Source organism: Lissotriton vulgaris, chromosome 10 (genome assembly GCF_964263255.1).
Source record: "Lissotriton vulgaris chromosome 10, aLisVul1.2, whole genome shotgun sequence".
NCBI lineage: Eukaryota > Metazoa > Chordata > Amphibia > Caudata > Salamandridae > Lissotriton > Lissotriton vulgaris.
Genome location: NC_141698.1, coordinates 968847389 through 968991567, shown reverse-complemented (window position 1 = coordinate 968991567; position 144179 = coordinate 968847389). Strand labels below are relative to the sequence as shown.

At 44.6% G+C, this 144179-nt stretch overlaps 1 pseudogene; it reads right to left on the bottom strand.

Moving 5' to 3' along the window:
* Nucleotides 1–59343: 59343 nt before the first annotated feature.
* On the bottom strand, nucleotides 59344–113065 carry LOC147689076 (uncharacterized; annotated as a pseudogene).
* Between the last annotated feature and the right edge of the window lie 31114 nt (nucleotides 113066–144179).

Here is a 144179-nt window from a genome sequence, read left to right as displayed (position 1 = left end):
GAGAGATCGAGGAAGGGAGACCTCTAGAAACACTCAATCTGTCCCAGACCCGAACCGTCTCCATGACCACAGGAGAGATGTACACTCCTGGATGGCGATTCTTACATGGGAGCCAGGGTATCTTCAAAATATGGATGCCGGCTACCACCAGGTCCTGGAAGCACTAGTGTTTCTCTGTGAGTGGCTTTTGCCATTCCACTAGGACTCTCAACTGTGCCTCTTGGTAATAACGCGCTCAGTGGGGTACACCCAGCCCACCCTTAGGTACCGTAAGATATGCACGATCCCTTGCCATCCTGACTTTCTTGCAGCCCCAAATAAAGGAAGCTAGCGTGGACCGTAGATGCTTCATCACAGAAGGGGGTGGTTGTAGCAGCACCGCCTGCATTAGATATCGAATCTTGGGCAGGAAGGACATTTTCACAGCCACTATTCGCCCAGACCAAGGGATGGGTCCCCCGTGCCAAGACTGGATAAGCGTGCGCAACGTAGCCAGTAATGAGGAGTAATTGTGAGACAATGACCTATCAATAGTGGAGAATAGATGAATATTTAAATATAAGATACCCTGTGTGGCCCATGTAAAGGGAAACATTTTAGCCAGGTGTGCCTACTCGCCTTGTGGAATAGTGAGGTTGAGGGCCTGAGATTTGGTGGATTCATCTTGAACCCCGATGCCTCCCTGAATGCTGCAAGCTCTTCTAACAATGTAGGCAGCGACTAGTGTGGTCTAGTGATAGCGAATAGCACATCATCTTTGTATAGCTCTATATTGTGTGCCTGTCCACCCATCAATACCCATTGAATGAGTGGGTGCCCGGAATACGGTCCGCCAGCGGCTCCATGTAGAGCACAAACAGGAGTGAGTAAACCGTTGCGTACCCCTCGAGATTGGGAACATGGGGGACAGTGGGCTGTTGACACAGACTAAAGCTTTTGGTTCTGCTTAGCTGGCCCAAACCCAATGGCAAAAAAGGGGGCCCAGAGATACAGCCTCCAGCACCATCCGCAGGAAAGGCCAATGCATTCGGTCAAATGCTTTTTCAGCATCTATTGATAAAAGCAGTGATGGTGTCTGTGAGCTGTTGCTTTCGTTGATTAGATGAAATGGTCACTTTGTGTTGTCCCCACATGTGCGCCCAGGAATGAAACCTGATTGGTCTGGATCCACCAGCCCAGGCATTTACATTCCCAGCCTGTTGGCGAGAATCCTGGTAAATATTTTAGCGTCTAAGTTGAGCAAGTATTTGGGGTGGTAGGAAGCGCATTGCTGCAGGTCTTTCTATGGTTTTGGTAAAACCGTTATAATGGCCATTTTCATGGTCTCCACGACGGTACCCATGGAGCTAAAGGAGTTATATAGCCGGGCCAAAATGGGAGACATCTGCTCCGCAAATGTTTGATAAAAATCAGCCCGGAATCCATCTTGCCCAGGTGCCTTGTCCACTTGGAGCATCCTTATTGACTCAAGGACTTCCTGTGAAGTTACATCTGACTCTAGAGGTGCGACTATGGGTTCCACCAATTTCGTTAGGGGGACCTGCTCCATATATAAGGCGCAGTGCGTGGATTGTAGGTGATCTGCCTTTTATAGTTGTGCATAAAATTGACCAAATTCCATGTCAATATCTGAGTCTCGTGTCAGGGGGTGTTGGTTTCGATCTACTAATACTTGTACATGCTTGCATCTGAGTATGTAGCCTGTGTGCAAGGAGTCTAACAGCCTTATTTTCCCCAGCGTAATATCTCTGCTTCATGCGGAGTAGTCGTATTCTGCTGTGTCCATATCTAGGGCCTTAAGCTGTTTCCTGGCAATAGTTAGTTGGCGTCACGCCTTGTGAGACCATGTCTTTCTGTGCGCCTCCTCCATACCCCTCACACTTTTATTTATTTATTTAAAAGGTTTATAGCGCTACTGGACCCAGGAGTATCAGAGCGCTTTACAGACAGGTAAACATCATGAAACAAAATTACAGAGTGAATAAAACTAGCATGGGATAAGGCATTTCAATTAAACGAGGGAAATGAGGAAAGAGAGTAACTAAGGGATAAGTAAGGGAGATGGGGAAGGTTGAAAGATAGGAGAGAGAAGGGTAGAGGGAGAGGGGGGGGAGACAGTAGGAAAGGAAGAGAAAAGGGGTGGGTTGAGGAGATTAAAAATGAGGACCGAATCATTATAGCGACGTTAGGTACCCCAATATTTGTTGAGAAGAAGCACCTTGAATCTTCTTTTGAAGAGCGGGTAGGAGGGGTTGCAGCGGAGATCTTTGGGGAGAGAGTTCCAAAATGTAGGACATTACCAGAGAATGCACGTGATTGTGTCTTTTTACATTTGAGTCTCGGGGGGATGAGGACAAGGGCATTAGTGCTTCTCAAGGACCTGGAACAACCAGCTTTTTGTAGTTTGTCAGAGAGGTAAGAGGGGGTGTTTTGGTGAAGGGCTTTGTGAGTGATACATGCCATCTTGAAGGTAGATCTACCTTCAATTGGGAGCCAGTTAAGGTTTTTGAGGACAGGAGAGATGTGATCAAATTGTTTACAGTCAGAGATAAGTCTGGCAGCCAGGTTGAGGAATGATTTAATCGGAGCAAGGTGGACTTTTGGGGTGCCTACAAGGGTGGCGTTGCAATAGTCATCTGGAAAGTACAAGAGATTGGACAACGATTTTGAGGTCATCCGCTGGAATGAAAGGTTTGATTTTTTTAAGATGGAGAAGGGAGAAGAGAGCACCCTTTGCAGCATTTTAATGTGAAGGATGAGAGTAAGATTCTGATCAATGCTAATGCCCAGGGATTTGACAGAGTTAGAGGTGGAGAGGGAGCAGTTGAGAGCTTTGATATCATTGATCCAGAGTTGAATAGGCAGAGAACTGTTTTTGGGGATGAAAAGGATGATTTCAGTTTTTTTGGGATTCAGTTTGAGATGATTACGATGGAACCAGGCTTGGACTTTATTCAAGGTATCATTGAGGAGAAGAATGTCATGGTGGGACTTGATCTTGTAATATAGTTGTGTGTCATCAGCATAGAGGTGGTAACTGATATTAGCATGTTTGAGAATAAGGGTGAGTGGTTCCATGAATAGATTAAATAGGGTTGGGGAAAGGATAGAGCCTTGTGGGACACCCAGTGAGACAGGTTGGGGTTTGGAGAGGCAATGACTGAGTTTAATTTGTTGGGATCTATTTTGGAGATATGAGGTGAACCATTGGTGAACAATGCCCTCAAACCCAAAGCGGTCTTTGAGAGTATTAAGAAGGGTGGGATGGTGGACAGTATCAAACGCAGCAGAGAGTTCAAGGAGGATAAGGAGGGAGGATTTGCCTTTGTCAAGAGAGCGATGAATATCATCAGTAATACTGAGCATAGCAGTGTCAGTGCTGCATCCTTTTCTAAAGCCAGCTTGGAAAACGTTGAGGAGATCTAAGGAAGTGATATGTTTGTCTAACTGGGATAGGACACATTTTTCAAGGGCTTTGGAGGGGAAGGGAAGATTAGAGATAGGGCATAGATTGTTCAAGTCATTAGGGTCAGCTGTGGGGTTTTTGAGGATGGGGGAGATTTGACCTAGTTGAAGGGATGCTGGGACACAACCAGTGGCAAGGGAGGAATTTATGATATTGGGCCAGATAGGGGAAATGATGTGTTTGGGTTCCTGAACCAACTGGGCTGGAAGAGGATCTATGGTGTGTGAAGATGGTTTGAGTTTAGAGATGATGTTGAGGACAGTAGATTCAGATACTGGACAGAATTCACTCCAGGAGGCATTGTTTTTGGTAAGGGTGTTATTAAAGATAGAGTCAGGGTGGGGTAGAGTAGGGAGGGGTAGAGAGGGGTTGTGACACGAAGGGGAAGAGGAGGAAGGTGCAGTAGGGATGCTAGGGAGGTGGTGCTGGCTGAGGGTAGATTGGAATGGGAGAGGGGGGAAGAGAAGGATAGTTCAACTAGTTGACTTTATTCGAAAAGAAGCTGGCAATTTCTTCGCATCTTTCAACAGTGGCTGGTATTTTTGGGGGACCAGAGGAAGTTTGTTTTTTAACAATGTTAAAGAGTTGTCTGGGACTTTTTGTTTAGCCTGGTCAAGTGTCGAACGGAGGAAGGAGGCTTTTTCAGTGAAGATGTGCTTCTTGTATTTGGATCTGGCATTTCTAAGGAATATCAGGTTAGCAGGGGAGGGATGATTCCTCCATGAACGCTCAGACTGTCTGAGGGTCCGTCTTTCATTCTTAAGGTCGGAATTAAACCAGGATTTGGGAGGTATTTTTTGTTGTTGTTTAAATTTGATTGGGGCAATTTGGTCAAGGGCTTGAAGGATAGATTTATTGTAATGTTCAGTTAGGTCATTGGTGCTGTGAGGGGGGAGGAGTAAGCGGGTTTTGGTAGGGGATTCCAACTCGCCAGGGGGAATAAGGGGAAGTATATTTCAAGGGTAAAGTGCCGATAGGGGTGGGGCGAGTAACAGAGCAGTTCAAAGTGAAGAGGATAATGTGATGATCAGACCAGTCGACTGGAAGAATCGTTGAGAGAGAGGCCAGATCCTTGCTAGTCATAATAGCATCAAGGGTGGCGCCTTTAGAGTGAGTCGGGGATTGGCAGAGTTGTGTCAGGTCAGTAATGTTAATGGTATCATTAAGGAGGATGACAGACGTGTCATCATTTTTATTCCAGTGGATGTTATAGTCGCCAAGAAAGAGATTCTTGGAATGAGTGAGCAAAGATTGAGTGATAAGATCAGAAAGTTCTTCGGTAAAGGGGATAGGATTGCCGGGGGGTGGTAGATAGTATGTAAACGAATGGTGGGGGAGCCAGGAGCAGTAAGATCAGCGCAAAGGTATTCAAAGGTAGAAGGGTCCTGGAGATGAATTAGCGTGAGATTAAGTTCCTTTTTAAAGATTAGGGCAAGGCCACCTCCTATTTGCTTTATTCTGTCTTTCCTAATGATGGAATATCCAGGAGGAATGAGCAAGTCGAGGATAGGAGCTGAGTGGGGGTTGAGCCAGGTTTCAGTAAGGAATGTAATGTCAAATGTATGATGTGGTGACCAGGTATAAAGTAGGCGCACAACAAGAGTATGGCAATCAGTAAATGTCCTCTGTACAAAAAATATGCTACAAAGCAAAGAAAAGGAAGGTCACCACTCTTCCTTGCATACCCAGAAGAGATCTCCCGGTTGAAACAATCAATTCAAATCTTTGCTGAGCAAGAACAATCATGTATACGTAATACTTATGTATCAATCCTAGTTTGTTAGGCAATAATCCACAGTATTTAACGAAAAAATGTCCAAAAGTCACATCCAACTTAATGGAGTCTCCTCTATGAAAACACCAAGGTATGTTGTTACATCATTCAGTGAGTGAAATAAATGGAATTGATGCTGTAACACCATACCTTGGTGTTTTCATAGAGGAGACTCCATTAAGTTGGATGTGACTTTTGGACATTTTTTCGTTAAATACTGTGGATTATTGCCTAACAAACTAGGATTGATACATAAGTATTACGTATACATGATTGTTATTGCTCAGCAAAGATTTGAAAGGAATGTAATCTCAATGTTTTCATTGAGAATGGTTTCTGCAATATAGGTCGCATGGCAAGATGCGGATCGGCAGTTAATCAACATGCAGTAGAGGGGTGAGGAGTCAGGGTATTGGGTGGAGGGATCAGGGTGGATAGATGTTAGTTGTTGAGGGGGTCTAGGTGATGTCGGGTAAAGGGGGAGTCAGCTCGTTCCTAAGAGAACTGGGATAGTGGACTGCGGGTAAGGGGGACTAGAGGACAAAGAGAGAGGGGGAGATGGGGGAGTTCGGGGATAAATTAACCCACCAGGGATATTGGGTATGCAGCATGTTGAGGAGTGGTTATCATAGTTTTCGTGTAAGTTTGGGGTGCATTGGAAGGTTCAACGGGTTTGGGTTGGGTCAGGGAGTCTATAGGGAGGGGTGGGCAATGTGAAGAGTACTCGATGTTCCCAGTACTAGGGGAGCTGCTGCTGGGGGAAGTGAGAGGGGAGCTGATGTTTGATGATATGCTGTTTAGTGAAGGGACAGATATGAATGCTTGGTCAGAAGAGTGAGCTTTAGTAAGGAGTGAGACATCAGACCTGAGGGAGGAGAGTTCTAAAACAAGGGACGAAAGGAGAAGTTCAACATTAAGGAGTGATAGTGTAAGAAGTGAGGAGTGGAGTGGATCAAAAGTTTTTGGGAGAAGTGAAGAGTAGGAGTTATCAAGGAGAGGGGGATTAGGGAGAGGAAGGGGGTAACCTGGGGGGAAGGAGAAGGGAGTTATGATGGGTCAGAGGTTTCGTATTGGGGAGGGGGGGCCAAGGAGACAGGAGTGGTTGGGGCATTGGGTTTAATAAGATAGTTTGTTAAATGAGGAGGAGGGCTAGTACAGGATGTAGTTGTAGGTGTAGGTGTATTGAGGGTTGCAGGAGAGATCAAGGGAGTGTGGGAGGGAATAGTCAGCGGAGGAGATGTGAGGGTTGCTGAGGGAGTATGGGGGGCGATTAGACGAGGGGGAAGAGGATAAAGTGCATCCATGGGGGGGTGTTACGTGAGTCAGAAGGAGAGAGGTGAATGGACAAAGGTGTATTATTGAGAAGAGGGGGTATAGGGGGGTCCGTGAGAGAGGCTGGAGGAGACAAGGGAGAGTTGTAAGAAGAGGAGGATGGAGGGGCTTTGTTCAGGGGGAGGTCACATGGAGTGGAGAGTTTGGTAGAGCTTAAAGACTGCGGGAATATAGGGGAGGCAGGAGTAGGCATGCAGGTAACAGGAGTATCAAACAAGTTTGAAGGCTTGAAGGAAGTGAGTGGAGTAGACCCTAATTGAGGGAGGCAGAGGGCAGGGAGGTGTGAGGAGGATGGGGGGTAGGGGAGGAAGAAGATAGGGTGTGGGGACAGGTGGATAGGGGGTGGTGTTGGGAGATAGAGGGGTGGGGGAGCGGGGACATAAGTGTGGGAGGCAAGGATGGAAGAGGTGATGTTGGGGGAAAGAGGGGTGAGGGATTGAGGGCGTAGGGGTGGGGGGCGTGGATGGAAGATGGAGGTGCTGGGGATAGAGGGGTGAGGGAGCGGGGACGTAGGGCTGGCTTAACCTTTCGCTCCCTGTTAAGCTGCATCGTTATAGCTATGTAAGACCCCATCACTACTGCCTTAAGGCTGTCACACAGTGTGGAGGTCAAAGTGTGACCTGTCGTTGGTGGCTAGGTGGTCTAAGATAACTCCCTGAACCTCTTTAATGGCAGGGTTATGAGAAAGCATCTTAGGGTTAAGGTGCTACATCCTGGAGCTCTGGTTATTATTGGGAAGGTGCAGCATGAGCGAGACGAGGAGTGATGCGAGATGGAGGCAACCTCAAATTCCGTCTGCGTCACCATCGGGAGTAGGGTGGAAGAGACTAAAAAGAAGTTGATTTTGGCATTTGACTGGTGTATGGCTGAGAAGTGTGAGTATGTTTTGGCTGTTGCATCCTCCATATGTCGACCAACAACGAATCTGTAAGCCGCTTGAGTCCCGGTGAAGTAAGCGCTCCAACCGAGTCAGCCATCTGCGGGGTCCGGTCCAGTGAGGCATCTCGTACTATGTTAAAGTCCCCCCTATCAGTATATTAATGTCAGGTGTGGTGGGAATCGTCTTAATCGTCTGGTGAATAAAGGGTTCCTGGTGGTCATTGGGTGCATAAACACATGCAACCGTGAATGTGTATTGGGGAGAAGAGATCCTTACGGATAGCATGCAGCCTGTGACTTCAGAATGGATTTGAAGGACCTGGCCTTGAAAGTGTGTAGCTAGCATAATGGCCACCACAGCCCACTTACTGGGATCAGCTGACCAGTATTGGTGGTTAACCCACATTGACCGCATTCACTTCCAAACTTTTTTTAGGAAGTGGGTCTTTAGTAGAAGGCATATGTTGCATTGTGTTGCCTTCAGCTGGGCAGGAGTGCTATTCTCTTTGCTGGTGAGTTTAGGCCCATCACGTTAAGACTAACTACCAAGTCAAGAGAGGCCCTCCCATTTCGAGAATGTAGTGGGTTGAGACAGTAGTGCATGTGGACGGTGCATGGAACATGTGTCAAAATAGAACGAACATAGAAACATGAATAATCAATTCACCAATCAGTGAAAAACCAATAGTCATGTAGTAGGGGTCCATGTCATCGTCTATAAACATAGGTCACCTGGAATGATGATGATTGGTGGAGTCTTCCGCGCTACCATCTAATGTACGAACCAGAGTCCGGGCAAATCCAGGGACCAGATCCGTGGTCCCCATGCGGCACGGTCAGCCAGGAGGTGGCTCTACCTCACCAAGGCAAGACTCTGCCAGGGGAAGCAGGGTTCACGAGCTACTGCCTGCCTCCAGGTCAGTCATTTATCTTGTCACTCAGGTGAGTGGTCTCCCTTGGTGAGGTGTTGCAGCAAAGCCAATCTCTCAGTGATGCTCTCTGTCATGGTCGGCTTCTTCACACCCCTGTGTGGTCGTGATTTGGAGTGCCTCCGGCGGCCAGTCCCTGGAGGGGATGCTAAGGAGCCTCGAGGTCCCGCCCTATTGCCTTGATCCAGGTTCAGTCCCAGGATTGCCGTAGCTTCCTGAGGTGCACAGGTCAAGTGTTTTTCTCTCTGTTCCAGGGGAATACAAGGCAGAACGGATGTCCCCATTTGTATCCAACCCCTTTGTCCCTCAAAAAGTCTGTGATTGGCTTTACGCTATGGCCTCGTTGAAGGGTAATGAGGAAAAGGTTACATTAGAGATGTAGCTTCAAAGAGGACTTGAGTTTAGTCACGCACTGCATTCATGATTCATGGTGTGCTGTGTTGGGCAGCACAAATAGAAACAGAAAAGGCTTTTATTGCTTATGTCCAGGAAGGTGTCACTTCCTGCACAAAAACAATCCATACAAAAATAACGTTTTGAAACTTCTATGTGTGCTGCTGCACACATAGAAGTTTAAAATGCCATTTAAACATTGTTTATGTGTAGGAAGGAACACCGTCCTGCACATAACCAATCTTCTCTTCAACGCAGACACCCTTAAACTATGGAGCAAGGGTGCCTGCGTTGGCACTAGGCTGCTAACTTTAGCGCCAGCGCAGGGGAAAGCTACACAATATTGTTGTAAATATGGTGCAGCCCTCTGTTTCAGAAGTGGCGGAGCATGGCGCTAAGCCAAGAAGGCTAATGCCACTCTCCGCCACTTCTCTAGTAAATATGCCCCAAAGTTTCATGCATAAGGAATAGCAATCTTTAAGTAGGGATTCAGATAAAATCGCTATTTGGAAATCACTGTTCCTAGTATTTGTGCATCTTGTCCAATATTCCTTCCTATCCTGGATGCTTGGGAGTGTATTATTAGGCATTCTAGCGCATGCAAAATGACATGTCATGTATAAGCTCACTATCCTAATGTATCTCACATAGTGCTTAGTACTCAATTAGTCATAACGATATTTTAGTGACATGGACATAACTGAGTATTATCTGATAGGAAGGCATAGCTTTGTGCCCACTTCTCTGCATGTCTTCCTAAGACATTTGTTCCTGTTAATATATTGCCATCAGATGACCGTCACAAATTTAGAATAAACCTACATGAATCTCTGTATAAATGCAATAGATTTGCTCATGACTGTGAAGGGTTTGCAATGTGGCTGGTCGATCAGGGTTTCCACTGGGCTTCAGTGGCAGCTGCTTACATTTGAAAGTAGTGGGAGAATATTTAGACCAACTTACAGGCACTGTGAAAAAACAGCAATTTGTTTAGGCTCAAGGCCAAACTCTCAATCGTAGTCTGTTATAAACAGGGTTCATATTGGGCCACGATTGATAGCTATGGAGTTGAGGCTGAAGGTAGTGTGAGCTACTCTCACTGTCTGTAAGTAGGTCAAAAAGCATTTTAAATTAAAAGGAAAAAGCTTATTCACTTCCTTGGTGTTCCTCAATTGTCCCGCAGTTCGTTGCTATAAGACAGTGGGAGTTCCCTGATTCAACTCCAATAACCAATCCAGACACTGCTCTCATGCTGCTGATGTTAACCAGCATGAAAAAGCACCAGAAGTGGTTGGAGCAGGCTGGCTCAGTCCTCATTCAGGCATTGGGGGCCTGCGCCTCCTTTTCACCCAGCTGTTTTGCATAGCTCGGGTTGGAGAGGTTTAAGACGGCCAGCCAAACTGACATGCACACTTTACAACTGGAGTTACCACCACTCCTTCTTGCTGCTGCCAATCATGAGCGACGGCCCGGCCCCAACCTCACACTGGCCTCAGGCTGGCCACACATAAAATTAAAATGGTAATACATTATTTCTTATAATTTTATTTTTCATATTTTCTGCACTTGCATTCCTCTAGCCTAATGGAGCAACTACAGCTGCCTGGTGAGACCTTAACACAAAACAATTTTTAGAATGTCAAGATGCTTTTATTTTGTTTGTGTGTTAACCTCTTAAGCGCAGCCAACGGCCAACGGTCGTCACGAGCGCTACCTCACCAGTGCTGCGCACGACCATTGGACCTCCATTCAGCACTAGTTCCAATGGACAGCGCAGCACTGGGGAGGGATATTTGCGCCGCAGCTAAGGTGTTAACATTACTATTCAGAACGTTTATTTGCTGGTGCTGTACCACATTTTCTTTAAAGATTTCTCTGCTTCACACCATGCCTAAGTAAAACTATGAGTTTGCCATGACACAAGTGGAGCATCCCATTGAACTTTATGCACGCCACCCAAGCTCTTCCCACATTGGCCACCCTTTAAAACACCACACAATTACCATACACAAGTAGGGTGGCCTCTTACACAATAATTATACTGTGCACCACAAAAGGAATAGCCTCTTATGTAATGATGATACAAATGCAGCGTTATCTCTCCTACTCTTCTCTCCTTCACTCCATGCTTAAATTAAGCTTTAACTTTACCACAGCATAATTGGAGTATACATCCAAAAATCTCATACGACACCCAAAGTCTTCCTAAGTGGCTAACTGTTGCAAAGTGATACTTGTTAGATGCTCACTGCCAGTTTTCATTTTTGTGGGACTCACCTGCTGGAAATTATGAACTATAACACTGGGACACTGCTATTCAGTCCCTAGTGTATGTGCTCTAACCCTTAAAAAAGTGGCAAATGGCTTATACCCTCATTTGTTATATTTAATTTTACCATACAGCTATTGTATATGGCGTAACATCTACACCTATGACAAGTAAAATGAAATGTCGCAGGTGAAAAAAAATATATATTGTGCCATCATCTTTGTGTCCCTGAAAACGTGAAACAGGCGTCCACTTAGACCTTGTCCCCTGCTGCTTGCAAGCCTGCGCGTTGTCAGACAGACTTGTTGAAGTAAACTCTTTCACAGACCTAAAAACCCACTTCTAAGTACTAAATAAGTCACCCAATTGCCCATAAGGTAGGGTGAATACTCCCTCAAATTAGTACATACCAAAATAAATATCATGTACCTACAGTAACTCAATCACCAAAAACTATTTTCACTGTATTTTGGTTAGCTGCTTCCATAGGATACACTGGTGAAGCAGATTAAATCACTGTTTCTGCCATTATCCCGTAGAAACAGCTAAAAAAAGTTCTAGAACATTTCCTGTTTTTAAAAATCCAGTTTATTGGTAAAGTGCGATTTTTCCTTGTTAGTAAAAAATACATCTTTCAAAAAGTTATACTTACTAGCCTGAGCAAACTAGCCTTAGTCTGCAACTACAGGGCAGCCGTGCCCTACATGTAATGAGGTGTGAAATTACTACCAGGAGCCGCAAAATAGACCACTTTGATTGACAGTTCAACTAGAATGGGCAGGGATGGTCCATCATCATCGACATAAATGGACATCTTAGATCTGCAAAATATTCAGAATGGGTGCTGCTGCCCCTACTGTTGGTACAACATTGTCAAATCCTGCAAAGCAGGCCTTACTGAGATATGTTTTAAACCTTTTGTGTCCTTTAAATAAATCACACAGGCCCACATCTCAGTCCTTTGGTGTTTTACTAGACTTCTGTCACATTTCTGATGTGGGTTCAGTGCCTCCTTCAAACTGGATTTTAGTGTTAGAAGTAACAAGACCATAGTACTTTCCATAGCTTCCTCCTTTGTACAGACCAGCTCTCAGGGCCCAAGTATAGTGTGGCCGAAAACCTTGCCCAACTTGAATTTGCCACGACACATGTTTTTCTTGTTTGCAGTAAGGCAAATAGGAATGATTTAAAACGTAGATAAGCCAGGGCCTGGGTTATTTTACTCTGTTGGTCAAAGAGTAATTAGGAGTGTCTTCAAGTGTCCCCCACCAATAAGCTAGAGGACCCCACAAGGCTAGAGCCACGCCTAGTTTGAAGACACTTCTGGACTTGTGAAAGAATACTAGTTAGACCGAGCCTGCGGCACTTGGCATCAGTGACCTGTGAGTTGGACCTGATGAGGTTGGACCCCCTTCCACTGGGGACCCACGCAGGTGATCACAAGGCAGGTCCCCTGTGTGGCTCCAGGAGCAAAAAAAGCTAAAACACATTCCCATGAGGAATTCCAGTGGATAAGTGGCAACTGGACTGAGACTGGACTTCACTATTGGCCTCTGCCTGACAACGTGAGCGCCTCTAAGTGAGTAGGTTCACACTTGCGCAGCCCAAATAATCCACTTTCCTACGGCCTCCTCATAAACCTACGCTCTAGCAACCATGCATATAAACCTAGTAGCCCCTTATGTTACCACTCTAACAGCTGGTGGTGCTTCACAAGTATATGAGGCTCAAAGCTAATGCTAAAATATGATATACTACAATATGGTATTTTGAGTGTTGTTATATATTTGACTATATTTGACTTTGAAATAATGAGGTTGCTGCATATCAGTCTTCTGATGAAGAACAACTAAATAATGTCATGGTGATTTGTAAACCACAAAATGATCTCTTCTAATTACAGACCAACCTACTTGGTTAATGCAGATTATAAAATACCTACAAAGATCTGGGAGTCGAAAACGAATGACTCAGTTAAATCACTAATAAATTGAATTTATATGATGAAAATATGGAAGATATGACATAAGATATGTTTAAAGCATAGTCTTTAAAGAAAATTAGTTCCAAAGTATTTTGCTGCGCCTGAACCTTGAAATATTATCAGATGCATTTCAATGTTCCATGTGTTAATGTGTCTATGAAAGTGTGTGCCAGTGATATGCTCTGAAATCCCTTGCAAAAGTTTGAAAGGAATTATACTGATTTTTTTCCTGGTTTCCTGACATAATGAAAATGCTCGGATCACAAGTATATATGTATGTAAGTTATAGCACGGTGTGCCAACCAAGCCCAAAAGGCAGCAGAGTGTTGTACATCGTGAAAACAAGTTTGAACTCATCAAGTAATGGGAAATGAAGCTGCACTTGATGTAATATTCTTTAAAGAGGTGAGTACCTCAACTCTTTCCTAAACTGGAGCAGTGTTTGGAGGGATACTGGGTGCATATGTGGAAACGGTCTTTGGAGTTTCTTTTCTCTTTTTTACACTTTTTTGTCTTGCAGTCTAATGGTGTTCTAGCTGCCTGTGTGCTGAGAACTACCAGAGATGGTGAGCGTGTTTGTAAAGTAAGTGGGGTGCTGGTTGTGATGGCTTTGTGAATGATGCTGCTGGTTCTGTAGATGGTGCGTGCTGGCATAGAGACTAATGAAGATCCTTCAGGATGGGCGTGATTTGATCATAGTTTTTCAGGCCCTGAGTGAGTTGTGCTGCTGTGTGCAGGATGTCGCTAAAGGACCCACTGGGGAGTCTTGGAAAATCATGGAGTAGGGCTTCACCACCATCAATAAACGAGAGTACATAAGCTTGAATAGTAGTTCTGAAGTCGCTTTCTGGAAGAAACGGTGTGACTTTCTTTAGAAGAGAATTAGAGAAATAGAATTAAAATCACTGAAATTGATGCTTCTGATGTATGACATTTTCAAGATGGTAGCTAATTCGGACATCTCTTTGCCAAATGTATGCATGAATATTATAACCTGTTGCTCATTATGGCGTCAGGTTTACTAAATGGAAAATATCCCCACCTTCAAAGTAAGCATTCATGGATCAATACACATACGTCAATCTTGTTAGGACAGGGGTCTCCAACCTTTTCTGTACTAAGAGCTACTTACAATCAATAAAAAACATTCTGAGCTAATAAAATCATTAAGTGTTGTAATAGTGACCGTATCAGACAAGTTTACATTAGTGGCAACCATATGTAAAATTTTCCACAGTGATTACCCAAGGGCATCAGGCAAGATTTCAAGCAGTAATGTAAAAAAAGGCTTTGGAATGGCTTTCCGTAGGTAATATATAACGGCACTAGCTTAAATGCCCCAGGCACCAAAGTAGTAATATTAATAACAAATATCCCCAGTGTAACAAGATGTATCACTAAATTATCAAATTTTGTAAATTCAAACATCAGTTTATCAGTTCTGACAATGCACAAATTTATGTCTCTAATGCGCCTATTTCAGTTTTGGTATACATATATTTAGTCAAGCAAAAGCTTGTAATTTAGTAGGCTGGACTAGACACAGGAGATCTACTTCCAGGTAGCTGCAGAGCTACTAGTAGCAGACAAGCTACTCGTTGGAGAAGCCTGAACTAGGAAATATGATGATATGAAGTGCCTTCAAATTAAAATTCATTAGGAGTTGCACAAAATCCACTCACTTGGAGAAGCAATTTTTTAAATTAAAAAAGTAGCTGGTTTAAAATGTCCAGCTCTTCAGGTCTTTTCCCCAGGCACCTATCCACGGATCACTGACATAAATTATATTATATTAATACCTGGAAATATCAGAAAATAAATATTGTTTACAAAAATCTCATCTTCCTATACTTAAATAACAAACACATAAATATCGATGACCAAAATACCACTGTCATAAGTATCTATTTTCACTTAGATCGATAACAAAATTACCGGACACTAAATTATCATGACCTTTAAATAAACATATAAATACACACAAATATTGGAGCATAAAATATCAACTGTATTCATAGCAATAAAAATCAATAGTTTTAACACAAAAACATAAATACCAACAGCAATTCATACAAACACACATACAAATTTCAATCAACAGCCTAACAACATTATAAGACTTGTACATTATTAAACTACACATAAATAACCTAAAAAAGGATAACAAATCATAAGATCCAAATATTAATTCAGAAGTATATTTATGACAATTATTACACTTTAACAACAAACAAAAATATGTTATATCTCTAAATAAAACATACATCCACAATAACACCAATATATCACTATATATAAATAAAATATTAAAATATACACTAAGTAGCACTTACCATAAAAGGCAATAACTGAAAATAAATTCAAGCTAAAAGAACTCTAGCCAGTAAAATTACAATACAAACTAAATTAACCAATAAAACTGAGCTCTTAATTTAACTAACAATATGAAAGGTACATAAAATGTAACTAGATTACTATTCCAAAAACTACAAAAATTGCAAGAAGACGAGACTCTGCCAGATTTCCAATGTACGAACAGCAGGGGGAAAATATATACAACTACTTTCCAAAGTAAGTATTTGCCATAATTTATAGACTAATTCATTTTTAAAATACTAAAATAAAAAATAACGAACTAAACTAACTAATTTTATGTCTCTTAATATAGATACTCCAAAACAATGACAATTTTGAGAAAATACCAAATTAGGTACTTGGAAAAAATGTAACTAAAAGCAAGGTAATTAAAACATTTACTAAACACGTACTCACCCTTTTTTTGCTCACCATAAGCGGTGATACCTTTCTCGTATGGTAAAATTGAAAATAAAGAGTGCAATTTACAGCAAGAACAGACATTTAAGTTTAAATGAGCAAGGGGAACAGCTAATTTTGCATGGTAAGGTTAAACATGTTTTACCTTGTTAAACATTTAACCTTATAGTTACCACAATCAGCTCAAACTAGCTCTTAAATACAAAATAAGTTTTAACTATTGACTCGGCTGGAAATTCCACAAAGGAACTTTACAAAGCCATGAGCAACTTTGTAAAACCTTGAGCCTGTACAAGCACTATCCGCTCAGAAACCTTATGATTCCCTGTCTGAAAATTTTTAACACAAAATAAACATCATTTATTAGAACTTTCCAATTAACCGAGAACTGCAGAAGATGGAACCTTATTAATCAGCATCCACCAAATTTCAGCAATGTTGGGGGCAATTTTAAGTCATGCTCTCTGGAGCAGGTGCAGAAGATGTTGGCCCTAGCCAAATCAGGCATCCCTTTGCATCTCTGTCCCCCCAGAATACCTTCCTGTGTAGCCATCTTCATTGCATCATCAGTAGTGGTGCTTTACAATCTTTACTTAACCTCAGCCAAACTCCCAACTGAGTGGAAGTGCGTCCAAGTATCTTCTATTCTCAAGAGGCCCTCTGCCTGAAATCCTTTCTAACTGTCAACTGATCTCGCTGCTCCCTCCAGTAGGAATTTCTATAGAAAGCTACATCAGTACTGAAGCAACTAAGTGCCTTCTCGCAATCAGTCATTACTAACATACTGAACACCTCCCTGCAGGAATCGTCCATCCCTCCCAAGTGGAAACATGCTATGATTCACCCTCTTCTGAAAAAAGGTAACGCAGATCCCGAAGAACATAGCAATTACCACCCTATATCATTGCTCTCCATCTTCTCTAAAATTCCTGAAAGACATATACATACACATCTTAACCTTTTTACAACAACACAAAATCTACTTCACCCTTCCCAGTCGGGTTTTACAGCGGGTTTCTTGACCGAGACCACTCTACTGGGAGTCACTGAAATGATACGGAAACATCTTGTCACCGGTAACACTTTAGCGCTCATTTTGTTAGACTTGAGCGCTGCTTTTGATACCATATCCCACAAAGTCCTCCTAAACACACTTCACTCATTAGGTATTAGGGACTCAGCTCTCCAATGGCTCACTTCTTATCTTGACCAACGCACCTTTCAAGTCTTTTCACACTCTGTCTGCTCAGAAATTTTTTCTATCAACCATGGAGTTCCTCAGGGCTCCATCTTGAGCCCCCTTCTGTTTAATCTATATGTCACCCCCCTGGCAGAGTCACAGAAAAGTCAGGTCTCTCTCTCTTCTCCTACGCCGATGACTCGCAAATCATCTTCTCACTTTCCTCTCATAACAACATCACCCCTTCAAACCTTAAAACGAGTCTTACAAACATAGCTCACTGGATGCAGCAAAATTTCCTAAAACTCAACGGTGACAAAACGGAGGTTTTCGTTCTAGGAAAAGAAAAAGCATTATGCAACCCCTCACACTGGCCCCCTGAAATGGGCTGCCTCCCCACTCCAGCATCCCAAGTCAGAAACCTAGGTTTTCTAATTGATGACACACTCAGTATGCGCCCACAATCCATCAAAGTGGCAGCTACCTGCTTCACCATTATTAAATGGTTAAAAAAGATCTGTTGGATGCTACCTGAGTCCACCAAAAAAAAACAGTAGTCAATGCGCTAATAACATCTAGACTTGACTATGGAAACAGCCTATACCTAGGAGCAAATAAGTCTGTCATCTATAGATTGCAACTAGTACAAAACACTGCTATCAGACTCTTAAAAAAGTCGAGAGAACCTCCTCTATCACAATTCACAGACGCAAACTACATTGGCTCAAAATAGAGAACAGAATCAAATTTAAAGCCCTGAGCTTCATGCACAAAATAAAGAACAATTGTGCTCCCCGCTACCTTGTTAAGCCATACCTACCTTCTCGCAATCTCCGCTCAGCTACCCACGGGAGATTCATCGTACCGAAAGTCAAGCGAGTCAGGATGGGGGGGAAAAGCTTTTTCCCACCTAGGACCCACAGCATGGAATTCAATGCCCACAACCCTCCGCAACGAACCAAAGTACGCAAAATTTCGAAAAGCTTTGAAAACCTGGCTTTTCGATAACTAAACATCACAACCATCTGTAAACCTCTGATATCTTCGTTCCTTGCGCCGGGAAACCCTAATGTGGGTAGCTGTTGCGCATTACAAATTAAATAACTAACTAACTAGCATCAACAAACCGCTGACAACTTTCTAGAAGAACACATGTTAATGTCAAACATGTTTTCCAGTTCGAAACGTTTAATGCTATAGTTACCACAATCAGCTCAAACTAGCGCTTAAATCCGACATAACTTTAACTATTGATCAAGCTGGAAATTCCACAAAGGAACTTTACGAAGCCTTAAACGAATATGTAAAACCTCGAGCCTGTAGCCATGCCTCCTTCCATAGGGCAATTGTCAAAGATTGTTTGTCCTGTGAAAGAGGTTTGAAAATGCGCTGGTTTAACTACATTAAGACTGCCCTGACAGACTTGGGTGAGACGCACCTATTCCAGGAGCCTGAGACTTTGACTAAATACGACATGGTATGGGTAAAAACCTCCTTTAAGTTGAAGAAATATCACCTTAGAGAGGCCCACAAGCTTACCAAAACCTCCGTCAGGGAGTAGGTCTCACTATGCAGAGCACCTGGCCTGGAACTCTACCTATAGTGGATTGATGGCTCCTAGGAATGAATGCTTCTCACCTGCTTTAGATTGAGATTTTCAAGATGGCACTTGGGTTTTCTCTTGGGCCAGTTTGACCCCTCCAAAATCATGCTGTGTTCATGTGATGAATTTTCACCCAACAGACTGTTGTATTTTACTTTTTCTGTACATTTTATATTGATTTTAGCAAACAGTTTTTAATCCCAATTATTTGGTAACAGGGCTCAGGAGTCCAAAGGCGGCATTGGAATATTTGCATTGGGTGGATTCCCTGTCTAACTGTGTTAATATATGTTCCTTTTTCAAATGTGCTGTTAATAGGAAGAACTTAATGCTGTTTTAACTGAAGTGGATCTTTCCTCGTGGCGGTCTAGTACAGCTTTAAAGATAATAGTCCACTGGACCATATATTTTATTTATGGCTAATTTTTATGCATCGTGGCTATTGGTATTTTGTAATTACGTCTTCTTTTATAATTTGCACTTGCACTTTACTTGACCTTCATCATGGTGGGGTGAAGGCTCCTCAAAAAGTGGGCTGATATAACACCCATGTGATATGCCGGTGACTAGTTGACGCTTTGACACCTGTTGTTTCTGATGCTCTTACCTTTATGCTCTGTGCTGACTTGAGATGTTTTAACATTGTGTTTTTCCTCTGCGATGTACTTTTATGGTTACCTTGGTAACTTAAATAAAGTTTGACTTGACTTACTATCTCATATTGATTGCATATGTTTATGTATGTTAAACCAAATAAACATACCATCCTGTCTATTTAAAGTGACTGGAGCAATGTAAAACAACATGTAATAGCATTAGGTATGCAGCAGTGACCATGATTATCAGCCACAGTGAATCAATGCAAACTATGTTTCGGGTTGTCTAATTTCAAGGGCACTTCATAACTCAGTAAACATCACGAATATATGCAAAGCATGTCAGCCCATGAGGCTATAACTGTTGATAATATGAATCTCACTTAATTTGTGAGCTATGTGTATATTTTGCACACATTCCTCTGTTTTCTTAACCTGTCCTGTTTAATGTCTGTGCTCAGATAGTGGCGTTTTTGCCTTTTGCATTTCTTAAGACAAAGTCCTTAGAAAAGGGAAACAAAAAGAACAAACATTTGCAATGCAATGGTCTTCCATTTGTGACAGTTAGAGCTAATGGTAGTGTAAATGACAATGTCTTTTACTTACGTTTATGGAGAGGATGTATGTGGTGTGGAGTTGAATTGTAATGCATGATGTAGAATTTTGTGGTGTGAATTGGATGCGTTTGTTGTGTAATAGTGTTGATTTGAATTATGTGGTGTGGAATGGAAATGTGTGGAGCTGAATTGTGTGGCGTTGAGTGAAATGATGCGAATGGGAATTATGTGGCAGGGTGTAGGATGTGGAAGAGCAGCATTAGAGATCTAGGGCACATACTGAAGCTGGTGAAGCAGATATAGTGAAACATGAGGAGGGCACATGAGGTTGTTGAGGAAGAGTACAGGAAGGTTGATGGAAACACACACTGAGGCTGGTGGAGGAGAGCACTGGTGGTAGGAAAAGGCATAGAAGTCTGAATGTGATTAAACAGTAGAAGCACCAAATACCTAGTGGATAAGTAAAAAAACAAAATGTTTGCAAGACTGTCGGGGTCAGGAGAGGACAAATAAAGTTGAAAAAGAAGAATGTGGAAAGAGTGGCTAGTGGAAGAAAAGGTTAACAAGGATGCGTGTGACATACATTCACAGCAAAGGTAACTATTTTTATATGGATGCCTTTAAGCTAAACTATTGTACACCACAAAGCTTTCATTGGATGCTTAAGAAAGTTGCAAAAAAACATGTAAAGCTAATTGAACGACCATAAACAGAAAAAAACAGCGATTGCTGGTGTTTTAATGAAGATCTTTACATTTCGTGCAAAGAACAACATTGGCGGTGAGACGACTGCAGTTACCACAGAAGGACGGCATATTGTGCTGTGAGGAAAATAGGTATTGTTACAGTAAAGCACGAATTGACATGCACTTCATTGTCCATCTGAATGAACTGTGAGAAATGTCAGATTGATGAAGTGCATGTTAATTTTTGCTTTCAGTAACATTAATAACCATTTCCTTCAAGGCGCAAAGTTTTTTTTTTTCAACACTATTTTTCATTTTGTGAACATCTTCAAAGGTACCATATAAGCAGCCTAGTTCACTATTAAATACTAATCAACTTCGCAAGTTCTACATATGCATTATGATAGCTTAATAACAACTGTATTTGGCATGCTTAGTACAATAAATACGACGTTGCTGTAGGTGCATCTCTCATGGGGCCATCTCCTGTACCCAACCCGGTTTGTGTCCCAGTGGTTTCAGGTAATGTCTGGTTGAGAGTTATTGGCCTGTTAAGCGGCTTCCATATATGAACGGAATGAGCCCCATATATCTCTGGGGAGAGAGGAGCAGGGCATGATACTAGCATAGGTCTCAGAATTTACATTGCAATATGCTAAGCTGTGTAGCCAGTCTTGTACTTTAGGTACTGTTTTCCTGCCCCAGTGGATGGCGAGCTCCCTTTTCGCAAGCAGGAGTCCCAGTGACGCAAATCGTCTGATCCCTTTTGGGACGTTCACCTTGTATCCCAGCAGGGCCACCTCTGGGGTAGGAATGAAGGGTAAGCCAATCATCCTCCCTAGTGTGCAATGGATGTTTTCCTAATAAGTCTGCAGGCGGGGACATGTCCATGCCAGGTGTGCCAAGTCCACATATAGGGGGTCATTAGGATGGAGGATTTTCCGCATCCTCCGGGCCGGCGGAAGCCACCGCCGGCCCGGAGGATGCGGAAAATCCTCTGCGGACCCACCAGGACCCACCGCCACATTAGGATGGCTGGTGGGTCATGGTTTAGGTCCGCAGCTTTTCCGCCGCGGCTGGCTTACAACCGCGGCGGAAAAGCACTAAAATGGTGAAGGTGTCTCTTAGACACCGTCAGCCAGATTAGGATGTGCTTGGGAACATGCTTTTCCGCGGCGGCTTTTCCGTCGTGGAAAAGCATGTGTAACTGCACTGCAGGGGCCCATTGCGGGCCCCCTAGGTGTAGTGGGGGGTGGTGGGTGCACATGGGGGGTACCTATGGTACCCCCCTGCATTTGCGTGCACAATGCAGCAGGCACTGCGCGGTGCCTGCCGCTCTGTGCACGCAAATGCTGTGCATGCATTTTTAACATTGCTGCGGGTGCAGCTTGAAGCTCCACCCGCAGCAATGTTAAAAATAGAGGATGTGACCGCCACCCAGGCGGTCACATCCTAATCTGCACAGAGGGAACGCCGCAGCCCATGCGGACGTTCCCTCATGCTCTGGGGTCGCGGACGGACTCAAGTCCGTCCGCGATCCTAATGACCCCCATAGTGCAGCGCATTTTAGGCACGCATGTGGTCTAGATGAGTCTATCCTGTGCACTTTAGTGGGCGTGAAGTAGGCCCAACGAAGACATTTTAAATGTAGAAGTGTAAGATCCAAGAGCAGATATAAGAATCACTCTGCAGGCATCTTGTAGATTGAAGAAAAGGTTTTTTTCATGGAGAAAGAAAGAGACCAATCCAGTCACAGAGTCTCCTCGTCCTATTTGAACCAATACATTCTAAAGCTACAGATACAGAAATGCTAAAGAATGCTTAGGTAACGATAACAACATGACATCTGATGAAAGGCAGAACACCACAAGCAGTTTGTGCCTACTGTTGAGAGAGACTTCTTTAATGGCTGCAGAGCACTTGGTCCATTGTTCGTCTGTTATTGGGCTGTCTAAGTCTATCTCCCAATTGTTTCGGAGCTTGGCGTCACTCGCCGGTCTCATATTAGCGCAAGCTTTATATACTTTAGAAATGAGACGCGCTCCATCAGGGTTTTCGATTATCAGTGTAAGTGGGGGAAATGACTCTGGTTCGATCGGGAACGTGGGGAACGCTGACCGCAAGGCGGGCCAAATTCGGGTCCTAACAAATCTATCCATAAAACTGTTGTCAGTGTATCGTGCATATTCTTCTAGTGAAAAGACGTGTCCCTCGGGCTATAAGTCTCCTATTTAGGCTGTATCTAACGTTGTCAGTGTGCGTTTGTTAGATCTGGCATAGCTTGGCGTGATTACCCCTGACTTTTTGCCTTTGCCTCCTGTGAATTTAGATGCTGAAGGTACTTGCCACTGCTAATCAGTGTTTAGAAAAGGAGAGTATATTTTCCAGGTTTATGTGTGTAGTGTTTTGAGGTTGAATCCTGTAATCATTGATTCAAATTTTCACTCAAAAAATAGGGTTGATCCAATTTTAGAAAAGATATAGAATTTTATTGATGCAAGATTGAACATTGACAGCCGACACGTGTTTCGCCCTCTATGGCGAGTTGCGCCAGTGCTTTCTCATGGCTAAATTCAGTTTCTTAGAGACATTCTGTCAAATTTTCTAGTGTACATCATAATGGGTATATCACTCAATAAATTCCTTAAATATTTCAATTTGGAGTTGTATCTCCTGCCAAGTATTGGCGTTTCCACGAAGGTGCCTTGCGCGGCAGCGAGGTCCCGTTCTGGAATCCTTGGACCTTCCATGCTCAGCTGTTATGAACTGCTAATCAGTGTGCAAGTACAGATGTTCCCTGTATAAATTGTAGTGATGTTTGGTTGTCTCTGATTGGTATGTTTGCCTTACTAGCAGGTTCCCTAAATGATGTGCACTGTGTGAGCCAGAGCTAGTACTAAAGAAATGCGCAGGGAGGGAACACAGGTAGTCAATGTAGGGCCTGCGCGCATTGTGCTAAATTAACATGTTGTCCTGACAAGTGCTACCACTTGTCAGACCTTACTTTACCATTTGAATACACATGGGCACCCTTGTAGGATGCCCTTTGTAACCCCTAGGCAGGGTGCAGTGTAGGTAAAATGCAGGACATATGCCAGTGTTGTTGCTAGGCCCTGACAGTGGAAAATGTTCCATTTCATTTTCCCTGGTGAAAGGCCATCCTGCCCATAGGACAGAATGTGGGCGGCTGGGTGTAGTATTGTTAGCCTAGTTTCCCAAGAATTGGAAATGGAACAGTGAAGTTTGGTATGTCTGAACTCACAGCGTCATGACTCATCTTTTTGGGTAGATGGGTTTGTCGCTGTGTGACCAGAAGCGGCTGTTTGAGAAAATAGCCGAGTTTGTGCTTAAGACCTTTTTGCGTGTCTCAGCATAATGTGAATTGCCTGCCTGTATCTGGGAGAGGTGAGAAAGGCCATGCACCAGGGGAGGGGTTGAGATGGCGCCAGGCTGCCATGCCCCTGGAGCAGGGAGAAGGAGAGACTTTGTGAGGTGAAGGGGCCTGGTTCAGAGCCATAAAACAATAGAGCCATCTCCCTCTGAGTGATTAAAGATCCAGGACCCCTTTATCAAAGAGAGGATGGTGACACTGGGGAGGAGATACACAAGACTGATTTAGGGAAGGCTCATGGACCCCTGAGCACAAGAAAACTTCAAGCACAATGAGGGGTATAACTGGATGAACTGTAACCCCAAGACTTTGGTTTTGGTCATGTACATGATGTAGTTGGAGAACGGTCTCTGTATCGTTCAGAGAAGTGCTGGGAGTGCTTTGAAGACACGGTGGACTGGTCTAGCCTCCGGCGGCATTGACCTGTCCAGAATCGGGAAGAAAGCCTCTGCCTCAGGAAAAGTTGCTGAATAGGCTGCCTGAGACACTTGACCCTTGCTTCGTGATCTGGGGCTTGTAGGAAGTTTGTAGCTCTTAAACGAGGAGAGACTGAAGGGGCGATGCAGTGGGTCGTGTCCCCCCTTCTCCCAGAGCAGGACTGTGTGCTGAGTCCTGTACCCCAAGGGTCTGAGGTGAGCTGGCTGCTCAGAAACACAAGAACAAATTAAAGATTCTAGGAAGTCGCAAGTGGCCGGTGGTGGGACTATGTTGTGGCAGCCTAAGACCTCGTAAAGGGTGCCTAAGGTGACAGTGGGCACCCAGAGAGAATCAAGACTCTGACGTGCAGGGTTCGAGTCTTGGTGCGGATACAGGTGTTGGGGCGCCTGTGGAGTATGGGCATCGTGGAAGAGAGCTGAGATTCAGGATGCGCATGGGGTGCGTGTTGCAGTGCATTCCAATCACTGGAGGAGAGTGCCGGGACATCGTGGGCACTAAGGAGGAGTGAGTCTTCGACACGCGGATTAGTGTGTGATGGAGAGATGAGACTTAGATGTGCAGTGTGCGTGTCGTGGTGCGACCCCGGCGTTAGTGGAGAGTACCGGAAGACCGTGTGCACCAGGAGATGGAGTGAGTTTCGGACGCGGCGGGGGTGCGTGCCGAAGGTGTCACCAAAGGTGCTGGTGAGGAGTACCGAGGAGCGGTGAGCACCAGGGAACGAAAAAGTCCTAACAGCACTGGAGAGGAGGGCCAAGTGATCGGGGCCTCGAAGGCAACAGGAGGTAGCACCAGCATCGTGTGGAAGGCTTTGTGGAAGGAGTTTGTGCTGAACATTGGTGACCCGGAACGGAAGTCCCATAGGAGCTGAACTACAGGCCTGAGCGCGCCTTGTCCGTGGTGACAAGGTTCTGGAGTAAGGCCAAGCTGCTGCAGCAGGAGAGGAGAGTGGGGTTGCGGCCCCCCAGGTAAAGTGGAACATCGCCTGGGGCAGGGTTTGAGCCCAGAGGGGCACTCTCTTGGCCTCTCGCTGCTGTCAGCTGTCTACTCCCGTCCGCGCCTGGACCGCGCCCAGCGCCAGACCCTCTGGCCCCTGCAAACTCCTCTCCGCCCGCATAACGTACGACTCCGCCACCCTCTCAGCACTCAACTCCGGCCGTCTCCCAGACTGCTACCAAGCCGCCCCAGGACACATCCATGGTCCCTTCACCTGCCACTCCTGCAAGTTCGACTGCATCAGGACCCACACCAAATCCACAGACTCCAATCAGAGCACCGACACTAACCACCTGAAATGCATCCTACTCAACACCCGCTCGGTCCACAGACAGGCCATTGAACTTTGGAACCTACTCGACACCACATCGCCGGACGTCGCCTTTCTTACAGAAACCTGGATGAACGCCTCATCAGCGCCCGACATCGCCATAGCCATCCCAGACGGCTACAAAATCATCCGAAAGGACCGCATCAACCAAACAGGAGGAGGGATCGCCATCGTTCATAAGAACACCATCCGCATCACGACCAGTACTGATGACAACCTCACAACCGCCGAACACCTTCACTTCCAGATTCACACCGACCCTAAGACCACACTCAGAGGCACCCTCATCTACAGACCACCCGGACCACGCACACAATTCAGCAAAGACATCACTGACTTCATCAGCTCTCACGCCCTCCCCTCCGAGGATTACATTCTACTGGGAGACCTCAACTTCCCCTGGAAAACAACAACAACAGCAACACCACCACACTTTCGGACAACCTCGCCAATCTCGGACTCAAACAACTTGTTGACACCCCCACCCACTGTGCCGGGCACACGCTCGACCCAATCTTCACCTCCAGCAAGCACATCTCCTTTAATCACACCACAGCTCTTCATTGGACAGACCACAGCTGCGTTCACTTCAACTACAAAAAGACTACGACCCACAACCACCCACAACCAATTCCCCGGAGAAACTGGAATAAAATTACCACCGACCAGCTCTTCACATCACTTCACCAAAACCCTCCTGCAAAATCATTGGACCCAAACCAAGCAGCCACCAACCTCACACAATGGATCACCCACAGCGCTGACGAATTAGCACCCTTGAAAAACCATCAAACCAAGCAAAGCAGCAAAAAAAACCCTGGTTTAATGATGACCTTAAGAAATCCAAGAAGATCTGTCGCACCCTCGAGAAAGCCTGGCGAAAAAACCCAACCACTGACAACCTAACCACCTTCAAGAACGCCACCCGCAAACACCACCAACTGATCCGATCCACCAAGAAATCAGCATTCAAGGATCGACTCGACAACAACGCTCACAACAGCAAAGAACTATTCAACATCGTCAAAGAATTTACCAACCCCACCGCCGGCACCAACGACATCACTCCATCCCAAGACCTCTGCGTCTCTCTAGCCTCGTTCTTCCACAACAAAATTGCTGACATACATGACAGCTTTGGAGACCAGCCCACCCCTCCTATCTCCGAACTAATACCCCCCTCCAACAACCTTTACGCCTGGAACCCAATCACCACTGAAGACACTATCCGCCATTCACTCAGGATCACCAACCGACCCATGTCCCCGCCACATTTTCAACAAAGCAGACTCCAATATTGCACCCCATCTCCGAAACGTCATCAACTGCTCCCTCAACTCCGCCACCTTCCAGGAAAGCTGGAAACACGCCGAACTCAGCGCCCTCTTGAAGAAACCTACAGCAGACCCCACTGAACTTAAGAACTACTGCCCCATTTCGCTCCTCCCATTCCCTGCCAAAGTCAATGAGAAAGCCGTCAACAGTCAACTTGCCGCCTTCCTCGAATCCAACAAATCCCTTGACCCTTTACAATCCAGCTTCTGAGCCAAACACAGCACCGAGACCGCCCTCATCGCAGCAACAGACGACATTCAAACTCTACTGGACAACGGAGAAACTGCTGCCCTCATCCTACTCGACCTCTCCGCAGCCTTCGACACGGTCTGTCATAACACCCTTATACAACGCCTCAGCAACGTCGGAATACAAGGAAAAGCATTGGACTGGATAATCTCGTTCCTCGCCGGAAGAACCCAGAGAGTCCGCCTCCCCCCTTTTAGATCAGAGGCCACCGAAGTCATCTGCGGCGTACCCCAAGGATCTTCACTCAGTCCCACCCTCTTCAACGTATACATGAGTCCCCTCGCATCCATTGCGCGCCAACACAACCTCAACATTATCTCCTACGCAGACAACACTCAGCTGGTCCTATCCCTCACCAAAGACCCAAACACCGCCAAAACCAACCTACACGAAGGGATGAAAGAAGTAGCCGAGTGGATGAAGAACAGCCGTTTAAAACTAAACTCAGACAAAACGGAAGTCCTCATCTTAGGATCATCCCCCTCCGCCTGGGACGACTCATGGTGGCCACCGGCCCTGGGAACCGCACCCATACCAACGGACCACGCACGTAACCTGGGCTTCATCCTGGACTCCTCCCTCTCGATGACCAGACAAGTCAACGCCGTTTCATCATCATGCTTCAACATCCTACGTATGCTCAACAAAATCTTCCGTTGGATCCCCACCGAAACAAGAAAAACAATCACCCATGCACTGGTCACAAGCCGACTAGACTACGGAAACACCATCTACGCCGGAACCACAGCCAAACTACAGAAAAAACTCCAACGCATCCAAAACGCCTCAGCCAGACTCATCCTAGAAATCCCCCGCCAAGCTCACATTTCCGGTCACCTGAAAGACCTCCACTGGCTCCCCGTCAACAAGAGAATAACATTCCGCCTCCTCACCCACGCACACAAAGCCCTCTACGACCTAGGACCCGAATACCTCAACACGCGCCTGTCCTTCTACACCCCCACCCGCCAACTTCGATTGTCCAATCAAGCCCTTGCCGCAATTCCACGCATCCAAAGAGCCACCATGGACGGAAGATCCTTCTCCTACTTAGCGGCCAAGACCTGGAATTCCCTCCCCACCCACCTCCGCCTCACACAGAACCACCTCTACTTCAGAAAACAACTAAAAACGTGGATATTTGATAAGTAAAGCTCCCCCCCTCCTTCAAGCGCCTTGAGACCCTCTGGGTGAGTAGTGCGCTATACAAATTTAAACTTGACTTGACTTGACTCCGGTCCAGATCTTGGTTCGTGCTGGTCCCGGATGTGGCAGTACAGGGCCCAGGGCCCAGAGTGGAGCTTGGGTGTCATCGTTGATCCGTGTTGGGGGCAACCGGTCGCACACTTCTAAAAACAGTCATATAACACTTTGCATATTTGCTGCTAATGAACTATCGAACTATTGAAAATCGTCTGACACTAGAAGTGCTTAACAAACTCAGGGGTTAGTGTGGTACGCCCTACTTTATGTTTCTTTTGCAGGATACAGGATCATAGATTAGTGCACTGCATTGATTGTTTGCTGCCCTGTACTTAATTGCACTGTGACGCATTACCTCTTTTCTTCCATGCACTGGGCATGCTGGTGGTGAAACACATTGCACTGTTTTCCTATCGCACTGTACGTAATTGCAGCATGACGTATTGATGTATTCCTTCCTTGAACAATGCATGCTGGTAGCGAACTGAGTTGCATTATCTTGTGTTCACTTAGTACATGATCTTGATGCTATGCGTTGCATTGTTTCACTGTGGTACGGAGTCTGGCCTTGGGGCTGCTGTATAGTAAGGCTGTGGTAGCAATGAAATCCATTGGCATGCCAATTCGTCTCATCACTGAGAGAATAAATGGCCACTCCAAGGAGTCAAAGGCTTTCTCCGCATGTAGAAGGATTCGGCCGTAGGGGTTTCTGGATTAATTCTATGAAGGACTGCAAATAGTGTCCGAAGATTCATGGAAGTGGACCGATGTGGCACAAAGCAGGACTGAACTGGAGAAATTATGTACTCCAATAGTTGAGACAGTCGATTAGCGATCACTTTGGCTAATATTTTGTAATCCAAATTTAAAAGGGACAGTGGCCTGTAGGACCCACAGAGAGATGGGTCCTTACCGAGTTTGGGGAATAAGATGATAATGGCCTCGCGTAGTGTGGGGGGAAGTACCTGTTTTTACAATGCCTCCACATATACCTCAATCAGCTGCATGGCAAGAAGGTGCTCGTATTCTTTGCAGAAGTCACCCGTAAAGCTATCTGGCCCAGGGGCTGTGGAGCCGCGGATGGTGTCAATGGCAAGAGTGAAGTCAGCCACAGAGATGGGCTCTGCTAAGAAGTCTTGCTTATACTTCTCTAGGTAGACTAGTGCAATATCTGAGAGGTAGTCTTCCTGAGCTGTGATGTCGTTTCCCGCTTTAGAGGTATACAATGTGGTGTAATAGTCTAAGAATTTGTCTCGGATCTCAGATGTAGTGGTAAGTGTATGACTAGTGGTGGAACGTATTTCGGTGATGTACTACTTGCTGTACGGCTGTTGGATCATCTGCGCTAGCACCCTCCCCAGCCGTTCTCCTTCCCCATAACGTCTGGCTGTGTGGTATTTCCCCAGGTACAATATCTCCCAGTCTGCGGTGTCCCTGTATTCAGTCAGAAGGGCCAACTGCTTTTTCTGCCAAGATGGGTCCGAGGACTGCGCAGGATTAGAGTCAATGGTTGTGATGTTGTGTTCAATGCATGCCATTGAGTTGTGGAGATCTCTGAGTACCCCAGCATGTTTACCAATACAAGCGCCCATGATGACTACCTTGAACCCCTCCCATAGTACAGCCCAGGACTTCACAGAATCCTGGCACCTATATCTTAAAGAATGTTATTCTGGTTTTCGCCTTTTCATGAATGAAAGCAATGCATCCCAATATCATTTTAATTCGGAACTGATACAGGAAATACCTCCATTTACAATGGGTGAGGTATTATCAGCTTTAGCAAAGCTGCAGCCCAATAAGGCGCCCGGTTTAGACAGGATCCCAGGGGATTTGTTCAAAAATGAGCAGACAGCATGGGCACCATATTTATTACTGCTTTTTAATGAACTACTCCACGGCCTCCCAGTACAGTTGACATGGGCAGAAGCGGAGATTGTCCCCATCTTTAAAAAAGGGTCACTGATTGAGCCTGTGAATTACAGGCCAATCAGTCTTATTGATGTCACGCAGAAAATCTATGGAAGGATATTATTGGGCAGATTACAGGAGTGGATTGAAGACCGAGATATATTAACTCCATTACAAGAAGGATTTAGATCTAAAATTTTGACTACAGACCAATTGTTTAGGCTCCAGTTAATTTACTGGAAGCACGTAGTATTGGAAGGGGGGAGTTTGTATCTTACATTTGTGGATTTGAAGTCGGCGTTTGACATGGTGGATCGTGACCAGATGTGGAATATCCTGCTGGACATGGGAGTTCCGCCATATTTCTGCCAACAACTTAAACGCCTCCATGAGAATGCATACGCCAGAGTAAGATACGGTAAGAATGGTCTATTAACATCGCCTTTCCCCGTTGGAAAGGGGGTCAGGCAAGGCTGTGTATTAGCCCCGACCCTCTTTTCTTTATTTCTAAATGGTCTAATAGATGATCTGCTTGCCGCTAAGGTTTTGGACGCTCCGAGAATATCGTCATGTAAATTCCCCGCGCTAATGTTCGCGGACAACACCGTGCTCCTCTCAAAGTCATCAATGGGGATGCAGAGGGTGTTGAACGAGTTTGCCTAGTTCTGCAAAAAGCGAAAATTGGTAGTCAACATTAACAAAACAAAATGTATGGTCTTTAATGCCACTACCACTAACTGCCCACATCCTTTGATGGATGATAGACCACTAGAGCAGGTCAAATTATTTGATTATCTGGGCCTATCATTAAAAGATAAGATGGGATGAGGTCCCCAAATTGGGAAGGCCAATTTGAAACTGACCCAGGCAATAGGGGGACTAATGAAAGTTCACAAGTCTTGTGTGGCAAAGACCATAAGCCTGTTACTTGAGATTTATAAAGTCCAAGTTAGGTCAGCTGCCCTCTACGGGGCAGAGCTGTGGGGACATTGGGGCATATTATCAAGCCTGTGCGCTAAAATTATCGCCGCTTTATCGGCCGAAAACGGCCGATAAAGCGGCGATAATGGGCTTGATAATATGCTCTATGGAATTCCAATCGAAGCACATGTTAGATGTGAAGACATCTAACATGGGCTTCGATTGGAATTTCACAGAGCATATTATCAAGCCCATTATCGCCGCTTTATCGGCCGTTTTCGGCCGATAAAGCGGCGATAATTTTAGCGCACAGGCTTGATAATATGCCCCATTGTTCCCCTAATGCCCTACAACTTACTGAAAATAAGAAATATTCTAGCTCTTCCAGTAAGTACGCCCCTTGTGCCACTACGAATGGAGGACTTAACTTCAGCAAGGCCGCTGTTATATTGGCGGCGGGTGTGGAGTACACCAGAGTTGAGACACTATAGGGATGAATTGAAAGCGGTACTGTTATTATTCGGGGCTGTAAGCCGCATACCCTGGCTGTCGTTCGTCAGGGACTCCTTTCGTGCCATGGGTAGGGAGCACTTATGGACCACCCCTGAGGAATCATGTTTAGATATTTCCAAAAGTCAATTAGCTAAAGCTGTGAAAGTCCATAAACTCACTAGCCTAATTCAGGAAGTCTAACATACGGGTTCCTTGATTTTAAGTCACTGTATCAATTCAAACAGGTTTTAGATCAGATCCAGCCGCCTCTAGCTAGGAAGCTGTATCTGCAATTCAGGTACGGGACACTCCCACTCTATGCAGTAACTAATAAGTGGGCTGGGGGTATAAAGTCTTTCTGCCCAGGATGCATGGTGGAGGAGGAAACAGTGACCCATGTAATGTTTTTCTGCCGGGCATATAAGTTGACTAGGGCAAAATGGATCATTCAACTGTGCAGAAATATGGGCATATGAAATTATCGAGACTTTTTAAGGATCCTAAAATCTGATACTGCATTAGTATATGTTGTGGCCTGTTCAAAATTTATTTTCGCAATGTGGCTTAAACGTATGTTTTTGCTAAAGAAAGTTATTTAGCCACTAGTGACTGTTTTTTTTGGAAACCATTTAATAGCTCATCAAAGTGGTATGCCTTTTTTTTAACAATATTTGCTAATTTTTTAAAGTTTTTATATGGTCTTAACCGTAAATTATGTTTTAAACTAACTTTTATTACTATAATTGACCCCCTTGTTATACTAACTTGATCCCTGTGTAAACTGTTTGAGTCAATAATGTAATGAAACCCCAATCTCTCATGCTGCTATTGACTATATTTTATTGTATTGTTAAAATTTACATGTACTTTTATGGCTGAAACAGCTGCAATAAAGTTTGATGATAATGATGATGATAACGTCTGGCTGAGTGGTATTTCCCCAGGTACAATATCTCCCAGTCTCCGGTGTCCCTGTATTCAGTCAGAAGGGCCAACTGCTTTTTCTGCCAAAATAGGTCAGAGGACTGTGCAGGATTGGAGTCAATGGTTGTGATGTTGTGTTCAATGCGTGCCATCGAGTTGTGGAGATCTCTGAGTACCCCAGCATGTTTAGCATTACAAGCGCCCATGATGACTACCTTGAACCTCCCCCATAGTACAACCCAGGACTCCACAGATCCGGTGTTGATCTCAAAATAGACCTCGATGGCTTCACTTATTTCGACCTTAAAAAGTTCATCATGTAGTGCGCTGCCAGGGAATCGCCAGTGTTGTTTGTATCCCTCCGTACGTGTGAGATTCAGGTGCAATACTATTGGGGAATGCTCTGAATATGTCCGAGGGAGAGTTGTAAGTGTGTCAATTTGGGGGAAAGCAGCCAATAATCTATCCTAGTCCAGGTGTTATTTGGCCCAAATAGTGGGTATAGTTAGTTAGTGTGGGGTTCCGTTTCTGCCATATGTCTATGAGTGAGTGTTGATCGCAGAGGTCCAGGAGTGCACCCCGTGCTCGTGGTTTAGTGTCAGGGCCACTGAGGGGCTGTCAAGTCTGGGATTTAGCAATAGGTTGAAGTCTCCTCCCATCAATAGTATGCGCGGTTCTAGTTTCGCCAATTGGGCACTCAGAGCGTGGAAGAACTCAGGGTAGTCAGTGTCATAAACGCTTACTAGAGATACCCTGTGTCCACCCAGGGAGCCAGTGACAATGATGTATCTGCCCTCTGAATCACGAACAATAGCAACTGAGACTGAAAGGAACCTTTTTGTGTATTAAAATGGCAGTGCCCCTAGCATAACTGCTGTTGTTGGCGAAGTACACATGTGCACCCTAGCTGACACTGGAACATGCGGCGTCTATGGGGAGAAGGTGTGTTTCCTGCAAATAGGCGATATCTACATTATGTCAGAGCAAGTAGGGGATCACTTGCCTTCTTTTGCGATTATCGTTGAGATCCCTTACGTTCCATGAAACCAGGGACAGGTCCGAGGGGCCTTCTGTGTTACCCAGCCGTGTCATCAGTGAAATGTGTCCAGTCTATCTTAACAGAACAGCGATAAGTTTCAGACATTAATAGCAACAGTGAACGTAGGTGCAAGTAATAATAAATGAACCGTACAATCCGAACAACCCCGCTCCCCCCACCCAGCTTCATTTCAACCCAAAAGAGGCCATAGCTTTGCAAACAATCGAACATGAAGTACAAATTGACTTAATACTTGACTGAATAGTACCCCAGTGTAAATAGGAACAAACTCAACGGATACACCATGGGGGGAGGCAACGCCTGGGCAATCCCCAGCCAAATGAAGTGATAAAGTAAAATGAGTATAATTTTCCCAAACTATACACATTTGAGTGATTGAAACCATGCAAGTGTTTTAACCAGTGCCCGAGCTTGAGAATAGTTCGCACTAGCATCCGAGCCATTGTGGGGTGGGGATGGGTGGCTTCCTTACACTGAGGCTTGATTGTTATGTTGTATATATGTTCGGCAAAACTCCTGAGCCTCGGCAGGGGTGTAGAACATGCGAGCCCTGCCACCCACATCCACTCGCAACCCTGCAGGGTATAGCATGCCATACTTGAGGCCCAAACTTCGAATGGTGGCTTTCACCCCATTAAATTTACGTCGGGCTCCCGTACCATCGCTGTGAAGTCAGGATAGAAGGATAGTTTTGACCCCCGCCAATCCAAGTCTCCCCGCTCTCTGGCCAGTCTCAGTATTGAATCGCGGTCCTGGAAGTTCATGAGGCGTGCTATTATGGGCCTGGGGGATAGGCAGGGGCCCAGTGATCTGTGGACCCTCTCCACTACCAAACCAGCAGTAAAGGACTCTTTGCCAACGAGGTCGGTGAGCAGATTTTCCACAAAAAGGTCCATACGGCCAGTGGCTGTCGTCTCCTGAACCCCCAGGATACGGACGTTGTTGCGGCATTGACGTGCCTCCAAGTCTTTGTTTTTGATGGCAACTGCTTTGAGGATGCGCTCCACATGCTCTAATCTCTTGGGTGACTGCGCCGTCCCATCCTCAATGTTGGAGATACGAGCCTCTGCAACATCCACCCATCTATCGTGAACCTGGATTTTAGCCCCTAGTCCGGCAATGTTCTTGTCCAGCAAGTCGAAATGGCTGCCAAGCGTCTTGAATCCTGCCCTCATTTCCTGCAGCATGGAGGCGGAAGCCGCCGCAACATCCGCTGAGTGTCCATGGCATGTGTGTTATCCGCCATATTGGTGCTTTCCAACTGGGCCTTGTCTGCAATTTTCTCAACGGGGAGGGTTTTTTGTTTGAGGTCTTTGCTGCCATGCTGGGGCTTAAGGGACAGGTGTGGTGGAAGGAGCTAGGAGTGACTTCACTAACTAGGCAACTTCAATAACTAGGCAGGTTGCAGAGCGAAATGAACAGGGCTGGTCTGTAGGTCTCTAACTGTGCAGGTTGCTCCTCCTGCAATGATGTCACTGTGACTCTGATGAGCCCGCACGGATGGTGCAATGGTAGCGATCTTTATGCTGTCTCGTCAAGATGGTGCACTTAGGCCTGTTTCCTGCCCACAGTTAAACCAGCATGTTGAGTTGCCGCGGGGCCCAGGAGTGAAAGGCACTGCAGTCCCCCAAAGACAGGATTGCTCTGCGTGGGTCAGCAAAGTATTGTTGTTTAACTAGTGGGCACAGCAATGGCGGGGCACCCGACCAGCAAGAGTGCACAGCGCACACTGCTCGGCTGCACCAGGGAAGGCCTCAGTAGATGTACTACTGGTTGGGCATGCCTCAGTAGTCTATGGATGGGGAAGCACCCAGCTACAGGGCAGGCAAGGCCTTCAGTGACACTGTCCATGAGCAGCAACTGGGCATAGGTTTCAGCTGGCTTGTAGTGCTTGCGTAGATGGCCGCGCGTGTGGCGGGCCCCCCGGCCAGGATTTTGCTCTTGCCGAAGCTCACACTAATTCACCCGGGTGGGCTTCGAAAGCAGTAGCAAGCGGACCCTGTCCCTGCCTGCGATCAGGTGTATGAGGGGTGTGAGGTCATGTATGTAGCGTGTGCGGGCGCTGCCTGGGCTGACAGAGCCGGGGGGCGAATCGCCACCAGAACGCCGACTCCAGCAACTTACCGCCTCACAGCTTCTGCATTTCTCCCTCTACCACAGTGCGGCGGGATGTCCCCAGTTCCGTCGGCCTGGTAATGGCACTGAGCCGGCCCCCAACAGGCTCCTCCCGTGGTTTCTTGTCGGAGCTGTATCTCACCAGCTCGGGCCCCAACACAGCACATGGTTTGATTCTTCGGCTCAGTGTGCATTCCGCTGGTCGGTACCGTAATTTTGGGGCCATTGCCGGGCCCCGGGGGAAGCACAGTCGCAGACTAGTCTTCCCCCGGGGTCATTCGCGCACGATAGGCCAGGTAGGGGAAGGGGAGGAGTTAGGGGGTGGGTATATAGGCGCAGGGGAGGAAGGGAACTTCCTCTTCCTGCGCCTGGCGCCATCGGGAGGGAGCAAAAAAGGGAGGTTAGTTTAGCGTTAGTTGTGCAGCGGTTCAGTGTAGTCTGTGGGTTCTAGTTCTTGCGATTAGCGGCGGGGGCTGTTTGTACGACAGCCGTATCCTTGCTAACACCGAAAGCGTGACATTTGGCACGATGTCGGGCGTGTCTGCAGAGGAGGTCCGGGATGCCTTGTTGCCGCTTGCGCGGGCCGGGCGGGAGGATCTCATCCATCCAGGCGTGTTAGGACAGGCGTGGGTGGGGGCCACCAGGGGTACACGCGCTGCTTCTGCAGGGGTGAAGGCTGTGGTCGTGGCCTGTTTGGACGACGAGCCCGACGCGCAGGGACTTGGCAGCAATCGGAGGGGGGGCGGAACACCAAGGGACCCGGCGAGGGCCGGGAAGCGCAAGAGCCTGCCCCCGCGGGCCTTCCCTCCGATCGGGTTTCTACCTGGGGCCACGGGGGCTGCTGTGAGGCCCGCGCCTCCCACGCCTCAGCTCCTGGGGCCCGAGCATGTGCCGGCCGGTGCTGTGCAGGGGGAGGGGCAGGGGGACAGCCTTGCTGGGCCCTCGTTGTCATTGGAGGGGGCCTCTGGTGGGACTGTGGTTATCGAGTTGGACGGGCAGCCTTCTCCCACCACCCTTGGCTCGGGCTTGACTGGGGGCACGGTGAGGGAGGACGAGGGGCAGAACGAGGAGGCCCCCATCGAACTGTCCACTAGCTCCAGGGCAGGCACCCCTGCCCCGGCGAGGCAGGCGGCGGTGGGGGACCTGGGGGGCCGGGGTGGGCCATCCGCCCTGGTTCCCGTGGGAGGGGGGCCTGGTTGGGTCCCTGGGTTGCCTCAGGTGGGTTTCTTCCCCCGGGGGCTGAATTCTACGGCTACTGCCTGCCCCCGCCCCCCCAGATTTGGGGCGCCACTTCCTGGGAGGACAGGGCCTGGGGTGAGAGGATCTTGGCTCAGATACAGGAGGTTAGGTGGGCCGAACAGACCAGGGCCAGAGTGGGTGCTGTGTGGGGCCATGAGGTTGAGGGCCCTCCCATCCCGACCTCCAAGGAGGAAAGGGAAGTGGAGTTGGAGGAAGAGCTAAGGAGAGTCAGGGCCAGGAAGTCAGTGCAGGACCACCCCCCCAGGGGGGCATGGCAGGAGTAGGGACGGCCAGGACGGCTTTGAGGCCAGATGGTGCTGGGGCCCGCTCAGGTTGGAACGACCTGACGGGTGGGAGGGGATCCAAGCCGGAGACTGTCGGCAGAGCCCGGGGGTGCCTGGTGGGGCGCAAGACGGCTCCAAGACGCAGGACAGAAGCAGTAGGGCAGTCCGCGGCTGTCCCTCCACCGAGGGCTCGGGCTCCTGCGGCACGTGTGGACACTGGCGTGCGTGTGCGGGGTGGTTTACAAAAAGGTGTGAAGAGGGCTGTGAAGGAGGTGGACAATGTGCGTGTGGATCTGGAACCGGTGCTTGAGTTGGATTATGGTGCGGAGAGTGATGAGCTGGAAGACCGGGAGGTGCAGGATGACTTGGAAGGCTTAGGGGGCGCTGCGGACAACGGCGACCTTGGTGTTTTGCACGCCCCGGCGTCGACGAAGACCAAGGCCGGGACGGCGGCGGTCCAGGTGACAGCGTCAAGAGGACGGCCCCGGGAGCTGAGCTCGGTGCTCACAGGTGAGGGAGCCTGGTGGTCGGCCTGGGAGGATGTTCCCCGGGGGGGGGGGAGAGGCGGAAGAGGACTTGTAGGTCGGTAGGTGTGGGTGATGGTTCGGTGCGGGAGGCGGAGAAGCCATCGGGCAGTCCACCCGAGGATGGTAAGAAGGTGGACGGTAAGTCGGTGACTTTGGGGGTGCAGACGGACAAAGGGGAGGGTAAAGAGGAGAAGGGAGTGAAGGTGCCTAAGAAGCCGCCATATATGGGACTGGCTATGCCGTTGGGTTCGCATCTCTCGGAGAGACTCAAGGAGCGGATCTGGAAGCATGAGTTTGTGGATGTCTTTAAGTTGCCACATAGGGAGGTGCAGGCAAAGGAGGGGTCCAAAGAGGAGGAGTGGGAGCTGACGAGGCGCCCTAGGGTGCCGGTGACGATGGATAATTGGACGTCGGCGTTCTTGATTTATGCCAGTGTTTACTGCCAGAAGTATTTGGACAGGGCGATTGCGCTTTTCAAATACATGGACATCATTTGCAAGGCCCAGATGCAGTTCGGGGGATTTGCCTGGCTGAGCTATGATGAGGAGTTTAGAGCCAGGGTCAGTGCAAATCTCGAAAAGAGTTGGGGGGAGGTGGATCAGGAACTCTGGGTTCAGTGGATGGCGTCTTCGCACTCCACTGCGTCCACACACACGGCCAGTGGCCTGCCGGTTGGTTATTGGTCTTTTCCGCCGCGTCCCGCAAAAAGCGGGGCGGGTGGAGGAACGGTGCCCAACACCATCGTCTCGGGGCAGCAGTCCAAGCCTGGGGGTTATTCCACGGGGGCCTGTTGCAGCTACAATAAGGGGTATTGTTCCCGGTATCCCTGTAAGTTCAAGCACGAATGTTCGAAATGCGGCGGGAAACATGCCCTTACTCAGTGCCTCACGCTCACCACACCCACGGAGCAATGGAGGAACGCCAGAGGGCGGGGCCACCCTGGACCAAAGGGCGCCTACACCGGTTAGGGTGGAGGCGATGGCCCCGTGGCTCTCGTGCTACCCGGATCAGGAGGCGGCGGAGCGGCTTTTCTGGGGTTTCACTGAGGGTTTTAGAGTGGGATACCAAGGTCCCAGGGAGCGCCGTTGGGCTGACAATTTGAGATCTGCCAAAGAGCTGCAGAGTGTAGTGTCTGCAAAGTTAAAGAAGGAGGTGGAGGAAGGCAGGGTGGCTGGCCCGTTTACTGACTGGCCTTTGAAGGATCTGATCATCTCCCCATTGGGGGTGGTGCCGAAGAAAGAGGAGGGGGAGTTCAGGATGATACACCACCTGTCATGGCCGGAGGGCCAGTCAGTGAACGACTTTATTGCGGAGAAGATTCTAGAGTGCTCTATGCGTCGGTGGACGATGCGATCCGTCTGGTGAGGGTGTGTGGGACGGGAGCGGAATTGGCGAAATGTGACATCAAGTCTGCTTTCCGTTTACTGCCTATTCACCCGGCGGATTTTCCGCTCTTAGCATGCAGTTTGGGGGGGCCATCTAGGTGGACAAGGTTTTGCCCATGGGGTGCACCATCTCCTGTGCTCTTTTCGAGCTATTCAGCACTTTTCTGCAGTGGGTCATGGTGCGAGTTAGTGGGTGCCGTGAGGTCACTCACTACTTGGATGATTTCCTCTTCCTGGGGAGGTCGGATACCGGGGATTGCGGCAGGGCCCTGTCGCGATTCCAGGAGATGGCCTTTCAGTTTGGGGTGCCTCTGGCGCCTGAGAAGACGGCTGGTCCCAGCTGTTGCCTCACCTTCCTGGGGATCGAACTGGACTCGGTGCAGTGGCTGGCGCGCCTCCCTGTGGCCAAAGTGGCGGAGATCCTGGCATGTCTGGACTGGGCGGTGGGGGAGAAGCGGATTCCTTTGCGGGCAGTGCAGAAACTTCTGGGTTTCCTTAACTTTGCGTGTAGGGTAGTGCGGGCAGGGCGGACGTTCTGCAGGCGGCTCGGCATGGCCATGTCGGGGGCAGTGCTTCCACTTCACAGAGTCAGGATTTCTATGGGAGTTAGGGCGGACTTGAGGACATGGATTACTTTCTTGCAAGACTTCAACGGTGTGTCTCTGGATTTTGACGAGGAGAGGGCGGTCTGGCAATGCCAAATTTACTCTGACGCGGCTGGGTCAGCAGGGTTTGGTGTTTTCTGGGACGGCAGGTGGTGTGCGGAGAGCTGGCCGGCCTCCTGGATCAAACAAGGGAGGAGCATTGCTTTCTTGGAATTCTTCCCTTTGCTGGTGGCGCTGGAGGTGTGGGGGGAGGAATTTCATAACAGGTCGGTGCTCTTCCATGTGGACAATATGACGGTTGTGGAGCTGGTGAATCATCAGAGGGCAAGGGACCTGAGAGTGTTGCGGCTGTTGCGGAGGTTCATGTTGGCTTGTCTGCGGTTGAATGTGGTGTTTCGGGCTAAGCATGTCCCTGGAGCGAATAATGACATTGCGGATGCTTTGTCTTGTTCGCAGTGGCAGCGGTTTCGACACCTGGCACCGGGAGCGGATACATGCAAGACCGAGCTGCCGGCCGGCATCTGGGCCTTGGGGGAGTGAGGATGATTGGACTGGTGGAAGGTTCACTGGCAGAGACCACAAGGAGGACATATCGTTTGGCATGGTCTGAATTTAGTGCTTTCATGGGCTGGAACTTGAATGGCGTCGTGGGTGTGGAGTCGGCAGTGGAACAAGGGCTGAGAGGTTATGTGTTGGATTGTATGGATCGGGGTTTGACTGCGGCTACAATTTCTGGTAAATTGGCAGGGATATCGTTCACTGTGTTCTATTTCTGGGTTTTGACCCAACCAAGGATGTGATCCTGAGCAGGATGTTGCGGGGTTGGGGCAGGGAGCAGGGGAGTGGGGGGGGCAGGCTGAGGGAAGCTGTAACTTTTGAGTTGTTGGTCCGGCTGGTTGGGGTGTTGCCGGAATGTTGTTACGACCTGGTTGAGGTTGGCCTTTTCCGCTTGTGTATGGTGTGGATGTTTTTTGGGGCATTTAGGGTGTCTGAGTTGTTGGGTACGAGGAGAGGGGCTGGCAGGTTGTTTGAGGAGATTCGAGTGGATGGGGGGCGCTTGGGTATTTGGCTGCGGTGCTCCAAGACTGATAAGTTGGGCAGGGGCAAGTGGGTATGGCTGAATGAGACAGGAGGGGCGGTTTGCCCTGTGTTGGAATGGCGTACTTTCCTGGGGACGGTGAGTGTGGCATGTGGGGAGATTTTTTGTCATGCGTCTGGAGCGAGAATGACGGCGGGCCAATTGTTGGCTGTGTTGCGCAAGGCTTTGCGATGGTTGGGCATGGATGCATCTGGTTTCGGGACCCACTCTTTCCGAATCGGGGCTGCGACAGCGGCGGCCAGGCTGGGTTGGTCCTGGGATAAGATTAGGAGACTTGGGCGATGGAAGTCACGCTGTTGCGAGAGGTATGTGAGGAAGTAGGGTGGTCCCAGGCAGGATGCTAGTTGATTCATGTTGTTGTTCTTGTTCTATTTACAACAAGGGGTGGTGAGGGACAGAGTCTCTGAATTAAACAGAATACTCTCACCCAGTCAAGAGATCAGGGCTAGATCCAACACCGTTTTTAGCTCACTGCACCATCCCAGTTTCAGAACCTAACTGTATGCAAATTAGTCTGTTCCTGTCCCAGTGCATGATGGGAACAGGGCAAACCAAACTACAAAAGCCAATTCTTACACTGGGAAGGAAACAAGCTACCGGGGACCAGTTTCTGGCATTTCAGCCTCTTCGGCCCGGCTTGCTTGAATCCTGATGGTGCAATGAGCAAGGGACTCACATCTGAGTATACCCTTCCACGCTTAGGGTGGACAAAAATATTTACAACAAGGGGTGGTGAGGGACAGAGTCTCTGAATTAAACAGAATACTCTCACCCAGTCAAGAGATCAGGGCTAGATCCAACACCGTTTTTTAGCTCACTGCACCATCCCAGTTTCAGAACCTGACTGTATGCAAATTAGTCTGTTCCTGTCCCAGTGCATGATGGGAACAGGGCAAACCAAACTACAAAAGCCAATTCTTACACTGGGAAGGAAACAAGCTACCGGGGACCGGTTTCTGGCATTTCAGCCTCTTCGCCCCGGCTTGCTTGAATCCTGATGGTGCAATGAGCAAGGGACTCACATCTGAGTATACCCTTCCACGCTTAGGGTGGACAAAAATATTTACAACAAGGGGTGGTGAGGGACAGAGTCTCTGAATTAAACAGAATACTCTCACCCAGTCAAGAGATCAGGGCTAGATCCAACACCGTTTTTTAGCTCACTGCACCATCCCAGTTTCAGAACCTGACTGTATGCAAATTAGTCTGTTCCTGTCCCAGTGCATGATGGGAACAGGGCAAACCAAACTACAAAAGCCAATTCTTTCACTGGGAAGGAAACAAGCTACCGGGGACCGGTTTCTGGCATTTCAGCCTCTTCGGCCCGGCTTGCTTGAATCCTGATGGTGCAATGAGCAAGGGACTCACATCTGAGGCTTGGTAGTTTAGTCTGCCCTGTTCCCATGATGCACTGGGCCAGGGACAGACTGATTTGCATATAGCCAGGTTCTGAGCTGGGATGGGGCAGTGAGATAAATAACGGTGATGGATCAAGCCCTGATCTTTGGACTGGGTAAGAGTGGTCTGCTCAATTCAGACACTCTGTTCATCACCACCCCCTTTTGTAAATCGATTTTGGCCACTATAGGTGTGGCAGGGTATACTCAGACATGAGTCCCTTTCTCACTGCTCCATCAGGATTCAAGCAAGCCGGGCCGAAGAGGCTGAAATGCCAGAAACCGGTCCCCGGTAGCTTGTCTCCTTTCTGGTAAAGAATTGGCTTGGTAGTTTAGTCTGCCCTGTTCCCATGATGCACTGGGCCAGGGACAGACTGATTTGCATATAGCCAGGTTCTGAGCTGGGATGGGGCAGTGAGATAAATAACGGTGATGGATCAAGCCCTGATCTTTGGACTGGGTAAGAGTGGTCTGCTCAATTCAGACACTCTGTTCATCACCACCCCCTTTTGTAAATCGATTTTGGCCACTATAGGTGTGGCAGGGTATACTCAGACATGAGTCCCTTTCTCACTGCTCCATCAGGATTCAAGCAAGCCGGGCCGAAGAGGCTGAAATGCCAGAAACCGGTCCCCGGTAGCTTGTCTCCTTTCTGGTAAAGAATTGGCTTGGTAGTTTAGTCTGCCCTGTTCCCATGATGCACTGGGCCAGGGACAGACTGATTTGCATATAGCCAGGTTCTGAGCTGGGATGGGGCAGTGAGATAAATAACGTTGATGGATCAAGCCCTGATCTTTGGACTGGGTAAGAGTGGTCTGCTCAATTCAGACACTCTGTTCATCACCACCCCCTTTTGTAAATCGACCTTTCCGGTGCAAATAAGACATCCTAGCTGTCACCAACTGCGGGATCGCTCCATTCCGGGACTCCCCAAAAGTGCTATGTAACCAACACTGCAGCCAAACAGAGTAGGATTAAAATATACAAAGTGACGGTCACCGGGTGAGAGTGACGTAAATGCAGAGCTGAATTTCTGTGCTCCTGCTCTTAGTGATGATTTGAGCGTGGGGTCACGTGAGGACACAGCAGCAAGGACTGCCATGATAAGAATTTAGAGACCACTGAAGATCCCTGGGTGTGGCAGGAGAAGAGCCCTAGTGGGGGCCTTACAGTTTTCATGAGAGACCATAATATTCTGTGCTCACAGTGAACAATGATTGCTGGCACACAGGGCCGGAGATGAGTGAATCCTCAGACTCGGAGGCCCTGTGTATTCTCAAAGCACAAGAAGAGGTGGGAGGAGCAAGCCGCAGTGAGTATGAGAGCGGGAGAGAAAAATGTAAGGGCAGGGGACAGCCTGAATTCGAACACTCTGCAGCACTGGTGCCAGGCTCAGGCCGTGATGATCCCAACACCCCGCCCGCCCCCCACGGTAATCATTTTGTTTTAAAATGCCATTAGCCTTAGTCTAGGCTGACTGTCCCAGTGTGAGTTCTGACGGGCCTGGATGCCGGCTAATGCACAAACCTTACCATTCAGTGAGTGTGACAGATGACTCCCACAACGTCCACTCACTGCACTCTTCCTCAACTGGGCTTGGTAAAATCATATTCACAGCGAGCTGCGGCGGCCATCATAAACCCCACAGCATGGGGGCCCCTGGGAGCAGACAGCAGCTCTGAGATAGCCATGTCCCACTCGCAAATCAGCGAGCCGTTATGGCAGGGGTCCCCAAGCCGGTCCTGGAGGGCCGGATCCATGCCAGATTTTTGGGATATCCCCATTGAGATACATGTAGTAATTTAAAAAATCTGGCATGGATCCGGCCCTCCAGGACCGGTTTGGAGACCCCTGCGCTATGGCGACGGCCTTCCTCTCAAACTTCCCACAGAGCTCTGGCAGCAAGACGTAACGTTCCATACAGCTCCATCCGGCCAATTGAACCAAACAACCTGACTGGGCCCAGCCCTTAAGTCATGGTGTCTAACTTATGGCCGCACAGCGCCGGGGAATCATCACACAAATAAGACACATTGTAGCACTAAATGATTAAAAGCTTGCCAACGGCACTTTAGCTTAGCTGGAAGCCCCCAAGCCTGCAGATCAGCGCATACACGCCCCAGGCTGTGCGCTGCAGTTTCAGAGGTGGGAGGGATGTGCTTTGTAGGCAAGCCATGAGAAAAATAACAAGTCTATGGGAGCTCACAGCGCTGATAGTAGCCAGGAGTGAAAGACCTCGGGTACATGTAAACAAAGAGGATTGGAACGGAGAACGTCCTCCGCAACAGATTATGCTAAACCTTTTAAGTTAACACAAACAACTGTATGCTGTGCATCCCCAAACAGCTTTAATACATACAAAATGCATGAAAACTATGAAAGTGTGCGCCATGCTTTAACAAAGCGCAGTACCTGTTCACTTACATAAACGTTAGCAGCATGGCATCCCGTAAAGTGGGCACCATCGCAAAAAATAAACCATGTAATCCCTAACCTAACAGATACAGGCCTACAGTGTAAGTAAACTGTAGTTGGTCGGTGCTGCTTTGCATGACACAGAAGTGATGTTTCAGGAGCGAAGCCAATAAGCAGACAGGAAAGCTGAGCAACGTTGTAGGGAACCAATGGAAAGCAGACAGCACATGCGTGCTGCCTAGGCTCGGCCTAAAAATTAAAAAGGGCAGGAATACAAATTAAAAGAGCAGTCTTAAATTAACTTAACCATCTTTTTGAAGAAGCCATTCGTCGACCAGCCAGACCTCAAGAACTTCAGGCCCATCGCCATGCTCCCCTTCCCAGACAAGGTCATTCAGAAGGCCATCAATTTTCAACTCTCCGAGTTCATCAAAGTGAACCACATCCTGGACTCTCCCAATCCGGCTTCCAAAGCAACCACAGCACCAAGACCGCACTCCTTGCCGCCACCAACGACATCCGCTCCCTTCTTGACCAAGGCAAAACCATAGCCCTCATCCTGCTGGACCTCTGGGCCGCCTTTGGTAGTGTAAGGGGATAGAATCATGGACCCATTATACAAACTCTAATGTACCTGTGGGGACGCCCGCAATGCTCCATACACGCCGACTTCAAATGCAGGAGAAAACACTGCGTCAGTCAGCTACACCCATCTCTCGTATTTTCCCACAGCAGGACGAAAAACCGGAAGGAGGAGGGGCTGGCCCCGAAACCATTGAGGCTGCACCAGTGAAAAGCAGCACGACCCAGGGAGGAGGGTCGCTGACCAGGAAGAGAACCGGAAGTCCAGGAAACGAGGAGAGCAGGAGAGATGCCGAACGGGACCAGGAAGAAGATGCCGAAAGGGACCAGGAAGAAGACGCCGGTCGGGACCAGGAAGATGACGCCGTTCGGGACCAGGAAGAAGACGTCGGGGAAGCCGAAGGATCGGAAGACCACTGGAGTGAAGAGTGGTGGTGTCCCCCGGAGAAGGCTGTCAAGCGGCCGTAACTCAGTAGAGTTACGGCAGGGCCGGTGAGTGACGGGGTTCTGGGGGAAGTACGGGACGGGAACGGGGAGGAGGGAGGAGGTTGAATAGTGGGAGGATTTGGGTGGGTTACTGAGGAACACGGGCTTAGGTCTTGCACTACTGTTCCTGCGTTAAATCCCTACCCTGGCATATCCTGATCCTGATCTATCCCTCCTATGCACATTTACCCTCACGTTGGAGTAATAGAGTAAACTGTTTTGTCACAATACCCACGTGGCTATCAAGCTTTGGTCATACGACACTAAGAACAATGTCTTTGTTTTTTTATTATTCTTTATCTCACACGGGTGCGGTGCAGAGTAGCATAACGCCGGTTGCAACAACAAGCACCTATCACTCATGGCCTCTTTTTCCGTCTCTTTCTGAGCCTTCGGGAGAAACCAACCACGGCGGAGGACTCCAGGTTAACCCCATTGAGTACAAGCTCAGAACAAAACGAGGCAATCCAGGAACAACCAACTACCATAGCCAGCAGCGAAGAAACCCTATCAGGGAAACCAGAGACACTCCCAGTAGTAAAACCCAACACTTTCCTTTCTGATACAAAAATAAACACCCCTTGGAAAATACATCCAGCCTCCGCGTCTGCATATCGGGCATTCATGACAATGTCCTGGACCGGATCCACTCCTTCCTTACCAGCAGAACACAGCGAGTCAGACTACCTCCTTTCCTCTCAGAACCCACATAGATCAGCTATGGAGATCCACAGGGCTCCTTCCTGTGCCCCACGCTCTTCAATGTCTACATGGCCCTCCTCATTGCCATCATTGGGAACCACGGTCTCATCATCACATAACTTTATTTCGCATTACAATGCAGAATGCATAAAAGTGCTTATAAAATATTGTTACATATGTTACAAAGAACTGCAGTTAGAAAAATAATGATAGTATGTAGTAGCCAATGAACAATTAGGTTAAGAGTTTAAAAAACATCAAGTTTATAGTCAAACAATCATTTTAAAATACAAGAAAGGGTGTACTGTAGTGCTTTGCGAGATTTTGTAGCTCTCAATAAAAATTATGACAATGCGTAAAACACAAACGCGATTTCTAGTTGATATAATATGGAAATTGCGAGTGCAAAAGAATGGAACGAAAATGTATTTTAAAGTGGTACAATAAAATTATTTCTCTCTATTGTATAAAATGAACAAAAGAAGAGGATATGTTCCTTAGATTGAATTGCCTTATCATCACGGGGCAAGGCAGGTTTTTATAGAAAAAACATTATTCAGGTGGCCCAACTTTAAAGGCATATAATTTAATTAGAATCTGATCAAAGGGTGGCGATGCTCTCTGTTCTCTACGAATACAAGATAAAAGCTAGAGTCTAGGGGAATATACAGTAAACTGTTATAGATCTTAACAGATTGTTTGGCTCTATATCTATATCCTCTTTCTGCAACCACTTTCTTTATAAAGATATCTTTTATTCTTGTTTTAGGGAATTTTTGGCATAAGGACGAAGTGTCATATAAATATGCGAGCCCCAATGAGACAAGAGTTTGTTGAACATATGAAGGCCAAGAGATTTTATGAGCTTCATCTAGGTTCATAATATCTATTAGGATCTTCTGATTCAGATCAACTGAGCTTCTTTTCCAAACTAAAAGCCATACTGTGAGTGGGCCAGTTTAATAGCATAAGTGATAAAAGGCAGACTTAATTCCTTATGAGCGATAAAGTTATTGCCTGCTAAAGGGAGTGAGAGCAATATTTTAACAAATGTATCCTCTATAATTTGAAGTGCCCTCAACTCCGATATCTACCATATAGGCTCTCCGTATGTGGCAATTAATACAGTTTTGGCCAGATAGATTTTGGACATTTCCATTAATGGTTTGCATCCAAATTTCTTGGAAAATCTAAAAATGGCAGCAATACTTTGGGCCATGAAATTAGCTAGTCTGCAACATCTCCTTCCAATTCTGATTGGCATCAAAAACAAAACCTAAATAATTAAAACAATGAACTTGCTCTATTTTCTCCCTGGCTAAATGATAGCTTAGCTGCTTCTTATTTGGACCCCCAATGCCATAATATATGTTTTTGTTTTATTAACACTTAGGTCCAGTTTAGTGATAAAGGCGGAGTATAGTACAATCACATTTTGCAGAGTTAGAGGGGTCCTTCCATGCAAGACGGCATCATCTGCGTAAAGCAAATTGGAAGGGGAGTTATCAGTACATGGGGAGTATCTTTTGCAGTTTTACTCAAGGCAGTATTTAAGTTATTATTGTGTAGGGCAAACAGAAACTGCACCAAAACGCACCCTTGTCTGACGCCCCTTACGATTTTGAAGGAATTTGTGCATTTGACATGCTTCCCATAGCAAACCTTGGCGGTTTCCCTAATACCCTCTATGATTGACTTGTCTTCTCCCATTTCCTTCAAGATGAGCCAGAGTTTGCTATGCACAACACAATCAAAGACCTTGGAAAGGTCCATATAGGCCAAGCATATTGTGCCCTTTTTTGCCAAAGTGTACTTTCCTACCATCAGGGACAAATTAAGACACTTGCCAATGGTTCCCCTGCCCTTCCTGAACCCATATTGTACATCCGTGAGGATCTTGTTATCCTCTGTCCAAACTAACAATTTATTTAGTAGTAACCTGCCCATTAAATTGGCTGTGCTGTCAAGTAATAAGATAATTGGCAGGGGAAGAAGTGTCCCCTTTCTTGAAAATTGGGATAGTAACACATTGTTTCCAGGAGGGCAGGGGACCAGACTGAGCTATTACGTTAAAAAGCAGGTTTAGCAAAGGAGCCCAAAAAGGAATATTCGAGAGGAAAATGTCCGTAGAGACCCCGTCATGGCCTGGCGCTTTCATGGGTGGTGATTGAGTCAGCGCCAGTTTGATTTCTTCAAGTTCGAATGAAAGATAGGAAGGTGGCCTATTGGGTCGGCAGCTATCTGACAAATTCAAAACATCTGAGAATTTGAAGATTTCCTGCATCCAGGAGTCTTCATCAATGTGTATATCCGTAGAAGGTCCTCCATGATCGTGTAAAATAATCACCTTCCAAAATGCATTATTATCGGGAAGTGCTGAGGCTCATTTTAAGTTGTCCCAGGCCTCAAATTTAAGCTGCTTTAATCTAAAAGCTCTCTGAGTTTTATACTTATCCCTCAAAGTAAGAATAAAGCCTCTATCCCTTTGTATAGTTTTAAGAGCTAGGTTGTTTGAGGCAGTAACACAGGACTTATCAAACCAACAAAACTGCGGAATGGCTCTTGCCAACACTGAACATATTAGTTGTAACTTAATATTAATTAAGAGATTACTGAACACCTCGACTACCTTGGTTTGAACTACCAGAGGGTCCAGACAGAAATTAATATCATCTCGATTTGCCTAAATAAGATTCATAAGAAACCTAATATCATCAACTCTATCCCATTTTAACACAAAGCCGTTTTTCCTAGCTAAAATAGGTTTGGGGACTCTGGTGCCATTGCGTGATTTTGGATCATTCCAACATAGGGAAAAAGAGAGCATGGCATGATCTGACTGAGCACTGTGAATTGTGGCTTTAGCTATATGAAATATATTTCAAGGGTGTCTGTAGAAATAATATAATTGATTGTAGAGGAGTACTCTGCTCTAACGAATGTGAGGAAATGCTGCCCCGTGATTGGGTCTATCTCATTGTGGACCTCCAATTGCCTTTTCATCAAGATATTATTTACAACATCACCCTGTGGATCATGATGAAAATGTATAATAGGGTCTTCTCTAAAATCCAAAGTTCTGCATGCTTCCTTAGTATTTCTTTGACACACCTTTAGATTAAAGTTTCTGAGTTAGAGGATTAGGATGAGGCTCCACTAGATCTCTGATAGATTGTCTGAATGCTTAGGGACCGCATCGGGGTTTAGGAAGTAATTATTAAAACAATTCACTAGCATAAGATCCCAGGAGGCATAACCTTTGATTATTAAAATGTGAAAGTAGGGTGAGATATTTATAAAACTTAAAATATTAAATACAACCAAATTAGAGATCGGTGTAAGCAGACCCCCGTGTCTCCCTCCCTGTGCTTGGTATTGCTAGTGTTTGGAACAAGCGATATCCATTAATGTTGACTGATTCAGTCTCCCAAATTTCTTGTACACAAATGATGTGAAAATTAGTGATGGTGGAGAGCCATTCTTCATTATCTTGCGTGCCTTTGTAGCCTGCTATGTTCCAGGACATAAGTATATAACATAAAATGTTTATATCATAGAGAGTACCCTGAGACACTGGATGAGGTAAAACTGGGGGGGTCATATCCCTGATTATATTGGGGATCCAATTCTCCCTGAAGCAAACATTTTTCATCATTAACAACTTCTCCATTTTCCCCTAAATTAGGTGGCATGTAGGATAACTGGTTAGCTGATGCAAGTCAATCACAGGAGACCAAGCCTGATAGGGTGGCAAACGTGTTATAATAGAGATAATCTGGGTGATTCATGTTATTCAACATAGGTGTACTATCGCATACAGGGTGAACCAAACTGCTGTTAGGGACCAACCCACGTTGCAAGCTCTGTCCGTTATAGAAAAAACCCAGGGGTAGAAAGGAAATTTTGGTAGGTGCCTTGTGAGCCAGCGAAGTTTGAAAAAGTAGGTCTCTTACAATAAGTGGGTCATCAAAATTTAACATGATGCAGTCCCCCTCAGAGGCCTTTTTACCCTCATGTGACCTCCGGAGAGGAAGCAACCTCTCAATCTTTTCCACCTCTATTGCTCTTATCTAAGGGGTCCAGACTCAGCTGATGTTGTTCTTGCGAAACCCATCCTCACCACATATCGTGAGCTGACCAAGAGGTGTAATCATTGGATAGTATAAAATAATTCAAACAGCCTCTAAACAATCTAACAAATTCCGAAATAACCCAAGATCTGTTCTATCTAAATTTAGATTAACCTTTTGGTCCAAAGCTCTAAAATATCTTACTGCATGCCACCAGGCTCTCCGTGTTGGGGGTACAGCTTGGCGCCATAACTTACAGATCTCCCTTCTTGCCAAATGGACCAAGTAAAATACCAATTTACTTTGTAACCCCGAAAGACCCAACACCCCTTCGGGCTTTAGTACAATACCAAAAAGGATAAGAGAAGGGCTTACCTTAACCTCCGTACCAAGAACATCAGACAAGGTCTTACCCACGCTACCCCAGAATTCTTGAATGGCAGGGCAGGCTGCAAATATATGTACGTCATCCGCTTTCGGGACGCCGCATCTCAATCACTTTGCATCTCCATTACCCTTTATCTTGGAAAGCTTCAGAGGGGACCGGTATATCCTGTGGAGTGTGAAAAAGTGATACATCCCGAGTGCAGCAGATTTAATCAATGGTTATAGAATATCTCAGGATACTTGCCATACATTTTCCAGATCTTCACTCAGCAAGCACCTCACCCAGACCAGGTATGGACCCTCCATTTTTCTATCGGCTGCAGCAAGAAGGTAAAAATACCACTGTCGTACTTCTTTTTTTTTTTTTTACAGTTGGGTGTTGTAACTCATCTTCCATGGTGTTATCTTCAGGGAAAGACCAACGTTGACTCTTACACCATGAAGAAATTTGGTAATACTTAAATCTGGAGAGAGCTCAATTGGTGAGGTTCCTCCAGAAATCCCAAGGGAAACATTTGTTACCATCCACCATGTCCTTCCAGTGTGTGACTCCAGCCTCCTTTAGTGGCTGAGCTAAAGCATCGAAGAGACATTCTGGTGTTCCTGGGGAGTCCCACACTGGAACCCTTTCACTATAATAGGACAGTCCCAAACAAACCCGACACTCCGACCATACCTTACCAGCCATATATAAAGTCTTCAATCTAACTTTTTTAAAGAATTTAGGAGCACCAAATTTGAACATAAAGCCTACCTCATCTAGGTCTAGGAGCATAGCTTTAAACATACTGCCGATGATCAGCGAACTATCTGGCTGTAAGAGTAACATCCTACACTTTTTTAATTGGTATGCCCAGCAGTACATCTGAAGATCCAGCAGACCCATACCTCCATGTGACAGTTTCCACCTTAGTTTCCTCCAGGACAGTCTAATCCCTTTAGCTGTCTAGATACATGAGGAGATCTTACCCTGCATTTTAAGAAAATCACCTTTATCAAATTCCAAGGTTATATTATTAAAAAGGTAGGTATACTTAGGAAGGACACACATTTTAATCAGATTGACTCGCCCATAATGGGATAAAAGCATACTCTGCCATCTCTTCAATAAGATCTCCACTTCCATAGAAACTTTCTCTAGATTTGTTTTAGGAATCTTTCTTATGTCCTGGGTTATTATTACTCCCAGTTATCTTAGTTCCTTAGAAAGCCTCACCCCCTGAGCTGGAGTATTCCAGCCATAATCTCTGTCTTGTTGCTACTAACTTGATAGCCTGACATTTCCTCAAAAGCCTGAACTTCAGCCAGTAGCTCAGGTAACGTGGGATTGACGTTCAATGACAATAAAATGAGGTCATCAGGTCATCCGCATACAATGCTACCTTACTAGTAAACCCATTATCTTTAAAGTGGGGTAGTTTCTCATTCTGCCCTAGACTTTGGGCCAATGGCTCGATATACAAATCAAATGGGCACCCCTGCCTCGTACCACGTTGAACTGTTATTGCTGCAGTAAGATTACCATTAACCAAGAACTGGGCCCGGGCGACTTTATATATTTTTTTAAGGACGTCTCTAAAAGTGTCTCCAAAGCCAAAAGCCTTCAAGGTATTATTTAAGTAGTGCCAATTAACTTGATGGAAGGCTTTTACTGCATCAACAGAGGGCTTTGTGATTGGACCAATCAATGGCGTTCTTCTCACCATTATTCTGTATTAGGTGCCCCGATCTTCTGTGGTTAGAAAGCCAATGCCGAGATTTGCCCATGAGTTGTGAAGTGGATTCTCTTTGGGAGGCGCTAAGGGTTGGACATTAACCAATACTAGAACATATGGACAGGAAGCCTGCCGGCGGAAGGTCCAATGTGTGGATGAAAGCGTCCCCCTGAGGCTGGTTAGATTCTCTCTGTGAGCTTCTAATAGATATTCTGGTCTCGCGAACAACAACGGGAGAAGGGCCTAGGGGGGCATCATCCAAAGATCTAATAACCTGTGGAAAGGCTCATGTACTTATTTGAATCGCACTAATATTTGTTTGATTTGTCCAAAGTTAAAGAGCTATCCACCCGTAAGTGCGGAGGATGAAAGTTAGAGGGATTTTCTTGGTGTTGTATAACATCATTAACAAGAGCGGTTATTTGTTTAGGAGCAGAACTGTGACTTAAAAGCTCTTGTAATTTCTGTTCAATGGACTCCAAGTAGGACAAAATTGGTTGAAACAGAGGGGATAATAAAACATAAAGATCCTTCGGAGGCCGTGATAAATCCAGGTTGACAGAATCTGGGTCTAGGCTTGACTGGGGGTGGGGAGGTTGACTTGCTTGCCTTTTTTTGATTTGGGGGGGCCTGACTCTTTATAAGGACCTTTTTTCCTCTTACCACTTGCCGGCGGTGGAATGGTAGACTTCGTTGTAAGATAGGTAGTAATTAGTGTGGCATTTTCAGTAAGGTTTTCTGTGGAATTAACCATTGAATACAATGGAACAGTTGAAAGCGAACTATTAGAATCTGAAAGTCCCAGACCCAGTATTCCAGGATTAACATTAGACTTGGGGGCCAGAATCACACCCTCAGCACCTTCCAAAGAAACACAAGCACCATCCGCCAGTGAGAGCTTTCACTCTGCTATAGCAATCTCCATAGAAATGGCATTAGTGGCTTTAGATAAAAATGAATCAAGGTTGGCTATAGGAACCCCAGGGGTTGCCGTAACTGTAGGCTTCTTTTTCCCCGATCTCAGCCAAACTTTCAGCTACAGCAAACAGACGGTGGATGGGTAGCAGGCGTTGGAGGGATGGCCCGGCCTCCTCCGGTCTCGGACGGGTGCAGATTGGAGCGGCGGGAGGACTGGGGCCTTGAAATATGCCTCTTGGCGCGTGGGCAGTATCTCCCGCGTGCAGCGGCACTCGGGCTGGTAGATGTAGTCCCCCGCTACTCTCCTCCGGAATAAAGTGCTCAGTGCTTAGTGCAGTAAAGTTCCATTACAGTCTCCTTTGTTGTCAGTCCCTTCACAACACAGTAGGTAGTGTGCCCGCATGAGCCACGTCACCACAAAGTGGAGGAACAAGCACACTGTGAGTATTGGCTGTTCCCTAGAGACCTATCAGTTGTGAAAGGCTCAGTGGGGGCTGCATTAGTAACATGCACAGCCTCCCACGAGTATCCCCTTGTTCAGTGGGGCCCATCAGATCAGCAGTCTAGCGACTCTGGGTGAGTCACCCACAGTGCATCATGACAGTCAAGTTTTTATCCTACGGCCCCCACCAGCTGCTGCCGATATCTACGGGGGATGGAAGGTTGTAGCCTGTAACGATGTCCGCAAGTCGGGTGCAGGACTCTGGAATTGGATCTTCCCAGTGTTGGATCCATACAGGGCAGAGTGGTACTCCCCCGCTGCAGACACTGTGGGATGACAGCGGTGAAACACAGGTAGCCAAGACTCAACATTGTCTCCTACACCAGCGACACCCAGCTGATCGGCTCCTTCACCAACGAACCCACAGCCGCCAGAATCAACTTCCACAGCAAGATGAAGGCTATTGCCATCTGGATGAAAGATAGTTGCCTCAAACTCAACTCATACAAGACCAAAGTACTCATCCTGGGATCCACCCCCTCAGCTTGGGACAACCCCCGGTGGCCCGCTGCATTGAGAACCCCCTCACCCGCAGGAAGTTGCATAACGACCAGCCTATTGAATATTAGTGAGGCAAGTCCATGTTTGCTATCCCTTTGATTTGCTGCAAAAACAGAGATGGTGGCTTACTAAGAACAGTAGACCCCCAACCCTTTCTTAGCATACCCAAATGAAAAACTCTATTTTTAAAGCAGCCTCTTTGGGTGTTAAAGTATCATATGTGGGCCTAGATAGGCCCTGTGCTTTCTTTTTACTCAGCTGTCAACATGCCCACTTCAGCAAGCCTGCCTACTTGGCACCTTACAATTAAATTGTTGGTACCCCTTGAGAGATGTACATGAAATATAACCACTATCCTAAACTATGTTTACAGTGATAGTTTTGTGTGCTACTGGGCAGTACTTCACTGTTAAAAACTGTTAAAAACTGTTTTCCTAAGGCAGAGGTCTTCAATTTGAGGGACACAACCCCCTGGGAGGCTGTGGAGCCCTGGGAAGGTGGTCGTGCATTTCCAGACCTCACTTCTGCCATGTATACAAAAAATGTGCTCTTCCTTTTGGGCAAAGACAACCAGGATCGTTAAAATACTTCAGCTGAAGTGAATTGAGTGTCTTGTGCTGTGAAACGAAAAGGCCCTCAGACAGGTAAAACAATCCTTTAAACAAGCCTTCATGACAGGGTCCCTGCTTGCCTCAATAAAATGCAAATGTGAGCTAGGAGTTAATCTGCAAATGTAAAGAATGCTAGGGAGTGGTTCTGACTTTAATTGATCAAATCACTCCTAGCATTGTGATGGCAAAGATGTTATTTTTTTATTTTTTTTTGCATGGAGGTAAACAACTGGGATTTGAAGTGTGTGCTTTTAATCATAACTGTATTTACACAACCCTTAGTACCCCTGAGGAGGAGTTGAGGGACAGTTATGCAAAAAAAAATGCATTACTTTGGTCTGATATTAGTCAAATTTACATTTGTTGAAGCTCCACTGTTTGTAGCAGTCTATCTTATAATGTGAGTAATGCAAGTATAACATAATGACTTAAACATTCACAGTGCTGTATGTCTCTGGCTGTGACCTCATAGTACTAAAACTACACAAGCCACTATTCTCTCCTGCACCAATCAAGATTTAATTCTGTGGCTCTCTGGTTACACACAGACCTCTGCAGTGCATTAGATAAAAGAGGTTTCATAATGTACTAAATAGTGAATTTCCCACTGAGTAACATTTTTTTAAATATTTTCATTTATATATATAGCTACCTGATGGTGAAAGACCTAAAAAGCAAACAAAATGTTTTGGGGCTAATTTATGAGAGGCTTGCACTTCCGGAGTGTCACAGTTTTGGAAGCTTCGACAGCACAAGCATCTGTATCTATGAGGAGAGGCAAAGTCACCCTGGTTGGCTTTGCATGGCCTCATAGATATGGAGTAAGACAAAGCAGCGCAAGTCGCCGCGTTGCTACTGATACTGCTCGTCTCTTAGTGAGAGACCTTAATTATTTTGTTCATTCTGGAGCTACATATGACAAGCCTTGTTGTATCTCAAAGTGCTGAAAATGAAGTATATTTAATCTGGACTTGGGACTGACCAATTCATTTTTTGATATCATACCCATGTGCTTCTACTCTGCCTTAGAACGTTACCTGTGAATTTCTTTCGTGTTGCACCTGGTATTTGCAGCAGAATTGTTTCATATCACTGTTAGGTGCTACCTGTGAATTGTCCTGTTCCACATGGGAGTGCTATATAGGAACTAATTTAAACCACAGCAAGGCACATCTGTCTGCTTCTGTGCATCTGTGTGTTAGCTGTGGCAGCATCGGCTCCTTAAACCCGCTGCTCGTTGAGCAGTGGAAAATACAAATAAAGCAAGCATTGGAATAGCCAAAAGGTGTAGCTTTTGGGCCCTTATAAGTATTTAGTTATGCAGCACAATATCCTTGGTGCAACAACATCAATTGTTGCATGGCTAAACACTTATAAGGTCCCAAAGGCGAGACTTTCAGCTATGCCAATGCTTGTTTTTAATGCACACAAGAATAAATGAGTCACTGGCTTTTAGTCTTCTACAGGCCTATATTTTTTTAATCAAGCAAAAGTACTATGCATAAGCAGTCTACTTGTCCATGACCACTTTATAAGAGACAGTAGTACATTTAATGAGGATGTGGTACAGGTAATAATATATATATATATATTTTTTTTAAACTTTTTATTGTGGGTAATGACCATGGACACAGCTCAGTGCCTACAACCACATAGTGACCGGCAGCGATATAAATCTGATACATGATAACAGTAAGAAAAGCAAGGAGGATGGTATGTTTACACAGCAAGCCGCCTACACTACACTAAGGGCCGGCCGCGAATATTGTAGGGTATCATAAAGGAACAGCAGGCATTTGGACGGCACAAAATTAACAAGTAGTGAAATAAACAATAGCATTACATGATAGCAGGCAGTTATTGTTGACCATTATGGAGCTATGCATCCTATTCACGCAAAATGAACAACATGTGACCTGTTTTCAGACAAGGACAGATGAGCCCTAGAGAGTAGGTTATGTAAATCATAAGAATTGCATTGTGCGTGAACTGGACCTATCGTACATGGTGAATACCCAAAGGTAGAAGGGAAATCAACAATCCCTTAGAACAAAAGGTTAAGAGAAAACCAAGCAACTTAGCATCAGTCAGTGCACAGATATCAATTTTTGCATACATGGGGTCAAGCAGTATCTAGCATGGATAGCGTATGAGGTACAGGGCGTCCACATACAAACAGAACATATTGAAATTGGACAGAGAAGTCCCATGGGTGCGAGCATACAGGGGTCAGCTTCGATCGAGGGGGCATCGGAGACCTGGTCCCGAAAGGAGCCCAGCCTATGATCCCATGTCAGATGGGAAGGACCGACCCAACCGGGGCAGCATAATGTTAATCATGAATAGTAGCAATCTAAGGGGGCCGTTCCACCCTATCATCCTGTGCCAAAGACCCAGCCACTAGGGTGGGGGAGGCCGCCCTGGTCGCCGCCCACTGTACAAAGGGCTCCCAGATATCACGAGGTCGAGAGGCAGCAGGCATAGACTCCCAGTAGACACCCAGCTGAGTATGACCATAGGTAACATACGAAAGCCAGTCTGAGATCTTGGGCAGCCTACGTCTTCCCCACTTGAGTGCAATCTGTTGTCTAGCGTACAACAGGAGTAGAGCATGCAATTTTCTCCTGTTAGGCAATGTTTCGTTTACCAACCCCAGCAGGCCCAGATGTGGGGATGGTTCGTCAGTTCTGCCAACTATCTGGTTTACACAAACAAAAATCTCATGCCAGAAGTCAATGAGCTTAGAGCAGAACCATGCAACATGTCAAAAACTGGCATTGTCAAGACCGCATCTCCAACATTTGCATCTTCACGTAGGCGCATGCGGTGGAGGCTGATCGGGGTACGATAGTAGCGATGCAAGAATTTGAAGTGAATGAGGCGTAATCTGTAATTGGGCGAAAGCTCCATTAACTGATTGCAACAGAACGACCATTGTTCCTCAGTAAGAGGGGGGTCCAGATCGGCATTCCAGAGAGCCATAGACCGAGGCTGCAGTACGGGGGTCTGGTCCTGCATTTCATTATATAAGCGTGTCACCAGTTTCTTTGGCGAGGCACGGGCTAGTATATTTTGAAAGGCGTTAAGTGTGGAAGGCGCCTCAGGAAAATTCTCTCAGAGGGAGCGGCACACAAGTTTTAACTGGTGATACAGGAACACCTCCAGAAATGGGGCTTCCCCCTGCTCCTCCTGTGTTGGTGGGTCCCGGAAAACCCCGTCTGGGTACAGATCAGCAAAGGTGTGAAGGCGGGTGCCACCAAGCACTATCTCGCCACCACGAGCCTCGAGGCAGGCCAGCATCGGGTTACTCTTCAACGGGACAGCGGGCGCATAAAGAAGAGGGAGCTTTGCACGTTTCTGTAACTCACGCCAAGCCCAGCGTAGAGTGTTAGCAGAGTCGACATCCGATGAGGGGCGAACATGTTTTTGGTAAAGTGCAACCGCCAGGGGAGAGGGCGATAATGAATCCTGCTCTACTGCGACGTGCGGTTGATAGGGCGTCGGGTACACCCAGAAGTACAAAAACTGAGCCTGCGAGCACAGACCATAGAGGTGCATATCAGGAGCTCCCAGCTCTCCCTGGTGCAATGGCAGAGTTAGCAATGCCCAAGAGACCCTGGCTTGACCGCCAGCCCACACCAAAGAGATCAAGTGGGAGCGAAGGCACGCAAAAAAGTGACTGGTGAGTGGGATCAGTATATTGTTAAATAGGTAGAGAAACTTGGGGAGGATTACCATCTTGGTTAGGGCAATCCGGCCTGCAAGGGAGAGCAGTAATCTGGACCAAATCGCCACCTTGCTTTCTAGCCAGTCGATAGCACGCCCGAAGTTTAGGGACCAGATACCCTGCAGACTGCGGCTAAACCAGACCCCTAAATACTTGATCTCATCAGCTGACCAGTGCAATGGAAACTCGGACCGCACCTCAGGGGTGCCGTCAGTCAGAGGGAACACAACCGACTTCGCCCAATTTATAGCTATGCCAGACAATCCACCAAATTTAACGAATTCTCGCAGCAGGGGGTCCAGATTGATCAAAGGGTTAAGTACATAGAGTGTCACGTCGTCAGCATAAATGGATATCAACAAACTGCGAGAACTGAAGCCAATCCCTCTTGCCATGTGGTGCTGTCTAATACGGGCTGCAAGTGGTTCCATCGCGATAGCGAACAGTAGGGGGGATAGGGGACAGCCCTGTCTCATGCCACGAGTAACTTAAAATGGCTCGGACCCGAGCCAGCGGGCTAGTGTACAGAAGTTTTATCTGGGCAAGGAAAATAGGACTGAAGCCCATACGCTCCAAAATGCGGAACAGATACGGCCACTCTAGGGTATCAAACGCCTTTGTGGCGTCCAGGAATACGGAGGCGGCCTGCACCATAGGGTGAAGATAATGCTGTACCGAAAAAAGTGTCCGCAGGTTATGCGCAGTAGATCTACCAGGTATAAAGCCCGACTGATCCGGCAGCGCCACTATCGGAAGGAGGGGCTGGAGCCGGTCGGCCGCGATTTTGGCATATATTTTGTTGTCTACATTTGTTAAAGATAAGGGTCTATAGGAGTCCAGCGATGTCTCGTCTTTGTCCGGCTTCAGAAGCGTCATAATAAGAGCCTCTCTCATAGATGCCGGCAAAATGCCCACTTCCAGAGACTCCGCATAGACTGCATGTAATCGCTGTGCCAGTTCTTCCGAGTATGCCTTGTAAAAAGCAGTGGTGAGGCCGTCTGGCCCAGGGGCCTTGTTGAGCGGGAGACTCTGAATTGTTTTCTTAATATCTTCAACCGTAACAGGAATGTCCATATACTTGCGATGTGTGACGTTGAACCACACCAGCGCTATGGAGTCCAGGAAGTCGTTAAAGTGCGCTGAGATCTCGGGCTGGGCGGTAGTGTAGAGGTGGGAATAGAAAGATTTCAATTCCTGCAGTATCTCACCCTTACCTGTGACGGTAGTGCCGTCGGGCTGCTGAATAGTGTGGATAAACTGGGCTGCGGGTGATTTTTTAAGTAGGCCTGCCAGAGTGCGGCTCGGTCTGTCACCCTCTCCGTATCGACGGGCCTCAGCCTGTTTGCCTAAGAATTTAAATTCACGCTGCGCCTCCTCATCAAAGGCCAGCAGCTTCTCTTTTATCTCGACTGCGATTGCAGGGCTAGGTTCAGTGCAGAATACGTGGTCAAGAACTATCAATTGCCCCTCCAAGGTGCTCAGTGTACCTCTGATAGCTTTTAGAACGCCAGCCTGCCTAGCAATGCAATGCCCCCGAATAACCACCTTGAAAGCCTCCCATAATGCGGACTCAGTGGATACAGAACCAGAGTTCAGGGAGAAGTATTCTGAGATGTCATTCCTAATGTCTTCTTTGAAGGCATCATTCAAAAAGGCGTGGGGAGGAAGTCCCCAACTAAAAGCACGTGTCGGTCAGTTCGAGAAGGCACGGCGCATGGTCTGACAGTGATCGGGCATGATGTCGAACATCCACAGCCCAGGCGGCCACCTCCGGGATATTAGCCAAAAATCTAGTCTAGACCAGGCAGCGTGGTGGCCAGATATACAGTTGCCCTCCCTATCCTTCGGGTGTCTAAGTCTCCAAATGTCGGTCAGGTGGCCCTCCGTCATGATGTCTGTAAGAGCTTGGCGAGCAAGAGGGTGCAACTGTCTAGACGAGCCCTTCCTGTCCAATTCGTTGTTTAGCACCACATTGAAGTCCCCCCTCCCCCCAGATAACAGTAGGACAATCAAACTGAACAATGTGCGCCCAAACCTTTCTGAAAAACTCAGGCACATCTGAGTTTGGACCATACACGTTAACCAGCACCACAGATCTGTTGTACAATCTCCCATGAACAAGTATATATCTTCCCTCTGGGTCGATGTTCTCTGAGCATTCCCTCCAATCCAACCCATGGCGCACTAGGATCGCAACTCCCCTCGCATAGTTAGAGTAAATAGCAGAATAAACAGACCCCCATCTACCGTGTTTGAGTCTGGATGAAGGCGAGGAATTAAGATGGGTTTCCTGTAAGAAACATATATCTATCTTATGTCTCAGTAACTGTGCATGCATCAATCTAGCCTTTCTATTGTCATTCAACCCATGTATGTTCCAAGTTAGTATTCTAACAACATCTCTAGACGCTCCCATGTTTTCCCCGACAAACCCTCATAGCAGTCGCCCTGTAAAGAAACAGATGACCCGTGATACATATTAAGCCAGATCATCTGGCACAATGACTGATGCCACAACAAACCCCAACCAAACCTCTCCAACCTAACCCACTCCAACCCCCCAAACAGGTTGAGCAATATTCCCTGCAAACACCCAAACATTGGGAAAAACCCCAGGCGGGCAAGGATCCCCAGGCATACACCCCTGTTTGCACAGGGTGGCCATGGGGTGAAAGTTGGCAGCTCCAGTAGCTTCCGTCAGCTCCCTATAGTATGCATCCTACTGTAGTGAGTAACTTGAATCTGACCCTTGAGCAGCAAGACATCATGACCAGGGATACCATCCCCACACCCGATAGAGCACATGACCACCCAGGGGCATATCAGCGTGCACAGACAAAAACTCAATTGAACCACTATAGTCAAATTTAGCAATGCACATAAGTGAGACAGCAGAGAGTCTTAATCATTATCCCTTAGCTGATCTCCGTCCTGGCGCCCACGAGTAGCTTTCTTCTTGGTGCCACAAATATGTTTTGCAAATTTAAGGGCGGATTTGGCGTCCGTGAAGAAGTGCTCCGACCCTTGGTGTGTGACCTTTAGTTTGGAAGGATATAGGAGCACATAGGGAATTTGTGCTTGTAGCAATAGTCGTTTGGCAGGTATGAACTCTTTCCTCGCCGCTTGCACCAAAGGCATAAAATCCGGGTAGAATGAAAGTTTATTACCGTCGTGAGTTATTTGACCTTTCTCGCGTGCCAGCTTCAGAATCAAGTCCCCGTCCTGATAGTTCAGGAGTTTCGCCAGGATAGGCCTAGGCGTACCACCAACTGGCGGTTTCTGGCCCAGTGCCCTATGGGCACGCTCCACCACAAAGACCGGGGAGAGGTTCGGGTCGAACAGTGCGTGAAGCAGATTAGTGACATAGGGCCAGATGTAGGTCGGTCGGTAATGGCCGAAAATCGGTATTTTCGGCCGTTACCGATCGGTAAATAGGTGATAGGTATGTAGGGGGCATTATTTTACCGAATCGGTAAAATTACCGATTCGGTAATTCTACCGATTCGGTAAAATAAAAAATTGGTAAATTTACCGAATCTGAGCCACCCAGATGTAGGTGGGACTCTTCAGAGTCCCAGAGGCCTTACCGAATCGGTATTTTACCATCAAATCCAATTTGATGGTAAAATACCGATTCCGGTGTGCATGCACATGTGTGCATGCACACCTATGCCATGTGACAGGAAGACCTGCCCTTAGGGCATGTATGCCTGCCACATGGCACCCAAGCCTGTTTTGGGGGTGCCAGAGGGTGTTAAAGTGACACCCCCTGCACCCTTGTGAAAATCGGTATTTACCGATTCGGTAAATACCGAATCGGTAATGCCCATTCATTCCTATGGGCTTCAAAGCCCATAGGAATGAATGGGCATTACCGATTCGGTATTTACTGAATCGGTAAATACCGAAATCATCCGAATCGGTATTCCAGCACATCTGGAATACCTACATGTCCACCCCATAGATTTACTGATTTTTAAATACCGAATCGGTAAAATTCGGTAATTAAAAATCTGTAAATCTATTTCACCTACATCTGACCCATAGACCTCCATCTTTCCAGTGTTGGTCGTCTCCGTAATTCCAGTGATTCGGAGGTTGTTCCTTCGTGAACGCGCCTCCAAATCATCATTCTTCGCCCTTATAATCATAAGCAGCCTGTCCATTTGAAGGAGTTGTTCTTTCGTATCGTGTTGGAACTCCACGCCCTCGGTATGTCTGTTCTCAAGACCATCTAGCCTAGTTTCGTGGGTGGAGACCTGCTTTCTGACCTGGTCCATCTGGGTAGTGAGTGCGTCCAGCTTCATGTCTATATTACGTAAACTAGAGTGCAAATCCAACATCAAGGTTCTGAGGTCTTCCTCGCGGTTGGTGCCACCCTCCGGGCCTCCAGCCACACCCCCATCCACTCCCTGTGTGTCTTTAGGCTTGGCAGGTCTGGAATTGTCAAACGAGATCTTGGTTTGTTTGGCGTCATTTCTCCCCATGATGGGAACAGGTGGGGGCAACACACAGCCGAGACCACGGGACCACCTGAGGTATCACCCACCCACGCACTCCCAGATGCACCTGTAATTACACAGTGTAGCAGTAGTATGGCGAATAAAAGGCAGCGGCGCAATCGGGTTCAGCATCGAACTCCCACCAATCCGAAGCGCCGGGGGTAGGCTGACGTCGGTAGAACACGCTGTGGGACCGATGGGCCAAATTCTAAGGATTGCTCTGATTCCAGCTCCCACAATGATCCGGATTGGCCATGCGCGGAAAATGGCGCCCGCGTCCTCTTAGTGACTGACTGGTGGAATGGCGGCAACGCAAGGCGCCCGCCAGTGCGTATGTAGTTTTGTGGTGCAGACGCCTCAGGACCGGACCTCAGTCGGGACAGAGTGCCGCAGGTGGGGCGAGTGGGCATGGTATCCTGGTGCCCTAAAGCCACGCACTCCACATCTCGAACCCACCAACAGCGCAGTGAAAGGGAGCAGCGTTGTGCTCTGGAGGATTGCGGCGGGGGGCGGCGCTTCCAAAAACAACAAATCGAGATGTCCTGTTTACCCGGTTTGGTTTCTACGCCGAAGGGAGATGAGCTGCAGCGCCCCTAGTTCCATGGCTTGGTGGTGGCACACGCCGATGAAGACATGTGGCTGGACATGTAGCATTGCGACTCCTGTAATGAGGCGCGCGCAAGTGTATGCCTGACGCACGATAATTAGGACAGGCTGCTGATTAGAATGGCGGACCGCTTTCAAACGAGGCCAGAGAGTGTGCCCCTGAAGCAGAGCAGGAAAGAGCTGTGTTTAATCAAAGAGGCCAAGAGTAGACACAAATTGCCCTCCCCTGCTTTTCTTTCTGTAAGTGGTACAATCATTTCCTGCGCCTTTGTTTCTTAAAAGATGGGGGATACAATAGAAGCCAGAGAAGGAAGAAAAGATAGGGGTTAGGAAGAGAGGGGTAAAATTGGTTATAGACCTAGGAACAAGGGACTGAATGAGCAGAGAATGGTATATGTGCATAAAAGGTGGAAAAAATAAATATTCGCAAACTGGAGGACGGAAAATAAAAGAGAAAAGGGTATGAAAATGGCAAGAATGAAATTTAGTGAAACAGCAACCACAGAGAAAAAAATATATAAGAGAGATGAAGATGAGAAAATCGCAAGTGAAAATATACAGCGGACACTGAAGAGAACAAGATGACAAAAGTGAAAGAAGGGGTGTGCACGCGCGTGATCGCCAATACGCAAGTGGCAAGAGTGAAAGTAATCAGGGTCCAGATGGGGTATCGGGCGCTGAAACGGCAAAAGTGAAAGCAGGGGTGCCCACGCACGACGGCAAACACGTGAGCGTCAAAAGTGAAAGTAATCAGGGTCCAGATGGCGCCTCGGGCGCTGAAAGCTGGCAGCTGCGTTGCGCTTGTGCGCGTAACAGCAAGCTGGTGGCCGGCTGCCTCTGGGTAGCACTTTCAAAACCGGCTTACTAAATGTCTTGCTTGACACGGTGGGCGCTGGCTCAGGCGAGCCCTAAAAATCTAATAACAAGAAATTATTATAATTTTATTTTCCTTTGCGACTACAAGTGGGGCTGGCTCGCTCTAGAGGGAGCAGAAGTGGTTTGCACTCCCTCCCTACATGTGTATGAGGCTTTGAACGGCCCTCTAGACCAAACAGTCATGCGTAGTTGACATGGTCTTAAATTGGGCTGAGTCGTACAGCCCCTTGGAGAACATGCCCAACCTCCCCATGCACTGCCTGAGCAGTGAAACAGGCCGCCCAGACCAATCATGATACTGCTCCTGCAGCATTGTGATTGGCTGGCAGGGCCCGGAAGCCTGGGTGCTTCCGGTGCAGGCGGGAGCCAGGAGAAGAAGCTGAGGAGAGGAGTGCCTCAGAGGTGGCAAAGCAGGTAAGTTGTTATTTTTTTTATCTTTTCATACTTTCTCAATGTACTGTTGTCTGAGAAACTGGAGGCAGTGTCTGAATTATTCTCTCCTGTATTCGTGTGCTGCTCAAGCTTTTACTGTATCAGATGTTGATGAAATTTTCTGTGCAAGCTGTTGATTGTTTTGTTCTGCATCTTTGTGATGCTTCTGAAATGGGCCTTCTGTTAACAAATGACCAGAGTCCGATCTGTCGTCATCTGCATTCCACCACCTTATTGAGAGAGATGACAGTGATATCCTTCCTGATGCGGTGACTACATGGTCATCACCACAGGAATGTCATATGAATTATGTCCTAGTGAACTCCCCCTTGTTAGTTTTCACCTGCACAGCGGTGAAATCTATTGTATTAAATATATCTTAAAAGGGACTTACATCCCACCAGCCGCGGTCGACAGTGGGATGACCTGTAGGGCGGTGACGTGGGGAGGGGGAGGGGCAGGGTGGGGGGAGGTAATGTATGGATTACAGAGTTTTACAGGTAAGTAAACATATAAATAAATAAAACACATTTGATTGCGTGCACTGCATCACCAAATGCGATGAAGTGCGTGCAACTAAATTCGTTTTATTTATTTATATGTTTACTTACCTGTAAAACTCCGTATTCAATACATTACCACTCCCCACCCTGCCCCTCCCCCTCCCCACATCACTGCTCTGCAGGTCATCCCACTGCCGACCGCGACTGCATCCCACCCTCACTTCTTATTGGTCCATGTACTTGTCACTTTACTTTTCCTTTTTTCTATTGGTTGTAGTTGTTTTTTCCCCTGTTCTTCCATGCGTATTTCTCTTATCAGTTTCCCATCAGCAAAGTATTGTGTTCATCCGCTTTGGTGGAACTTTATTTAAGCATCTTAAGCATCGATCAGAAAACAAAATAAAGCTACACCCTTGCTTTAATGTTTATTGCTGCCAAAGTGTCATGGGCCCAGTGTGCTGTTATTATGTCCTCTGACTACCTTTTATTCCTTCTCTGCGCTCCTGACAAATCCCACACTAGCTAGATCCCCGGAGCAAAAGCAGCCACCCCGTGAGTGCATTCCTTATCGCATGCATTTCACTGTTCCCTGAGAAACAAACAGGCATCCACATCAGTTCTTCTTTGCTGAGCGACTCCGAGCGAGTGCAGTGGTCACTTACCGAAGTGGAATACTACATTTAGTGGTTAACCTGTGGTTTTATAGCATTCGAAGACTATTTTATGCCAATTTTAGTATTCTGTAGTATTCTTTTTGTGAAGGCTAGTGCATGAAGACTACTGATATGTGAGTAATTATTCTTGAACACTAACTGAATACTAAGCAAATACTTCTTTGCTAACCGTATAGTCTTCATTTACAATGCAGAACTTTTACTGAATACATACAATTTGAATACTACTGCACTTACCCATAGCTGCAGATTCTATAAAAAGTTATGTCCAAAGCATTTTGGGTCAATTGCTAAACCGAAAAGGTATGGCTAGGCTAATAATCACAATATTAACAAATAAACAGGTACACTAGTAGATATTTCCCAATTACACATGCATAGGTGGGAGGATCTTACATTCCTCAATAATATATTTGTTTGAATTAATGGTCAAAGTATTCCAATACTCGGTTGACTTTTTGGTTTATTTTCAACAGTCCAAAGATAACAAGTAAAAGTATAAGGGGTATCGGTAAGACAATAAACAATATCCACAATCAATGACAGAAGCCCATTCATTTATCATTGAAAACTCTTGGAAAACTATATGGTTGAATTTAATATAATTTTCTTAAGTACATTTGATAATAGCACAACAGTGTGAATTCCTATGGTGTTAAAATCTAGCTTTTACACAACATTTAAAATGTACTTAAAATGTACTTCTAAAAACATTTGGTAAAAGTAAACACATAAAAAGTAAACACATAAAAGTAAACATATCCTTACGGGTGCCCTGGCAATTACCAGTTTACAGTGGGGGAGAGGGTTGCAGTTTAAAGTGATGTGTATCATTTCCGATCACAGAGGATAGTGTATCATTTCCTAGTAATTCCAGGGTGAAGTTTGCTAACCCCCATATCAGTTTTTCAAATCTGCCGAAACATATGGTACCTTTTAAAGATCTGGGCATGTAGATTTTTGGCTAATACAACAGCATCCACTAATCTCTCTCATAGTGATTTGGGAATTCACATACAAATGACAATTTTGTGGTACAAACAAAGCAGCAACTTCCTACTATTTCCGAAATATATACTGCTATTATCTTGTTCCAACTTGGGTTAACTTGATGGACATTGCAGTCACTGGAATATGTGTTTACACAAGGCATTGGATTTAATAGTGCCAAGTTGTGAGTTTTTCTATTTATGTCGTTGACCTGGATACATTTCAACACTTTTCCAAACTGTATTTCTGAATTATCTAAATATTTTATTGTACTTTGTCCCGTCTGACTAGTTTGTTGTACTTTGCTGCATACACATAGCAATAACCCTTCCTTAAACTAATTTTATCATATGATGCTACTTCCTTTCAAAGTATACAGATACTCTTTTTTGAGCTGCTAGGAACTCATCATTTGTTAAATCTTTTATAGTAATTTTCCCCATTTGAAAACACCCATCTATATGGCCGAGATACCCGCCACCCCCTCTCAACACAATCAATCCCCAAAAGGAGGGAAACCGGAAACAGTTCTTGAAGTTTTTGGAAGTGGGATGGAGTGACCATCCCGGCCGTATTTATTAAAACAAAATTAAAACATTAAACGTTTCATGTTATGTACAATTTCATTACCATATTACGATGTTTGGCTAACCTTAACAGATTCTCTAATACAGAGGTTCTCCTAGCCGAACTAGCATCCTACAAGACATTTCTTGACATATTGAAATTGTACAACCTAACGTTTAAGGGCCAACGGCAAGATCATAACCGGTGTCAAGATCCCTAACCAGACTTACCCCTCCCACTTGGGCTGGGCGACAGCACGGAGGCGTACCTCAAGTGCAACTATTACCAATTTCCCTTGACTTGACGGGGGCACCTAAAGACTCGACGCCAGTTAAAGGTCGTTCGAATACTCGTGTGAGGTATCTAGAAGGTACCGTAGACCTTATCCCAACCCCACACTACTTACCGCATCTGCCGTCGCAGATGTCACTGGCCCCGGGAAATTCCCCAGGAGGGGGCTGTAACCCCTCCTACAAAGGAAGGGGCCTTGACCGCCTTTCCTTTACTTCCGGCGATCCATCCTTAGAAGGGACCGCCTCCCCATTGAGGGGCCAATGGCCACCTCTCCCGAGCGCTCCCATCCGTGTTGGGTGACGCCCACTCATAGGGATCTACTAATTAGTGCTCACCGATCATGACCTTACCGCCTACCAAAATAAATACGACAGTGCAAATTAACCTACGAATACATTGGCCACTATGACCGAAAGAGCATGCATTAAAAATTCAACATTACACTGAATATCTTTAATGGAAAACATACTCAAAACAACCATTCTTTATTAACTCATCAACATGGCACTACAACCTGTATACGAAAACCGAAGCAAAAACTAATCAACTTTATTATACACAACTGGCTGTCTTCAGGGGCTGGTGGGTGGGTCAAAATTGGCTCTTCGTTCTGTCCCGAGCTCACGTGCAGCGAGGAGGTGCAGCTTCAGAGCACAAGAACAAGAGTATGTCTTCTGGTCTTGCGTCCCTTTTTATCCGTCTTCAGGGCGGGCGTATACCCGCCCCTGCCTGCCCCGAGGGCGTGGCTGGCTGCGTCGGTGTCTAGGCCAGCCCACTCTAGGGCGGGAACGAGCGCGCCCCAGCTACGCCGCTTCGGGCATACCAGCTGAGGCGCGCCTCCCGCCCAAAAATGGCTTCCCGGGGGGATCGAGGCACTCGGCCATACGTTCGGGGGGACCGAGTTGGTCGCCCCTTTCCATATGGCCGAGATACCCGCCACCCCCTCTCAACACAATCAATCCCCAAAAGGAGGGAAACCGGAAACAGTTCTTGAAGTTTTTGGAAGTGGGATGGAGTGACCATCCCGGCCGTATTTATTAAAACAAAATTAAAACATTAAACGTTTCATGTTATGTACAATTTCATTACCATATTACGATGTTTGGCTAACCTTAACAGATTCTCTAATACAGAGGTTCTCCTAGCCGAACTAGCATCCTACAAGACATTTCTTGACATATTGAAATTGTACAACCTAACGTTTAAGGGCCAACGGCAAGATCATAACCGGTGTCAAGATCCCTAACCAGACTTACCCCTCCCACTTGGGCTGGGCGACAGCACGGAGGCATACCTCAAGTGCAACTATTACCAATTTCCCTTGACTTGACGGGGGCACCTAAAGACTCGACGCCAGTTAAAGGTCGTTCGAATACTCGTGTGAGGTATCTAGAAGGTACCGTAGACCTTATCCCAACCCCACACTACTTACCGCATCTGCCGTCGCAGATGTCACTGGCCCCGGGAAATTCCCCAGGAGGGGGCTGTAACCCCTCCTACAAAGGAAGGGGCCTTGACCGCCTTTCCTTTACTTCCGGCGACCCATCCTTAGAAGGGACCGCCTCCCCATTGAGGGGCCAATGGCCACCTCTCCCGAGCGCTCCCATCCGTGTTGGGTGACGCCCACTCATAGGGATCTACTAATTAGTGCTCACCGATCATGACCTTACCGCCACAGGCCCGGATAGTTGACCGGCTATCCGGGCCCCCCACAAAACTCCTAGCTAAAGGTCATGTTCCAACGTTTTTAACCATGCTAAGAAGTCCCCTATGAGTAACTCATTTCCCACCCGGGACAAATGCACACCATCCCCTAGATACATACTGTCATCATTAATACAACCGTGCGAGATAGAATGCAATGTCCTGGAACGAAACAACCTACTCACTTTGTTATTAAGTTTTCGAACAGAATGGTTCAAAGCAGGGATCGAAACAGCCCCCCGCCACACTTTTCGTGGGATCATATGAGACCACGCAATTATGCACCCCGGAACTTTCCTCGCCAACCAACTTACAGTGGAAAGCATTGCCTCCAGGAGAAGTCGTCTACCGGTGGTGACCAAATCATTGCCCCCTAAATGTACTATGACTATAGACGGCGGTGACCTCGTCCGCCCTAACAAACCCTCAAAGAATGCCTGAAACTGGTCAATACAGAGACCGCCCCTTCCGTAGAAGGACATTCTGTACCCGTATTCCCCAGCCACGTGAATCATGTCACCTGCTTCGAATACGTCAGCGGCACGCCTCACGTATGAGTGGCCCACGACCCACACCTCCTTTCTCACAGCCGGTGATGTCTGACCGCTGGCCTGGAGTTGGGTCGACTGCATAGTCCGCCCCGCCTCGAAGGCTTGCGTAACTGAAAACCAAACAAAAGACAAGAAGCGTGAGTACATTATTACAGCTTCACAACATGTGCAACCGCACATACCTCTTATAACAATTGGAGGACCAACGCCCCACTCGTTTTACTTGTTCCACATTAAGACCCCTGGCTGTAGCTTCAGTGGCAGCCCCTATCCGAAAGGAATGGGTCCCAAACTCACCCGGGTCCAAGCCCGCTGCGGTAATTGACATCGCGAGCACCCGCTGAAACTGAAACTTCGTCAGTGGGGTGGCGTCCGCGTGTCTCAACAATGTCCCCCCCCATGATGCCACCCTTTGTGCTAGGTAATCTTCTAAACACTTCACCGGACACATGGGAGACCCTGAAATCCTGCGAATGACTATGCAGTCACCCACCCCACCTTGATCGGTTTTTGACTTGACAAAGGATACAGTCATCGTCTCACCCCTGATCTGAACGTGTTCCCGGCACAAACCCCCCACCACATCCCGCTTGTTCCTTGCTACCAGCTCACTTATCCTCATTGCCCCGTGAAATGCAAGCGTAAAAGCAGCTCGGAACAAACAGGCCTCGAACTGAGACGAGCATGTGGCGGGGAGTGTGGCCAGCAACTGGGACAACCTATCCAGACCTATCGGGCGCCTCTCATCTACTTTGCGACCCTCAAGGCGTTGCCACCCACGCAGCGCTTTCTGTACCACAAAAGACGCTGTCGGGTCCTGGATATTATGCGCCCTGGCAACAAAGGAAATGGCAGCACGATGCCTCTGGGCTGTAGCCACCGACTTCCCAGCCTTACGCAAGGACATCAGAAAATGTACTACCCAATCCTCATGCCCCCAAAGCCCCCCTCTCTCAGTCCCCAAAAAGGCTAAATAAGCCCGAAACGCCCCTTCGTATGCCTTCCTCGTCCTTGGTGCTAGACTCTCTCCCACGAGGTAACGAAGTTCGGGGCACCGAGAGACCAGAGAGCTTCGGGAAAGGGTGCTGGCTCTGGGTCCGCTGAGGGAAGGAAACCCAAGAAAGCCTGCATTTGAAAACGAGACAGTGCATCAGCAGCCTGATTCATCACCCCTGGGACATGTTTTGCTCTGAATACCACGTTCAGTTGCATACACAGTAAGACAATTTCTTTAAGCAGCCTTAAAATCATTTTGCAACGTGCTGCCTGACTATTGATGCATTCTACAACGGTCATATTGTCAGACCAAAATATGACAGAGTGATTTTTGAATCCATCGGGCCAGGTTCTGAGGGCCACCAAAATGGGAAACAGTTCAAGGAAAGCAATATTGCTCGTCAGCCCCTCTTCATGCCACCATGTTGGCCACCTTTGTGCCGACCATTTTGTGCCGAAGATGGCGCCGAAACCCATGCTTCCCGCTGAATCTGTCCATAGACCAAGCTCTTCAGAGGACAAGGCCGGTTTGTTCCAGACGACTCGACCATTGAAATCCGCCAAAAATGCTAACCAAATACGCATGTCTTGGCGGACCTCGGCCGATAATCTCGTGCGATGATGCCCCTCTCTTAGGCCAGCCATCGCCTGGGCAATTGAACGGGAGAAGGGGCGGGCCATCGGGATCACCCTTAGGGCAAAATTCAACTTCCCCACCAATTGCTGCAATTGATGCAGCGTAACTTTAGATGCAATAATACACATTTGCAGGGCTGCCCTGAATTTCGACACTTTGGCAGCTGGTAAACGAAAACAACCCTCACTAGAGTCCAACTCGATCCCGAGAAACTCGAGGCAAGTCGTGGGACCCACCGTTTTACCTGGTGCCAATGGCACGCCAAATTGATTCATTAAAACACAAAATTCAGTCAAGGCCCGGGCACATTCATCATCCCCAGCGGCCCCAAGGAACAGAAAGTCATCGAGGTAATGCATCACATTCCGAAAACCCGTTTTCTTCGTGTAAACCCATTGTAGAAAACTACTGAATTTCTCGAAATATGCACAAGATATAGAGCACCCCATCGGCATACACCTGTCCATGTAATACGAACCTTGAAACATGAATCCCAAAAGACGTTGGTCTTCCGGGTATACCGGGAGCAAACGGAACGCTGACTCGATATCTGATTTCGCCATCAGCGTCCCGGGCCCCAGGCGATTCAAAATGGCTACGGCCTCATCGAATGATGCGTACCGCACCGAACATATCTCTGGATCAATTGCGTCGTTTACAGAAAGGCCATGAGGCGCTGATAAATTGTGAATCAATCGAAACTCACCTGGGTCCTTCTTGGGGACCACCCCTAAAGGAGAACAAACAAAATTCTGTACCGGGGGAACACTAAACGGGCCGGCAACCCGACCTCGGGTAACCTCTTTCCGGATCTTATCCTGTACTACAGTCGTATGCTGCAAGACGGAAAGTTGGTTTTTGCACGTCCCGATACCCTGAAAGTCCCCCACCGGGATGCGGAAACCGTATGAAAAACCGTTCCGTAGCACCCCAGCGGAAGTACGATCCGGGTATTCGCTGAGCCAGGGAATCATTGCCAGGGTATCAATCGGGGTTGGTAAAGGCGCCCCTCGGACTATATTAGACCTGTTTGGCGCCTCCTCTACCCCCATTTTCACCCGATTTGGCTCTGCACGAGGACTCAGGATGGGGTGCCCCACAACCACTACATTCGTGTTTGAATTTACAAGATCCCGGGGGCCTAGTACATTTACTTCTGTTGGAATTGAAACAGAAACCCCTCTTCCCTGTAATTCCGGCGGGTCTCGGATAATCGTCTGTACCCGTACCCGACCGAAAGGGCGTCCCCCCATTTTGGCGGGAGGACTCACCAACAGAACTCCCCACCAACGGCACTTTCAACATCCCCGACTCGTTCATTTTATTCCATGTCAAAGAATCGTAACAGTCCCAGGTTAAACTTTTGTTATGCTCCATCGCTTTCCTGAAAAGGTTGTCATAACAGAACCATTGGTTACCTTGGTGCGATGTCGAGTACCCCATAATCCGTGACTGATATACTGGAAATTCAGGGAGCAATTCAGGCCTACGTTCCCCCAAAATTGACGTAAAAATTCCCCAAGCATTACCCCAGTTACCAATATTCTCATTCACTTTAAAGGCGGCCATCTTTGCGCGCCAAACACTTGGGTGCATCAGATCCTTTTGGCCCTTAACAGTTTCCACCTCATAATGATCAACGAGCAAGGAGAAAATGTTTACGTATTCCCCCGCCCAAATCTTTTCCTTTATTGCCAAAGGAACATGTTGCCCCAACTTTTCTCTACGAGAGGGTGTTGACTCATCCCTTGCGATCGGCAATGGCCACTTACCTGCACCGGACGCTGCCTCCGCCACTCGTGGCTTGTCTATCACCGCATCCGACGCGGGCACCTTGGCTGTATCACGTTTCTCGCGCAACTGTTTAATGAGTGCTTGCGCTTCGGCAGCCGTGGCGCCCTCGCTGCTGTCCCCCAACCACGCCGCTAACTGTGCCGCCAACTCGGGAGGCATATCTTCAGTGGATGTCGGGGTGACTACTACGGGGATCGGATTCCCCTCCTTCGGTACCGGGACCGGTACCGGGGCTGGCGCCTCGAGCGGGGAACAGGGAACCGGGACGTCTCCCCCGACCGGCCCCCTTCTCGGCCTCTTTGGCTTCCCTCCGGCCGGTGGACGCCCCGATCCCTCCTCACCGTCTCGCTCCGCCAACCGTTTCTTAATTTCGGACATGTCCTTCATGAGGGCCCGAACCAACTGGTCAGTCGACATTCTCTTCGCGCCTTTCTTGGGCATCTTTTCAGACGAAGTATCTAGAAGACAAAAAGAGGAATTAAAATGCTCAAAATTGGCTCTTCGTTCTGTCCCGAGCTCACGTGCAGCGAGGAGGTGCAGCTTCAGAGCACAAGAACAAGAGGATGTCTTCTGGTCTTGCGTCCCTTTTTATCCGTCTTCAGGGCGGGCGTATACCCGCCCCTGCCTGCCCCGAGGGCGTGGCTGGCTGCGTCGGTGTCTAGGCCAGCCCACTCTAGGGCGGGAACGAGCGCGCCCCAGCTACGCCGCTTCGGGCATACCAGCTGAGGCGCGCCTCCCCCCCAAAAATGGCTTCCCGGGGGGATCGAGGCACTCGGCCATACGTTCGGGGGGACCGAGTTGGTCGCCCCTTTCCATTATCTCCATTCTCTCCACACGTATCGATGGATCCATAAGTCTATTGATTGCATTTTGTATCTCGCCATCAATATTGCAGGTTGCTTTAAGTAATGGTATCATCTGAATTAATGTCACAGTATTCAAAATTTGCATTTCTACATTTTGTGTTCCAGAGATGTGAGACACTATGTAGCCATTTAGGTCTTCAAAATGAAAACAGCTATTTGAAAAGAGTGGCCCATTGTGGTGTACACAGTCTGAAATATGCACTAACTAATGAATATTCATAGTCATGAACCTCTGATCATACAGGTCTTCAAAAATTTTGACAAAGGTGAGCAAGCAAGTCTCTGCTCGGTTGATTTCTGAAAATGTTAGACTTTCTTTATCTAGTAAATATATTCCTTTTGAGAAGAGGCAAAAATGTACAAATAGCTGATTGGGTAATACATCAGCTAGTACTGGTATTCCCCAGAAGAGCAAGAAGTTTCTGTATTCAGAGGATTTCCATAAATGTACATCTTCAAGGCTACGAGGAGGTCTTGATATGTTAAGTGGAGGCTTGATAGCCTGTAATCTCTTGCTAACAAGGTCTCTGTAAGAGTGTGCTGAAAAGCTTGACTTCTCATGTTGCTTCCCGAACCACAATGTGAGCATCAGTTTCATTACACCTGCGCAGACCCCATGCATATAATCTAAACGAAATCCATTAATACATGGGAAAAGGGAAAGGAATAGAAACCGGAAAGGGCCTTTCACACCATGAACTGAATATTCATGTTCACCCTGTTGTATTTTAGCTAATGTTCATTTATATCAGTCTTCAGATTTTCAGTTGTTCTCGGTGGTCCTTCAGGATCATCATCATTGTATGGAAAAACATGGCAATGCCCCATTCCCGATCTTGAAGTCATAACTGGCTGTAAACAGGACCAACAGCTAAATTTCCCATTGAACTGCTTACTGTTGGTAACCAAACAACGAGCTGGTAGATCACAAGTGCATGAAAGTAGTGCAGCACGACATACAAAAACAGAGCCTGTATGATCTGTAAACGTAACTCCCTTTTCCAAACGACTCAATTCCTCAGTTAAAGGATGTAGGTATGTCCACATATATGGCTTTCTTTGCCCAATCCAAATTCCATAGACAAGCATGTTTTCTTTTGCTTTGCGTTTTGTTACGGAGAGCTCATTAATCATCAAATACAAAGGCCACATGCTTAGTTTACTACTTTTAAAAATGTTGACTCCATCTGTGTTCATAACAAAAGAGATATTGTTTTTCATACTTAATATCCCCTTATCAAACAGGTTTTTGTATCCAATTCCATCATAAACATCACCTATTACAGAGTTTCCATTCTGTTTGTAGTGCTCATATCTGTGTGTTCTCACTTCCTCCGTAAAATCTCTCCTCTTAAACATAGTATTTAGCTGTTCAATTATGGAGTGTTGGACAAAAAAAGCAACAGCACCAGGCTCTGTAAGATCCTTCAGACAATGGGTGTTCGTGCATATCTTTGCATTATCGCTGATGCTTTCATAGCATGAGGAAAAGTAGTTTCTTATCTTAGGAATGGGGATCAGGGGGTCGTGCTGGGGGTAGTGTTTTCGAGTTTAGGGTAATGTTGTGGTGTGTGTGTAGGGTAGTTTTTAGGGTTTAGGGTAGTGTTGGTGTGTCGTGCAGGGTAGTGTTTTAGTGTGGGGACTGGACTGGGTGTAGAGGGATGGTCGGGGGAGAGTTGTGCTGGGGGTAGTGTTTTAGGGTTTAGGGTATGTTGTTTTGTTTGTGTAGTGTAGGGTAGTGTTTTAGGGTTTAGGGTAGTGCCGGGGACTCGTGCAGGGTAGTGTTTGAGTAAAGGGACCAGACTGGGGTCGGGGGAGAGCCATGCTGGGGATAGTGTTTTAGGGTTTAGGGTAGTGTTGTGGTGTTTGTGTAGTGTAGGGTAGTGTTTTAAGGTTTATGGTAGTGCCGGGGGGTCGTGCAGGGTAGTGTTTGAGTGTAGGGATCGGGGGAGGGTCGTGCTGGTACTAGTACTACTCTCTACTACTCACTGTACTCCTCTCTAATACTCACTTTCTACTACTCTCTACTTCACACTCTCTACTACTCACTCTCTATTACTCACTCTCTACTACTCTCTTCTACTCTACTCATTCTCTCCTACTCACTACTACTCACTGTCTACTACTCACTCTCTACCACTCTCTACTACACTCTACTTCTCACTCTACTACTCTCTACTACTCTCTCTGTACTACTCTCTACTCACTCTCTACTACTCACTCTCTACTACTCTACTACTCACTACTACTCACTCTCTACTACTCTAATACTCACTCTACTACTAACTCTCTATTCCTACTCACTCTACTACTCACTACTACTCTCTACTACTCACTTCTACTCTACTATACTCTACGCACTCTAATACTCTACTACTCTACTACTCACTATCTACTACTCAGTTTCTATGACTCCCTACTACTCAGTCTCTACTACTCTACTCTCTACAACTCACTCCCTAATACTCACTCTCTACTACTCACTCTACTAGACACTCTCTACTTCTCTCTACTCTCTACTACTCTCTACCTCTACACCCACACACATATGCACCCACACACACACACACACACACACATATATATATATATATATATATATATATATATATATATATATATATATATATATATATATATATATATATATATATATATATATATATATATATATATATATATATATATATATATATAGATATTTATATATATATATATATGTTAACGCTCCAAAATCCTTTCCCAATCCTCCTGGAAAGAATGACAGCACTCGAGGTTGAGGGTACAAACACGCTAGATTTTATTCAGCGGAGGGGTGCACACAGACGCGTTTCGGCGGTCTGCCTTCGTCAGTGTGTGATGCACTGTGTTTGTATCCGACATTGTATATATCCTGCATAATCACTCCCACTACTGGTCAGGTATGGACACAGACAAGGGGACTAAAGCCTAACATGAAACAAGGCGGCCATCTTATAGTGTGTTTTAAATGCCACACAACAATAGGATTTTACTCCTTCAAGCCCCCAGATGGGCAATCGCAATCTATCCGGTCGGGCTAATCACAATAAATTTGCAAAAAATTAAGCATGAAAAAATAAAGCCGTGGATCGGCTGGTGTCCCCATATATATTACATGTGCCAAACTTCCTGTACAAAAAAGAAAATTACATCAATTCTCAAACCACAGCTGCAGGCTAAACTTGGCTACAGGGGGGTTTGTTTAAGTGAGTGGGTGTCGAGTGAGTGCATCGCGTGCAACAGCAGGAAGGGCATGTATAGTTATTTACAATATGTACCACTTTATGAGCGAAAGATGTTACATTAATTATAGTTGGAACAAAAGTGGTTAAAGTGCATATTATATACAGTGGAAATTATGTATGTAGAGAGGCATTGAAAATAAATTTTCGCATTGTATCCGATCCAAAATGAAATTCATGCCATCAGTCAAATGACCACAAGTTGTCTCTCACATACTGCTATGTACAAAAGGTTACTATGTACAAGAGAAAAATCAGGAGCATTCTACAGAGCTATTGAATACATTAGTGTACATATCTTCCAAGTGTGATAATAAAAGACGTTCTAGTTTCAGTGTGATCAGTTTTTACTATCAACTTGGAATGGTGGTTATCAGATCCTAACTGCTCATTTTCCTAGATGGAAGGCCATCTCCTCACCACTATTCAGACCTTTAGGATATTTTGTACACAGATCAATGATGTAACGGGACTCTAGTCTCCTTAGTCTGCGTAGTCGGTCACCTCCACGAATATTGTGGGGTACAACATCGAGTCCGAAATACTGGAGCATACTCCGGTCTCGATTATGTACTTCAGCGAAATGGCGAGCCACCGGATAGGCCTGATCTACTTTATCGATGGCTCGCATGTGTTCCAATATTCTGAGCTTAATCTCCTTGATCGTGCTCCCAATGTAGCGTAAGCCACAGGGGCACTGCAAGCAATATACGGCATACTGTGTGCTGCAGGTGATAAATTTATTTATATATATATATGTGTGTGTATATATGCATACATATATAAGCATGTATATAATCTGCATATCTATGATGTAAATACAAATATAAATGCATGTATATATATATTCAATGAAAAAACCATAGGTTATAGTCCATATATAGTTAGGAATTTGCATTTACAAAACCTTATTTTACTCGCATAAAACCATTGAAATTCCATATATAGTTAGATGCGCTAACTATATATCGCGCACCCGCAATCCACTGCTGATGATGTCACATATTACATCATTCATGACATGGTCAGTGACATCACTGATGACATCACTGATGACAACATCCAGTTACTGTATGTTTCTGTAAAGTTTAAATATGTTTTACATATTGAAGAATGAGTGGATGTATAAGTGTCTGGATAAAGAATTTAGTAGGTGCTTGGCTGACTGTATGAAAGAGTGATTAAATGTGTCTCACTGAGTGCATGGGTTAGTGACTAAACTGTCTTAATTTGTGCATCAATATGTCTGTTGTTGTGTAAGCTACAGCATGTGTTGATCAGTAGCTATATGAATAACTATATGGGTTATTGATTGGTTGCTCAAGTATTTGTATGGGAGACTGAGTATGTGTGTGGGTGGCTGGGAGGTGTGTCAGTCTGTGCATAGATGTGTAAGCAGTTGATTCACTAGGTGTATGAGTTCAAGAGTGTATGTGGAAACAGCTATATGGGCGGTTGACTGTGCATGGGTGTCTTGGTGAGTGAATGGATATCTCAGTGCTACATGTGCAAGTAAATACGTATGTAAAACACAATACATCTGAGAGTTGACATATATAAATAACTGTGGATTAGAGCCAGTGAATGTGTGAGTGGCTGTATGGATCACTGTGAGCTTGTATCAGGGATTGTATAAGAGAGTAAATATGTGTTAGAATATGTTTGAATAAGTAAAGTATCTATAACTGTATAGTTGAGGAAATGGAGGTGTGATTGATTCTTTCCATGACTGACTAGGTGTGTGAGTAACTCCATGGATGAGTGACAGTCTGTGAGTGTCTGTTTATACTGAGTGTATGTAAGATTATATTAGAGTCTGAAGAGGTTCATTGTATTATCACGTGACTGATGTCATCAGTGATGTCATCAGTGATGTCATTTGAGATGTCATCAGTAATGTCATTTGAGTTGTCATCAGTGATGTCATCAGTGATGTCACTGACCATGTCATGAATGATGTAATATGTGACATCATCAGCAGTGGATTGCGGGTGCGCGATATATAGTTAGCGCATCTAACTATATATGGAATTTCAATGGTTTTATGCGAGTAAAATAAGGTTTTGTAAATGCAAATTCCTAACTATATATGGACTATAACCTATGGTTTTTTCATTGAATTTCAATGGTTTTTTGAAAGCTAATATTTCTATCTATAAAATGTATTCTTCTTTAAATCATAAAATATATTGTACATGTTTCCTTATACATTTAAAAAAAAAAAAAAATTTGTTCCGCTCCTAGTCCGCGAACTGGTCAGCTTCCCGTTAGCGGAATTCAAAGCCGCGACTTAGTACGCGAGCCGGTAATCGTTGCTTAAGCGTAACTGTTACGTTATCATGACGTTTTGCGTTGTCGCGTAATACGTTTTCCGACGCGCCAAGTTAGCGGACCCGGAAGCGGATTGGATAGCGGCGCAAAGCGCGAAACGTAAAGACAGCAGGTCATGTGACTCGATAATAACACTTTTCATTAGTTCATTTCACTTTTAGTTTCCTAATGATGTAATACTAGGTCATGTGATCTAAAATTAACACTTTTCATTGGTTTAGAACTTTGGCTTTTCCCAAATGATGAAAACCCCTCCTTCTTTCCTCACTCTGACTTTCATCTTGGTGAGAGAAAGACCTTTGTACAATCCAGAGAAATGGCTTCTGTTGTTGCTTCTGGTAGTGTTCCTCCACCACCACCTCCACCTCCTCATGGAAAAAAAGGACCACCTACTCAACCAATCTTTCCACAAGAGGAAGATCAGGAAGAGGAGGAAGAACCTGAATATTTGCCAGAGGAGCCCAGGAGGTACAACAGGAAGGAAAATTTCATATGGCAATTCTTTAAAATTCCACCAGGACAAAAGAAAGTGAACGCCAGATATGTCTTCTGCCGTATCTGTGATGATCGCCTTTCGAGAGGGACGGATAAAAAATATAGTTTTGGGAATTTCACTATGCAAAGGCACATGAGCAGGTGGCACCCAAATAACTATAGTGCTGCTCAGCTTCGGGACGAACAACAAAATTCCCCAGCAATAGCCAGAAGATCGGTCGTGCCAGAAGTTTCGGGACCAGAAGCAAGGGAGTTGATCCCGAATATTCAAGTGGACATGGGGGAAGTGAAACAAATGTGCGTGTGGTGCAATCAAACATTATGCTTCCGCGAAAGTAGCATAACTCTCATAATGAGAGCAATCAAAAATCATGCATGTCCAAAACGCCCCAAAAAATAAATTCATCTTTGTTTTTGTTGCTCCTGTTGAGCCCTCTTCGATGAGTCATTTTTGTTTCCCCCCTCCCCCCCAAAAAGTAAAAAAAATACAAAATGTTCAGAAAAAAACTAAAAATATAAAAAATGTTCAGAAAAGTAATAAAAAAATTTAAAACAACAAAAAGTAAAAAAAAGTTCTTTTCAGAACTACCTCCCCATTATTTAAAAAAATTGGTAGAATTCTTTCAACTCTGCCAAGCTCTATTTCTATTAGTTCGCTCCCAGTTCGCACTCCGGTACGCGAACTTTAAGCGCACCAAAAAAAACTTTTTAAAAAAAGGAACAGTAAGTATAAGGAAAGAAAACAGACAGCTATGTTACAAAAAAGACAGCTATAGGGAGTAAAGAAAAGATACTGTGACCCGCAATTCACTTCTGATCATGTCATATATTACATTATTTTTGACATGGTCAGTGACATCATCAGCAGTGGATTGCGAGTAACAGTTTTTTTTGTTTACGTCCTATAGCTGTCTTTTTTGTAACATAACTGTCTGTTTTCTATCCTTAAACTTACTGTTCCTTTTTTTAACGAGATAACAGATATGCCCACTTATTACATCATTCATAACATAGTCAGTGACATCATCAGCAGTGGAATGCAGGTTAAAAAAGTAGAAAAATTTACCTTATAATTCTTGTTAATTTTTAAAGAAAATTTTTCATACATTCAATCTGTAAAAGAGAGAACAAACATTTCCAAAAATATTAAAACATGTATTTAAAAATTAGAAAAAAGAAGGGAAAACATTCAAGAAGAAACACTTTTTAAACAACTTTGACACTTATAGAAACCTCTACTTCTCTACGATCCCTACACAATCCTAAATATATTTATTTTCAACAAACAGTATCTTCATGCTGATGAAATGAGGCCTATTTTGAAATATGATGCTTCTTTTACATTGCTTATGTCTCACAATAGTGATGCCATAACAGCGCAAAAAGAGATGTAAAACCATCATAAAATTGTGTCTAACATTTAAAATTATTGTTTTAGGATGCAAATAAGATGTGTGCTTTCAAGAGCTTTCTTTGAGATGAGGCCTCTTTTCTTTTTTAAAAAAAAAAACAGTACCCAGAAGTACAGCACTGTAAGCATTAATATTGACAGTTACAGAAGACTCAGCTTTCCCATATGTACCTCACATTTCTAAATGTATATCATAAGTACAAAAAGCATAACATTAAATATACATGTTAAACGGTTTATTTTTGCTGTTCTCAGAATGTATCAAATTTCACTTAAATCAGTGACTTGAAGGTATTCATCATGTAACAGCGGGGAAAAAAAACACAATCAAAATGACTGTGTTTAAAAAACCCATACAACCTAAGAAATCTGATTTCAAAACTCCTTAAAATTAACTTACTTTCAATGACGTCGAAGGATCTCCTATAAACAGCATCCACTCTGTTGTGCTATAAATATTTCCAGCCCGCCACTTTCTGAAAGAAAACCTCCATCGATACGTAAAATATGTTACATAGAAAAAAAAACTTCTCTCGTTCTATCACATGTTTCCACTAGGCCAAATCATGTTGCCGCGATTCGCAAGTCTTGTAATTCTTCCAATCAAATCCCGACATTTTCTATTTTCGCAACTTTCAAAAATAAAATATTTTAGATTATTTTCACAATCCTGGACTACTAATATCTTACTCTTCTTTGTCACTCATGTTCTCCTTTTCCTATGACACTGATACTGCTTACTATGAAGCAGACTTACTTGCATCAGGTTTATATAGTTGGATTTTTAATCTAGACAGCATTGCAGACTTACATTTCCTCTACTTAAAATTTTGGTTTTAAAAACACCAGGTAAGAATTTTTAAGATCAAACGGCAATTTTTTTTTGAAAGTTACAACGGAATCATTACAGAATGACCAGCCATTTCCAGACTTTAAGTAAGCTGTATAATGTCCTGATGTTGTTGATGGACCATCGTGATAGATAATTGCTACAGTTACAAAAGTCCTCCCTGATATTGACAGCTGAGAAGCCACAAATTTTTTTATTAAAGTTGACAATTTTGATCCATCAGGCCTACATCGTTGGATCATTAAAATGACATACTGGCCATATCTACGTATAAATAATGTTGACATCATTTCAGATTTACATTGGCTACACTCCATGTTGTGATCCGCTGCATTTACTAGCTTATTAAAGGACACTGATTTACTGTCTGGCAAAGTTAAATATATAAATCTTTCTGAGTCTACACTAGTAGTACTTGATACAATACAGTTCTCGCAGTCATGCTGCCATTGATAAGAAAGCCCAAACAGGTGATCTACATCTACACCCTCATCTTGCAATACATCAAGCATATACATTAAAAACTCCTGACAATCTTGCTGATTATTTTCAGAGAAGTCTGTTTGACCTGAACATTCATCTAACAGATAACGAACATCAGACACACTTTCTACTTTTGTTCGATCAGTGCTACATTTCTCTAACACAGAATTCAACAAGCAGCATAAACTTTGTTCCGAATTGAACACAATCTGTTCTTTTAAACTCTCTAGTGAAAAGAGAACATTAACCACTACATTTGCATAGCAGTTGACACCAGAACTGTTTTCAAATTGAAAACCGACAACATCTTCAACAGAATCCACTTTCTTTCTGCTAACAACTTTCGGTTCATTGAGTTTTGGTCTTTTTGGAACAACCTCCCTACTATTACTGATATTTCTACGTTTCTGGCCTACCACACGTTTCTCAAACAAAGGATATTGAGGCAAATGTGGCGCATACTCTCTTCTTAACCTATTGTATTCCTTAACACAATCTAGATCCGCACAAATGTTTGTGACATCACAGTCAATCAAGTACAATCCCGATAAAGTTCTAACTCGTGACAATGCCACATATGCCATACCCTCCTTGAACACAGAACTGCCAATATTGACCAATGCACAGTCTACACTTAAACCTTGCGATTTATGGATTGTCACCGCATATGCCAAGCAAACAGGAAACTGTTTACGGCGAACATATAAGTCTTTAACAAGCAAAAACCTAGCAGAACAACGACCAATTTGCTGTACTTCCTCAATGCCATCAAATTTAATTCTTAAAAATTCTATTCCATCTCTATTTCTGTATTTCTCAAAATCAACAACATTACCCATTGATCCATTTACCAGACCTCTTTCTACATGTAAATTCCTTCTCAAAATGATTCGGCAATTTAAACACATATTCAAAGTCTTTTCAAAACCCACTGTTTTAGATATAGTCTTCTCTAAGGAATCCAATTTTGATTTCAAATTGTCTGACAAAATAATTGTTGATCCCATATGCTCTAATTTGTCGATAGCTTCAAGTTTCACAATCTCTTGCTTTTCTAAATTCAACATTTTGTTGTTGAAGATGGCACATTCTGCAAGAGTTGGCATGAGACATATCCCGGATTTCTTCTCAGTAATTTTCTGAAAAATATTCTCAGGCACAATCTCTTGTTTGGGATTTAAATTTGACAGTAATCGTGCATTTAAAGCTTCTTTCCCATGCTCGGTCACTTTTCCAATTCTAATATCTTGTAGAATATTCTTGTAATCTTCATCCTTTGCCTGACGCATATTTTGATGCAGTTCAGCATAATTGAAGTTTAACCATATATTGACGTTGCCAATGCTCCCTAGGCACTTCCTGGTATCTTCATGCGTGAGTATTTTAAACACAGGTTGACCTTTTACTGGTGTCAGCTGCAGAAGATCTCCGAAAACAATGATGTGTTTGCCACCAAATAACACATCATATTCAGTTTTAAGTACTTCTTGCATTCTCAAATGCACAAAGGCAAGCATGACATTGGAAACCATGCTTACTTCGTCAATGATAAGTAGTTTCATTTTCCTCAAGACTCTTGAAACTTCACAGCAAGCATCTCCAGATAACTTGTTGTATTGTAATTTGTTGTCATGCTCCACCGGCAGCATCAGTAGACGATGCAAAGTAATACCTTTAATGTTATGTGCTGCCAGTCCAGTAGGAGCGGTGACAACACAAGACAGCGATGACTCAGTCCTTTCCTGCAAATAACAAGAAATTGCTTTAATGAGGAAACTCTTTCCAGTTCCCGCTTCTCCACTCACGTACAGTCGGACAGGCTTCAACGACGTACATGAGCACTCTTTCTTCTCATGACTTAATCCGTGCTCAATTTCCTTGGTAACTTCATCATATATTTTCCTCTGCTCAACGTTCAGTTGTTTTTCCAAGTCTTCTAAGTTAACTGAATCCTCCTGAGCATGTGCCATGGCTCTTTCCACTTCATTCATAGCAGTGGCAGCTTCATTTTCGATAATAGGTCCTCCAAGTGGATCTTGACTCAATGAAACAGAACTCTGACTGTCCTGAGAACTGTCTCTGGCAATCTCGGCTGCAATCGTTGCTTCCTGCTCAATTTCCAAAGTTAGCATTTCTTGATATTTAGGAAAAGCAGGACATGCTATGGACTCCTTGGCTGCATTAAAAGAGTCTTCGTAACAGAGGAAATCTCCAAGCAGTTCCTCTTCTGCACGCCAAGGCTTGAAAAGTTGCAAAAGTGCTAAATAGAAAAACTCCTTTTTTTCTCGAGATTCACCACTCAATTTTCGATGGTTTACTAATTGGCATTTTCTTTGCTTGACCAGGCATCCCTCACTTCCAATTACAGCATACACTCCTTTCTCAATATTTTCTTTGATGTTCCTCTTGAATATATAATTTTGGAGAACCTCATATAGACAAACATTCTCAAGGTGACTGCTTCGATTTGGATAATATGTATCCAACATGTTGGTCTTCAAAATGTCGGTACTGTTTGGCTCCTTTTCCGCCAAATACTCAATTTCCCGGACAGGTTTAAGAACTCGATTTCGCGTTGCAGCAAGACCAAGACTCGCCCAAACGATACTCCTAGATTTGGCATAGAGACTTGCTGAAGACAATCGATCTGAACATTCGTAAGCTCCGATTTCTCGATGCGACAACATCTTCAGACTAAAACTGTACAACTTCTTGCTGAGGCTCTTTTCATGGGAAATGTCCTCCCACATATCCTTCAGTTCTGTCTTTTCTTTTTTGGTGATGTAAGATGTCACATACCGAGCCACAGCCATGCAGTTGTCACCCACAAACTGTATATCCATGTTAGCATTCCACATGGACAAAATCACTGGGTTGTAGTCGTTGATGTACTTGGACTCTTCGTTCCTTTTCAAATTGTATGTATTTTTGGGTGATTTCCTCGTCACATTATGTCGTAGTGAAGACATCAAACTGTTCACTTTTCCTTTAGAAATCACCGGCCGTGGAAAGTTGAAACGACATTTGGTGTAGAACTTGTCCTTGTTTCTGAATTTACGACGACAGTACTTTCCACAACGATGGCTTTGGAAACGTAGAACTTGTTCTCTTAGGCTTTTCTTCTCCGTTGCATTTGGAACAGCACACGTAGAATACTGTTCTATGAAATTCATCACTAAGTGATCGGGATCTGTTCCAAATTTAGGTGCATCCTTGATCCACAACAACATATGTATATGAGGAGCACCTCTTGCTTGGTACTCCTTTCTCCAGAAGAAATCCAACACCTCTCCAAGAGGTGGATTCTTCTTATTTGTGATGAAAGACATCATAGCTTCAAATTTATGATTGAAGTACCTGCATACATTCACAGGATCCAAAGAACACAGTTCTCCAGGTGTCTTGAATTCAATGTTTTCAATATTTCCATTTGCTTCTCGTAGAAATTCAAGTAAGTCTTCCCAGCCATACTCGGCACAGCTCAGAGTGAGGAACCATGTCGGAGTTCCTAAGTTCCTCAGCATACATTTTAAATCACCATGACGACGATACCAGTACTCATTAGTACCACGCTGACACGCCATGAGATTAATTAAGTGAGAATCCAAAATACTATCTTGGACATAAAGTCCCTTGCCGAGATGTTTCGCAGCTGTATACCACTTGCATATGACAGTCCAGACAGATCGCTTTCAAACAGGAGATGAAACAAATAGGGAATGCATTGACGAAACCTAGGATCTTCTCCATACAATCGTAAAGTCCGGTATTCAGACGCAGGAATTTGATGAGATCGCTCATCATATCTTCCTCCTCGACCTGTGGGAAATAGCTGTGGGAAACACCGAGCTTCCAAACTTTCCTCCCAAACACTAATGGGACTCCCTTTGGCTTGTTTCATTTGAAACAACTCAATAGCATTCCCCATGACTTCCTTGGAATGCAAAGGATGAACACTATAATGTTCATATATTTCTTCACTTTTAGAGGCCTCTACTTTCTCAATTTGGCCAGCACACAAATTGCTATCCTCTTCATCACTTACTTCCTCTTCTGCAACATACACATTCTTATAATACTTATTATTTTTCTTCAAATACACTGTTGCCTTTTTGACTTTCCTAACATCCACTAAATCTTGCCATATTTTCTTATTCTTTGTCGGAACCCCATTAACCAAGATAACCAGAGGTTCCTCTTCCACTTCCTCTACTCCAATTGTGTTAATGTTTTTATTCAAATCTAAAGGCAAATAAACAACTCTTCCCTTTAATCCTCTCTGTAAATCTGCTGGAGGCAACTTCCCTGTCTTTGGCTCCATTCTTACAATAGCCTGAAAGGGATGGATACTTTGAATCAAAATAGATTCATAAGTATTTAAATCCTTCAATTCAGAAGGAATCTCAACCAATTCAAGATTATTATGAACTGCCCTAGCAGGCATCTGGTTTTGGTTTAATTTATTACAACAATAAGTACACACACGTTGATCCGATCCCAAATCAAAATAATTTTCTACCATCAAGTATGTGGCCAAATCCTTCCATTCACTATTATTTTCCCTTTCAGTTTTTGCATATAAATCCACTACCTTAGTCTGATTCTTATAATAAGTGCGTCGACAACAAACACAAGTGAAATTAGGCCTCTCACTTGATTTCATCTGAAACGTGGCAATTTCCTTCTGAAAATTATCTGTACTGTAAACCTGTACATTATCTTCCACATTACTCTCTACTTCAGGGTCAATTTGAACATTCTCATCTTTACTACTAAAGTAACAAAACTCAATTTCTTCACAAATATTCTTCACATCTATTTCAGAACCATGCAAAAGAGCAGCACATGATTGTTTAAGCATAATTGCTGGACTCTTTGCATAATACAACATTCTCACTAATTTTCTCACTTTATTATGATGCACTGCTAGCATCCTGAAGTGATGAAAAACACTCTGGCATACTCTCCTGGAAAGACAAGCCAGTGAATGACCACGCAAACCTGTTATTTGTCTCACTCTGCAAGGATCTAAATCTTGCAACAACTTCATTTTCTGCTTCAAACTTTTCTTATTAAATGTCCGTATAAAATCACAAAGCAAATTGATGGAAACCTGTCGCACACTGCAAATAGAACTACACTTCCAAATGAACACAGGAACCTTAGGACGTCTTCCTAAAACCTCATCACTTAGCGCCTCTTCTGTCTCTGTTGTCACAAGTTTTTCTTTTTCAACTGGACAACCATCCTTCACTTCATAAGCTCGACCACTGATGTCAACTGCATGCACCAAATCATTATTCTGAAAATAAGTCTCCTCATTAAAAAATGCCTCAGAACTTGAACTATGCATCCATTCTCCGGAAAAAACTTCACAAAAGTTAGTACGATTTACTACTCTCTTCCATCTACTGTTTGTTTGGAAATCAGAAATTACCTTGCTTAGTTTCCTAATTCTATTGATTACCAAAATAAACAACTTTCGCTTAATTTCAAAAGCATGATCAATAATTTTCTCGACATTTTTCTTCTTCTTATAAAATGCCGCTTTCTGTTTGCATTTCTTAATATTTTTCATTAAATTAACTATTATCCTATTACGGAACATTCGTTGTCGAATGTCCCTAAACTGTTCTTTCCTTCTACTATCATGCACAGAGTTATCTCTTCCTCTACCAGTAACATTTTTCATGGGTCTTTGCTTTCCATTTAAATTACTCTTGTTTTTCTGAACTGAAACATTTTGGCGAGAAATACTTTTTGTACTACAAATATTTTTTAAGAAAGATTTTGTGCTCTTACCCGGAGCTTTCTTGGTGTTTTGATAAGTATTTAGGGAAGAGGACTGCTGCAATAAAACATCACCGTGCTGTCTTTGACGTTTTCGAGCCTTTCTAATTCTATTTCTGGTAGGCATTTTCCAAACTATGAAAGAATCTGCAGTTGAATCTGTTGAAAAATTTAATAAAAAATGTTAATAACCACTATTACCAAACAGTAAATGAATAACAGTCATCAAAAACTTAATGCCCTACTTATTATTTAACATAGCAAATCAAGGCATATGACTGTGTATGATGTTATTTTTCTTTTTTAAATGGAAAGCGTTCTTCATGGTGCAAGTTTCTTGTAAATACGCTCCCACCTGCGAAACGGAACTTTGCGTGCAGAAAGCTGATTGGCTCTCCGGTGTCTGTCAACATTCTAAACAGTCCGGAGCGGCCGCCATTTTATCTCTCGGTAGGATCGAGAGAGAAGTAGAGGTGAAAAACGAAGGGGAAATTTAATGAAAGGGGGCAAGGTATACCCCAGTTGACCCCCTAGGAATGTTGTTGGGATTTTTAAAGGGTCCCCTGGGGAAAATAAAAAAATATATATTTTTCACGATAGAACCGCTTCCCAAACACCGAACTAGGCCGCAAACTGCACGAGAATACGCCATTTTGTGCTTCGTTTTAATTAAATTACTAGGAATAAGAAGGTGCGGGAGACGTATCCTAATCCCTTATATTTTCTGAGGGTGGCTGAGGAGTCTCATATATGTTGATACATGTGTTCCAGCGGCTGTGCGTGAGCTTCTTTTTATTTTTGCTGCGCGACGTCTGTTAACATTCGATTCGAAGGAAATCAGGAAGTGTTGACCACCAATTTCTCAGTGCGATAAAATATTTTGGGGCATATTATCAAGCCTACGCGCTAAAATTATCGCCGATAAAGCGGCGACAATGGGCTTGATAATATGCTCTGTGGAATTCCAATCGAAGCCCATTTTAGATGTCTTCACATCTAGCATGTGCTTCGATTTGAAATCCATAGAGCATATTATCAAGCCCATTATCGCCGCTTTATCGGTCGTTTTCGGCCGATAAAGCGGCGATAATTGAAGCACACAGGCTTGATAAAATACCACATTGTTATAAATGAATCCTTATTGAGACACAATGTCTGCGCCAACTTGCCTTTTTTACAATGCCACAATTTTGTCGTGCACGGTAGCCATTTTACATGCCAGGCTGGTCTCAGCCTATCACCTAGCCCTGCGAATGTAGGGAAATATTATCAAACCTGTACACTAAAATTATCGTCACATTATCGGCCGAAAACGGCTGATAAAGCGGCGATAATGGGCTTCATAATATGCTCTGTGGAAATCCAATCGAAGCCCATGTTGGATAACATGGCTAAAAACTACTCAGCACCATTGTTTGGACATTATTAACATGGCTATGTAACTCCCATAATCAAAATTTAAATTTGCCAAGAACACTTGTGTTACTGCATGCCAGAATGCTACACCGAATATGCAATTACAATTTCGCAAAGTAACAAAATCTATTTCTATATCACTACAGACAAAGCCACAATTTAAAAACACAGCTTTCTTCATCATTTTCTCCTTAGAGATAAAAAGCGGTAGCAATGCATGAATATCACGCTGAAAAGTCAGCGATATTCATGCATTATCCTGCAAATGCTCTTAGCCATGTTATCCACCTCCCATTGGATAACATGGCTAAGAACTGCTCGCAAATGCGAAAAAAAACGGCCGCAATGCATGAATAACGGTGAAAAGTCAACGATATTCATGCATTATTCAGCAAATGCTCTTAGCCATGTTATCCACCTCCCATTGGATAACATGACTAAGAACTGCTCAGAGCCCCATGAGGAACGCTTTCCATTTAAAAGAGAAAAAATAACATCATAGAAAAGAATCGTTTTTAAACACAGCATATAAATCAATTGTATACCTGCATTGTATACCACATTTTAAAAACACAGCTTTCTTCATCATTTTCTCCTTAAATCATACTATTCTCTTTCTAAATTAAATAAATCTTTTCTCACCTTAGCAAATACTTTTTGAGTTTCAAAACAGTCTCAGAAATACACCAAATTGTCTTGAGCAGATCAAACAGGATGCACTCCAGAGGCTGCAGCTATTGAAAGCACAGAAATACAGATATTCTTTTCACATATCTCTCATATTAGCCAATCATAACTCTTCCCTCACTTTTTTCAAATCAAAACCCTTCCCCCCTCTGCCCTCTCTGCCTTTTTTCCATAGCAACCACCTCCTGGAAGACCTCTCATGTTTGCAAATTCACACAACAATGTTTCAATTGAACTCTGAACTCTCAGTGCACCTGCGTATCCAGTGCAATCTTTCATTAAAAGTTTCTTCCTTGACCATTGAAATTACATCTTTCAAAGAACACATCCATGCACCCTAAATTTCTGTTTTCAGAAATGGAAATGCACCAATCACTGCTAATGAATCATTAGCATTGGAAATCCACAGTTTTTTTTCTTTACAAACTCCTACTGTTTCAACTGCCCTTTCATTACCACACTTCATCTGACTGCAGCACAACCTCCTCCCACCATGTTTAACGTCTGGATTGTTGGACATAGTTACATCCACTGGGCTCAAAGGTATGCTGACAACAGACATTTACACAACCTCAATTTACAAGATGTGGAAATTAAATGGTTGGGCCAAAGAGGATTAAAATGTCACCAATTGATACCATTGGTGAAAACCTTTATGCATTTGCCAAAACCTGACCTGTTAATAGTGCATTGTGGAGGTAATGATTTGGGCACTTTAACAGGAGTAGGTCTGGAAATGCTTTTAAAGGACACCTTTGAGCAATTAATGGCACTTTTTCCTCAAACTGCCTTGGTATATTCCAATATATGCCAAAGACAGAAATGGAGGTGGTCCAACCAATTTGGTCCACAAATTGAGAAAGCGAGGAAGCATGTAAACAAATCTGTTTCAGCTTTTATGAGAGACCATGGAATGGGCTCCCTGTACAATAATAACTTGCGTTACTACATGCAAGATATCTACAGAGGAGATGGAGTTCACTTCTCAGATGAGGGCAACAGAATTTTCATTCTGAATTTAAGACTGTGCATTGGTACCTACTTATAAGTACCTAAATGGAACATAAACCCAAAAGCTCTTCTCAGAGCTACCCTTCATCTGATCACGCACAATTAATACTTTTCTCTAACTTATTTCTGTAATTTTCAACAAACTACGCTCAAAGAGCGCTACCCGGTACGCGAACTGGAAGCTAACCGCCGAAAATTATTTTAAAAATGTTTTTTCTACGCACATATGGTCCTCCTCAGCCACCCTCAGAAAACCTGGGGGGTCAAAATACTTGTACCGTGTCCCCTTCTACCCTTTCTGAACATTATTTAACCTCCATTTTATATGTTAATTCGTCCGAAACACAAAATGGTGGACTCTCGTTACGCTTCTAGTTCGCGGACTAAACTGCTTCCCGGGAAGCGGCCCAAAGAAAAGGTGGGAAAGTAATTCACAAAAAAAAAGAACTGGAGACACTCTCACCAAATATAGATTAGCTCATACTACATAACAATCCCTTTCATTTTCACAAATTTGATTGAAATTCCATTTAGCCATTAAGCCTGTAGAACTCTCTAAATACCTTGAGGTAAATTACTTCACAAAACACATCTGAAGTGTTGGAATTGACAACCAATAAAAATCTTACTTTCATTTTCTACTTTTATTACCTGATATTTGATTGGTTATATACCTGTATATATATAAAGGAACAGAAGAAAACACAGCCATTTTGACTGCTACTTCTTGTTGTACATCACATTACAAAACTTACCTAAGACTTCAACTTGTTTCTGAAGGTAAGTTGTTATTTTTAAAAATGAAGTATATTGTGCACTATAACTTGATATGGTACACTTTTTCTTAAACATATACACTATCCCTCTGTAGTAGTTATGGATTTAGATAGACTTCTCTGTTATAGTTAGGAATGGAGTTAGGCTTCTCTTCGTTAAATCACATACACTTTTTTATAGTCCTATTTCCACTCTGATACTATACACTGCCAAAAGACAAATTCACTGATAAAAACTACCTATCTAAAATTAATCCCAACAGTGCCCAATCTCTACTAATATATATTTTTTTATTCAAAATTTCAGGCAAAATGGAAGGCGAACAACAAGTTACATTTTCAATTGAACTGAAGGAGAACAGCCAAGACAAAATTGATGACTTTATGGATGACAGTAGAGACCACAAACTTCTACAATGTGTTGAAGCAGTGGACAACCTGCTTCAAAATGAAAAAAAATTACACCCTATAATAAATTATGACATTTCTGACAATGAAATGTTAGAAAATTTAATAAAGTATGAAACACAATCATAATAAAAAATAAATAAAAATAAAGAAAACAAAAAAAACCCAACAAAAACAACAAATAATTAACATACAGTATTAGAAAAGTCTATCATTCCTTTATCCTTATAGTACGCTGCCCAGAGCGCTTCCCGGTTCACGTACTAGGAGCTCACCACGCATAAATATATATATATTTTTTTTTTTTTTTTGCCCTGCAGAAACCTTTTACAACCTCCACATAAAACCTAGGGGGTCAGGGAGGATCTACTATGCCCCCTTATCAAAATTTCCCCCTTTGTTTTGGCCTCCTCTTATCTCTCGATCCTACCGAGAGACAAGATGGCGGCCGCACCGGACTGTTTAGAATGTTGACAGACACCAGAGAGCCAATCAGCTTCGCTTCGCATAGTTCCGATAAGCGAAAAGTACGCGAACCGGATCGCTGCCCGGAGCGCTGTTACAGATATATATCTTGATTTAAACGTTAATTTCTCAAAATCCACTGAAGCACATATATTGAGACCTAGCAAAGGCACATCGGGCTAACAGTCCCTACAATTTTGCCAAGTTTCGTGCAAATCCATTCAGCCGTTCGAGCTAAAAGTGAGTCCAACCGCCCTATGGAAAACTCAATGCAAAAAACGCGTTTTGGGACCCCCCTTTTTTCTCGGCCCCCCCTTGACGAAACCCCCCCCAAATTGTCAGGAGCTGCTCAGAAACAAAATGTGCCATTTTCCTGAAAATTTCAGCCGATTCCGTCCACAAACGCCAAAGTTATTAGACATAGAATTTTCAGAAATCCCATAGGGAAAAAATCCTAACTATATATACCTACTGGCGACCGCCAGTAGGTAATATATATATATATATATATATATATATATATATATATATATATATATATATATATATATATATATATATATATATATATATACACATATATGCATACATATGCTTGATATGTACATGAAAGTGTGAAGGACACTAATAAAAGCAAAGCTAAAAAGCCACCTAATTTCAAACAGAATTGCTTTAACTTAAAGGAGGGCGAGACCTAATTCATTTTCAATGCTTGTTTACTTGGATTATTTATTATTTTTTGACATTCGCCTTTTTTTAAAATTAGATTTCTGTACTTTTCATATTTTATTCTTTCTCCAGTCATTGCCACTTTCTGGACGTTTTGATACTTTGCTAGATTGCTTGTGGCCTCCCGTTTTGTGAGTAGTATTTTTTCCCTGTTCTACTTGCGTAGCGCTGACGCGATGACGTACATTGGTTGCGTGGCTCCTAATAGGACCGCAGTTCAAAGTTTGGGAGGTTGTCAGCTTAGGCTGCGTGATGGCGCTGCTCATACCGCCTGACCGGCCACGGCGGTACATTTAAATCAATGCTCTTGAGTGACCCGCTCTGAGCTGCTGTCCCTGTTGTGATCCTGAGGGATTCTGATGGGGATCTCCGGGAGTGCACGCACGTGTGCCATTCCCAATGGACTGGAGACGAGTGAAAACGTGTGATCAGACTCTGGGGAGTCCTTGCATGTAAGTGTGAGGCCAGTGTCAACTGTTCTTTTTAATGCTTGCCTGCTAATATGTAGAGTAAGTGAGACTGAGGGGTGCATTGCAGCTCTCTGAGTATGTGTGTGTGTTAATCATTTACATTATACAAATACTTTGTGCAACTGCTTGCAGTCAGTGGGGCGGCCCCGTTACAGACGTGTAGCTCACTCACAACGTCTGCCCTGGTGCGGGTGCGGGGCCGGCTCCGAACAACTGTTTCTGGCTCCCTTAATTTCTTTCTGGTTTATTTCTCCAAAGATCCAGGAATACTCGCAGTTTGAAGGTTCGTTTCACAACAGTAACATTTGACTAATAATGAAAAACTGCTTAAGCTAAAGCTAGCTCGTATTTTAGAAATGTACTGTTAAACAGTTATGTTCTTGCAGGTTGTGATCCTTGTTGTTCACTTTAATTGCAGCGAAATGGGCTCCAATATTAGTTGACATGATGTAAAATGCACTGGGAAGATAAAAATGATCCATAAACCATACTATTTTTTCTCGTTTTTTTTTAAACGTGTTGCACAAGTTGAATTTGGTCAGCTGCAGGAAAGGTATTTTCATTGTGCTTGGGCAGTGATCAATGTGGCTTAACGGTCATCGCTGCCGGCTTTGCAACTGGGGAACGGGGTTCGAGTACCGATGTGGACTCAACAGCCTGTTGTTCTGGGCAAATCACTTAATCTTTACATGCCTGAAAGAAGAGGAATGCGACTGTGTGCATTTTAATTGGTAGTCATACCGCTCCACTACACTTTGGTTGAGTTCACACTGAAAATCTGCCCAAAAATATTTGCAGCGATATGGACCATTACCATATTTCCATCCATTTCCATAATTCTTGCCCTGTCCCTTCAGAGACCAGGCCCCCTATGGTCCGGGCTTGACCCTCCCCGGATTTGGGCAAACCCTCCCAGAGAGGCAGGGAAACTGATTCCCTTTTCTGCTTGTTTACATGGCTGTGTTCCGCTGCAGGTCACTCTGTACCTGTATCCATTTATCTGTTTTTCGTTTTTGATAACAAATGTGTGCTTGACTTAGACCAACCTGTTGACTTTGCCAATGCTTGTAGTATACGTATCACAAACCTGGTTGCTGTTGTACCACAGAAAATTGTGCACTCGAGGGGGTGATTTTATTAGCAGTGTGTGTGTTGCTGGTGTTTATGTTCACGGGGACAGCCATTGTGAGGTGGTGCTGTGCCAATCCTAGGGCTCTGGGGCTGCCCTGGGCGCAGGCATGATGGTGTGATTATGTCTAAAGTATAGTGTCTTGAGTATGACTATCTATGGTGACAGTGCAAATGGTTGTGGGCTGTGTTACTGCTGAAAGTACAACAAGCACTGGCAATGCTATTAGATTCACCAGGGCACATTATATATGTTCTTTTTGCCTGTTACCCTGCTCCCCCCCCTCCCCCACGGATTTTTCGGGTATATTGCTTGACAAACCTTCCTAGAGTGGAACACACTAAGGCCTACTTCTTGCAAGTATAAATCTTTCTACTGCATGCTTTCTAGGTAAAGTATCTTTCTCTCTCTGTGCACAGATCCACTCTTATAACCTATACAGTCCTATCCTGTATGAGACTGAAGGTACAAGCAGAATATGGGTATCAGGCCTGCTGCAGAGCACTGATGCTTGCAGAATGCCTGGACACCATGCAGAAGGAATCCCAGCAATGAGGTGCACCTGGAACTGGGTGGACGCAGTGGGTTTGGTTGACTGGGGAAGACCCTTCTTTGTCACCAGGTTGAGTTGCTTTTCAAACGCCGGTTCTCAATCACCGGTTCTTTCTACGGGGGTATACGCACAGAGCTATTTTTCTACCTCAAGCCTCTCTGAAATTAAAACATATCTACAGCACGTTTTCTAGTGCCCAAAAACGCACAACATGTTCCCCTCAGACTTTCTTAAATATCAAATCATGTATGCTTCACCCTGGTAGGTTATTTACAATTAAGAATGTGCTGTCTTTGAAATGGTAAGAAGTGGTAACAGTTCCAAGTGTAATTCTTATTTCACAGAGCGTGAGGTGTTTTCATGGCGCCACTGAGGCGGCAATACCTGAACTTCAATGACTAAGCTTCTCAGATCTGTTCAGTTTTGCAGTTGTCAACTGCCGTGGTTTGTGAGTCATTCTTCTGGCGCGGTGCCCATCGCTGCTCACTCATTCGGATCAGGTGTTGTGGACACCAGGTGGGGTAAGTTGCCAGCCTCTGAGGTAAGTCAGGCGTTATTTCAGCATTGCCAGGCAATCCGACAGCTCATGGTAACAGATGCCATTGAAGACTGGATGAGAAAAGCTGAAAGAGGCCTGAGCTCTGGGTACCTAGGGATATCCCGACAGTCGGGGTGTGAAAGAGAAGTGGAGCGATGCTAACGTCAAAACCTATGTCACGTGATACGTAAAAGGTTAGGACTGGACAGGGCCAGTCACAGGCCAGGCAGCGCAGGGCTATGGCAGGCTCAGTCAAACGCCAGCTGACCTGTTGAGAAATCTACTGCTTCTTTGGAGCTCAGTCCTCTTTGGAACAAACTGGGATGACAACAAGTGTTATCTGAAATACCCGCAGTCCTGTCATTGTCCATTTTATGTCAAAGTTGTAATATGCACGTTTTCTATCGCAGTATTTTTATGCTATGGGGGTTTGCTAAGCACTCTATCACCATGTCAGGGTTACTTGGCGCTGTGCCGAGATTCAGGGACTTTTAAGGCAGACAATCTAAAGGGAAAACAACTAGGAGTTTGTACCATAATCAAGGAATCTGTTACTCTGCTGCGTATCCATCTTTTCTACGTCATCATTTATATAGATCTTGGTTTCCAGCGATAGGGCAAATGTGACTACTAACAAGTAATTGGCCAGCTGTGGACAAAGAATTCTGTGGTGCTGGAAGGTAAAACATGCTATTCACATGCAAGTGCAAAGTTAAACACCGCAAAGGCAGCGCAATAGGGCAAGCAACTCGTATATGCAACAAAATTAAAATAGATTTCTACCAAACCGGCGAAACTTCACGTTCATTTCTGAAGCTCACAATAAGATCACCGATATCCAACCATGTATGTAAAACCCAAAGCATTGCGCATATTTTGGAAATTTATACACATGTTCTTTGTGTGTCTGGAGATGAACACAAAGGAGTTTATGTGCAAACGGCCTTTTGCAGTACATTAGCAGTGGTGGCTGGTAATTTTGACAGGGAAGGGGGCGGGCGGGTCACAAATACACCCATACATTCACAAACATGCACTCATGCACCCATTCATAGCGCTCATTTACAACAAATTCATATGTTTATACATACACGCACGCACCTACCATTCAAAAACATAAAACGTACCTCTCCTGCAGCTCAGAGAAAGGTAAGCCTCAGAGGTCTTAGGAGTGGTGTGACTGCTGCTTTCCTGTATAGCCAGTGAGGGAAGGCAGCAGTCCCCTACTCATCACAGTGTGGGATGGGTTTGGTGAGAGTTGCTGACCCAACCCCACTATGAGGACAAGGAGTGTCTCGCAGGCTGACCTTTGCTCAGCCTGACAGAAACTCTTCCTCTCTGGAAAAAGGTGAGGGGGCGTGGCCCCTTCACCCTTATGGGCGGGCCGCAGCTGAACATTAGTAGTACCAAATAGTACTCCTACAAATGCTTTTCGGTAACCTGCATACAGATGTTAATGCCTCCGTCTCTCCTATTTTTTATATGTAGAGCTCTCCACTCTAACTGCGGAGATCTCTGCACACATATGCCTGCGTTTAGAAGTAAATGTGGCAGGAACGGTGGCATGGCTGGAAAATGCGGAATGCTTGCTACTAAATGGGAGTGGTTAAGGGAGGAGTAAGGAGGGGATTAGCGATGGTTAAGGAGCGGGTTATGGAACGACATGCACGCACCCACAAGACAGTAACCCTATTGATGTTCAGACTCCATTTCTATAGTTATACTTGCGCTTCAAAACCCCATCAGGCGTAGCAAGCTCTATATAAATACAAACCTCTATCCCTTCACTATCCCGCCACCTACACTTCTATACCCAAAAAACTGAATAACATATCCACTACTCAAATTTCTTCGTATTTTGCTATACCAATTTTCAACACTAATCCTTTGAGTTCCAGAGTGGCGTGCTACTTGCCAGAAAAGCGCTTCAACATCCATCGGGGTAACAAGTGCTATATGAATGCAAACCTTTCTTCCCCTTTTATCCCTCCGCTATCCGTCTCACTCCAAATAACTGATTAATATCCACCATTTGAAATTACTTTAATATTTCACCATATTAATTCACCACTAATCCTTTATGGGCTTCCTGAATAGCATGTTTCAACACCCCATCAGGGGTAACAAGCGCTATATAAATACAATCCTTTTTTCCCTCCTCTATCCTTCTGCTATTACCCTCCTTCTTCCCTCTCTCCTGCCTCCAGCTTTTCAATATTTATATCTTTTTTTCTATTCATCTCCCATCCCATCATTTTCAATTATATGCCCCTGCTTTCCTTGTTAGTCCTTTATTCTCGCGGTCCCAGCTTTTTTTTTACTCAGCTTAGTATCTCCTTTCTCCATCTCTCACTGGTATCTACTTCATATCACTGTCACTGGTATCTCCTTCATCCATCTCTCACTTGTATCTCCTTCGTCCATCTCTCACTGGTCACCTTTGTCCATCCTTCACTCGTATCTGTTTCGTCCGTTTCTCACTCGTATCAGTGTACCCAAATAAATTATAAAGGCCGCCGCAATGGGCCAGTGCAGCGCGGCCGCCGTTTGAAGTTGTTGACTTTTCCCCACATCACCTTGGGACACCACCACTTTACTATGGGACACCACCACTTTACTATGGGACACCACCACTTTACTATGGGACACCACCACTTTACTATGGGACACCACCACATCCACATCACTTTGGGGCACCCCCACATCACTCTGGGACACCACTGCTATTAATTTATATATTTTCAAAGCCAACACATATTAAATACCAATAGCTCACACTTTCCTAATGCGAGACCTATTGCATTGCAAATGCTTGTTTTCTGCCTGCCCCTTGTACAGTGGCACAGAGTGGGTCACTGATAAAGTGTGCTTGGATGGCCACTGTTGTCCCACATTAAAAGCCCAAATTTAACACATTTCACATGGAGCAATCATGCCAATATAAACCTATGAAGTAACTCCCGATCTTTGAAATCTTCTGAACTTTTGTGAAATGCACGAAATTTGGGAAATTTTGAAAAAAACTTCACAATATTTCAGAGGAAAACTCTGTAATGCTGAACACCCCTAAAAAGGATTGATTTGGTTATGACATGATGTTTGCTGGATTATATTTTCATTTGATGCAGAGCAAAACATAACCCCAGTTATAACCAATTTGTAAAACTAGCAGATTGAGAAAATCATGGGCTGCATTTTTTTTTAATTTAAATGTTGAACATGCTCTGTTACTCTAAATCCTATAGGTCTGCATTTTGCTTAAGTCTATACCGTTGGTTTTAGGAAAAGGGTAGCTCTAAACAACACTACATGGCGTTAGAGGATAGTAGAAGGCTCCAAATATCGTAAAAAAGCTCCTCACTGACAATAATTCTATTTGGAAGTCAGTGATACTTGCTAATTACAACAAATACTGTGGCAGCGCTACATAAAAGTATATATTCAGTGACAAGTTTGCTTAGTGAATGTAATCACTTTTTTTATTTTTTAAACTTCATTTGCCTCTTTTGGCACACACCGTATTTGGAGGTGCAGCGCCGTCGTCCACATACTGAGCTAGTGTCATCGAAGGCGGGCTGAAAGGGTCCAGGGCTGCAGCAGTCACCGTAACCCAACTGCTCTTGTGTCTGGACTGTCTGCAGCCCGGAGTACAGCGGGGGACAGGCAGGCCACACCCGAGAGAGACGCAGCCAGCACCGACACCACAGACACAGGTGAGGAGGAATGCCGGCTGCCGCGTGACCCCCCGCCCCCTTGCACCAACACCCCCCTGCGCGACTCCCCGCGCTCATTGCCGTTAGTATTCCGATACTGCTCACAAAGAATACCACTAGTCTTCAAATAGTGGTCCCAAAGAATACCAGTAGTCTTCAAATAGTGGTCACAAAGAATACCACTAGTCTTCAAATAGTGGTCACAAAGAATACCACTTGTCTTCAAATAGTGGTCACAATCAATGAGACTACCCTTCATTTTGCTCTTGAAATAGCACAAGAGCTGCAAATAAACCCTAACAGAATACTACTAAGCTTCAAATACTATTCTTATAGAATACTACTAGTCTTCTTTTAGCAATCAATTGAAGTATTCACTATGTATTTGAAGGGTAGTTGAGTAGAACTAGTATTCCCTCATTAGCATATTTCGGCTTGTGGGCATACTACTTAGCCTTCATGCTTACTAAATGAATACTACATTTTAATAGTAAATGAATACCGCTGTAACCACTGGAATCACACTATTTGAAGATCTTCCGTTTTGGTGAGGGCGGCCTTTTGTATCCCCCTGGAGATAGATGCAAAACTTAATTTTACGGTATAGAAATTATGCATATTAGAGCCTGTAGGTTTGCCACCTGATAACGGTGTTCCAAAGGTAACAATCTTCGATGAACTTGCACCTTTTTATTACAGATATCCAGTAGGCATATAAAGTGGTTATTGATTGGAACGGATCGACTGCATGAAATGAATGCAAGTGTTTAGATAGCAGCCCTGCAAAGTATAGCACGTTAAACTACTGATGAAGGCCAAAATGGCATGCCGTCCAGAGATACCACTCTCAGTGGGATACCAGTACTTGGAATCAGGGTCTAAATCTGGCCCTTCCAGAAATCTGCCACTCTTCTGTGGAGCAGTGTCCCATGTAAAGCTGGAATATATTTTAACTGCTGAAGTGCACTTTTGCACCACCATTTGCACGGACTGCCTATTGCACACCATTTGCACCACCTAACTCAAATAATTCTCTATTGTGCAGTCATTTTCAACTTAGATCAAGGAGGAGCCCTAGACAGGTTTATGACTCTCCCTTTAAGACTGCTACGAGTGCATTTTGCCGACATCTGATATAGCAGAAAAAATAAATCTTGATGCAATATACGTTATTGTGGGATTGGAGACAGTGATTCCAATTACAGGATTATTATGGACACTCGCGCCGATAAAAGTAGTGTGCTGTTATGCCATTGTAGCAAAAGGGTTAGGTACTGTGTGTGGCCTGCATGAATGAATGTGTATGTTCTGTAAGGATCACTGGGCCACACGCATTAAGCTTTTTTCCAGTCGCAAACGACTGGAAAATGGCCTTTTACGATGCATGCATACCTTTTCGCATTCGCAATATAGGTAATCGTATTTCATTGAAATTGCAATTACCTATTTGAAATGCATCAAGCGTTTCCTAATGCGACTTTGCATTTAGGAAACACTAATTACCATCAATTTCATGTTGATGGTAATTTGCAAATTCTTTGAAAAATGCACAAAAGTGTATTTTTCAAAGTGACATGTGGTGCACACACATGCCTTTAGGGTATGTGTGTGGACCACATATGCACACTTACCTTTTGGGGCAGTGCATCACGAGGGCCTTAGACCCCCTGGCACCCTTGCAATTGCATTCGCAGTTTGCGAATGCATTCCCTTTCATTCCTATAGGCCCATAGGAATGAATGGTGTGACATTACCTAAAAGCGATTCACAATTTGTGAATCACTATTAGGTAATGTGTAGGAATCACAATTTATTTTTGATTCCTACATGCATGAGGAATTGCGATTCCAAAATAGCGATTCCTTGAAAATCGCTTTTTAGGAATCACAATTCCTTATGTTGATGCATGTGTCCTCTAGTCCTACATTTTCAGACTCCCGGAAATTATTGTTCAGTTCCACAAAAGAAGTGAAGCTCTCCCAATCTAACTGTTACTGGAACTGTGCAATGGGAGGGGGAGGAGGAGGGGGAGGGTGGCACAGTTAGAAATATGTCTTCAGACACTGGTGCGTTGCTTGCTGTTTTTGAGAATAAGAGGCAACACACTAGATCAGAATCATAAAGGGGAAGGGCATTACAATCTCAGAGAGCCCTGTGGCCTTAGCACTGAGACGGATATGGCAGCCACAGCACGCTGGAGGGTCTTGGGAAGACCACACAGCCTGGTTGATAACTGCTAGTCCTTTTGTTAGTCCTTCTATTATTGCAGCGACTGACAGCCCAGATGTTAGCTCTTTACGATAACAACGCGCGTACCTCATGTATTTAAAGCGTGCTGACGCCTCTCTAGTTGCTGATCGGACTGTCTTGATGACGCGGCGTGCTGTGGTTTATCTGGATCTCTGTATTGATTTGAAAGGTGACGAGTCTCCAAGTGCTGAGTGCAGGGGTTTGTTTAACCCCTTAGCCGCGGCAGTAATTCCGCTGCGGCGCTAGGGAGGAGGGGGCTGGGCGGCGCCGCCATTCTCATGATGGAACCACTCGGTCACAAGCCACGGAGGAGCTGTGCTTGTGACGGAATGGTTCCGTCACGGCCCTGCCCGCTCAATGGAACGCTCAGCGCATGTAGGAAGAAAGTCTTTTTTTGAGTATCTACAGGCAACTCTACACGTTTGCATGTAGGAAGAAAGTCTTTTTTGGAGTATCTACAGGCAACTCTAAGCGACGACACATGGTGTTGAGTCGCTCAAGGTGAGATACTTATTGCCATGTGCTTCTTTTCTGTAATCTGCATAAGGGGACCCTCATGCTTCTTATCTTATATGATGGGATAATACACTTTTTGACTATTGTTACACTGTGTGGTCCATTTCATGAGACTAGTGTACACTGGATGGGTCATTTGTATCACTTCTTTGATCCACTGAGATACAGATAATGGTTTTATGTGTATAATACATAGTACATAACGTCAAAGGAATCGATATTGTTCCTTCATCTTTGTAGAAGGTGCCAATGCCCTGACTGCACCACGGCACGCACTCTATGTGTCTGAGACTCACTTCTTCTTCAGTATACACAACGACCAGGCGCTCCTCACCAACACCCTGGCCTGCACCACGACGACCACCCTGCACATCCAAGACTCAGCTTACTCCTGCGTGCCCACGATCACAAGGTACAACTTCTGAGGGTCTCAAGCTGCAAAAGCATGTGCACACCGCGTTGCTTGGGACTTCTCCGGAAACCTTTATGTTCCTGTGTTTCCAAACAGGGAGCCAGCTCCCGTCGGGCCCTTGGGGTTAAAAGACACAGCACAAAGCACAGTCTTCTTCAAGCAGGGGGACCCAACTCCTCCAAGCACAGTCCAAACAGCATCTCCCTTGGTTAGAACAGCAAACTGCAGACCAGCCCCAGATCACAAAGCAAGTATTGTCTTTCCACAGCAGTCTCTTCAGATGCTCCTTCTTTAGCAAAAGAATGGGTCCAAGCTTTTTCAGTCTCAATCCATCTCTGTTTCATTCCAATGTTCAGGGGTTTCAGCTCTCATTGTTATACCCCTTAATGTCTTTGAAGTTCGTTTGTGCTCAGGGGTCCCTGACCCCTCCCTAAATTAGTTCTGGGTGTCTCCCTCCCAGTGTCACCTTTCTCCCTTTGATACTGGGGGTCTGGATCCTTAATCCCTCAGCAGGAGATGGGTCAATTGGTTTATAGCACCACATCAGGCCTTTTCACCTCCCGGGCTTTCTCCTCCCTCTACTCTCCAGATGCAGGGCAGCCTGGTGCCATCTCAACCCGTTCCTGGGTCAAGACCTCTCCCAGCTCCTCTCACCTCTCATAGCCAGACAGACAATCCACATTTCAGCAGAGACACACAGAAATGCCTAAAGCACAAAACTCGGCCACTTTCTAAAAGAGTGGTTTCCGAACACCCGGTGACAAAACCACCTTCACAGAAACTAGGCTAACAAACACAACACCCAGCCTCCCCCATTCTTTCCTATGGTCAGGATGACCTTTCAGCAGTGGGAAACGAAATGCAGTGTTTTTCACTGTCAGGACATAACACACACCTTAGGATATGTCCTGCCTTTTACCTACCCTGCCCATGGATTACCCAGGACCCACCACAGGGGTGCCCAATGTGTATGCAAAAGGGAAAGTCAGGCCTGACAAGTGGTTGCACTTGTCAGGACAACATGCTAACTTAGCAAACTGCGCACAGGCCCTATACTGCAGGCCTGAGTTCCCTTCTCTGCGCGCCTTTGCGTTACAAGCCCTGGCACACACAGTGCACATCACTAGGGACTTTACTAGTAAGGCGAACATACCATCATGGCCAACCAATTACCATTACACTTTACATAGGGAACACTTGTACTTTGACACTGATCAGCAGTGGCAAAGTACCCAAAGCATCTAAATTGGCAACTCTATGTCAGGAAACTTGTCTAGGGGGAAAGAAAAAGGTTTATGGAACTTTAGCCAAAAAGGCCAAGTCCTACAATCATGCATTAGTGTGATGGCATGAGCAAGTGATTTTCTCTGTGTTAATATGCACTTTTCTGTATATGAGTGTGTGTGTGTTTAGATTGCTCATGTGTTTTTTTATGCCCAGCCTACACAAAACCTAGACAGAAATGGCTTAAACCTGTGTGCCTGTTGCTTGGAACTAGGGACCACTCGGTCACACTCAGAATACTTAAGGCTGATGCTAGTACAACCTTAGTGTGTGGGGTGGCCACATTTTTGAGTTGGGCTTGGCTGATTAGACTGAAGGCCATACGATGAAATAAGCATAGGCAAAATATCTTTTATATACCCATATATTCACAAAAGCTGCTATAGTTTATTGCATTTTTAACTATTTATTGTAATATAAAAGGTTTTTATCTGTAATTTCTTTTAATTGTACTGTTAATGAACTGTCTTTTAATTGTAAATGTGCTTTTATGATATTATACATATCGAAATAAAGCTTTGATGATGATGGTTTAGATGGGTGGCTTGTGGCATGAGCTTGTCTGTAGCATGTCATGACAATAAATCTTTCCTTGGAATAATCGTGACCTATTCTTCATATGTTGGCGGAATTGCCTACAACGTTGTGGCTATTCCTAGCATAATAGTGACCAATACACATATATTGTAGCCATATAGCCATAAATCACCCCATTTCTACTTTCTCTGTTACAATGGCCCATGCTTGCCATATTGGGTCATTCCTGGTAACATTTTAGCACTCCCTAAAGTAACAGCTGCCCATTCTTAACTTGCTGTCTGGTTTGCTAAAGACATCTTGGGGACATTCAGAAAACTTTCCTGGGAACGCATTCCCCACTCTTTACCACTGACTTTTTGCTTAGTAACTCACATTTTCTGGCTTTCTGTTTGCTAGCTTGATATTTTTTAGGCTGTCTAGGGTGAGTGTGTCCCGCCCAAGCAGCAAGGCCTTTTCACACCACCTTCCCTTATATTCTTCCAGGAGTGCTTCTTTCTGTAAACAGGCCTGTAAATCTTGTTCTTATCATTACACATTTGCTGTGCATTCAAAGACAGAGGTCAAATATCAGTCTTCTGAGGGAGCTTGGTGTTTACTTTTCTTTAATGGACTTCAAAGTGAGAGAATGTTTATGACAATCTTGCTGGATACTGGGAGTAGGAAAGGTTTTTTTTTCTAGTACACAACACGATTTAAAAGAACTGTGTAGGTATTTCAGAATATATCAGAATTATGAATGTACAAGCGTAGCACAGTCTTTGTTAATTCTGAAGTGTGTTGGAAACAATTACTTTAATATGATCAAGACAAATCAACACACTAGGTGATGCAATTTTCACACATTATATTGTTTTCGAACTGTATAGGTTTGTTAGAAAATCTGTATGTCTGTGCAAATCCAATTGTCATTTCAATTGAAAATGGGTTGTCTGTAATGGCAGTGTGCTACCATACCATGCATACTCCACTGTACTTCACTCCACTCTATTCGGCACACCTCTTCGGCACCAAAACAATTTACACCACTCCACGTCACTGCACTCTGCACCATTGTACTCTAATCCGCTCTGCACCGCTCCACTCTACGCCTTTCTACTCTACTCTATACCACTACACTCTTCATAACTGCACTCTACACCACTCCAGTCTAGGCCTCTCCAATCTACTCTGCACAACTCCCTTCTATAACACTCCATTCTGCACCACTATGCAACACTGCGCTCTTTGCAACTGCACTCTATGTAAATACACTCTACGCCAATGCACTTTACTCTGTAACACTCAATTTTTTGCAACTGTACACTACTCCAATCCCTTTTAGCCACTCTAATCTACTCTGAAACCCGTGCACACTATGCCACTGCATTCTACACAACTTTATTCTATGCCATTACACTCTAGGCTATTGCACTTCACCCTGCACCACTCCACTCTACATCACTTCACTCTACTGTGAAACTATCTACTCTACGCCTCTGCACTCTATGCCACTGCACTCTACACAACTGCACTGTACGTCACTGCACTGTATACCACTCCACCCTACTCGGTACTACTATACTCAATGCCATTGCACTCTATGCCACTCTGCTCAATTCCTCTCTACTCTACGCTACTGCACTCTATGCTACTCAACTCCACTTCTCTCTACAACACTACTCTGCAACCCTGCACTCTACACCACTCTCCTCTGCACTACTGCATTCTATGCCAATGCACTCCATGCAACTGCGCTCTACACCACTCTACTTTGCATCCCTCAACTCTAAGCCACCACACTCTGCAGCACTCCACTCTGTCCCAATGCACTCCATGCCACTGCACTCCACAGTACTATATTCTATTGTGCACCACTTTATGCCACTCTACGCTGCCCCACTACACCGCAGCACTCTGTGCCACTGTACTCTGCACTCTGCACCACTGTACTCTTCTCCACTCTACTTTGCAGCATTTCACTCTGCACCACTGCACTCTACTATGCAACACTCTAATCTAGGCAAATCCAATGCAATAAAAATGTCAATTATTCCCAAATTTACTTATCTCTTCAATAACATTCCGTTAGAGTTTAAAAAAGAAGCCCTAAAAAAATACAAGGAGAAATATCTAGTTTTATCTGGTCAGCAAAAAGTACAAGAATCTCATGGAACAAACTCAGGAGAAAGATGGAACAAGGTGGAATAGCAAGCCCTGATATTTATTAATATTATAGATCTTTTCAATTTAAAAACTTCAGAGCCATGCTAAAGGATCATTATGCTTACCCAAATTTCTTACAACATCTAACGAATGGAGAAGATTATTTCCTCTTCAAATTTGGTCACCCAAAATTCTTCAAGAAAGTTAATTAAACAAATCGCCGTTAAGCTTTGGAGACAGATAAGAATTGCCATAAAGATACCTTACTACAGTAGTAGGGCCCCAATATGGGACTCGCCAGGCACCCCAGAATGCTTAAAGGATTCATTATCTAGCCCACTCAGACAATCCGGAATTGAAAAATGGGGACAACTCCTGGTTGAAAATGTCTAAATATCTTGGGAACATCTGCAAATAATAGAACGTAAAGTTTCAAAGTTTAAATATTATCAGCTGAGCAGTTGGGCCAATACCATCCCGAAAGGAGCAATAGATCCGAACAATCTAGAAATAGAAATGATGAAAGAAACGGCAATAAAAAAAGAAGTTTCAAAATGGTATTGGGCTCTAATTGAATCTGGCGAAGAAGATTTAACGATACCGGAAAAAATATGGAGAAAAGACCTACCAAACGAAGTTATGGATCTAAATCAAATTTGGAAAAAATCAGTAGAGAAATGCTGGTTGTGTGTAAAGCCCGCAGTCCTAAAAAGAAACCATCTTTTCTCTATACATAGAGCATATTGGACACCCAAAAGGTTATCAAAATTTAAAGGCGCGCCAGTAAAATCATGTCGCAAATGCGGTGAAGAAAAGGTGGATGATATTCACATGTTTTGTGGCTGTTCAGCACTTACGCACTATTGGCAAGAGATTGGTAAGACACTAACTGCAGTAATGGCAACACCTATAACTGTAAGTACACTTTTAATTATTTTTGGGATCCACTGTACTACTCAACCAAATTTGATTAGGCTAAGTAAACATCAAGAAAGCTTATTGTTCGTTCTGATCCTGTTGGCATGAAGAGAAATTTGTATTAATTGGATAAAAACGGCACCACCAGCCCATGAAAACTGGCTAAACTCTGTAATAAAAACCAGTAGATTAGATAGAAAAGGGAAACAATCCAAAAGAATGATATACTGGGAGATTTGGGAAAATTATATCACCTCTAGATGATATACCAGAACTCCTCCTTTTCTGTTGTCTTTTGTTTCTTTTTTCTTTTTCTTTTTCTTTTTTGATTCCAATGATTAACGCGGAACAATAATTCCAGGCATGATTTGAAATCTGCCCAACAGCCTACGGGCTAGATACCCCCAGAAACAAAGGAATTATTGGGCAAGATAAAGGTGCACTGGAGAAAATTGACTGGTAAGAACTAAGACAATGAGAAACTCCCCTTGTATCCATCGATAGACGATTAGGGGCAGTGTTGGTGGAACGATCGCAAAAAGACCGTCAAACTCCCAAACACCTTCCTATCTGCATAATCGCAATATGAGGATATAAAAAAAAACAAAATTAAAAAAACACTCTAATCTATGCAGATGCACTCTTCACCACTATACTGTGCAACACTCTATGCCAATGCACTTTACCATTACACTATTCCACTCTATACCACTCCACTCCACAACGCTAGGCTCCACTCTTCATCATTCAATTCTGTGACACTTCATACTTCACTTCACTTCACTCTCCTCTATACCACTAGATTTTAGCCATGCTGAACAGCAGCCACAGTGGGGTATAACATGGCTGAAATGCATTGGCAAATCCAATAGCTCCTGCATGGGTGAGACCTATTGGATTTTGCCAAAGCTTGTTAACCAAAGTCACATGGCGATTGCTATAACTGTAACTGGGTGGAGGCAAGAAGCACAGAGGTGAGAGTGTGACGTGGAGGGCTCAAACGTTCATGGCTGAGAGGGAAAAATAAGCCCAACCAGTGGAAGAACTCCAGGGGAGGAGCAAACAGAAACGCATGTAAAGCCCTTGTGCTAACAAATGAGAAGAAAGCAAATGCCAGTGAAGACGTAGCCAAGCAATGGGTGGACTTTAAGCCCCTTGCATGTAAACAGCAGATAATCCTGCTCATCAAGGGGTAGTGGGTGGTTTGTAGCAGGGCAGTGCAGGCTAGTGCACCATTATAGAACAGAGGACAGTGTGTATGTCACAGCACATGGATGTGTGTACTGAAAGGGCCCATGCAACGAGCAGCATGAATTACAGGGTCTTGTGCATCGGAGGACAGCAGCTGACATACAACACGGAGAACGGGGTTGAGCATGGGGTTGGACAGCATGTCAAGAGAGCCCAAATTGTCTGATTTCTATCCATTAAAATGAAAATAAACCTATACTTCTCCTTTAAAAGATGTATTAGACTACGGGCGGGTAAAAATGTGCAATAAAGCCCTGAGTTATGACTATTTTTTCTGTTCTGTTTTTAGCATCGTTAAGAATTCCACTTTTTCTACTGCTTTAAGGCCAACTGTCCACGTGTCAACCATCTCGCAAATTGTAAATTATTTTCATTTGCCCCCACAACAGTGAAGCATTGTATTTTCAACAATCCCAATGCATTTAGGGCACTGTAAGTAGTAGACCTGACTTTAAAAATGTGTCTTTGTCAGGCCTCTAGTTGGCTGCCATGATACAAAAGTGTGTATTTAGTTTAGAAGCCCATGTGATTAAGTACGAATCGTAAAAACGTAAAAACGAAGGAAGGACCAAACTCCTACTGTCTTACCGATCAGCACCATAGTTAAATGGTGTCTGTAGAAAATACGCCTGTAAAAGACCCCTTACGGTGTCGCTACAACTATGAAGTATATGGACATTCATGGCAAATATGTACGGTAAAAGAATGTGAATGCTCAAAATAGCAAGTATTTTTTTTTTTTAAATACTTTATTCGGTATTCTTTGATAGAAACCATAAAAGTCACACTTTAAAATACAACACATACACTCTAAAACCATGATACAGAAGATAAAAACAATTGTTGTATAAAAGCGGCAGTATTAACACACGAGGCAGGGGGGACTAAAGACAACATCCGTGGGCCCAAGTAAGATACTATAGTATTAAAAGTCCAAACATTTTCTGTATTTCATTGCACATTTAAGAAACCCGGCCACAAATGGGATACAATCAGAGCTAAGCAATTGCAAGTATAAAAGAGCGGGACGTACTTGGACAAAATTAAATCTTTTTAAAAGAGGTAATAAATAGACAGTCCTGGGCATTACATAATATTTACAAAAGAATAGAAAGTGGAGCAGGTCCTGTGGAGACAAGTTGTCGCAGCCACAGGGTGCTAACACCATCCCATTATTACTGCCCCTTGGAACTGCCAATAAAAGATGAAAGAGGTTAAATCTAAACCTTGTTAATAAAAAGCGCTCATAGGCTGGCAACGGGCAAGATAAATACTGCTCAATATCTATGGAGGTTTTAAGCATCAAATGATTCCTCACACTAGGTTTCAGCAGTTCTTTCTCCTCTCAGTCCATTTTTTTTATTGTATAAAGGAGTGCTTTATAAACACGACATCCTGCCCGGTGATACAATCTGGATTAAAAAACAGATCAGGACATCCCAACTCTTTAAAACATGTTTTTAAATATTTTACCAGGAGATCTCCATCTTGTTGTCAAAGCTCAAAGCCTCTCTTAGTATACTGTGTGTGAGACCTAGATTCCTATTGAGCCAACACTGTAGCCAAATAATTAAGGGGCGTAGGGCCAAGGTATCACTTATATATGGCATACCCGTTTCTTCGTGAACTGACAGATTTGCTGTCCCCTTTGGGACACTCAAGAGCTGCTTCAAGAAATTATTTTCTGTCACCTGAAGGTCCTGTAGCCCACAATATCCCCACAGGTCACTGCCATAACTTGCTATTGACACACTCTCGGCCCTATAGATTTTGAGCATGGCTGAAACTGGACGATTACCCATTCTAGCTGCAAATCCAAACAGTGCTGCGTTTGCCCTAATGACCTTGCCCCTTTTTTTGCTTAGAAGTGCCGCCCAATTGAGCGGATGGCCCAGGAGGACACCCAAATAGGAAAATGTTTTACAGTGTGGTACCCTTATACCGTTCACCTATTTATGGACAGGTCGCGCCTGTCCATAAAATCATGAAATGCATCTAACAGGGTTTGAAGCCCCTTTGGGGTGCGTGCCAGGAGGACTGCGTCGTCCACATACAAGAGGACGTGCAGACCTCTCCTTCTTACATACGGGTAATCAGCCCCTGTTTCCAACAAAGCACCTTCCAGGTCATTGATGTATAAATTAAAAAGGAAGGGGGCTAATATACACCCCTGCCTGACCCCCTTTCAATATCAAAGTTTTGTGATACCTTTAGGTCATTGGAGTACCTGACATTTGCCTTGGTGTCCCTGTGGAGATCCCTCAGGAAGTCCACCAGGCTGCGCTCCACCCCCATGGCCTCCATGGACCCCCATAAACCCCCCGATATACACAATCAAAGGCGAATGAGAGATCCATGAAGGCCATAAAAACGGAGCCAGAGCGAGCCTTGGTGTACTTCCCTATGATCATACAGAGATTTAAACACTGGGCCATGGTGGAGTGTCCTGGGTGAAACCCCCTACTGTATGTCCGCGATAATCTTATTTTCCTCCGCCCAGGTACACAATCTCTTAAGGATTACCCCCCCAATTACCTTGACAACGGAATCAATCAACAAAATTGGCCTGTAATTCTTTGTACATTTACGATCCCCTTTTTTATGTACCGGGACAATCGTGGAAACACCCCATGAATCTGGGCATCCACCTCTAGCAGCCGCGTTACCCACGGCAGTCAAGATCCCTGCCAAAAAGGTGGGTTCTGATTTGAATAGGTCCGGGGGGGATACCATCTGGGCCTGGCGCTTTCTTATTGGTCAAATTTGCGGTACCCTCCCTGAATTCATGCTCTGAGAATACCACTAATTAATTTCCCGTTTGCCCTGACAGAGTGTGAGACTTACAGGATGTATTTTTTAATAGACCTTCAAAATGGGACACCCATTTGTCCTCAGTGATATTGGAGCCCACCTTACCAACCCCTTCCGCTAAAAAAGGTGCTCCAAAATCTGGAACTATTAGCCAGAGTTGCGGGGTCTAGGAGTTCCCTCCACAATGCTTCCTTTATTTCCGCCTTATGCTTGGCTAGGGCATTTTTATAAATTTTCCTAAGGATGCAGATCAAAGCACTATCCCTTGGAATCTTTTTTAGCCCAGCCTTAAGGTCTCTCGCTGCTTTGGAACAGATATGACAGAACCACTTAGGTCCACCAGGCAAACTCTTTCTCCCTTTTGCGAGTAACATATCACCTATTTTAGACGAGATTCCTTCAAAGGATTTTAGAATACACAGAGGAGTTGATTCCTGGTTGAGGCAGCAAGAAAAATCTGCCTCACATTCGACTTTAAGTGACTCATGAAAAATGGACGGGATAATCTGTTTCTATTTAATCCGACGCCCTCCATCAGTGGTTTGAAGGTTATTACTACCTATCACTCTATCTTTTATCTTCAATGTACTCCCACCTATAGTCACACAGACAGGGTTATGATCACTATGTGAACTTGGGATGATTGAAAAGCCCTTGAGGTGGGGTACTATAGATCTAGATAGTAATATATGGTCTATGAAAGTTCCACTTCCTCTCCCCTTGAATGTAGGATCCCTTAATTTACAATGGGGGGGAGACAAAATTCATTGCCAGGGCTAAATCCTGCTCAGCAAGTATGTCATTTAATTCTTCTCCCTGAATGGTGTGCTCAAAGTGGAGGCCCGATGTTTGTGGGCATCCCAAGAGCCCCATGATATGTAACATGGGGTCGCCACATAGATGGATATTAACGTCTCCTAATATGAGCAGGTTTTTCTTGTGAGAGCCCCCTTACTGTTTGACAAAGCTGTTCAAATCTGTGATCCCACTACCTTCTTCTCTATTGATGGAATTATAGAAGTTTAGCACCAAGAGGGAACCGGCCTTGTGTCCCAATGAAATTGCCTGAATATTTCTATTGGCAGTTGGAATATTCCTAATATTGCATCGAAGAGCCAACAATGCAAAAATGGCAGACCTCCCTTAGCTCTTCCCCTGGTACCTCTAGTTGCCGGAACATAAAAGGCTTGGTACCCCTCCAGCGAGATGTCACAATTTACTAGCCACGTTTCTTGGAGACATATAAGCGTAAATTTGCTAACGAACTGTACCCATAATGGGTCTGTAACTTTACGCGCTAACCCTGCCACGTTCCATGAGAGAACGTTGTGGGTTGAGTAATTCTTATTTGCCCCCGTGTGACATCTCCCAAAGAAACGGGCAAAGCTACTTCAACGCAGATATCATCACTAGACCCCTCCGATAAATTATAATCAAGTTTGTCCGATTCAACCATCGGGGATACAGGCTCAAACACAGAAATGACTGCTAAGCTACTAGATGTTGGTGGATAATTTTTAATATAACGGATGTAACCTTGTTGTTCCACACCCAGTCATTCACAATCATTAAGCCCAGAAAGTACTGCATAGCGATTTTGGGCCTCAAATGGCGACGGAGGTCCATATCCGCCCCAGATGGGCTCCCTTAATGAGCTTAACTGTGGCAGGCCCAGCATCTTTTGCCCTCTAAGGTAGGGTGTCCTTTCACTGTGTTCTGCATTCCTAGCGTCTAATCTGTTTTTGTCAATTCCCCTATAGGAAAAACCCAGGGGCTATATCTCTATTCCCTGTCCTCTATGATCCCCGCCTTCCCTCTCAACTCCAAACACCCTTTCTTCTATTGCTGGATCATTAAAATTAACCACAATGCAGTCCCCATTTCTTGTTTTCCGTGATCTGCCTATCCAGGAAACACGGCAACACATAATAACATTACGCCTCGCCGTGTGGCCCTCCCTCGTGTTACATTGTAACCAATGAGTGACCTTGTTCCTTAGCTGATCATAATCCTCCTTCGTTCCCACAGACAAAGGTGGTACGTTAGCAAGAACCAGCACCAGTCGTGTCAATTCCGGGGGTAGATCGATAACCGGGAATTTTTCCATAGAGGGTACCACTGAGGGTCTTATTCCCGCAGGCTGAGGAGTTGGCCAAATGTTACCTGCTGGCTGTTGCGGGTTCTCATCCGACACCTTGGGTTTCCCTGGAGCCCCCTGTTTCTTGGATCTAACATTGCTTGTCCCAAGCTCCTTGCCTGAGATGGCCCCTTGCTCTACATCTAAAGTATTAGATTCCTGACGTTGTGCTGGGGGGGGATTTATGGACTGGGTGGTAGGAGATAGCAAAGAGTCCCCCTTATTTGAGTTAGCAGTAAGACTTTCCAGCATCTGGGTATTTTCTCTAGCCACCAATTGTAGCTTCCCTAAATCCTGGTTTATTATCTTCAGCCTCTCTATAAGAGGGAGCATGAAAGATTTAAGTAGCTGTTCCATTTGGGACATAAAACCTGCTGCTTCACTAGGGCCCGGTATGATACACGCGGGATGAAGTAATGTGGCTTTGGAAGAAGCCTTAGGGGCAACTTTTCTTGGTGCAAGGGAAGTGTTGTTAATCTTGTTATTTGGGTCTGCAGTTGCTTTCACTAATTTATTTATTATTTTGGGGATTTTAGATTTTTTCCCCATTTGTCTACCACCTCCCCTTTTCCTTTTCCCTGAATCAATGATATTTGGGATAATTAAATTCTGATTCACCATAACAGGACCCTTTCTTAGTGGTCAGTGTTATTGGATGATGTTCCTATGGAGATGATATACTAACAGAGGAATCATTTATAAGAGAATTAATTTTACAACCATCAGAGTCTGAGCATATTTCCCTTGAACTGAACCCGCTTATTCCAATAGGGATCGTCTTTTCTGGTGTTCTGACATTTTACATTTTCCCCAGAGAGGACCGTTTTGTCCCCAGAAGTTCCAAAGATAACCTTTTTTCTGTAATGACGATTTCGCGCTCCAATACTACTGCCGCTCTCGTGATAAAATTATCCAAGGTCCCTGTAGCAAGTAAAATGCATTCTGACTGAGTTTAAAAGCCGGTTTCATGTCTAAAAACAAAGATGGTGTAAACGCGATTATACAACGTACTTTATAATGAGTACATGAAGTAGACTTGATGTAGATAGGTTAAAGTGAAAGCAATGAGTGGTGCACGAGTCAAGCACCACTGCATATGGAGTGGTGGTCTTGAATGTAAAAAAATAGGCTAAACAAAGCAGACGGAGTGACGCGCTTCATGAAGAATTAACAACAGATGCTTCGGAAATTTCAAAATGAGGAAAGTGCATACCCTGCTGTGTCCCACCGCAGCAGCCGCCGCTGCGTGTCGCTGCTCATTCCCCCGGTGATACTTCATAGGAGCTAACTTTTGAGAAAAGTGGGGATATGCACCTACCATTAGTCATTTGAAGGCTACTATTTTTGATTGACACAGAAAAAAGCCAATCCAAAGCAATGGGAGGAGTCAAACCCCACACAGTACATCCAACAGATGATCCTGTAGTGCAAGGGTTATAGGCTCGACCTAAAAACCTTTAAGTGCATATCTCATGGGACACACAGCCATCCATAATGCTCAATTTATTTTTGCTGCTGCCTGCCAGTGAGATTAGGTGAAGCTTTAGGGCTTCTTCTCCTGCTTTGTGTATGAGCCAGAACTAAACAGCTCCAGCCACTGTCGGTGCCATGCCTGTGTAACCCGGTAAATCTGCCTCAGTACCCGAATAACTCACCTGCCTCAGTGATCAACTACATTATCCCTCAGCACCAATGAAAGGAGTGGATACTGTCTAAGCATAGTGCAACTTGAAAACTTCAGAAATAATATTTAATGTTGGCATACCTCACTTGCTCAGCCAAGTGTGTAGCCAGCTATTAATTAGAACTTATGTTTTAGCATGCAAGAATGCCACATGATGCATTGATTAAAGTAGAAATTAAAAGCGTTTTTTGAATTATTATTTCAATAAGCATACATCTAGAGAATGAAATATGATTCAGAAACAATCTGAAAACGTTCTCTTTAACATTCTGGACGGTATAGATGTTTAAAGAGTTGTGCATCAGGATGTGATCTTAGATACATGTTCCAAGTTATCATTTTGAAACCAATATCCACATCCCGTCGATCTAACACTGGCTAAGAATCGAAATTCTTACCGTCCAAGTCGCTATCATAAATTCACATAAATACGATTAAAAACAGACACTCAGAAACATACACACACATGAACACAAGGGAGGGGACAAATGATAAAGCAAGCATCCAGATCATATTTCGTAGACTATCAGTCTTACCTTTAGAAGGAGTAGTGGTACCGAACAAGCAATACTTCAGGATGCGCAAAAACTGAGGGGGAAAAAGAGAGGTAGCAGATGAAAATGAATAGAGTGACAAGAGATCTTGGAATGTAAAATGAATTAGTGGAAAAATAGCAAATAAAAACGCAGTAGATAGAAAAATAGAGATAGGAGAAAGGTAGGAGGAAGAAGATTTAATAAACAGAGGGATTGACTGGCTAAGTAAGTACAGGACAAACAAATGATGAAAAAAGTAAGTCTAAAGGGAAATAGCAAGCACTATGACTATGTTGTTAATTAAAAAAAATTATGTGTTCCCACAAACTCAAACCTGAAATCAGAAAGTAAATAAGTAGATTCTATCAGTATTCATGTCCTCCTTGGAATAAAAACAGACAACGTTCAACTCTGCAACAAAGTCCCCATAAACAACATCTATCTGATCGAACGACTTCCTCTCCATCATACAAAGATGGATGAGAAGTGTCTACCTGAAATTGCATCCAGACTAAGTCTGTCCCCATCACCAAAAGATTCAAACTGGGCTAGATCTGGAAGCGACTTTCCAATATGAAACAAAACAGAATAACACTGCAAATCACCCGAATACAAGCCCAGGCTTTCTCCGCCTTAGGATCATTATCGCTTTTCGCTATGGTGTCTCTAACTCCACCCTTCTTTAATGAAGTGCATCCTGAATGGTATCACCAGACCTGTCAAAGCTCCATGGAAGTACAACTACAGACCCTAACCTTTCAGAACTCCATTGATTCCCCCAATAGACCACGGCCACCTTCAAGATTTGCTATGCAATCTACAAGACAGTGGGTCTGATTTATATCTTGGTGAGACTACCGTCGTCCTGAAGCGGCAGCATTTCCGTCAAGCGAACAGCAGTCTTCCTGCTGTATTTAGATGATGTGGCAGTAGGCTGCATAGGTTTTCTCTGCTGGCTAAAAGTACTCTGTCAGGCCAGCTGATTTCACCAAGCCTATTTAGATGTTCTGTTGTACTGGCGGTGTCCTGGTGGCGGTTTGTTGACTGAGTGAATTCCTGGTGGAGTGGAGACTGGTAAGTACAACCTATTAATGTGTCAATGCACATATGTGTAATGTTTGCATGAAAAACATATGTAGGCAATGTGTTATGTCCCTTTGTGTTACACATTGCATGCCACTCGCACAACATACACTGAATGCCCATCCACAAGGCACCCCAAAACACCACAACAATGTATCAATGAATCAACTTGAAGCTCCTGAGGAGCTTTCAGAAGAGTTCCAAGGGGTCCAAGCGTGGCGAATCAGACAAAGGTGGGTGGACAATTCTGTCAAGCCAAAGTCGCAATTTGTGGCACGTTGGAAGGTTGCCCACAGGGTATTCCTGCAGAAAAGATCAGCAGCAATGGTGAAGGGGGCAAGCGGAGGCATCACACAAGACTTCAGGCAAGAAAAGACGGTTTGAGGGGGGCCCAAGAGGTGGTGGAAGAGGCAAGGTTTACATGCCTAACCAACATCCTGGCCCCATCAAAAGTGGCCAATGTACTCCTGAGGAGATGGGTGACTGTGAGGGACTAGTTACACCAGGATCGCCAGGACAGTTATTGCGAATGCCAGCCTACAGGTCAGTTGGAGAAATGGACGGCAAAGTAGAGCAAAAGAATAAGGCTCAAACTCTGACTGAGTATTTCCCCTAATTAACCAAGAGAGACCCCACCCTCATTGGAGAAGGGCGGTCATTAAGTCCGCTAGTCGCCCGGCCTAAGGCAGGACCCGGTGAACACGAGAACTTAACTCCTGCTTCAGCCACACAGAAAAGCGTACCAAGGCAGGCTACAATAAATGCTGAACAGGACAACCTTTAACACATTATTGAGTTGTCCTCCACCTCAATGGACACCATAAATCCGGGCTAGCAGCACCAGTTATCCAAGCCTAACCATCAATAAGGACGGTAATAGCAGCGGCAGAGGTATATGCTAGAGACGCTGCAGAGAAACAAATGGACATCGACTCAGAACTCTCGGATGTTAGACTTAGAAAATCTGGAAAGAAACTGGCAGGAGACATGGGCAGAGGCATATAAACAAGTGCCCAGTCCGAAAAGTATAACCTCTGCCCCACAAAATATATATGACAACATCTAGGATGGCAATCTTGAAGCAAACCTTGAACTGTCCAGGAATCAAGACAAGTTAGTAAAATCAATAAATGATACTCTTAAGGTGGCAATAAACACACTTATCTGGCAGTCACACAAATTGGAAATACCAATAGACACTATGTAAACAATAGCTCTCACCTTAGCAAATGTGGCATCCAAGCTTTATAAGATTAAGAAGAGAGCAAGAGCAAATGTATGCCATTGTACAGCTAAAGTAGAAAACAGACTTACCTGAAGTTATGACAACAATGATATGCAATCTAAGGAACTTAGGGGCCAGATGTAGGTAGGCTTTTACCGGTCGGTAACAGGCGAAATCGGCCGCTACCGACCAGTAAAAGCCTTTTCCTATGTAGGAGGCTTTTTTACCGATTCGGTAAATAACGAATCAGTATTTACCGATTCGGTATTTACCGAATCAACATTTACCGATTCGGTATTTAATCAACATTTACCGATTCGGTATTTACCGAATCGGTAAATGAGATGCAGGAAGCACTTAAAAGAGTGCTTCCGGGCTTTAAGAATTCGTTATTTACCACCAACTATTAGTTGGTGGTAAATAAGGAATTCCTGTGTAAATGCTGAAATGTGCATTTACACCTGTGCCATGTGACAGACATACATGCCCTTAGAGCATGTATGTATGCCACATGTGCACACCTACACTAATCAGGGGTGCAACAGGGTGTCAAAGTGACACCCTGCCACCCTTGACTTTTTCTCAATATTACCGAATCGGTAATTACCGATTCGGTAATTGACATTCATTCCTATGGGCCTCCAGGCCCATAGGAATCAATGGCAAATACCAAATCTGTAAACACCGATTCGGTAAATACCGAATCTTACCGATTCAGTATTTTTTACCGATTTTTTACCTACATAGAATTTACCAATTCTAAAATACAGAATCGGTAAATTCGGTATTTTTGAATCGGTAAATCCAATTTACCTACATCTAGCCCTTAATGCTGGCAAAGGATACAAAACCAAGGATTGAGAAAGTAAGCGCAGATCCGAAAAAGGAAGGGGCCAAAATCCTGTCAGCAGTGGGGACTCTATCAAGGGATATCGACTTATGAATAATGCCATCAATGCCAGAACGGGTTTAGAACAACCTCACATCTGTAACCATAGTCAGCAACAGCAACAATCAAGCAGCTAAGAGCCATGAAGCTTGTAAAAAACACAAATGCAGAAAATGAACCACTGACTAGGCGCACAAAGAAAGAGCTAAAGGAAAGGCAAAAATTGCTAAGAAAGGTCCATGTAAGGAGAAGCTGGGGCCAGCATCCCCACGCACCATCACAGCATGCAGGGGAACAAGCGCCAAGGTTGGAAGATATTGTCAACGCCCTACCCCCAGGCTATCTTATTCAAGCCTTGCATAGACCTAGAGGGAGAGGAGGGGGGTTGGCAATAATCTATAGGGAACACCTTGTCTGTAGAATCAGCAACGCCAACATCGAAGACTGCGAAAGCTGTCATTATGCCATTCAAACCTCCCCGGTACACTCCCTTTCAGGACTGTTGATTTACCGTCCTCCGGGCACACCAGGGAAATTCCTCAATGCTTTCACTGACACGGTGTCACAATTAGCTTCCTCCGCCCCTAACTTCCTCATCGTGGGCGATCTCAACCTCCACTTTACAGACCCCACAGATTTGACAACATCCGATCTCCTTCTGGACCTCATGTCATTTAACATCCGGCTGGTCAATAACACACCCACCCACGACAAGGGACACCTCCTGGACCCCGTCCTTACTAACATCGCGGACATCACCACGGGTCCCCCCCTTCCACTTCCATGGACAGATCACTTCCTAATCCCTATTTCCTGGGACTTACCCATAGTACCCCCTCAATCCGCCAAAATTCAGGTTACCGACCGACGTTGGCACAAGCTTGTACCAGCTGAATGGACCACCATTCTCTCAGACTCTATCCCTGCCCTCTCCACCGATCCTGTCATTGCTGATGAACAGTTCAACTCTTGGATCACATCGTCTTTAGACAAACTCCTCCCCAAAACCGCCACTCTTAAACATACCAAAAGAGTGACCCCCGCTCCTTGGTACACTCCAGAGCTTAAGGCTCTGCGACAGGTTTGTAAGAGAACAGAACGTTCCTGGAGGAGGGATGAGTCCAATTTAAAGAAGGACGCCTACCTCACCTCTTTGCAAACTTATAAGACCGCCCTACGCAAGACAAAAAGTATATTCTTTCAAGAAAGAATAGAAAATTCTGCTTGCTCCAGCAAGGAATCTTTTATCATTTTAAAAGAACTCCTTAAGGTCCCAGACCCCGGCCCTAGAAACCCACCAGACCCCAAGGCAGATGAGGAAAAATGCCATCAGCTAGCTAACTTCTTCACACAGAAGATCCAGAAAATCCTCGACTCTATCCCAACCACAAACTCGAGCGAGGAAAAAGAGATCTTCAATACCCCTTCCTCCCCCTGCTTATCCTCGTGGGGACAAGTGACCGCCGAAGAAGTAGAAAGCACGCTAAATATCATCAAAAGCGGATCTCCCAGGGACCCCGCCCCGCTACGTATCCTCAAGGAAGTAGCACCCACAATTGTTCCTCCCCTTACCCATCTTATCAACGCTTCACTGCAACAGGGAGTGGTCCCCTCTAGTTGGAAGGCGGCAGTCTTCAAGGCTCTATTGAAGAAACCATCTTTGGACTCTGTAGACCTGTCCAACTACAGGCCAATTTCCCTTCTCCCTGGAACTAGCAAGATTGCCGAAAAGCTGGTGAATAGGAAACTATCACAATTTCTGGAAACCAATAATCGGCTAAAAAGCTCACAGACAGGTTTCCGCCCCGGGCAGGGCACCGACATCGCCCTCCTTGCGGCGGTGGAGGAGGCCAGAGCACTTTTAGACGCGGGAGGATCAGTGGCAGTGATCCTCCTCGACCTAAGTGCGGCCTTCGACACCGTCAAGCACCAGCTCCTTATCCATCGGCTCAGGAGGGTCAGTGTGGAAGGAACCGCACTGTCCTGGCTCTCGTCCTTTCTGGGGCAACACTCCTTTCAGGTCTGGGAGAATAACACCCGCTCCTCTGAAACACCCCTCCAATGTGGCGTGCCTCAGGGCTCGTCCCTGAGCCCCACATTATTTAATATCTACATGTCCCCATTGGAGGAGGTTGTCAACCCATTCGGAGTGAGTATCGTCAGCTATGCTGACGACACACAATTAGTGGTGTCCCTTTCTCACCCAAGTCAACAACCTGCGGACTTATACAACTGTCTGACGCAGATACAAGGATGGATGAACAGCTCATCTTTAAAACTTAACGGTTCAAAGACTGACATCCTCCTCCTTGGTCAGAAAGGGCTCTGCCTCCCACAGAACATCTGGCCACCCTGTCTGGGCTCGCCTCCAGACCCGAAACCCGAGGTTAAAAGCCTGGGTGTGTGGATCGAAACCGATCTGTCATTTACCACACAAGCAAAAAAAATAGCCGGGACTTGCTTTGGGCTCCTCAAGTCGATGAGAAAGATCTTGCCCCTACTTCCTCCCACCTCTCAAAAACTGTTAATCCAAGGCCTTATACTATCTAGGCTCGATTACTGTAACTCCATCTACCTAGGCGCTCCTGAGGCAACCCTGAACAAGTTACAGAGGATCCAAAATGCCGCTGGCCGGATCCTCACCAATACTCCTGCCAGAGCTTCGGCCAAACCAGCCTTGAAACTTCTTCACTGGCTCCCAGTGAGAGAGAGGGTGAAGTTCAAAGCCCTCTGCCTGGCCCACAAATTACTTCAAAACAAAGGCCCCCCTATCTTAGGAAAATTCATCAGACCATATAAAGCCCCAAGACCCCTCCGATCCGATCAGGAGTATCTCATCATCATCCCCAGAGTCAAGAAAGCACGCACTGGTGAAAGGCGCTTTTCGGTCCACACCGCACGCCTTTGGAACGCTCTTCCCCGCGACCTGAGAACAGAATCAAACTATCTACGATTCAGGAAGCGGTTGAAAACCCATCTTTTCCCTTAATTCTGACCTCCCCCCCTTGCCCCCACTGACCCGCAGGTGTTTGGATCTTAGCGCTGGGATACCCACGGGTGACTACGCGCTTTATAAGAAAATTTTAATAATAATAATAATAAGAAGAAGTATCAGTGACCAAAAAATTATATTCAATATTTGAGAAAAAGAAAAACCAACAGATTGACGTTAGAAGCCCTGAATCCCAGTATCATTTGACATATGGCTCCTTTCCAGGGCAGTCCAAAGCAGAAGAGCTGCTACAAGTAGAGCCAAATAATTTGTCAATTTAGTAATGGAGAGCAAGCTTCAGTTCGGGGAAAAGAATTCCCAGTCAACTAAGAAGCACTCATAACCTAGGTCAATATTCAACAGCAATAAACCTGGTGTTTGGACACAGGGAGCCTCAAAATCAAACAAAGAAGAGAACCCACCAGGAACCATATAACAGGCAAAAAGGCTGCAGCCTTCCCAGCAAATTATAACACACCACAGAAAGTATTATTTCGGCTGCAATTTAGGTCAAGGGGTAGGCATGACACTCATAACAGGGCAAACATTCTGAAGCTCTTCCAACACATTCCCTCATTATCGAAAATAAGTGAAGATCACCTCAGCATCCAATTTGAGGTTGGAGATAAGAACAACGGCCAGGAATACACCATAGTCACGTGGAAAACATCCAACTCGCAGAAATGGTCCTGCAGGGAAAAGGAAGCTTTTATGAGTGGGGCATATTTGTTAAAGAAATAGCGGACAAAAAATGCCCTCAGGTACAGATGGGGCTAGCAAGTTCACAAAAGGGTCAACACAAGATCAAAGGGACTACATAAGGCCCACTGCTAGGGCCCCAAGGCCACAACCAATCAGAATATACTATGCAGACCAAACAATGGCACATCTCAGGAAAGAATAGTAATACAATTTGACACTATCCAGAAGGGCCAATGAGAGGGCCACTACCTTGCAAATTCCACTATGGTGGGCAGAATTCATTGCCATTCCTAGCACAAAACTGGAAATAAAGAGGAACATCACAATAACAAAGTGCACAACTGATGGGAGCAACATAATCCTCAGAGGCATAAGGAGCAGTATAAAACTAATTTCATGAAATATTTCTGGAATTTCAAGGGCGCTCAGTAGTGAATCCGCCACTTGAAAGCTGCAGGAGGGGCACCTCCTCTGCCTGCAAGAGACCTGGGTGGCAAATGCAATAAATACGGGCGGTTTTGCGGGCCTACACAAACCAGCAAGCAGATGGCACTCCTATGGCAGGCTATCCGAGGGTATTTCGATATATATAAGGCAAGCAATAGATCTTGCCCTCAAAGAATTCAAAGTGGATATAGACATGCTGCGGCAGTTATAGTAGGAAACAAATTAAGCAAAGAAGGAAAGATGTCACTGTTAATAATAATCAATGTGTATTTTAATGCAAATGGTCCTTCAAAGCTTGAGTTAACCAGGGCAGTGATTGTAGCACTGGAAGAGGTACTGTGGGCCTCATTTACGAGAGGTGGCGCATCGCTGCGTGAAAGCAGCGATGCTCCACTTCTCGTTGCACCCTCCTTGCGACACCAATGATGCACCATATTTACAATATGATGCATCATATCGCAAGGAAGGACAGATACGTTAGTATAACTGACGTATCTGTCAGTGCTAAAAGCCCCATGTGAAAGGGCCTGCGTCACCCTTATGCAGCAAAATCTCTACGACCGAGGGGGGGGATACGCCCACCCTGCTTACATTACCCTACTGGCACAGGTATAATGTAGCGCAGGAGTTTACAAAGTGACGTATTTACCTAGATGCATTACTTTGTAAATATGGCACAACATGGCACATTTTTAAGCCACTGGTGCGTCACAAAAAGTGACGCACCAGTGGCACAAAAGTGACGCTGGGGCTCACAAATAAGCCCCTGTGTTTTTATCCATTTACACCACCAGTAATCCCAGGAGAGTTTGATCTGCACAATCTAGGGGCAGACAAGACATACTAAGGCAGTAACATAACTGCAGAAAGCGCTTTTAACAGACTTCTACAAACCTTTAAGTTGACCTCTGCAGAGGCTAGAACTTCCAGCAAAAAGTACCCAGAATCGTCTCTATTAACTACCGCACAACAATCGATTACACCTTTCTAAGTAATAAACTCAAACAACTGATGTCAGACTTCTCCATGACCTAACAGGGAGCAAGCGACCGTGTTATGCTTGCAGTGGAATTCGAGCTGCACGCCACAAAACATGAACACACTGAGACAGTTAGCCACGCAAGAGGAGTTGAGGCGTATACGCTGGTGAGAAGGATCAGGTGGGACGGCTAAGCTGGAGGAGTGGATGAAAGAGCAAAAAAGTGAAAGAAACACCACCAAATCCACACCCACCATTTGAAATTGGGGAAATTGGTACAGAGCTAGGTGCCGCCCTCGTCAGCGGAGAAAGGAGGAGAACATGTAAAAGGGACCGAGAACCTGAACAATGTCTGAAATACAATAAAAGCCTAAGAGAATATACTGGCAAGTTAAGGAGAGTGAAAGGGATCCATCATAAAGCAGGCACATTAGACTCAGAGAGGGCATGGAACGAGTTTGACCTGGATCCCAAATGCATTATCTGGAAGCTCGAGGAGGAATGGATCAAAGTCTACGAGGTCTCCAAGAGTAATAAATAAAACCAACTCTGGGAATACGTTGCCCAACTTGAAAATAACAAAATTGACAGGCACCACTCTGTGACAGGTTACATATCGAAGAGAGGAAGGAAGGAAGCACATGTAGTGGGAAGATTAGTAAAAGGCGGGGGAACCTAAAACCTTATGTGAGAGAGGCTTGCTTGCTGAAATTCAGAATGTATGCTGCTCACAGCCGTTTGTGGGCACAGACTTGCTTTGGTTACCTGCAATAACTCTGCCATCGTGGACCGTGTGGACTTGTGGAGGAAAATGCCGATTTGGGCCAGCAGGGGAGCAGAGGAACATCGCGAGTGGGACTGCGAGGAAAAGCCTGCACAGCGCGTCCATCACCGCCGCAGCTGGGGCCTCTTCCGGCCCCCTCATCCCAGCAGCTGAAAACGGCTCGCGCCCCCCGCTCTGCGGGAGCCGCTCGCAGCCGTTTGTGGGCACAGACTTGCTTTGGTTACCTGCAATAACTCTGCCATCGTGGACCATGTGGACTTGTGGAGGAAAACGCTGATTTGGGCCAGCAGAGGAACATCGCAAGTGGGACTGCGAGGACCAGTCTGCACAGCGCGTCCATCACCGCCGCAGCTGGGGCCTCTTCCCGCCCCTCTACCTCCCTGTATATAATCATTGTCACTTTCGCGTTGCGCGGGACGTGCGCGGGATTAGGCGGGCTAAACCCGGGCAAAGGGCGGGCCGTCTGAGGCCGTCCGAGGAAGATCGAGGCCGGGCTGGGCCAAGCTCTTTATGCTTTAATTTCGGTATTGTTAAGTGTTATTTAACACATATTTACTATCTGTGCTGCTGGATGGTAGTGAAAGGTTAATTTTATTGATGGGAAACTGATTGCTGTCTTTTCTGCTTGCTGGTTAAATCATAGTTGTTAATCTACTAAATGGCGCCACGCCTAGGGAGGGGAAAAAAGATTACCCTTTCCACCAATGGCGGGGCGGCTACTGGGACCCTTGATAATTTCATTAAACGGGCAACGGTAATCCTGGAAAAAGAAATAGCTTATATGGAAAAACGCTTGTCTACAGATTTATCTGGGAAGCGTTCTTCTCTGGGCACTATTGGGTCAGCGGCCACTCCTGAACAATTCAGACCAATAGATTCTTTGGTCGTCCCGAGTTCGAGCCCGTGTTCATTGTCGGAGGGGCTTGACGATGATTTGGTGGCTTGTTCTATCGTAAGCCTTAACCCAGGTAGTATCGATTCTAGTACCTCGAGCACTATAGCTTCTAAATCTTTACCACTACAGAGATCCCCTCCAAAAGCTCTAGAGCAGGTGTTAGGAGCAAGCATAAAACCTACAACCATAGTAACAACTAGTAAAAGGAAAAGAGGGGGAGGACATCGGAAGGGTGGTTGTGCAAAAATACCAAAGACACAAAATGTCAAACAGGCCCCACCTATTGTAGTTCAATTCCCTAGCTTGACTAGGGTGTCCCTTGCCTCTAACCAATTACCAACCCAATTTAATGTAAATGAGGGGTTATTGGAAGAAATAGAAAGGCTTGTTAAATCATTGATGCTACCCTTGCTGGAAAGGTTGACAGTAATTAACTTAAAACTTGACCAATTAGAAAAGCTAGTAAGTGCGAATACATCTATGTTGGATAAGCTGACAAAGGGCTTAGAGAGTGAAGGCACACAAGCTTTGGCTACCCCACCCCGTTGGCCTAGTAAACCCACTAAATCTAGCAGGGTTGTTCAGCAACCCATTGTTGTAAGTTCAGAGGAAAATTGGGTAGTGAGTAATCCCCCACGCACTATTAATGATAGGGGTTCAGGGGAAAAAAGGGCGACTAGCTTGCAGCCTGCACCGCTTGTAAAACCATTGGGAAAACAGTTAAAGGGACAACAATCATTGGGCAACATTGATTCCACACAGCAGCTACCCTGTGTAAACCTTCCTCCTGAATCAGCACCGTATACTATCATATTGACAGGTATCCCAGGAATTAGGGCAAATCAACTAGAGTCACATAGGGAGCTGAAAAATAAAGTAACTTTTTGGCTGAATAAAAACAGAACGCTCCTCCCTATTCTAATGCAGAGATTTTAAGTGTCAGAAGGGTGAGCTGGTTGGGCCGTAGTAGGAAGGACCTTGAGGGTGACTGTGTCATTATCAATTTTTGAGACCCCTGGGTAGTCGATTATATTCGCCAAGAACCAAGGTTTGGTAGAGTGGGAGACATTCAATCCATAGGTCTAAGTTATTTCTATCCCTATATGAATTGTGGTCCATCACATCCAAAATATAACCACTGTAGGGGAAGACCTTATGGAGAGATCCAATTTGATTGGGCGACCCAGTATCTTCGTTTGAGAAATCGATTTGAGTCACTCAGGGGGATGGAGGGGGTGGACTGACTTCTGAATGCCTCCAGTGGGGACATTGTGGCTAAGAAAATTGCCAAGGCACCTTCTGAAAGTTTAATTAGATTGTTAGTGGAAAGACCGGCAGTGGTAGAAACGATCGTCAGCAGGGACACGGACCCAATTGTGGAACGTACGTGCCCAGTTTTTCAAAGTAACCAACCAGATGGGTGTACCTTCCGCTTAATTACATGGAACATTGCAGGTCTTTCCCGTAGGTTACAGGACGAGACATGGTCTAAATATATAGCAAGTTTCAACATTATCTGTCTCCAAGAAACTTGGAGCAGAAATGATCGAGACCTGGATGGTTACCAATCCTTTAATGTGCATGCTGAAACGATCACAGGCAGGAAGGGCAAAGGGCGGGTTAATGACTGCTATTTCCGTAAAATATAACACTGTAAAAACACTTAAAGTTGTGGATTCTCCCTGGTACCAATTGCTTTTGATTACAAATCTGTTTCCAGTTCCTATGCTTTTGATTAATTGGTATTATAACATCTTTGACCCTAACTCCACATCTGTTATTGAAATGCTACAAGAGGAGATAGCTAAGGTGTTGAAAAGCGTATCTTCACTGTTCATCATGTGGGTAGGGGATTTTAATTGTTCTATGTGCAAATTTAGTGGGTCCGGGCTTGTGGCCTGGTTGACACGAATGAGCAGTCACTACCGTATTTTAAGCACACGCTACAAGGTGAGGCATTGAACAACATCATTGTAATAAATGAACTTTGTATTTTAGATATGCCAACCAGCTGTGAATCTTTGCCATTACCAACTTTTCAAGGGACGGGGGGCCAAATGAGTGTAATTGATTTTGCTATGGTTTCTAGTAGGTACACTCATTTTGTTGATGATTTTAAAATAGAAGTAAATCCTGCTAGTGACCATAACCCCCTTGTTCTGAAATTGTGCCCTGAGATTGTAAGAAGCCAGCCCATTGAGCAACCAATTAAGTACAACCAAAATCAAGGCTTAACCATAAAGTGTGACAGGGTTGATGTGGGAAATTTGGAGGAAACTATTTTCAAGACAAATAATCTAGAGATAGATCTTTGTTTAACGTTCACATCTGAGCCAGAAATGATAATTCAGAACTTTGAAGTTCTTTGTGGAAATGTGGCCACTCACCTTGTTAAACCAATAGGTAAGGGAGTTCCAAGGGAGGATAAATTGTTTGATTCTGAGTGTTCGGGAGCACATACATTATTAAAAAAAGCGTTAGGCCAAGTGCATCTGGACAAAGAATTGGTTAAAAGAGCCAGAACATCTTATAAGGATACTATTATGAAGCGGAAATTGGAATTAAAAAAGCAGGCCTGGGATGATCTGGAGAAAGCCTCAGATTTGAGGGATGGTAGGCTTTTCTGGGAGATAGTAAATCGCCCCTTCCTCAATAGTTAGGAAAAATGTAGCAGTGTCACCCATTTAGCGGGAGAAACCTGGGAAGCCCATTATGCCCACATTTTTAATCCAAATAGCGTTTGCTTGGCTACTAATAGTGAGGGGCATATTGATTTTTGTTATGAAACAGCGCTAGCACTTAGACTATTGCTTTCCCTCTCAGAAGTTGAGGAGGCCATAAGGAAAGGCATTTTATTGAAAGCACCAGGTCCGGATGCAGTACCTTTAGATTTATTTAAAAGTAACATTGACGTGTGGTCCCCATTACTACTTAACGTCTTTAGGGCGATCGAGGTCAGGCGTATCCCTCTGTCATGGAAAGAGGCGGTACTTGTACCAGTCTTTAAAAAGGGTGACAAACGAGACTCCTGCTGTTACAGGCCAATCTCATTAATAGATGCATCCTGTAAGCTGATGGGGACGGTTATACTATCCCGCCTGGAGACCTGGGCAGACTCGTCTGGCCTCATTGTAGACTCACAGTGTGGGTTCAGGAGAGGTAAGGGGACAACGGAGCAGTGTCTGAATTTGGCCCTGGTCATGGGTAAGTACATGAAAGCCAGGGGTGTTTCCATACACCTGGTCTTCATGGACTTATCCAGTGCCTTCAACACTGTATGTAGGGACAAGCTATGGCGGATGATGGATGCTATGGGGTTTGAGGAACCTTTGGTTACCTTGCTTTGCAGATTACACGCTGCGACCACTGTGTCGATTAGATATGGCCCTGGGGAAGAAAAGACAAAATCGATCCCTTCGACTGAAGGTGTACGCCAGGGCTGTATTTTGGCCCCTTTTTTGTTTTTAGTCTACACTAATGGTTTGGAAAAGTTTCTGCTAGAGAATTGTTCAGATTTCCCCAAAGTAAATGGTAGACATATACCTTTGTTGTCTTGTGCCGATGACACTGTATTAATGACTTTAACTGCTAACAGCATGCAACAGTGTCTGACTGCATTTAATGATTATATGCAGGACCTAGAACTTAGGGTAAATTTCACGAAATCTTTTGTTATGGTATGCGGCCCTAGAGGGACAAAAACCCGTAGGTTCATTGTAGACAACCTGAGTATTGAAAAAGTTCGGAATTTCAATTATTTAGGTCATCTATTTAATAAAAATTTGAGCTGGGATCCATTAATAACGGCTCGAGTACAAAAAGCTGCGCGAACCATAGAGGCACTTTTTCGTTTCGCAAGTAAATTGGGTCAAAAAACAATTGCTGACTTAAAGACCTTATATAAAGCAAAATGTTTGCCTGTCGCCACCTATGGGGTGGGGGTGTGGGGGACACATAAAGCCACCCAAATACAAGTCATGGGGAATAAGTTTTTAAAGCGTCTTTTGTCAATTCCAACCAGTTCATCAAATGATTTTTCCCATTCAGAGATGGGTATAGATTTTGTGAGCGATGTGATTCATGTCTCCCCACTACTCCTGTGGGGGAAAATCTGGTTATTTGAGGTTATCTGAGGACCTGCAGCTTATGAATTTTTTTTTTGAAGGATTGCCTAAGATTGGACCATGCTATGCAGATCCCATGGCTGTCATACGTGAAGGAAACTTTTTATAAAATTGGTCTAGGCCATATTTATGAAAGTCTAGAATTTATTCAGCAGGATACAAGGATTGTAATTAGGAAAGCTTATCGCGATACTTTGGGTCAGTTAAAATACAATGAACAAGCACAGTATCATAGGGGTAAATTGCAGCATCAATTTTATCTGTCTTTTACCATACATATGCAATGGCGTTTTTATTTGACGCAATTACGATTAAATATACTGCATTTCCTTTTTGCTTTTCCAAAACAAGGGGGTTGGTGTGAGAGGCTACCCCCTTGTCCATGTAATAACCAAGCTCAACAATGCACTTTGCATTTTGTTCTTTTTTGCCCTCTGTACAAAAATCCGAGAAACCGGTTCATTAAACCGATATTAATGGACATCCGTCCCTGTAATTATCAAGAAGGCTATGAGTACTTAAAATCTTTGCATTCTGCTGCTATATGTAGTGCCGTGCTTAGCTTTATTAAATTGTCATTTAACATTAGGAATCGTTATTGAAACATTGAAATATATATATATATATATACCTGATGTAAAACTAGAGGACAACGCTAAAGATTCTATCGGTTCTCATGTGATATCTATAAATTGTATTAGTAGATTGCATTTTACTATTGCTTTTATGATTTATTGTTAATTTGTAGGGATTTTAATTGTTTTTAGTGATCTTTTTGATATTGTGAAGTAATTCATTGCCTGTTAATAATTTGTTTGGGTAAATCTGCAAATTGTTAGTAAAAATTTTAAAATTTGTTTTTATTCAAATGTATACTTTTATGATTCCTTGGATGAATCGAAATAAAGTTTATGAAATGAACAGACTCAGAGAGGGCATGGAAAGAGTTTGACCTGGATCCCAAATGCATTAAAAAATGCATAAAAAGCATAAAAGCTCGAGGAGGAATGGATCAAAGTCTACGAGGTCTCCAAGAGTAATAAATAAAACCAACTCTGGGAATACGTTGCCCAACTTGAAAATAACAAAATTGACAGGCACCACTCTGTGACAGCGACAGTGGCTAACTCATGTAGCAAATATATACATACTTATCCTGGGGAGACACAGCAAAGATAATAAGTGCATACCAAAAGATGACAGAGCAGACAGCGACAGCATGTTTTTTATGGGTGAGGAGAAGAAATCGGCAGTCAAAAAAATAATGAAAAGGGATGGAGCAACCCGCCCCAATGGCCTCTCACGTGGTATCTTTAAGGAAGAGCTGTATTACTGGGTAGACATTTTATCTACCCTGTACAAAGATTGCAGGCAACAAACTAATATTTAAGAAAAGAGATAACTTGGAACTAAATAATTACAGAATAATACCGTTGTTGGATATAGAAGGGAAAGCATATGCCAGTACTCTTTTAAAACAATTAATTAGATGGATCTATGAAAACGAGATATTACACTTCTATCATACAAGGTTCGGCAAAGTTGGCTCAACAATTGATAATATTGTTGCTTTACCTCGAATAGCACAGCAAGCAAAGACAAAAAATAATATGCAGGTGTTTGCATGCTTTGTGGATTATTTGGCTGTGTTCCATGGGATCTCTGGTATCAAGCTATTGATATGCTGAAACAATGTAAGATCCCTGGCAATCTTTTAAATGCCAACATCTCATTTTACAGCAAAATCTGGGTAAGAATAAAAATGGCTGGCGATACTGTCTCCCCAAAACTCTATATTGACTGGGAAATGGAACAGGACTGCGTTTAAGCCCCCACACTCTTTAAAATATATATTGTGACCTGGCCAAGGCCCTCCAAAGAGCAAACCTGGCAACCCCGACTATTGGGGAGCACAATGTGTCTTTATTACAGTACGTGGACGATTTGATAATATTTGATCATACCAGAATAGGCCTGCAAAGGGAGTTAGAATCTAAACACCTACAATTGAAGAATCAAATTAGTGGCCAACCCAATAAAGATCAAAGTAGTTGTTGTTGGTCACTATGAAAAAAAGATGTTACTCAAGTGGAGATTATAAGAACAGACAATCGCAATCACAAGAACGTACAATTACCTTGGGGCATGGCTTAATGACACAGAGAAGTCATCCACACACCAACTTAAGATGACTTTAAAAGCTATCTACGCTCCATGAAAATTTAATGGGAAACTGTGCAGCCCAAACATGGTACCGATCAGGAGGGTTATAAAAACCAAACTGCAGTGTACGCACAACAAGCTTTCAGGGCTACAAACACATTTTCAGACTAGCAAAATATATGCGAAAGCCTGATTCATATGGCCTTTTTCAACAAAAATATGAATGATTGGGCAGGTGAAATACTACTATCAGGTCCTCAAAGCCCAGTAAGATCAATGAAGAATGCACTCAAAGCTGTATATGAAGCAAAGGCGAACCCCTGTGTAGTGTAATTGTAACACTATAGCATACATCGCGGGATGTCGCGTGATGTATGGCGCATGCGATAACATGTTGTTAATCAAATGTTTACACTCGCGCATGGACGCCTGTTCTACGGTTGGCCATTGTCACCGTTGGCTGACCGTGGATCAGACGCTTCATGTACGGGTGGAGTTTTACCTTGGAATAAATTGGATCTTTCACTCATGAAAAGACTCTCCTTGTTCATCATTTGAATCCACCACATTTGGCGACGATCGGGAAACACTCCACCCGCACCCACGCAAACATTTAATTTATCGGGATTAACTACTTCGAATTCGACGAACATCGGCTACTCCTGGTCCTGGATATCAATATGGTAGGAGTTTCGGAAAAGGTATGTCGTTCATGCAAGACGAAGCGTGATTGGTAAAGCCACAAGCTTTCTATTGGCTTTCAGATTTTGGAGGCGGGTCGGAAGAAATCATCACGTTTAACTGGATAACTTCTTCACTTTCATGAGTTCCCCTTCATAATTGGTTGTGACAATCGACAGTAACTTTTTGACAAGCTACTGGGATATCGTATGTGTGTCTCCATACCGGCGCATTGCGACAGCGATGCGCACGCTAAGTAAAAGCAATTCATTTACCTGGGAAAAATTGTAGATTCTACATTTACACATCAGCGATACGCACGCTTATTTTTTGAAAGAGACCTTTCAAATTAAAAGTCACAGCTTATCTTTTCAGCGATACACACGCTTTTCTAAAAGTAAATTCATTTTTTTTATAAGTGACTGTGAATTTCATTGAACATGATGTTGATGAATGCTCAAATTCTTTCAAAAATATTGTTGTGACTTTGGTTTGTAATGGGGATGTTGACTCTATTAAGGGGCCTTTATGTTCTGCTATAATAGATAACGTTCCTTTACAGGTAATGGCAGATTCTGGTTCCCCATTCACAATTTTAAGCGTCTCAACGTTTTATGAAAAATTGAATAAGAGAGCTGATCTAGTGAGATCTGACGCTAATCCCAAAGTATTTGGCGAAAAAGATATCAATATGATTGTTTTTTTTACTGGTTTAGTTCAATGCCTTGGGAGAGAAACAGTAACCAAGATCTATGTGGCAGAAAAAGGGGAGAATATTGTGGGGTGGAAAGATCTCGCTCTAATGGGTCTGTATCTAATGCCTGGGGATGACAACCCCATTAAGGTTGGTGACTTACCTACATTTGTTAAAAATGATTTACCTGTTTCTTCAATTGATTGTTCTAATTCTACAGCTGTTCAAGAGATTCTTGCTGAGTTCAAACCTGTTTTTAATGATGTGGTTGGAAGTGTAAAAGGGTTCGAACAAAAGATCAGATTGATCCCTGGTGCACAACCTGTTGCACATAAAGTCCCGGCAGTTCCTTTAAGTGTAAGGACTGAGTTAAAGAAAACATTGAATGACTTATGTGATCAGGGTATCATAACAGCTATAAATTCATCACAATGGGTGGCCCGATTGTGATCGCCCGCAAAAAGTCAGGAGAAATTAGATTATGTGCAGACTTGCGCTCCCTGAATAAAAATATTACTGTGGACTGTCACCCACTCACTAGGATACATGAACTCCTTGCAAACATAGGGGAAGCTAGATGGTTTTCGCTGATTGACCTAAAATCAGCGTACCATCAAGTTTCACTGTCAAAAGAGTCTCAAGAACTAACATATTTTATCACCCCTTTTGGGGCTTTTAAATTTGTACAACTCCCTTTTGGCTTAGCTTCAGCCAGAAGCGTTTTCCAGAAACTTATGGATCTTTTATTTCAAGACATTATAGGGGTGCAAGCATATCTTGATGATATCTTAATTTTTGCAAAAACTTTAGAGGAACACAATAAGATTTTAAAATATGTTCTTTCAATTTTAATGTCCAGGAACATGACTGTCCACAGCGACAAGTGTAAATTTGCTGTTAACAAGATTGACTATTTAGGTCATACGGTATCAGATCAAGGTATTACCCCTAAGTACTCAGTTATTAGAGCCATTGAGGATGCTAAAACACCCAACAGATAAAGAGGCTTTACGGTCTTTCTTGGCTTAGCAGAAAACGACTCTAGGTTTGTCCCATCATATTCCCAGTTAGTCGAACCCTTACGGTCCCTCTTGAGGAAAGGTTCCAGTTTTGTGTGGTCTGACGAGTTAAAAATAATTTTTTGCGAGGTTAAAAAAATGATTGTATCAGTTAAGGCCATACATGCTTTTAGAGAGGATGCTGTTCTATTACAACAGTAGATGCTAGCATAACCTGGATTGGTGCTGTTCTCACCCAGAAAGTTGAAGGCCATGAACAAACCGTAGCATTTGCTTCTAGAGCTCTTAAGGAATTTGAACAAAGATACAGCACTATTGAAAGAGAGGCGCTGGCATGCGCATGGGCAGTCCACAAGTTCAAAATGTATATTTGGGGAAGAAAATTTGAGTTGGTCACTGACCACAAGCCATTAGTTTATATTTTTAACAAATCAAATTTGGCCTCTATGTCAGCAAGACTTATGAGATTAGTTTCAAAATGACAGGAATTTAATTTTGTGGTAAAACATATTCAAGGAGGCAAGAATTTTCGAGCGGATTGTTTGTCCAGGTTAGCTATGTCTAAGGATGATGAGGAAGATTTTCTGGTGGAGGACGTAGAATGTGTTACTTTGTTGGATGCAGTAAATGAGATATGTGATATTATTTCTGAGGAGGACTGGAAGGCGGCTACCTTGGTAGATAATGTTTTACAGAAAGTTATTGATTATTCTACCCATTGCTGGCCAGTACCCAGGGGGTTGAGTGGAGATTTTTGCAGATTTGCACAAGTTGCGGAGGAACTTTCTGTGGGGAATGGTATCGTTCGTAGAGGGGAACAATGCATTCCTCCCTTCAAACTTCGCGGTCCAATCATTATTAAGGCACATCAAGGTCATTTGAGGGTGACTAAAACTGTTATGCGTATTAAACAACATTATTGGTGGCTAGGGATAGATAGTCAGGTCAGGAATTTAATTGATTCATGTCCTGAATGTTTGATGTCGGACAAACACTGGTGCACAGTGAAAGGTTCCTTAACATCCAACTGAATTACCTGTTTCAGCTTGGGAAAAAGTTGGGGTTGATTTTTCTGGTCCGTATTCCATTTTGAGTCAGGAAAATAGGTATGTAATTTTGTTGGTTTTTCTAAGTGGATGTATTTCGAGTTTGTGAAGTCTCCAGATTCGGATTCAACTATTTATTTTCTAAAAAAGATCTTTGATTTGGAGGGGGCTCCCAAACTCATTGTCACTGACAATTGGACACATTCAGTTTCTGAGAAAATGTGTAGATTTCTGAAAGAATTAGACATTAAACAATTGAAAGTGGCTCTATATTCTCCGACATCTAATGGCCTTGTGGAGAGAGGGAATAAAGTAATTAAAGAAGGTGTTCAGATTGCAGTTTCATGTAATTATGATGTGGAGAAATTTGTCAAACAGAAAGTGTGGCATTATTACACATCTCTTCATTGTGTTACAGGGGTGTCTCCATTCTCTTTATTAAGAGGGCGAGAGAATAGTTCTCTTCTGTTTCCTTCCTGGTTAATTCAGAGTTTGTCTAGAAATGTTGTGGATTTAGACTCTATTAGAAAGAATGTTTTGGATAAGCAAACACAGGTGAAATTACGATTTGATGGTAAAATGGATAGTAATGTGGTTGAGATTTTTGAAGGTGATTGGGTTTTAATTAAGAATCCAGGAAAAGTTAGCAAAGGGCGTTCAAAATTTTTTGCACCAGTTCAGGTTTTGAAAGTCAGTAAGGGTACTGCTTTTGTAGGCAAGAAAGGTTGGCAGAATAAACGTCAATTGGTGAAAGTGACAGATCAACAAGCTGAGATTTTTGGGGAAAACATAAAAAAGATCTTTCTGATGGTTTAGATTGGAGTTTTTGGCTACATGATTCTATAGATAAACAAAGATCTTCTTGTCCTGAATCATTATCTGTTCAATCAGGTAGTCAAAAATACACTAGGAATGTTGATAATTACCAAAATGTTGCTAATAACCAAATTCTTTCCTCTTTTGGCGGGCCAATTAGAGCACCTGAAAGATATAATGAATTTATTAGATTTTAAGGGCCTTATTTATGAAGGACTTGCGCCGCCGGTGCGTCACTTTTTCCCATGTTAAAAGTGACGCACCGGCGGCGCATGTCCTTCATAAATAAGGCCCTAAATTTTTTCTTTTCTTTTTCTTTTCTTTTTTCATTGTTGTTGTAAGGGGAAAGGTGATATAGTGTAATTGTAATACTATGGCATGCATCGCGCGGTCTGTCGCGCCATGTATGGCACATGCGATAACATGTTGTTAATCAAATGTTTACACTCGCGCATGGACGCCTGTTCTATGGTTGGTCATTGTCACTGTCGGCTGATCGTGGATCAGACGCTTCATGTACGGGTGGAGTTTTACCTTGGAATAAATTGGATCTTTTACTCATGAAAAGACTCTCCTTGTTCATCATTTGAATTCACCACACCCTGGTCTAGCTATATGCAAAAGCCTGTGGCGACACTAAAACTGGCAACTGAAAACTGGGCAGGGGAGTGTATAAACCATGCTGCCGTAAAGAACGCCATAAACAAACAAGTCTGCCAAATGGGCAGGGAGCGCCATCATTGTGTGGGAGGGGAACTCTGGGCGCCATCTTTGAGTGTTCTTGCGCTCAGGGACACTGGGAGCTGCCTATTTAAAGGTCTCCTTTCATCGCGCAGCGGTGAAGCGCAGCGGAAGCGCCTTCTCTGCGCCTGAGTCGCACCAGAGTCCCGCCCGTCTGCGCTCGTCCGCGTCTCGGAAGTCGGCGAGGTAGGTGTGTTACAATTTGGCTGCCCTGTAGGCTGTAGTTCGGTGGTTTAGATGTTTCTGAAGTCCTGATGCTCTATTATTCTCCCACTGAGCTATTAGCGCTACGGGGATCCTTTACATCATGTCATCATGTCTTTCCAGGCGGCCGCTCGCTTAGGAAGGGCTGCGCTGGCTGCGGGTGGAATATGCTGATGCGGGAAGGTGTACTGCCTGTACCCACCTCGCCACAAGCTCTCTGTCATCTGCTTAATACTAGATCTCTCAGTAAGCATTCCACTGATATCTGGAATTTGATATCAGACTCCAAAACCCGGTGTCTGTTTCTTACAGAGACGTGGCTAAGTGAGTGTTCTGGCCCCGACATTGCCACTGCTGTCCCTCCAAACTATATCATCTACAGGAAGGACAGAGAGGTGGGTCGTGGAGGTAGGGTGTCAATAGTTGTCGACAAGAGTCTGTCGTGTTCGACTTTCCCTGTGGATAACATCAAGGGGAGTGAAGCCTTAGGCTTGACTCTCAAACTATCTCCCCGCCAAACTTGCACAGGGATTATTATTTACAGAGCGCCTGGCCCTTTAGGCTCCTTCTTTGAAGACCTACAGGCGGCACTCTCTGTACCTTGCCTGAGATCGGAGCACTGTATCCTGTTGGGAGATCTCAATCTCCATATCGACAATACTGTCGACCCTGACACCATTAAGCTCCTGGATATAGTCTGTCATTTAGGGTTATCCCCTTTCATTTTTAGCCCGACTTATATCAAAGGCCATACGATCGATCAGATCTTTTCCTCTAAGACTATTGAGACCTCTCCACCACTTCCTGTTCTTTGGTGTGACCACTTTTTAATAGAATTTCGCATCTCCATCTTGGCCATGTCCAGTGTTAGAGGAGCGAAAGAGACCAGAAGAGTGTCACGACCTTTTCATCAAGTCACGGCAGAAATGTTTTCTGCCGCTCTGTGCCAATATCCCTGTCTTCTATCTGGGGATCTGGAACAAGATATAGAATTGGCTAGATATAGAGTTAGCCCCTGGTAAGTCAGGTAAATCGACGGGCAAACACATCTCAGCCCCCTGGTTCACTCCTCTTCTTGGCAGTATGTGCCAGGACTGCAAGAGGGTGGAAAGAGTCTGGAGGCGTCTGTATGATCCAGAAGACAAAACGAAATATAGGGAGCTAATTCGTCTCTACCATAAGAAAATTTTGGATGCAAAAAAAGCTTTTTTAGAACATAGAATTGATGCAGCAGATAGTAGGAGCAAAGAAATTTTTAGTATTGTACAAGAGTTCATTTCTCCTGCCTCGAGCTGTCCCAAACATTCTCACACAGAAGTTTGGATCAGCCAACTTAGTGAATTTTTTATTAATAAAATCAAGCTTATTCAAGACTCCTTCCCTCGAGCGGTTCTGAGCCCAGGTGCATGTCATCTAACTTCTATGCCTTCACTTGTGAAGGACACAGGTCCTCTGCTCTTGGACTTCCAGTCCATCTCGCATGCCTCCTCTCTCGACCTTCTAACTCAACTTAAATCAGGCTCATCGCTTGATCCCTGTCCTGCTACCTGCCTGGGAAGAGTGGCGTCGGCTATTAACATCTTGGTCAACCCTCTGCTCAATGCCTCCCTGACAGCTGGAGAGGTGCCCTCGGCATGGAAGCACACCCTGTTTCTGCCACTGATAAAAAAAACAACATCAGACCCCCTTGTTCACGAGAACTACAGACCCATTTCCCTCCTTCCCTCTCTGGCTAAGGTGATTGAGAAACACGTGCACCTCTCGATTTCCAGCTTCATCGAGAATAACAACTTGTTGCACGACTCTCAATCGGGTTTCCGAGCTAATTATAGCACGGAGACTGCCCTTGTAGAGATTACTGATGCCATTCGAGAGACTTTGGATGCAGGAGGGAAAGCCATCCTGGTCATGTTGGACTTGTCGGCGGCGTTTGACACCGTCCCCCACGTCGGTCTCCTTTCTAGACTCTGGGAGATCGGTTTTCGGGGGGCGGTGTGGAAATGGTTTAAATCATTTCTCACTAACCGCCGTCAAGTGGTCTGGGCACCCCCGTTTTCCGCTGAAATGCCTCCGCTGGAGGTGGGGGTTCCTCAAGGGTCCATCTTGAGCCCCACCCTTTTCAATATCTATATGGCCCCTCTAGCGGAGGTAGCGGAATCTTTCGGTGCCCAGATCATATCCTATGCTGATGACACCCAGCTACTTTTCACGTGTAACAAGGGTGAAGATTTCGACAGTGGTCAGATCAGGGAATGTTTGGAAGCCGTGTTTGAATGGTTTCAGAGGCATAGTCTGAAATGCAACTCGGCTAAGTCGAAGCTACTCTTCTTTGGAAGTCCTCCGGACCCCGAGTGGAAGTCCTGGTGGCCGCGTGATATGTCTCCGCCAGAGGACACCTCGCAAAAAGCCAAAAATCTGGGTGTCTTATGCGATGTTGATCTCTCTTTTAGACCCCAGGTTGTAGGGCTGACTGGAAAATGCTTCGGCATTTTAAAATTGCTGCGGAAGTTCCTTCCTCTAATATCCCTCCAACATAAAAAAATCATAGTTCAGGCCTTGATAGGTTCGCGTCTTGATTACGCGAACGCCCTGTACCTAGGCCTCCCGAAATATCTTCTGGCTCGTTTGCATGTTGTACAAAATTCGGCTGCTAGAGCCATCTTTGGACTGCCGCGAAGAGCCCGCGCGTCAGAGTTGCTTGAGAGACTTCATTGGCTTCCGATTGCCAAAAGAGTCACTTTTAAGATCTTGACTCTGGCCTTTAAAGCTCTCCACTCGACCGGCCCAAATTATCTCCGAAAGCGGATGGCTTTCTACGCTCCTAGGAGGTTCTTGAGGTCCGCTATGCATGCCAAAGCAGCTGTTCCCATCATAAAACGTGCTCGTACTGGAGGTCGTTCTTTCCGGTATCTGGCACCGTGCTGCTGGAACAAGCTTCCGCTTGCTCTGAGAACTACCTCTAACCTGCTGGCTTTCCGAAAGGACCTTAAGACGTGGCTCTTTGCCCAGTAATTTCCCTGCTGCCATGTGGAGGGTGCTGTGTTATGTATTTTCCTTCTATGTCTCTCTTTGCCAAAGCGCTGGGACACTCCTTGGAGTAGCCGTGCGCTATAAAAGAGCTTTTTATAACATAACATAACATAACATAACAAATGTGGAGGGAAGAGGACATCGCCAGATTCCAAGGGAACAAAAGTCAACTGGGCCTAATAGCATCCTAAGAGGTAAACATCACTCAGCCATACCTGCACCAAGTCCTGGGAAAGAAATGCCTAAAAGAGTTTATATGGGCCAGGCGGGATCCCCAGGCAGTAAAAGAATTAAAGCAATGGGCAAAATCTTTGACACACACAGTTAAAAGTAGGCTATGTAACTACAGATTGGAGTCCCAGTTCCATCTGATATGCTGCTTTGCAGCCTTGCTACGACGACAACGCAAGCTATTAAAACTAGTGTTCCTGTCAAAAGGGATATGGACATGTGCCGAAGCAGTGTCAGCCTTCTTCTGTAGCACTTCCCCTTCAGACTTGGTCAAATTTGGGAAACATATGAAAGAGGCATGATCTCAGGTGAGTGAATCAAATAGATCTGGCGACTACAAACAAAAGGATGACACACCGTTTCAGATAGCAGACAATGGAAGCTGAATACTGTTTATTAACTCAACCTCTTTTATTCTATTCAACAATTTATATTGGAGCACCTGACTTTGTCCCAGATCCTTGTATAAGGCTCATACTCCTGCAATGGCCAATTTCCACACAAAAATTCAGCGCAATAATGCTGGCACATTGCATTTTGCACGAAAAGAACGAGTGAGGCATGCTTAAGAAGTTGCAAACCAGGAAGGAGTCGAGATGGGTGTTACAAAGTGCTCTTTATAAATAGGTGCTTACTCAAACTCCTTCATATGGTCTGGCATTAAAAGCACATTAACACTTTTAGAGGAAAAGCAGCTTTAAGTCCATTCGATCCGGATTTAGTCTAAGGTGTTGATACAAATTTGGAAAACTACAAACACTTCAAAGTAATTCTGAACTTTTAAAAGACAAGCAGTTTTATGTCCATTCTATTCTCTTTTAGCTTTTTGTGTTGGTACAGATTCGGGAAATGTAAAGACTTCTAAGTAATTCTGCGACAATGACTGAAAGGACACGCACCACAAAAGACACCGCAAAGACTGTGAAAATCATCCACTCCAGAGCATCTGCTGATCCCTGCCCGCCACACACCTTGCACAGGGCCACCACCACCATTGCACCCAAACGACGCCGAACTATCAACTGCTCCCTCAAGACCGCCACTTTTCCCGATGACTGGAAACGCGCCAAAGTCGTACCCCTCCTCAAGAAGCCCTCCGCAGACCCGACAGATCTCAAGAACTACAGGCACATCTCACTACTCCCTTAAGCTGCCAAAGTCATTGAGAAAGCCGTCAACACCCAGCTAGCACACTTGATAGAAACCAACAACATCCTAAACACCTCTCAATCCAGATTCCACAGCAACCACAGCACAGAGACTGCCCTCATAGCCGCCACTGATGACCTCTGCGCCCTCCTCACCAAGGCTACACAGCAGCCCTCATTCTCTTGGATCTCTCAGCAGCCTTCAGCACGTCTCCCATCACAGACTAGCCACCAGACTCCAATGCGCTGGCATCCAGGGAACAGCCTTAGACTGGATTCGATCTTCCCCTCAGGCAGAACACAAAGAATAAGACTACCGCCCTTCCTCTCCCAACCTACTAAGATCAGATGTGGAGT